This window comes from Rhinoderma darwinii, chromosome 3, assembly GCF_050947455.1.
Source record: "Rhinoderma darwinii isolate aRhiDar2 chromosome 3, aRhiDar2.hap1, whole genome shotgun sequence".
Classification (NCBI taxonomy): domain Eukaryota; kingdom Metazoa; phylum Chordata; class Amphibia; order Anura; family Rhinodermatidae; genus Rhinoderma; species Rhinoderma darwinii.
Window position 1 is genome coordinate 132,409,107 of NC_134689.1, and position 144,179 is coordinate 132,553,285.

The 144,179-nt window shown below is 41.7% G+C and overlaps 1 protein-coding gene across 4 annotated transcripts; it reads left to right on the forward strand.

Annotated features, from left to right (window-relative positions):
* The first annotated feature begins 45,717 nt into the window (after positions 1-45,717).
* NEDD1 (NEDD1 gamma-tubulin ring complex targeting factor) lies at positions 45,718-112,551 on the forward strand. 4 transcript variants are annotated; one of them, XM_075856768.1, is made up of 16 exons: positions 45,770-45,853; positions 47,550-47,693; positions 66,863-66,957; positions 79,018-79,134; positions 79,305-79,445; positions 79,549-79,778; positions 88,525-88,723; positions 90,845-91,031; positions 94,413-94,544; positions 96,806-96,853; positions 101,630-101,820; positions 105,957-106,104; positions 107,044-107,200; positions 111,260-111,326; positions 111,666-111,747; positions 112,428-112,551. In XM_075856768.1, exons 1-16 carry the CDS (start codon positions 45,787-45,789, stop codon positions 112,430-112,432), a joined length of 2,010 nt encoding a protein of 669 aa, XP_075712883.1. In that variant the 5' UTR covers positions 45,770-45,786; the 3' UTR covers positions 112,433-112,551. The 4 variants fall into 4 exon arrangements, with proteins under 4 accessions (XP_075712884.1, XP_075712883.1, XP_075712882.1 ...); XM_075856769.1 differs by lacking the exon at positions 111,666-111,747 and having other exon boundaries at positions 45,718-45,826; XM_075856767.1 differs by lacking the exon at positions 111,666-111,747 and having other exon boundaries at positions 45,771-45,853.
* Positions 112,552-144,179: the final 31,628 nt, after the last annotated feature.

A 144,179-nucleotide genomic window follows, 5' to 3' on the forward strand; every position in this document is an offset into this window, starting at 1 on the left:
GTTTGGGTTGAGGTACTCAGCTGACCCCAGGACTCAGATGTTGCTAGCTAGTACTGGTTAATTCTCTAGATAACATTAGCAGATGGGGAACCAGACAAAAAATAAGGATTAGATTATGTAGCAATGGCGAGTAAGCGGTAGAATGGATTGCAGCAAAGGGTAGTAAACCAAGCCGGGTAAAAAAACGAGTCAATCTGGAGTCAAACACTATACAGTGGTCATTCAACATACAATATTAATTGGTTTCGGGTCGACCATTGTATGTTGAATGTTCAAACCATAACCCTATGGAAAACTGGTAATTGGTTTCTGAAGCCTCCAAAATGTCCACCAGAAACTATAAAAAAGGTAGATTGAAGACAAATAAGCACAAAAATACAATTATGGAATGTATTGTAAGAAGTACAATGTTCCCTCAAGTTACAATATTAATTGGTTCCGGGGCGATGATTATAAGTTAAAAATATTGTAACTTGAGACCATAACTCTATGGAAAACTAAGAATTGGTTCCAAAGCCCCCAAAATGTCAACCACAGAAAAGAAAGAAAGATGATTTAGCAGATAACTAATACAGATAAAGCAAGTCCTCACATATAAAAGTCAGAAATACTGTAGCTGCTAGGGGCTGTAAATTACTTTCTACAATGAGGACAGGAGTCAGTACTGTGCACAGTGTACCAGAAATATAACATGGAGCTGTCCTCATCTGGTGCCCAAAGGAGCAACTCATTCTGGTGCAGGTAAAGAGCAGTACAGGACATGTAGTACTGTACTGTAGAGCTGCGAAACTAGACAGCCAATCAGAGCATGCACTGCATTACAACAGGTGTCTTACCAGTAAAATGCTGATTGGCTGGATCTTCCACCCGAGATCCAGACCTTTTGTGGCATTGTAGGTTAAAAGTGATTCCAAATTACAATAGCCAAAGGATAGACCATTGTATGGTGAAAATATTGTAGCCTGAGGCCATTGAAAATTGAGGGACTACTGTACAGGAATTCACAGTAGAAGAGAGCCTAGATAGGATAAGAAACCTAATAACAGGCACTGAGTAAAGTGTAACTGAGGTTTTACTCCCCAACCTGCTTCTCTAGACTCAATGAAGCGGGACAAGATAAGAACATAACAATACATATCCATATTGATGGTTGGATTATGTTATTTACAGGCAGGAGTGATCTAAAGGGCATTTTAAATACCTTCACTTGTTTTGCAACAACCACCAGTGGAATATAAATTGTAGTAATCTGAAAACAAGTTTTATATTGGCTTTAACCCTCTAGTGTTGAGTCTGTGTCTGTAGTGTATTTAGAGAATACAAATGCTGTTAATTTCTGCCTATATCCTGCTACTGCCTCCTGAAGGCAAGTGCAGGGAGTTTGAAATTCCAGGTTATTATTGGACCACACCTACTGGTAATGGATAATATCATTATATTAAAGAAATAAAGGGGTGTCCAAGAAAAATTCACATCTTCAGATTTCAGTCCCCTCACTGATGAGCTAATTGCCAGAGGTCTGCTGAGGTAAGCAATAAGTTGTTATCACTTAGAAAAGTTGTGTCCGTCTACATGGCACCCATTGAAACAAATGGATGTCCATGTAATACCTGGTTGCACTTCAGACATAGGAGTGTCTCTTTGTAGTGCCTCTCCACTCTGTCTAGTAGATGGGATGCCATGTTGAAGAAAAAATGTGCAAAGTCCGGACAGTTATCCAAATTTAGATATTAAAACCACAAATGTTATTTCATCTTGGTTAAAAAACAAGTAATAAAAAATAAATAATTTCTAAAAAGGACACGTAAGCTTTTCAAACAAAACAGTTCCTAGTCATAGAGTTTTTGTCTGGTTAGTAGATAATGCGCACTAAAAGTACAAATGGACAGGGGTTGTACTTTAATATAAAATATGCAAAGTACAGGAGAGGTGTCTGTCATCATACGGTTCCTTAGAACACAGATCCTTCGATCTCTTGGCTGCATCTCTTGCCGTCACCTTTTAACTTCTATCGGAGACGTGGCCACAAGTATAACTAGAGCTACATGTTAAATAATCCCAATAGTGGTTCCAAACCAATCTTCTCTTTGTCAATATAACAAGGTTTGTGACCTATGATCTGTATGGTACATTGTTTCCTTGGTGTGCATGTCTCATGATAAACAGTACGTTATATTCCCTTATGTTCCAATTATTCTACAAATGGATATTGCGTATGACTCACAGGGAACACAATATGGATCACTACTCTCTTAATTACATTTCTATTTTGCCGTTGAAGTTTAATCTCCATTTTGAAAGATTTGAGCAGTCACACGGCTCTCCAGCAAGTTGTCCAGGAAATGATGGCTGAATCAATTTCAACCATCTTCTCATTAGTTCGAGAGGCAATGCTGTTTACAGGAGTGTTACGAAAATCCAGAAAAATGTGTTTTGATTTCTTTGAGCTTCTTTTTCCAATTTATTTATTGCTGTTTGCATGCATTTTTCTGCCAGTTCAATAGACTGAACAGCATATGCTTAAAACCTTATTCAAAATCATTGGAAGACAATTGAGGCCTATTGTCAGAAAAGAGTTTATTACAAATCTCTGCGAAAACAGACTTTATGGCATATATCAATGATTTATGTGAAGCTGGTATTTCTACAACTGAGTAGTTTAAAAATAGCGTTTCTAGTAATACCCTACAAAGAAAGAATTGTTATGCCTCCATGCAAACTGATGTGACACCATTTGGATACATCCTCACAAATTATTGGCTCCTTCTGTTTGCCCCCTGGTGCTTTTGGAACACTGTATTATTTTGTGAGACTTCCACTGACTAATCCCAGAATGCCCCAGATTTTCTTGTAGTTATTTTTAGTGTCTTTACATATTTTTGTCTATTTTTTGTTTTTACAGTAGAATCTAAAAAATATATTTCCTGCCTTATTTTTTTAAGGTACCATTCAGTTGAAAATTAATGTAAAAAGTGGGTAACAGTAGGTACTCATATCACTAACAAATGTCACATAACGCCGGTAAAAAATGGTCAGAAGGGTAGTTTAAAGTAAATATCCTCTCCATCAATAATGTTTGTCTTTTTTTTTTTGAGTTTGAGAGCTTATTGCATACCGTTATACATTGAGCTCAAAAATATAAGGGTATGTTCACACGTAGTCAACAAAAACGTCTGAAAATCCAGAGCTGTTTTCAAGGGAAAACAGACCCTGCTTTTCAGACGGTTTTTTACCAACTCACATTTTTCGCGGCGTTTTCACGCCGTTTTCGCAGCGTTTTTTACGTCCGTTTTTGGAGCTGTTTTCATTGGAGTCTATGAGAAAACAGCTCCAAAAACGTCCAAAGAAGTGTCCTGCACTTCTTTTGACGAGGCTGTATTTTTACGCGTCGTCGTTTGACAGCTGTCAAACGACGACGCGTAAATAACAGGTCGTCTGCACAGTACGTCGGCAAACCCATTCAAATGAATGGGCAGATGTTTGCCGACGTATTTGAGACGTATTTCCAGACGTAAAACGAGGCAAAATACGCCTCGTATACGTCTGAAATTAGGCCTTGTGAACATACCCTTAGTGTTCAGAAATCTCCTAAGCTTGCTCTAGTGGTGACTGCAGGCAGCCAGCATCTTATATTTTCAATGGCCTATGTATTGGCTATGTAGGGTGTCTGAATGTGCAGAACAGACTGCCCACAAAAGTCAAGTGTTAAAAGACAATAAGGTTTTACACAGATGAGATTAAAGGAGAACTACCAGAAAGAAATTAAAGCGATACTCCCACGAAAACCATAGTCTCCCATGTGAATTCTCATTCGTAATCATAATGTCCAATGCCACTGCTATTGCATGGGTTTCCAGGAATGTACTGGGTGACAAGGGCCACATTTTGCCATAGGCACTGTCCACCACTGTCACTTCAATCCATGGATAAGGAATATCCCTAAAAATCAGCTATTGAGAATAAGGAGGAACTGTACAATGCAGGATGTCAAAGTAAAGTCTTACAGGATAGATTTATAGAAGGTAATTATCCAGTAGATATGATTAAAATGCATATAAAGAGGTTGGACAGATTGAGAGAAATTGCTTAATAAAAGAAAAGAGCAAGGCCCAGGGAAGTAAATGTGTTATTTCCCTTTCATTTACTAAATTTTCCAGTGATGGATATAATATGAGAAAAATCCTAAGGAGACACTGGTATGTGTTAAGGAGTGATGTTTCCTTGGAACCACATATCCCAGATGTACCTGGGATGGTTTACAGGAGTGCTCAGACATTTAGAGACCGTCTGGTAACTTACTAAAGAAATCAGGTGAAAGGAGGAAATTTGGCATTAAGTGTTTTTCCCCATGCAAAAAATTGTGCTAGATGCTAGATGCTTAAACCTGTGGGAAAAAAACTTCCTTCTGTTCAAAAACTAGGAAAGAACATTATGAAATTATTGAAATGATCGACTGTAACAGTAAGGCCCCATGCACACGAACGTAAAAACGCCCGTAATTACGGGCCGTAATTATGGCACGTTTTTACGGGCCCATGGACTTCTATTGGCCACGGGTACCTCCCCGTATGCTTACGGGAAGGTGCCCGTGCCGTTAAAAAATATAGAACATGTCCTATTTCAGGCCGTAATTACGGCACGGGCAGACCCATAGAAGTCAGTAATTACGGGAGCGTTGCTAGGCGACGTCCGTAAATAGTCACTGTCCAGAGTGCTGAAAGAGTTAAACGATCGGCAGTAATTGTTTCAGCACCCTGGACAGTGACTTCCGATCACAATATAGAGCAACCTGTAAAAAAAAAAGACGTTCATACTTACTGAGAACTCCCTGCTTCTTCCTCCAGTCCGGCCTCCTGGGATGATGTTTCAGCCCATGTGACCGCTGCAGCCAATCACAGGCTGCAGCGGTCACATGGACTGCCGCGTCATCCAGGGAGGTCGGGCTGGATGTGAAGAGAGGGACGTGTCACCAAGACAACGGCTGGGTATGAATTTCTTTAACTTTTATTACGGAAAGGGCTGTCCCTTCTCTCTATCCAAAGCAGAAAATTACCACAGCACTGGACCACAAGTGGGTGCACGCCTCAATAGGACCGGATCCGCGGTACCCAATATCAGAAAGACAAAATAGACGAGGAGACAGCACTTCCAACATATGTCAGCTTTTTAATCACCCGTGCTTAGGAAATCACGGGTGATTAAAAAGCTGACATATGTTGGAAGTGCTGTCTCGTCGTCTATTTTGTCCTTCTCTCTATCCTGCACTGATAGAGAGAAGGGCTGCCGATTACTGCAGTGTAATTTTGCAGCAAAAACGTGCCCGTAAATACGGGTGGAATACGGGTGACACCGGACCGTTATTTACGGGCACGGGTCCGTAAAAAATGGTGCAGTACGGGTCAAATACGTGTGACCAAGGACCCGTATTTACGCCAGTATTTACGGGAGGACAAAAATACGTTCGTGTGCATGAGGCCTAATAATGTAGTTTATTTATTTAAAGAAGACCTGTCACTGGGTCATATAGGTAAGCCGAATTGGTTAACTGACCCGAATAGCGCTCTCACCCTGATTCCAGCACTGTTATTCTTTTTTTCCTGGATCCCCCCGTCTCAGAGATGTGGCCCACTGGTGTATTGACTCTAACTATGCTAATTTGCTGTAGTTAACAGGGTGCGAACTACCCATAAATTAGCATACACTGGGCCACATCTCTGAAACAGGGGGGGGGGGGGGGTCAAAGAAAAAAAAAAACAACGCTGGAATCAGGGAGAGAGCGCTACTCAGGTCAGTAAACCATTTCAGTTATATGACCTAGAGACAGGTCCTCTTTAAATGCAATTGTGGGTTACAGTATGTGGGCTGAACTGGACATAAACTGAAGACTAGAATTAATGAACATATTAATAACAAAAAAGTGGATATGTCCCACTGTGTCTCTGCTCATTTTTGTATGAGACACAAGAAATCTCTGAGACTACAATTCATAGGGATATGCAAATTGGATTGCCATTGGAGGGGTGGAAAACTAATTACGGTATTGTCGAAGAATGAAACAGAATTTATTTATCTTCTTATTCCCAAAATAATAAATATACAATAGAACTTGACATTTATTGTTTTGTTCGAAAATAATTGTATTTATTTATGTATGTATGTATGTATGTATGTATGTATGTATGTATATGTTGTTTTTTTTTTGTTGTTGTAGTGTTTGAATAGTATGGTCAAACTCGGGAAAGGAGGCAGTTAGCCTTTTTATGGAAATTGTACTCACAAGTGGTTGACTCTTGATGTAGCTGTAAGGCTAAACCTTTTACTTGATTCCACGCAGTGTCTGCGTTCTCTTTCCGTGATTCTTCACCTGTAGCGTACATCAAATGCAAAGACAGGATTCCAACAACGAGTTGTGAGCAGTCTTGTATCTTACAGGCATCCGCAGCTGCAGAAGTGAGGAGAGCATGCGTCTATGGTGAGGACGGCAAAACAGCATTCTTGGGGCAATGCGTAGTACAGGAAGAAACTTGGAGCTCCACTGAGAGCAGTGAGGGAGATTTACAGTACAATGTTCATGTTACTCATTACATGCTTAAAGGGAATGTGTTGCTAGAAAAAAATGTATTATATTTTTAGTTAAACAATTAGTGTATAGGTGATTAAACATTGTTCTAATTTTTTTTATTTTTTTCACAAGTCAGGAAATATTATAAATTAGATTCTAATTTATAATATTTCCCAGTGCTGGTCACTAGATGGAGCAATTCACAAAATTGCAGCATTGCATGTGGTAAAGCAACCACATTGCTTTATGCTGCAAAATTTGGGAAAACTCACTCGCTCTAGTGAGCTCTCAGAATCCCCCCTCCTTTATCCTGGCTAGTGCCGGGAGAAACGAGGGGATTGAACGGTCAAACCTCCTACACTGTGTGTCGCCATTTTTTGAGCTAACACACAGTGTAGTAGGTTAACATACACTAGTAAAAACACAGTAAAACACGAACATACATAGAAATAACTTACCTGCTCTAGTCGCCGCCGGTCCGTCCGGTCCGTCTGCTACCGCCGCTCCAAGTGCACAAGTCTGGAAACCGCGACCGGAAGTAGTAATCTTACTGTCCGGCCGCGACTTCCGGTCTGCAGGAAAATGGCGCCGAACAGCGCACAGTTCAACTTGGACTGTGTGGGAGTGGCGCATGCCTCACATGACTCTTGAGGAAGACAATCCACACCACTGTACACCAGGACCTGGCTGTGCTATAGGCAGCAATGCCTTGTGTAAACGTCACTTAGCGGAATTTACATTTATCAATCATGCCGCCGATAACAATTATTTTTACGGAATCACAATTGATGATCGGCAATAAACATTTTATCATTGATCTTTTTAGTAAACACTGACCAAATATCATTATGATTGTTCAGAAACTAGTGAATCATGATGATACTTTGCAAGTGTAAATGAACGTTTGATGGAGGTCGTTTTCCGTCTATGCGCCTAGGGCAGAATGAGCTGTAAATACAGCCCTGTTTGACAACTGTATTTCTTCTTACGTATTCTGTTGTTGTGACTAAATTGCCAGGTTGCTTCCTGTTGATGATGTATTGCTATTCTGACTTTCTCTACCTCTCCCTGTAGTGGGCTTGAGTGTGCACACTGCCTGTGACATATATGCTGCTGCATGGGCACTGTAAAGACGGGGTAGGGAGACAGACTGGTGAGCCCTAATCTACCCACCACTCAGTCCCTGCCTACTTGCAACGGCCCGTCCTAGGTGACGGCGTACAACTGGGCGACGGTCCCTACTCTCACTATGTGTACGACAAACAAACAGACAAGGGTACAAAGAAGCTAAGGGAAATGGGGCAGATGCCCACGGCAACGCCATGAGCTACAAGAGTAGTGAACAAGCCGAGTCAAACCAGGAGTGTACGAGGTACCAAACGCAGAGCAGGAGAGTAGTCAGTAAAGCCAGGGTCAATATGAAGCAGAGGACAAATAGTACAAGCAGCAGCAGCAGAGCCAGGAAACAAGCAGAATCACAGACAAAGGAGGAGCAGGAAATGAAGGTATAAATAGACAGAGGGCGGGAGCTAGCTCCGTCTGGCCAGGCTGTGATAGGCTCTCCCACTCCTGGTAGAAGAAGGAGTCACTCTATCAGACTTAGGAGCAGGTGCAGACTGACTAACCAAGGGCGTCGACACAGAAGCTGTGTCTGGCAGACCCATTACAGTACCCTCCCTTTTATGAGGGGCCACTGGACCCTTTCTAGGTGGACCTGGCTTATTGGGGAACCGAAGATGGAACCTCCTGAGCAATACCCCAGCATGAACATCCGGGGCGGGTACCCAAGTCCTCTCCTCAGGCCCGTATCCTCTCCAGAGGTACTGGAGGGAGCCTTGGGCCCTCCTGCTGTCCACAATCTTGGCCACCTCGAATTCTACCCCTTCAGGGGTGAGAGCAGGGACCGGAGGTTTCCTCGAGGGAGCCAAGGACGGGGAGCAGCGTTTCAGGAGGGAGGCATGAACCACGTCGTGTATTCGAAAAGACGGGGGTAACTCCAGTCGGAAGGAGACAGGGTTAAGGACTTCAATGACCTTGTACGGCCCTATATACCGGGGAGCAAATTTTTGGGACGGGACTTTAAGGCGCAAATTTTTAGAAGACAGCCACACCAGATCCCCGACCACAAACAAGGGGTTAGCAGAACGTCTTCTATCTGCCTGAGTCTTTTGTATGCTCTGGGACGCCTCTAGGTTCTTCTGAACCTGTGCCCAGACTGTGCACAGTTCCCGATGAACGACATCTACCTTGGGATTGTTGGAACCACCAGGTGAAACGGAGGAGAACCGTGGATTAAACCCAAAATTACAGAAAAAGGGGGAGACCCCTGACGAGTTACTGACCCGGTTATTAAGGGAAAATTTAGCTAGGGAAATGAAGGAGACCCAATCATATTGACAGTCAGAGATAAAAAACCTTAAATATTGTTCTAGAGACTGATTAGTCCTCTCAGTTTGGCCATTAGTTTCAGGATGGAAGGCCGAGGAGAAGGACAGATCAATCTTCAACTTCTTACAGAAGGCTCTCCAAAACAATGAAACAAATTGTACCCCTCTGTCAGAAACAATATTGACAGGAACCCCATGGAGATGCAGGATGTGTTTGACAAGCAAGGTAACTAACATCTTAGCATTGGGTAGTTTCTTGAGGGGCACAAAGTGGCACATCTTACTGAAGCGGTCTACAACAACCCACACCACCGACTTGCCTTGAGATGGAGGCAGATCGGTGATAAAATCCATGGAGATATGGGTCCAAGGTCTCTGGGAAATGGGCAAAGAACATAGTTACTCTCAGTGGGTGAGAACTTCCTGGAGAAGTAGGCACAGGGACGGAGATGGGTGAGGGACCTGGTACCCTGAGACAAGACAGCACCCACTCCCACCTCGGAGGCGTCAACCTCCACGATGAATGGCTCCATTTGGTTAGGTTGAATCAACACTGGGGCCGAGATAAAGCACTTCTTAAGGACCTCAAAAGCCTGGACCGCCTCAGGAGGCCAGTGGAGGAGATCAGCACCTTTGCGAGTGAGATCCATAAGAGGCTTAGCGATGACCGAGAAGTTAGCAATAAATCTCCTGTAATAATTAGCAAACCCCAGGAAGCACTGTAACGCCTTCAGGGAGGCAGGTTGGACCCATTCAGCCACAGCCTGAACCTTGGCAGGGTCCATGCGGAATTCATGAGAAGTGAGGATTTGACCCAAAAATGGTATCTCCTGCACCCCAAACACACATTTTTCGGTTTTAGCAAACAGTTTGTTTTCCCGAATGGCCAGGAGCACCTTCCTGACATGCTCAATATGGGAGGACCAGTCCTTGGAAAACACCAGTATGTCATCAAGGTACACTACAAGAAATACCCCCAGGTAGTCTCTTAGAATCTCATTTATGAAATTCTGGAAGACCGCAAGAGCATTACACAACCCAAAGGGCATGACGAGGTATTCGAAATGACCTTCGGGCGTGTTAAACGCAGTCTTCCATTCATCCCCCTCTTTGATGCGGATAAGGTTATAAGCCCCCCGTAGATCAAACTTAGAGAACCATTGGGCCCCCTGAACCTGATTGAAGAGATCAGGAATCAAAGGAAGGGGATACTGGTTCCTTACAGTGACCTTATTCAAGTTTCGGTAATCGATGCACGGCCTAAGACCACCATCCTTCTTCCCTACGAAGAAGAAGCCAGCACCTACCGGAGAAGTAGAGGGGCGAATGTAATCTTTGGACAGGCATTCCTGGATATACTCTCTCATGGCTTCACGTTCGGGACAAGAGAGATTAAATATCCTACCCTTAGGGAGCTTAGCTCCTGGTACCAAATCGATTGCGCAATCGTACTTTCTATGAGGAGGTAACACTTCGGAGGTCTTTTTAGAAAAAACATCAGCGAAGTCCTGAATAAACTCAGGTAGAGTGTTCACCTCCTCAGGGAGAGAAATACAATTAACAGAAAAACATGATGTCATGCATTCATTACCCCATTTGGTAAGATCCCCAGTATTCCAGTTAAACGTCGGATTATGCATCTGCAACCAGGGTAGGCCTAAAACCAAATCGGACGATAATCCCTGCATCACCAGTACAGAGCACTGCTCCAAATGCATGGAGCCAACAAGGAGTTCAAAAACAGGGGTATGCTGTGTAAAATAACCATTAGCAAGAGGAGTGGAGTCAATACCCACTACCGGGACAGGTTTAGGCAATTCAATCAATGGCATAGCTAGAGACATAGCAAATTCCACAGACATAATATTAGCAGAAGACCCTGAATCCACGAAGGCACTGCCGGTAGCAGACCTACCACCAAAAGAGACCTGAAAGGGAAGCAAGATCTTATTAGGTTTCATATATACGGGAAATACCTGTGCGCCCAAGCGACCTCCCCGATGGTCACTTAGGCGCGGAAGTTTTCCGGCTGCTTATTCTTACGCCTAGGACAGTTGTTCACTTGATGCTTGTCATCCCCACAGTAGAAGCAGAGACCATTCTTCCTGCGGAACTCTCTACGTTGTTGGGGATACACGGAGGCCCCGAGTTGCATAAGTTGATCCGAGTTTTCCGTGGAAGAACGAAGCAATGGCACCTCGGGAGCCATCATGGGGGAGCCAGAGGAGAAGGCACAAAAACGTTCAAGTTGTTGTTCCCTGAAACGTCGGTCAAGACGTACCGCTAAAGCCATAACCTGATCTAGAGAGTCAGAAGAGGGATAGCTAACTAACAGGTCCTTCAGGGCGTTCGACAGACCCAATCTAAACTGGCACCTCAAGGCAGGGTCATTCCACCGAGAAGCTACACACCACTTCCTAAAGTCCGAACAGTACTCCTCAACGGGTCTCTTACCCTGACGTAAGGTCACCAGCTGACTCTCGGCAAAGGCAGTCTTGTCAGTCTCGTCATATATGAGCCCGAGAGCAGAAAAAAAAAAGTTAACAGAGGAAAGTTCAGGGGCGTCGGGAGCCAAGGAGAAGGCCCATTCTTGGGGCCCGTCCTGTAGCCGGGACATAATTATACCCACTCGCTGGCTCTCAGAACCTGAGGAGTGGGGCTTTAGACGAAAATAGAGCCTACAACTCTCCCAAAAGGAGAAAAAAGTCTTCCGGTCCCCTGAGAACTGGTCAGGCACCTTGAGGTGGGGTTCAAGAGGTGAGGTGGGGGGCACTACCAGGGTAGCAATCACGCAGGTTGCCCCTCTGAGCCAGGGCTTGGACCTGTAGGGAGAGGCCCTGCATTTGCTGAGCCAAGGTCTCAAGGGGGTCCATAGTTGTGTCAGGGACCAGGGTAGAAAATGTATATGGGCCTGTGATTATGTAAAGACGGGGTAGGGAGACAGACAGGTGAGCCCTAATCTACCCGCCACTCAGTCCCTGCCTACTTGCAACGGCCCGTCCTAGGTCACGGAGTACAACTGGGCGACGGTCCCTACTCTCACTATGTGCACGACAAACAAACAGACAAGGGTACAAAGAAGCTAAGGGAAATGGGGCAGATGCCCACGGCAACACCGTGAGCTACAAAAGTAGTGAACAAGCCGAGTCAAACTAGGAGTGTACGAGGTACCAAACGCAGAGCAGGAGAGTAGTCAGTAAAGCCAGGGTCAATATGAAGCAGAGGACAAATAGTACAAGCAGCAGCAGCAGAGCCAGGAAACAAGCAGAATCACAGGCAAAGGAGGAGCAGGAAATGAAGGTATAAATAGACAGAGGGCGGGAGCTAGGTCCGTCTGGCCAGGCTGTGATAGGCTCTCCCACTCCTCAGCCTCCCAGCCTGAGTGGTAGGAGAAGGAGTCACTCTATCAGACTTAGGAGCAGGTGCAGACTGACTAACCACGGGCGTCGGCACAGAAGCTGTGTCTGGCAGATCCATTACAGGCACAGTCTGCAGCCTCTCCTGCGCCTTTCCTGCATCTCCAGTATCCTTACAATTTGGAATGATCTATTTAAATAGATGTGATCTGGTCACAGCTACATTTGTGATGTCTGGACAAAAGGGACAATGTGGCAGCACACCAATAGTCATAAAAGTGGGTACTATTATTCCTCTATTACCTTGTATGTTGAAGCTCCTATCTGAGGATATTTCTAAAGACAATCCGTTTTGTCTGTTTTTCTCTGCGGTCTATTGAAAACCATATAGCCAACTATAAATACAAAGATAATATTAGCAAGATCACCGTAACCAAATGAGATACCTGCAGTTTCAAAGACAACTAGAGAAAAGGGATCCTATTAATAATGTGATGAAACATTGATCTGCTCATTAGTGATCATGAAAACTCTATAATAAACAGGTTATTAAAGGAAGAATCTAAGTCTTTACCATTTCAGAAATATAATATATAAATTTAATGATAAATATGACAAAACATACATCTAATTACTATACCATTTTGGAAACTTTTTTTCCCCAGTTTTGATTGCTTATTTTATTACCTGCCAGTAGGGTTGATGGAAAGTGTTCAGAACATGCATTTATGAGTAACTGTCACGGCGCGGGGTGTGGATCCACTGGGCCATACCGCGTAGCGGGTTAGCAGCTGGCCAACTAGGTACAAAACAATGTCTATAGTCAGGAACGGGTACCTGAGGCAATGTAGACAGTAGCGGAGACACAATTTGACTTTCACTGTAGAAGGCTTAGTAGATGCAGCGGAAGACACGACTTGACCCTCATTGTAGATGGCACAGTAGTTGCAGCGGAAGACACGACTTGACTCTCCCATTAGATACGATAGCACGGGATACAGGGTACAGGCAGCAGGAACGGGTAGTACTGGGAACTGGAAAACACTGGGAGACCATTTGTAAGACAAGCTTTAGAAAAAATGTAGAAAAAAAAAAAATCCTCCAGCTCACCTTGTCACAAGAGAGTCAGCACACGGATCCTCGTGTCGGCACACGCCATAAATACTTCAGAAACAAGGGGGTTGGATCCAGCGCTGTAGATGCGATGTCTGTTAAAACGGGAATCTGTTCCCAAGTTTTATTTGGTCTTGGTTAAAAACGTAGCGTGTGGGCTACGTGTAGTAGTTGATGTGACAAGTGGGTATCGTCCAAAAACAGAGGGAAGAAGAAAGATAGGCGGTAGCCTACGCGTTTCAGACCTTCTCTAGGTCCTTAGTCATGGCTTATGGTAAGTCTGACTGTGCAGTCTTCACTTTTTATAACCAGTCTGTCTTGTGTGTAATTAGTTGATTGCGGTTCAGAGCCGAAAGAACAGGGAGGAGCCCCGTGGAACGCAATCTTTCATTCGGTCTCCTGAGAGAGATGACCAAATTCTATTGATGGATAAGGTATTATTTACTTTGCGATAAAATCCCAATTCAGAAAAAACGATCTATGTATTCAGTAGCATCTGATGTTTCTTTTTTTCCTTTCTTTGTAGGTTTCAACAGAAATAGAGAGAGGCTCGAAAAGATTTCATTAGATCGCTGTTCCTCTTCGGTAACTATATTTAATATACACGATAATTTATTTGAGATATTTATTTATTATAATAGAATTATCCTATTGTAATGACCTTAGAGACGTAAATACGTCTAAAAGCTGGCTTAAAAAGTGAAGAAACGCCTATTATTGACTTGAATGAAAAAGCAATGGATTGTGTGTAAGTGTGAAAAAGACGTACATTTAAAATAACAGAAAGAAACTGGAATTAGACTTCTTGATATACATCGGTTTTTAGTTTTTCCGGGTTTTCTTTATAGTTAGTTTGCTTTTTTAACTGTTTGGTAGTTTTTCCCCTTTGCGTTTTTTATATGGATATTTGTGTGTGAATAGACGGCAATACCTCGAAAAAACTACTTAAGCTAAGAAGTCTGGAAAATTCAGAACTTTTAAAGTTTCCGATGAAACTTAGGAACCTTTTGTTGATTATATATATATCCAAATATATCTATTCACAATTGGCAGCTTTGTTTTAGAAAAATATATATAATTTCAAAGTGAACAAAAATAGAGGTTTTGTTGGATATTGTAAAGGTAATCTTTTAAATGGTTCCCAGTCCATATTATTTCTTTAGCATTTATAATTCATGACTTTTATTAATTAATATGATATATTATTTAAATATAGCATAAAAAGATTTTTTGTTTATTTATTTGTTTTTTATTTTTCATTTTCTTTGGTTATTTATTTGTTTAATGCCATGATTTTTTATGCATTGTGTAGGACTAATATGAATATATTCTTGTTTGTTATTTGCAACTGATCTAGTTATTCAGATCAGATCTGTCTCCTTGAATCAAATTTTTGATCCTGTCACTATATTTCTAGAGTCTATTTGACAATATTTAGTTGGCATAAATGTTAACTATGTTATTAGAGCTGGATTGCCTGTTATGAATAAAATCGAAGATGTCACCATTTTGCATTTAGTAGTGGAACATAAGGTCTTTTCTCAAATTTAAGCCTTTTGGAACCCTTGTTTGGAGGCTGAAGATCCAGAAGGCTTCTCTTGTTTGTGTTATATGTTTAATATCACCACCTCTTTTTGGATTATAAATTTTTTCAATCGCATAGCAGGAAAAACTGTTAATTGTTCTATTGTGTTGGGTTATAAAGTGTTTTGCTACATTTGATGTGTTGAGGATATTGGGATTACGGATGTAGCCAAGGTGTTCAAGGATTCTTATTTTAAATTTCCTGTTTGTGCATCCAATATATTTCAGGTTACATAATGTGCATTCAATTATGTATATGACCGAGTCGGTGTTACAATTCATATAATTTTTAATGGGATGTGTATCAGTGTTAGTTGAATTTGTGAATGCCTTTTTTGGTGTCACATATGAGCATACTTTGCATGGATTGTTTCCGCATTTAAAAAATCCTTTTTGTTCTAGCCAAGAACCTTTTGTTTCGATGGGATTGAAAAACGACGGAGAAAGTGTCGTAGCCAAAGATGGAGCCCTACGTGGGACTATTCCCAAAATTTTCCCCGTCCCTGGCAAACTTAGTTATGGCGTGGTGGGAGGAAAAAAACATTTTCTCTATGGAAAATTCTTTTGGAGACAATATCAATTGGTATGGTAGATACATCGATGACCTCCTGTTCATCTGGGAGGGAGATGTATCTACCATACAGAAATTCATGGATTTCCTCAATTCTAACGAGTACAACCTCAGGTTCACACATACATTTGCCAAAACCAATATAATATTCTTAGACCTGGAACTAAAAGGAGAAGATGGGGTACAAATACATACAAAAACTTATAGAAAACCAACAGCAGGTAATACCATCTTACATGCAGGTAGTAACCATTCCAAACAGACCATTGTCTCGATCCCAGTGGGCGAACTATATAGAGCAAAACGCAACTGTAGCTCAGACGCACAATTCAAAACTGAAACACAAGTTATACACAATAGACTATCCAACAGGGGGTACCCAGGTTGGTCTTTAGACAGAGCAGACAAAATAATAGTTAAGAAAAGTAGAGACATCCTCTTGTCCCAAAACAAACACACAAAACCAACATCTAATACACCCACATTAGTCTTACAACAAACTAATCAATTTAACAGTATAAAAAGAATTGTGAACAAACACCTACCTATGCTCAGAGAAGATCCAGCTCTGGAAGACATCCTCAGGAACGGATGTAGAATAGTCCCACGTAGGGCTCCATCTTTGGCTACGACACTTTCTCCGTCGTTTTTCAATCCCATCGAAACAAAAGGTTCTTGGCTAGAACAAAAAGGATTTTTTAAATGCGGAAACAATCCATGCAAAGTATGCTCATATGTGACACCAAAAAAGGCATTCACAAATTCAACTAACACTGATACACATCCCATTAAAAATTATATGAATTGTAACACCGACTCGGTCATATACATAATTGAATGCACATTATGTAACCTGAAATATATTGGATGCACAAACAGGAAATTTAAAATAAGAATCCTTGAACACCTTGGCTACATCCGTAATCCCAATATCCTCAACACATCAAATGTAGCAAAACACTTTATAACCCAACACAATAGAACAATTAACAGTTTTTCCTGCTATGCGATTGAAAAAATTTATAATCCAAAAAGAGGTGGTGATATTAAACATATAACACAAACAAGAGAAGCCTTCTGGATCTTCAGCCTCCAAACAAGGGTTCCAAAAGGCTTAAATTTGAGAAAAGACCTTATGTTCCACTACTAAATGCAAAATGGTGACATCTTCGATTTTATTCATAACAGGCAATCCAGCTCTAAAAACATAGTTAACATTTATGCCAACTAAATATTGTCAAATAGACTCTAGAAATATAGTGACAGGATCAAAAATTTGATTCAAGGAGACAGATCTGATCTGAATAACTAGATCAGTTGCAAATAACAAACAAGAATATATTCATATTAGTCCTACACAATGCATAAAAAATCATGGCATTAAACAAATAAATAACCAAAGAAAATGAAAAATAAAAAACAAATAAATAAATAAACAAAAAATATTTTTATGCTATATTTAAATAATATATCATATTAATTAATAAAAGTCATGAATTATAAATGCTAAAGAAATAATATGGACTGGGAACCATTTAAAAGATTACCTTTACAATATCCAACAAAACCTCTATTTTTGTTCACTTTGAAATTATATATATTTTTCTAAAACAAAGCTGCCAATTGTGAATAGATATATTTGGATATATATATAATCAACAAAAGGTTCCTAAGTTTCATCGGAAACTTTAAAAGTTCTGAATTTTCCAGACTTCTTAGCTTAAGTAGTTTTTTCGAGGTATTGCCGTCTATTCACACACAAATATCCATATAAAAAACGCAAAGGGGAAAAACTACCAAACAGTTAAAAAAGCAAACTAACTATAAAGAAAACCCGGAAAAACTAAAAACCGATGTATATCAAGAAGTCTAATTCCAGTTTCTTTCTGTTATTTTAAATGTACGTCTTTTTCACACTTACACACAATCCATTGCTTTTTCATTCAAGTCAATAATAGGCGTTTCTTCACTTTTTAAGCCAGCTTTTAGACGTATTTACGTCTCTAAGGTCATTACAATAGGATAATTCTATTATAATAAATAAATATCTCAAATAAATTATCGTGTATATTAAATATAGTTACCGAAGAGGAACAGCGATCTAATGAAATCTTTTCGAGCCTCTCTCTATTTCTGTTGAAACCTACAAAGAAAGGAAAAAAAGAAACATCAGATGCTACTGAATACATAGATCGTTTTTTCTGAATTGGGATTTTATCGCAAAGTAAATAATACCTTATCCATCAATAGAATTTGGTCATCTCTCTCAGGAGACCGAATGAAAGATTGCGTTCCACGGGGCTCCTCCCTGTTCTTTCGGCTCTGAACCGCAATCAACTAATTACACACAAGACAGACTGGTTATAAAAAGTGAAGACTGCACAGTCAGACTTACCATAAGCCATGACTAAGGACCTAGAGAAGGTCTGAAACGCGTAGGCTACCGCCTATCTTTCTTCTTCCCTCTGTTTTTGGACGATACCCACTTGTCACATCAACTACTACACGTAGCCCACACGCTACGTTTTTAACCAAGACCAAATAAAACTTGGGAACAGATTCCCGTTTTAACAGACATCGCATCTACAGCGCTGGATCCAACCCCCTTGTTTCTGAAGTATTTCTGGCGTGTGCCGACACGAGGATCCGTGTGCTGACTCTCTTGTGACAAGGTGAGCTGGAGGATTTTTTTTTTTTCTACATTTTTTCTGTACTCTACTATCGGTTGAAAAAATTTTCCTCACGTGTCTCAATCTTATCTGGATATTGATGGGTGTCCAAACCTCTATATTTATCATCATTTTTCTGCATCATTGATGAATAGTAAAATTTTTACTTTATCAGCACAGAGGTGAACTAAGAACGATTATATCCATGACATATTGAAATAAGGATAATATTCAATGCTATCTGTCAAAGGCTTATCTTCATATTTTAAATTCATGTACACTGGTTTCTTCTGACAATATTTTTGGGTTCCCCAACCACACAATAAGAGATGACGAACGAAACTCAATATACTCGTGCCGATTTGGCAGCCAGGGTCTTTGGCACCACAGACAACTTAAAGGAAAACTGCTATGAAATGGAAGACCTGTTTCATACATTAGAAAAATCTATGATTCATGAAACAAAAGTCTGGTGGGACCTCACAACCTTAAAAAATTATTGTGCTAAGGACATGATTCCAAGAGGGTTACGTATGAAAAAAATACCTACTTTTAAATATTCAGAAACATTCAGTACTGAATGGAATCAGACCCTTTCTGAATGTTCGTTAAAATTAATGAAATTAATTATCTCACAAGAAGAACTGAAATTAATTGAACTTAAAGACGAAATCTCAATAACCAAAAAAAAGCTAGAAGTATTTGCCAGCTCACCTAATCATGTCACACTAGAAACACGGACTTCCAACAGTATTGACAAAATTGACAAGTCAATGGCAGAAATTAAAAGAACCAAGTTCCAAAGAGATCTACGGGACTATGCTAACCAGGAAATTTACAATTGGAACAACAAAGGGAGAAATTTCAACAAATTTAGACCGATTTTAAAACAAAGGAAAAACTCAGGAAGATATGGCCAATACCAACATAGAGTGAGCTTCAGTTCCACCGAACCTGATTCAGGAGAAGGTGAATTTGATGATCCAAGTTTTGACAATCTCAAAGACAGATCAAAAAACAACCCCAGATTTGACAGAAAATACACGTCAAAAAACGAGGCAGGAGGGGCGGTCGTAAACACAAACCCTGTAAATCAAGAACAGAGCGTTCGCCCCCGCACCCGGAGGAACTACAACCTAACTTAAATATTACTAACCTCTCCACAACCAGTCTTACAGAGGAACAAACTGAAGTCTTATCTCTTGGCCTCAATTTTGCACCAACTAAAAATTTCGACCTGTTTAGTACATTACTAGATGTTAATAAATTCGTCAGAAATTTAACCATAAGAAGACACTTTTATAATCATGAGACGGATTTTATCGAAGCACAAAAATGTACAACTTCAACAACGATTGATCCAATTACAGATTTTCACTCACAAATGGAACCTTTGGAAGTTATAAACCGGTCTGAACACGCACTATCTTTCCAAGAATCCAAGACCCTTCTATGTTTGGAAACTCTAGATACAGAACCCCCAAAAAAGGATATCCACACGTCAAGTAATTTCAAAACCATCAACTCTAAATTTTATCCGGTCACATCAAGGACTGAAACAATGGATCGTTTCCAGATTCTGATAGAAAAGGACTTACAACAACTGTCTGAATCCACCAACAAAGAAAAAAGAATTAACAATTTTCCAAGCAAACTAAGAAAAGCCAAAAAATCGCTTGAAGACAACAAGGACCTAATCATCAAAAAATCAGATAAGGGAGGCAGCATTGCCATTATGAAAAGGGAAGACTACAAAACACAAATAGAGGAACTACTATCAGACCAAAGTACCTATAAAATATTAAAACAAAATCCAATCATTGGATTTCAAAAAGAAATAAAAAATTTGATAAAGTTAGGATTAGATAGTGGCTCCCTAACATCAAAACAGGCAGATTACATGGTTGTGGAACATCCTATCACGCCAATATTACATGCCCTGCCTAAAACGCACAAAAATATTATCCCTCCCCCCATGCGACCAATAGTATCGGGAATAGGGTCTTTTTCTGAAAAAACATCGGAGTGGCTGGACTCCCTCCTGCAACCCATTGCACAAAATACACCAGGCTTTTTGAAGGACACCAAAGATGTCCTTTGTGCATTCAGATACAAAACATGGTCAAAGAATTACACATGGTTAACATGTGATGTTACATCTCTTTATCCAAGCATACCTCATAATATAGCTCATGTTGCCATTAAATACCACTTGAACAAACATAGCAACTACAGTGATTCATTACAATTATACATCCTGGAAATCCTCACTTTTCTATTAACACACAATTATTTCTATTTTGATACCAAATATTACCTCCAACTAAGGGGGGTCTCAATGGGGGCAAAATTTTCCCCGTCCCTGGCAAACTTAGTTATGGCGTGGTGGGAGGAAAAAACCATTTTCTCTACGGAAAATTCTTTTGGAGACAATATCAATTGGTATGGTAGATACATCGATGACCTCCTGTTCATCTGGGAGGGAGATGTATCTACCATACAGAAATTCATGGATTTCCTCAATTCTAACGAGTACAACCTCAGGTTCACACATACATTTGCCAAAACCAATATAATATTCTTAGACCTGGAACTAAAAGGAGAAGATGGGGTACAAATACATACAAAAACTTATAGAAAACCAACAGCAGGTAATACCATCTTACATGCAGGTAGTAACCATTCCAAACAGACCATTGTCTCGATCCCAGTGGGCGAACTATATAGAGCAAAACGCAACTGTAGCTCAGACGCACAATTCAAAACTGAAACACAAGTTATACACAATAGACTATCCAACAGGGGGTACCCAGGTTGGTCTTTAGACAGAGCAGACAAAATAATAGTTAAGAAAAGTAGAGACATCCTCTTGTCCCAAAACAAACACACAAAACCAACATCTAATACACCCACATTAGTCTTACAACAAACTAATCAATTTAACAGTATAAAAAGAATTGTGAACAAACACCTACCTATGCTCAGAGAAGATCCAGCTCTGGAAGACATCCTCAGGAACGGATGTAGAATAGTCCCACGTAGGGCTCCATCTTTGGCTACGACACTTTCTCCGTCGTTTTTCAATCCCATCGAAACAAAAGGTTCTTGGCTAGAACAAAAAGGATTTTTTAAATGCGGAAACAATCCATGCAAAGTATGCTCATATGTGACACCAAAAAAGGCATTCACAAATTCAACTAACACTGATACACATCCCATTAAAAATTATATGAATTGTAACACCGACTCGGTCATATACATAATTGAATGCACATTATGTAACCTGAAATATATTGGATGCACAAACAGGAAATTTAAAATAAGAATCCTTGAACACCTTGGCTACATCCGTAATCCCAATATCCTCAACACATCAAATGTAGCAAAACACTTTATAACCCAACACAATAGAACAATTAACAGTTTTTCCTGCTATGCGATTGAAAAAATTTATAATCCAAAAAGAGGTGGTGATATTAAACATATAACACAAACAAGAGAAGCCTTCTGGATCTTCAGCCTCCAAACAAGGGTTCCAAAAGGCTTAAATTTGAGAAAAGACCTTATGTTCCACTACTAAATGCAAAATGGTGACATCTTCGATTTTATTCATAACAGGCAATCCAGCTCTAAAAACATAGTTAACATTTATGCCAACTAAATATTGTCAAATAGACTCTAGAAATATAGTGACAGGATCAAAAATTTGATTCAAGGAGACAGATCTGATCTGAATAACTAGATCAGTTGCAAATAACAAACAAGAATATATTCATATTAGTCCTACACAATGCATAAAAAATCATGGCATTAAACAAATAAATAACCAAAGAAAATGAAAAATAAAAAACAAATAAATAAATAAACAAAAAATCTTTTTATGCTATATTTAAATAATATATCATATTAATTAATAAAAGTCATGAATTATAAATGCTAAAGAAATAATATGGACTGGGAACCATTTAAAAGATTACCTTTACAATATCCAACAAAACCTCTATTTTTGTTCACTTTGAAATTATATATATTTTTCTAAAACAAAGCTGCCAATTGTGAATAGATATATTTGGATATATATATAATCAACAAAAGGTTCCTAAGTTTCATCGGAAACTTTAAAAGTTCTGAATTTTCCAGACTTCTTAGCTTAAGTAGTTTTTTCGAGGTATTGCCGTCTATTCACACACAAATATCCATATAAAAAACGCAAAGGGGAAAAACTACCAAACAGTTAAAAAAGCAAACTAACTATAAAGAAAACCCGGAAAAACTAAAAACCGATGTATATCAAGAAGTCTAATTCCAGTTTCTTTCTGTTATTTTAAATGTACGTCTTTTTCACACTTACACACAATCCATTGCTTTTTCATTCAAGTCAATAATAGGCGTTTCTTCACTTTTTAAGCCAGCTTTTAGACGTATTTACGTCTCTAAGGTCATTACAATAGGATAATTCTATTATAATAAATAAATATCTCAAATAAATTATCGTGTATATTAAATATAGTTACCGAAGAGGAACAGCGATCTAATGAAATCTTTTCGAGCCTCTCTCTATTTCTGTTGAAACCTACAAAGAAAGGAAAAAAAGAAACATCAGATGCTACTGAATACATAGATCGTTTTTTCTGAATTGGGATTTTATCGCAAAGTAAATAATACCTTATCCATCAATAGAATTTGGTCATCTCTCTCAGGAGACCGAATGAAAGATTGCGTTCCACGGGGCTCCTCCCTGTTCTTTCGGCTCTGAACCGCAATCAACTAATTACACACAAGACAGACTGGTTATAAAAAGTGAAGACTGCACAGTCAGACTTACCATAAGCCATGACTAAGGACCTAGAGAAGGTCTGAAACGCGTAGGCTACCGCCTATCTTTCTTCTTCCCTCTGTTTTTGGACGATACCCACTTGTCACATCAACTACTACACGTAGCCCACACGCTACGTTTTTAACCAAGACCAAATAAAACTTGGGAACAGATTCCCGTTTTAACAGACATCGCATCTACAGCGCTGGATCCAACCCCCTTGTTTCTAAGACAAGCTTTAGTTAGACAACAACGCTCAGGCAAGGATCAAGTGGGCAGAGCTCTTTCTATAGTCCAGCAGCATTCTGGGCTAATTATTGAGTGATGACAGCTGGACGCGTACTGGCCCTTTAAGGCCGTTCAAGCCCGGGTGTGCGCGCCCTGCGGGAAACAGTTCCAGAACCCGGAAGTGAGTGCTGGCGTCTCCCTGGAGGGAGATATCACCGAGAACACAGATGTCCGTGGCCGGGGCCGTCAGAGGGTAAGTCTGAGCGACGGCCCTCGGCCATAGACGTTACAGTGGAGAAGGAGGGGAAGTCATGGATATTATGTACTTATATGTTGTGGACAGCAGTTTAGTGGGTACTTCAGGTTTCAAGAGAATACTTTCAAACCACTTTTGGGGAGAGGCGGGAGTTCTCATAGAGTGAAGGAAAGTGTACATGACTTGATAAAATTGTGTCTGAAGAGGAAGTCTCGTGGTTTAGCTACAATAGTATCATATGCTGTATAGATGTAGCCATCTTTAACTTGATTATGATAATTTGATCACACAACAAAAGCCATTGAAAAGTCATTGAAAAAGTCAAGGTAAAGACGGTTACATCTGTAAATGTGTCTTTTTGAGAATTGTCTAGCAACAAGGATGAAATTTTCACGTTAGGGATCTGGTATTATTTTTCCCTTCTGGTGGAGATAACAAGGCACTAAGTTGAGAGGCATGTGTACAGAGTGGGTATCAATTAAGCTTAAAGAGGCTCTGTCACCAGATTCTCAAATCCCTATCTCCTATTGCATGTGATCAGCGCTGCAATGTAGAGAACAGTAACGTTTTGTTTTTAAAAAACGTTCATTTTTGGCCAAGTTATGAGCTATTTTATATATATGCAAATGAGCTTTGAAATGGACAACTGGGCGTGTTTTTTTGTTGTATGTCCAACTGGGCGTGTATTGTGTTTTTAACTGGGCGTGTTTACGTGTATGACGCTGACCAATCAGTGACCAGTCAGCGTCATACACTCCTCTCCATTCATTTACACAGCACATAGTGTTCTTACTAGAACGATGTGCAGCCACATACGCAAGTGTCCTGATAAATAATACACATGACCTCCAGCCTGGACGTCATGTGTATTCAGAATCCTGACACTTCTGAATCTTTTCTGTGAGATTACAGCAAGCCACGCGTAATCTCGCGAGATTACGAGGTAAACGAGATTTCGTTTCCCTTGCTGGAAATCTCACAGCTGGAAATTGTTTACCCTATCCTCGTGTGCATAATGTTTGTATTTAGTAATTTGAAATGTTTTCGCGCTTCTGATATTCAAGATATTTTTTACTTTTTCTCTAAGACCTGTAAGTTCTTCTAGAGCCACAGTGACCTTCGTGCGTTTGTGTAAAGTCTCAAGAGAGGATATTTTGGAGAATAGGGAATTAAGTTGAGCCGATCTTTGTTTTTTAACCCCTTTAGGACGCAGCCTGTTTTGGCCTTGTGGCACAGCCGATTTTTTCAAATCTGACATGTGTCACTATATGTGGTAATAACTCCGGAACGCTTTTTACCTATCCAAGCGATTCTGAGATTGTTTTCTCGTGACATATTGTACTTTATGTTAGTGAAAAAATTTGGTCGATAAATTCAATATTTATTTGTGAAAAACTTCAAATTTTAGCAAAAATTTGCAATAATTACCATTTTTCTAAATTTAAATGTGTTTGCTTGCAAAACAGATAGTAATATCACACAAAATAGTTACTAGTTAACATCCCCCATATGTCTACTTTATGTTTGCATCATTTTTTTTCCACGTACTTTTATTTTTCTAGGACCTTTACAAGGCTTAGAACTTTAGCAGCAATTTCTCATATTTTCAAGAAAATGTCAATAGGCCATTTTTTCAGGGACCAGTTCAGTTCTGAAGTGGTTTTGAGGGCCTTATATATTAGAAAGTCCCCATTAGTCACCCCATTTTGAAAACTGCACCCCTCAAAGTATTCAAAACCACATTCAGAAAATATTTTAACCCTTTAGGCGTTTCACAGGAATTAAGGCAAAGTAGAGGTGAAATGTAGAAATTAATTTTTTTTTGGCGCAATTCATTTGTAATAAAAAAAATATCTGTAACACAGAAGGTTTTACCAGAGAAACGCAACTCAATATTTATTGTCCAGATTCTGCAGATTTTAGAAATACCCCACATGTGGCCCTAGTGTCCTAATGGACTGAAGCACCGGCCTCAGAAGCAAAGGAGCAGCTAGTGGATTTTGGGGCCTCCTTTTTTTAGGAATATATTTTAGGCACCAAGTCAGGTTTGAGGAGGTCTTGTGGTACCTAAACAGTCGAGTCGAAACCCCCCAAAAGTGACCCCATTTTGGAAACTACACCCCTCAAGGCATTTTTCTAGGGGTATAGTTAGCATTTTGACCCCACAGTTTTTTTGCAGAATTTAGTGGAATTAGTCTGTGAAGATGAAAATCACCTATTTTTCTGTGGAAACATAGAATTTTTTCATTTTTACAAGGAATAAAGGAGAAAAAGCACCCCAACATTTGTAAAGCAATTTCTCCCGATTACGGCAATACCCCATATGTGGTCGTAAACTGATGTTTGGACCCACAGCATGGCTCAGGAGGGAAGGAGCGCCTTTTGGATTTTGGAGCGCAGATTTCGCTGGATTCGTTTTTAGTGCCATGTCGGGTTTGCAACGCCCCGGAGGGACCAAAACAGTGGAAACCCCCCAAAAGTGACCCCATTTTGGAAACTACACCCCTCACGGAATTTTTCTAGGGGTATAGTGAGCATTTTGACCCCACAGGATCTTTTTTAGAGCTAAGGTGACCAAAAAACAACGATTTTGGCACTTTCAATTTATTTCTTACAGCGTTCACCGTGCGCAATAATTACGTTTTACTTTATTCTGCCGGTCGGTACGATTATGGTGATACCATATGTGTATGTTTTTTTTTAAAGTTTTGCAGCGTTTGCACAATAAAATGACGTTTCTATAAAATAATTTATTTTCTGAGACACGCTATTCTGAGCCGTAACTTTTTTATTTTTTCATCAAAAAAGCTGTGGGAGGTCTTGTTTTTTGCGGGACGGGTTGTAGTTTTTATTGGTACTATTTTGGGGTAAATGCGACTTTTTGATCACTTTTTATTCTATATTTTGGGAGGGGTGGTGACCAAGATATAGCGATGCTGACATAGTTTTCCGTTTATTTTGTTTGCGGCGTTCACCGTGCGGAAAAATTAACATTATAGTTTCATAGTTTGGGTCGTTACGAACACGGTGATACCAAATATGTGTACGTTTTTTTAACGGTTTCATTTTTTCCCTATAATAAATGACTTATTATAGGAAAACAAAAACTTATTTTTACACTTTTATAAAACATTTTTATTAACTTTTTTTTACTTTTGACACTTTCTTTTTTTGTTTATTAACTTTTCTTTTACTTTTTACACTTTATTTTTTTGACCTGCAGCTCTGATCGCTGCTAGAATACATTACACTACCTTCGTAGTGTAACGTATTCCAACTGTCAGTGTGACAGTTGGTCTACGAGGATCAGCAGAGGCTGATCCTCATAGGCTGACATACATGGCAGACCTGGGGGCCGTTGTCTGGCCCCCGGGTGCCATCACAAGCATCAGAAGCCCCCACGATTGCATGGGGGCTGCTGATGCGCTACAAACCCGCTACATGCGGAGATCGCAATCGAGCCCCGCATGTAACCGGTTAATTGCCGAAATCAGCGGCGATGAGCCGCTGATCGGCAACACTGGAGTGTCAGCTGATCTCCAAGTTCCCGATGCACACTGTCGCCGACAGTGTGCCATCGGGAACAACACAGTGACTTCCTGTCACTCTGACAGGAAGCCTATCAGGACCAGCCGAAGGTTGGTCCTGATGGGCTTCCGTCCATGGCAGACCCGGAAGCCATTGTTTGGCTTCCGTTTGCCATAGTAACTATCGGCAAACCCCGCGATTTCGGGCCGGGGTCTGCCGATATGTTAGAAACTCCCAAAATTCGGCGATTGCACCCGATCGCCAAATTTAAGGGGTTAATTCGCCGAAACCAGCGGCAAAGGGCCGCTGGTCGGCAAGAGTGGAGTGTCAGCTGTCGGCGACAGCTGACGTCCCGGTTCCCGATGCACACTGTCGCCGACAGTGTGCACCGGGAAAAACTCAGTAACTGTACGTCCTTGTGCGCTAAGACACTGGCAGCAGGGACGTACAGTTGCGTCCTGGTGCGCCTAGGGGTTAATGTGCGATCATATGGATATGACTTTTCCCCTAACGACCACTCTGTGCGCCACCCACAGAATAGCGTGAGATACCACCGGCGAGAAGTTATGTGGGAAATATTTCTGAATGTGTTCCTGTATGACAGCTGCATATGTAGGGTCGCTGAGGATAGTATTGTTCAATCTCCATAGCCTATCACTCTTCGGTATGTTCTCCAATTTCAGGGAAGCAAAAACTGGTGTGTGATCTGATAGAAGAATATTTCCTATACCCGCGGCTTCTAACATGGGTTTGATATAAAAATATAATCTAATCTGTTATATATCTGATGCGTGGGAGAGAAATATGAGAAATCCCTAGCGTTAGGATGAAGGAGTTTCCACGTATCTGTTATATGTAGGTCGGCAAGTACCCTATGGAGTTTTGCCATTATCCTGTAAGACATGTGCACCATGCTAGTGGAATCCGCTAGAGGATGAAGTGGAATGTTAAAGTCACCCCCAACAACTTTAATTCCTTCTGCAAATACATTAAAGAATTCTAAGGTCTGAATAATTCATTGTACTTGGTTACAGTTGGATGCATATAAATAGGCTATTGAGAACAAAACATTCCCAATATTAGCTGAAGATTATTAGGTGAAGATAAACATATTCTTACATAATTATTTTAATGTATGTGTCACGACGCGGGGTGTGGACCCACTGGGCCGTACCGCGTAGCGGGATAGCAGCTGGCCAAACAGGTATATAGTTCTGGAAAGGGTACCTGAGGCAACGTAGACAGTAGCGGTGGTTTCAAACTGAGATGAGGCTCCGGCAGTAGGCAGGCACCAGGCGGGGTGCAACATAGGAGATGCAGAAGAGAGCACAATACGACTCCAACACTTTAAGACACAGGGGCACGGTAGCACGGAATACTGGAAGCAGGAACGGAACACTGGGCACTGGGAAACACTAAGGGACCATTTGCAAAGACAGACCAGGGTAACACAACAACGCTCAGACAATGAATGGAAGGGCATAGCCCTTTTTATAGTCCACAGGCATTCTGGGCTAATTTACAGATATTCTGCATGTGCGCGTACTGGCTCTTTAAGGCTGAGCACGCGTGCGCGCACCCTGCGGGAGCCAGTACATTGATGCGGAAATGGCTGCGGTCGTCAGGGGGTAAGTCAGGACGACGGTCCGCGGCCATAGATGTAACAGTATGTATCTAAAACGCCTAACCTGGAAATGTGGGGTCTGTCCTTCACCTTTCCTTCTTTACCCCCAATTTCTGCATGTAGGTAGTGGCTCTCCCTGAGTGCCAATAAAGTCTCACGATGACAGTTTATGCCTACAACTCAGAGTTAGGAGGTTTGTTCCAATTGCAGACAACACTCCGTAGTTCTTCTGTAATGACCTGATCCATGGAGCCTAACTTTTCTTGTGTCTAGTGGCCTCTGGTGGTCAGTTGTCTGATTTCTAGTTATTGGTTACTCAACCAAACAAGCAACGAAACGTTTTAAAAAAAAAATCACATCAGGAATGCATTGTCAGTGAATCTGGGAATTCTGAAGAACGTAAATTAATAAACTCGCTGGGCGAAAAAGAAATAGCAATTTGTAGCAATATATGATACTGTCCGTGGCTACTACAAAACAAACTTGTATTACCTGGAAAAGGGCGGGCAATTAATAAAAAAAAGAAAACTAAATTCGGCACAGATAATCAACGTCATCTTTCGCATTTCTTTTTTTTGGTTCAGTTATTTCCTGGTCTCAACTGTATCTGTATCCTCAGGATGCAGATACAGTTGAACCCAATAGTGAAGCAGGGAGACGTAAGCTCCCTGCTCCACCATTCACTATGTAACACCGGCCGTGTGCGGCTCTGTACAGGCAGGCACAATGCAGTGACGTCATCATGCCTATCTGCACTGAGCCACACAGACCGGAAGGGCAGAGGGATCTCCTCCACTCCTTGTGGAAACGAGGCTAGGTGAGTATTTTCTTGGGGCAGCTATTGGGGCATAATACTGTGTGGGGGACAGCTATGGGGCATTATACTGTGTAGGAGGCACTATAGGGGATTTATAATGTGTGGCAGGCACTAGAGGGCATTATATTGTGTGGAGCCACTACGAGGCATTATACTGTGTAGGGTGCACTATGGGGCATTATACTGTGTGGGGGCCACTACGGGGGCATTATACTGTGTGGGGGCAGTGTCAGGAGTTATATTTTATACAGTAGTATACAGCAGGCTCAGGGAACATATATATTAATTCAACGTTGTCGCATGCAGACAGGGGCCCTTGAATGCAAATAAGGGCAGGTAAAAAGGTATGTGGCCTAAATAATCGTTCACTAATCGTAATTGAGGTTACATGCTCAATTAATCATGATTTTGATTTGGGTCATAAACGCCCAGCCTTAACCTGGAACATATTAATACTTCCTATAGCCACGTCCTACTAGAAAAGATCTCTAAATGAAGGGATAGAAAAAACAAAAAGAGGTAAACAATCCACTAACTTATACAGGATAAAAATTATCCATTTTCTTCTGAGTGGCTTTGTTTTTACGGACTTTGAGCTATGGAACACCGAGCTATAATTACTTTAATAAAGTTTCGGCTAGCTTTTTAAAACAAGGTTCATATATATATAGATATATATATATATCTATATATACATATACAGTCCTCAACATTGAAATTGCAACACCAAGAAGGGCAAGTCGTAAGGTTATGCAAATTGAGAAGGTAGCAGGTGTCGCTACGATCTGCAAATTGTCAAATTTTCAAGTACCTAGCTCCAATCTGTGGCATGTGGGAGGCATAAATGCCAGATTGAAAGAAAAGTTTTTTAGCAACAAACCTCAAAAATCGGATCAAGTGGTCTGGGATGATTGTGCAATGCTGTTCATTGACGTGCCAGTTATCGCTACCAGGCGCAGACTGAGAGTGACAGAATCCTTGAACTGGGGACCTTGGTTTATCAATCCAGCAGATCGCTACGATCCTTGGCCGAGATGCTAGCGCTGCTCAACACTGCGTGTACCAGAGTTTAGGAGAACAACGACAAATGGGAATGACAACAAGAGGTATGTAGAGGCGAACTTCTGGACGGACGTTCGTCTGATTGAAAGAATGGCACGTAGTGATCCATTCTGTACTGCAAGTGAAATTGGACGTCAGATCCCAAGCCTTGGGCTCCAACCAGTGTCGACATAAACCATCAGAAGGCGTTTGCACGACATTGGGCTACGAGCCAGACTTCCATCTACAGGTGTCCCATTGACCACATGCCACCGCTCTCAAAGGCTATCATGGTGCACAGCAAAAGGCTGGAATGGAGGTCTATTCTCTTCAGTGAGGAGTCCCAATTTTGTCTCGGATGCAATGATAGCTGAAGATTGGTCTAGAGACCATGTGGGCAACGCAATGAAGAGGCCTTCACAAGGGATCTACTCCTGGGATTATGGCGTGGGGTAGCCGGACCCCTCTAGTTTTTATTTCAGGTACACTAACAGCTCAGCGTTACATTGATTTGGTCGTAGATCCAGTGGTACGGCGATTTCTCCAAAGTGTCCCAGAAGCCGTTTTTCAACAGGACAATGCCAGGCCGCATGTTGCTCGTGCCACTGTGAGCAGCCTGCATGGCCTAAAGGTGCTAGCATGGCCTGCAGCGTCTCGGGACTTATCTTCCATCGAGCACATCTGGGACTTCATTGGTGGGCAATTGCAAAGGGAGATGCCAGCAGCCAATCTTGATGATTTGCGTGCCCAAGTGCATTCAGCGTGGCATAATATTCCTCAGACAACCATTAATAACCTCATTGAGATCATGCCAAGACATGTGTGTGTATTTGTCGCCCTTATACCCGATACTGAATAAATAAATGTTTGAAATATTTTGTTTCCATTTTTTTATCATTTGCATATCATTAATATGTCTATCGATCCTGCGATTTCCACAACTGCAAAACTTTTCCTTCTTGGTGTTGCAATTTCAATGTTGAGGAGTGTAGTATACAATAAATATATACATATAAAATATTCATATCTAACTATATATAAATAAATAAATATATATTGCATTCAAATTGTCTTCATTGGAGTGAAATAGTCACTTGTTGGGTAAGATTATTTTTCAGATTTATGTCCTACCAAACACGGGAAAAAAGGCACTGCAGAATCAATTTTCAAACAAGTGCAATGTGATTGGAAAGCAGTCCTGCAAATGTGAAATGCAATATCCCGAAAACTATATTTCCCATAAGACACATCTAGTTGGATTGATGGCCTGTCCACACCGTGTTCACATCTAACTGCTTCGTACATGCTTTTCCTCTGTCTAGGTTCTGAAATTGTCTAAATCATTTTATTTTCCTCTATTGTAAATATGATTATTAGTAAACAATATGGACACAGAGAAATCTGAAAGGATTTGAGATTTATAATGAATGGTCCTATAGGAACCAATTAGTAATAATCACACATTATTATTTTATAAGATTCACGTCTTCAGGATTAGTGGGAGACACAGCAGTCAAAACCTCACCGATATGCCATAAATGCTTGAAAACGCCTTTTGGTATAATTGCCAATGCCTCTATTGGATAAATCTGGGAAGGAAAACGGTACAGTAAGGGCCCATAGACATCTATGTGTGCGATATTACGCATCTATACTAGGGATGCACGAAACTTCGATACTGTATCGTTACTTTGCATCCCCAAACGGTTCGATGCCGCTATTTCATGTATTTCGATACTTAGCTATGAAGCCGCACGGCTCAGTATAGTAACACATGAAAGTATGAGAGCGGGGCTGGGCTGTGTAATACAGCCATTGCCGCGATCCTGAGTCCTGATAACAAGTGCGCGCCGTCAGGATGATGTGATGCGGCCGGCGCTGCACTAGTGAGAGGCGACACTCAAGACAGAACATGGCGGGCGCACTACAAAACACCCCCATGTTCTGTCCTCAGTGCCTGCACCGCCGCTCATTAGTGCAGCGCCGGCCGCATCACCTCATGCTGACCGCTCGCGCACTTACTGTCAGGAGCGGGGCCATGGCTGTATTACACAGCCGCAGCCCCGCTCTATAATGGCGGAGATCAGAGAAACCTCTTATCTTCGCCGTTATTTGCATGAATGTTGCTATCAAAGCTGACTGCAGCATTCAAGAGGAAGTGAGAAGGGGGGATGCTCCTTGGATCGCTTCACAGGAATCCCTGTGACGTGATTGAGGGACATACCATATATGGGCAGACAGCCCAGGGTCCATTGAAGGACCCCAGGGCTGTCTTACCATATTTCCTGCTGTTAGGGCATACTTAGGTATGTCCTAACAACTGCCTGTATACTATCTGTACACAGGCTAATGTACTGGCCTATAGATATATGTCAGTACATTAACCCCTTCCCGTCGTAAACAACTTTCAGATTTTCATTTTCGTTTTTTCCTCCCCACATTCCAGAAGCCATAACGTCTTTATTTTTCCGTCGATATAGTACTATGAGGGCTTGATTTTTGCGGGACGAGTTGTAGTTTTTTGTAGCACCATTTTTTTTGCCGTATAATGTACTAGGAAACGGGAAAAAAATTATTTGTGGGGTAGAAAATGAAAAAAACAGCGATTCCTCCATCGTTTTTTGCGCGCTGTTTTTATGGAATTCACTGTGCGATTAAAACAACATGTTAACTTTATTCTGTGGGTTAATACGATTACGGCGATACCAAATATATATCGTTTTTTCTATGTTTTACTACTTTTACATGTAAAAACCTAAGTGTTTTGCGTCGCCAAATTCCGAGAGCCACAACTTTTTTATTTTTCCGTCGATTAAGCGGTATGAGGGCTTATTTTTTGCGGCATAAGCTGTAGTTTTTAATAATACCATTTTGGTGTAAATGCGACGGTTTGATCACTTTTTATTTCATTTTTTGTGGGAGATTAGGTGACCAAAAAATAGACATTCTGGCGTTTACAATTTATTTTTTTTACGGCGTTCACCGTGCGGGTTAAATAACGATATATTATAATAGTTCAGACTTTTACGGACACGGCAATACCAATTATGTTTATTTTTTTATTTTTTTTACTATGCTCTAGGGGGAAAATGGGAAAAGGGGGGTTTTTGAACTTTTAATATTTTTATTTCTTTTTTTTTACACCAAAAAAAGCTTTATTTAACTTATTTATCGTTAGATCGCTTGCACGATATACTGCAATACTAATGTATCGCAGTATATCGTGATTCTGACAGGCACCTATTAAGCCTTGCCGGAGGCAAGGCTTAATAGGTGTACAAAGATGGCGGACCTGGGGGCGTTCATTAAGCCCCCAGGCAGCCAAAGCAACCATCGCCCCCCCGCGATTGCATTGCGGGGGGCACGATGAGCTGTTAGAGGGGGTCGCCCTACTCTGTCTGACGATTTAAATGCTGCGGTCAGTATTGACCGCGGCATTTAACAAGTTAAACTAGTGGGATCGATCTCGAGCGCGATGCCGCTAGTTACTCTGAGGGTATGTGCACACACACTAATTACGTCCGTAATTGACAGACGTATTTCGGCCGCAAGTACCGGACCGAACACAGTGCAGGGAGCCGGGCTCCTAGCATCATACTTATGTACGATGCTAGGAGTCCCTGCCTCTCCGTGGAACTACTGTCCCGTACTGAAAACATGATTACAGTACGGGACAGTTGTCCTGCAGAGAGGCAGGGACTCCTAGCATCGTATATAACTATGATGCTAGGAGCCCGGCTCCCTGCACTGTGTTCGGTCCGGGACTTGCGGCCGAAATACGTCCGTCACTTACGGACGTAATTAGTGTGTGTGCACATACCCTGAAGTGTCGGCTGTAACATACAACCGACACCATCATCGTATGGAGCGAGCTCACTGCGTGAGCCCGCTCCATACTTCCCCTACCCGACTTTGGCGTAGGGATACGTCAAATGTCGGGAAGGGGTTAAAGTTTAAAAATAAAGTAAAAACATAAAGTAATAGTAAATAAAAAGAAATACACATACACATTTTTTTACAATAAACATTAAAATAAGTCTCAATACATAAAATATACACATATTCAGTATTGGCGCGGCTGTAATAACCTGCACAACAATTTTTTTGCATAATCTATGATGTGTACGCTGTAAAAAAATAAAATAAACACTTCTTTCTTTCACTTATTGTGGGGCACCAGGTGTGATGAATTTAACCTCCATGTGCCTCACATTAATAGTAATTAACCCCATCATGTACCTCACACATTAACCCATTATGAGTGAGAAACATGATGGGGTTAATTACTATTAATGTGAGGCACATTCAAAATTCATCAAACCACGCGCCTCACATCAGAAAACGGAAGAACTTTTTTTTTTTATTACTGTTGGCAAAGTATCGAATTGGTATTGAAATCGCAATACTAAACTAAGTATCGGTATTGAAGTCCAAATTCTGGTATCGTGACATCCCTAGTCTATACAGCTCGGAACTTGTACGGAGCCGCAATACAATTGATTGCATGAGCCCTAACATGAAGATTCTTTAACCCCTTCCCGACATTTGCCGTATGGATACGTCATGGAAAGCTAGTGCTTCCCGCATTTTGCCGTATCCATACGACAAATGGTGGACACCGGCTCAGAAGCTGAGTCGGTGCCACCATCGCCTGATGTCAGCGGTATTTTACAGGTGTAATGGCGGGGACCGAAATTAGTTTTGATCCCCGCCATTAACCCCTAAAATGCAGCGTTCAAAGGCGATCGCTGCATTTAAGCTATTTGCAGCTCATCGGAACCCCAGCAATGAAATTGCTAGGGGTTCCGGTGGCTGCAATAGCAACCGGAGGCCTAATACTGGCCTCCCGGTCTGCCTAGCACGGAAAACTCCGAAAGGCTTCCGTAGCCTACGGCAAGATGGTGCCGGTTCAGGAGCTGAGCTGGCGTCATCAGCGGTGGATATCAGCTGTATGTTACAGCTGACATCCACCTGTAACGGCAGGACCCGGAGCTAGCTCCGATCCCTGCCATTAACCCCTTCAATGCAGCGATCGCTGCATCTTAGAGGTTGCTGGTAGATCGCCAGCATTATCATGCAATCAGGGCTGCCGATGCTGCTATGGCAACAGGAGACCTAACAATGGCCTCCTGCTCTGCCATTACGGAAGCCGATTAGGCCCCACCGGGAGGCGAAGCCTAATCGGCTTGCTGTCAGTGAATGACTGACAGCTCTAACACAGTGCACTACATAGGTAGTGCAATGTATTAAAAAAATAATAATCTGACAGTTGGACCTTAAAGTACAAGAGGTGTGTAGAGGTGAACCTCTGGACCAGTGGTTCACAACCGGGGTGCCGCGAGAGCCGTCCAGGGGTGCCGCGGCACTCAGCTCATCCACTGCAATAAAATAAAAAATAAATAATATTTTTTTTTTTGCTACAAGCTCCGTCCCCGTAGCAGACGTGACGCGCGGACGTCTGTTACGAGTACCGCCCACCTCTTCCCACTAGAAGCCTGACGGAGGGAGAGGAGCCGTTAACGCTGGGCAGGGTAAGTATTTTTTTTCTTTACGTTGTTAGCAGTTGTGTGAGAAATGGAGCTAGAATACCGGAAGTTATAGTCCTCTCCTCTAAGGGTATGTGCACACGATAACGACCATTACGTCTGTAATTCAGGAGAAAACAGATCCTGCATTTCAGACGTAATTGCTCGTACTCACGTTTTGCGAGACGTCAATTACGGGCGTAATTTTGAGCTGTTCTTCATTGAATTCAATGAAAAACGGCTCCAATTACGTCCCAAGAAGTGTCCTGCACTTCTTTAACGAGGCAGTCATTTTACGCGTCGTCTTTTGACAGCGACGCGTAAAATGACAGGTCGTCGGCACAATACATCGGCAAACCCATTCAAATGAATAGTCAGATGTTTGCCAACGTATTGGAGCCGTATTTTCAGACGTAAATCGAGGCATAAAACGCCTCGTTTACGGCTGAAAATAGGTAGTGTGAACCCAGCCTTATACCTCCTCTCTGTAATGTCCTCTGATATCCCATAATAACGTCCTGGACATGCTGGGAGTTGTAGTCCTCTCCTATTATACCTCCTCTCTGTAATGTCCTCTGATATCCCATAATAACTCCCTGGACATGCTGGGAGTTGTAGTCCTCTCCTCTTATACCTCCTCTCTGTAATGTACTCTGATATCCCATAATAACGTCCTGGACATGCTGGGAGTTGTAGTCCTCTCCTCTTATACCTCCTCTCTGTAATGTCCTCTGATATCCCATAATAACGTCCTGGACATTCTGGTAGTTGTAGTTCTCTCCTCTTATACCTAATCGCTGTAATGTCCTCTGATATCCCATAATAAGTCTGGACATGCTGGTAATTGTAGTCCCCTCCTCCTATACCTCCTCCCTGTAATGTCCTCTTATATCACATAATAACAGTCTGGACATGCTGGGAGTTGTAGTCCTCTCCTCTTATACCGCCTCTCTGTAATGTCCTCTGATGTCCCATAATAACAGCCTTGACATGCTGGTAGTTGTAGTTCTGTCCTCTTATACCTCCTCTCTGTAATGTCCTCTGATATCCCATAATAACAGCCTGGACATGCTGGTAGTTGTAGTCCTCTCCTCTTATACCTCCTCTCTGTAATGTCCTCTGATATCCCATAATAACGTCCTGGACATGCTGGGAGTTGTAGTCCTCTCCTCTTATACCTCCTCTCTGTAATGTCCTCTGATATCCCATAATAACGTCCTGGACATTCTGGTAGTTGTAGTTCTCTCCTCTTATACCTCCTCCCTGTAATGTCCTCTGATATCCCATAATAACAGTCTGGACATGCTGGTAATTGTAGTCCCCTCCTCCCTGTAATGTCCTCTGATATCCCATAATAACAGCCTGGACATGCTGGTAGTTGTAGTTCTCTCCTCTTATACCTCCTCTCTGTAATGTCCTCTGATATCTCATAACAGCCTGGATATGCTGGTAGTTGTAGTTCTCTCCTCTTATACCTCCTCCTCCTGTAAACTTTCTCTGATATCACATAAGATCCTGGACATGCTGGGAGTTGTTGTTCTTATACCTCCTTAATTATTCCTTCCCCAGGAGTAAGCACACTTTCTCTCTGTGATGGTCACTTTACTAGAGGGGCAGATGGTCATTTTATCGGGGGGGGGGGGGGGGGGACGACGACGACGACGGACGGACGGGGGACGGACGGACTGAGGCTGATGGTGGCTTTACTGGAGTGGGCTGATGGTCATTTTACGGGGGGGGGGGGGGGCGGAGGCTGATGGTGACTACTGGGGGGGCTGAGGCTGATGGTCACTCTACTGGAGGGGGCTTATGGTCTCTTTACTGAGCGGTCATTATACTGTGAGTGGGTGGCTGATGGTCATTACTGTGAGTGGGCGGCTGATGGTCATTTTACTGAGTGGGGGGCTGATGGTCATTTTACTGTGAGTGGGGGGCTGATGGTCATTACTGTGAGTGGGGGCTGATGGTCTTCGAGTGGTTTCCGCCTCTGACCTCCCATTGAAATTAATAGGAGGAAAAAAAAACCTGCGGCGCTCGTTTCGTGCTTTTTTTTGTCTGCGTTTTTTGCATTCGCTTCAACGGCTTAAAAAAACATGTGGGCAAAAAACACAGCAAAAGAAAAAGTCAAACAACGCTGTCAATTCAAAATCTGCCTCAAAATTCCTAAATTAATTTGGAGGCAGATTTTTCGTTTCTGCCTTACAAAAAAAACGTTGTGTGAACATACCCTAAGTGTGTAGTGCTTGTTTTTAGCCATTTTTTGTCATTTTGTAAACAATTTTTGGTAGGTGTGCCCTGAGAATTTTTAATTTTTTTCCTGGGGTGCCTCGAGCCTGAAAAGTTTGGGAAACTCTGCTCTGGATGGACGGTTCGTCTGATTGAAAGAATGGCACGTAGTGATCCATTCTGCACTGCAAGTGAAATTGGACATCAGATCCCAAGCCTTGGGCGGCAACCAGTGTCGACATAAACCATCAGAAGGCGTTTGCATGACATTGGGCTACGAGCCAGACTTCCAGCTACAGGTGTTCCATTGACCACATGCCACCGCTCTCAAAGGCTATCATGGTGCACAGCAAAAGGGCAATAGAGGCTGGAATGGAGGTTTATTCTCTTCAGTGAGGAGTCCCAATTTTGTCTCGGATGCAATGATAGCTGAAGATTGGTCTAGAGGCCATGTGGGCAACGCAATGAAGAGGCCTTCACAAAGGATCTACTCCTGGGATTATGGCGTGGGGTGGCCATAATGTATGGTAGCCGGACCCCTCTAGTTTTTATTTCAGGTACACTAAGGCTGGGTTCACACGACCTATTTTCAGGCGTAAACGAGGCGTTTTATGCCTCGAATTACGCCTGAAAACACGGCTCCAATACGTCGGCAAACATCTGCCCATTCATTTCAATGGGTTTGCCGATGTACTGTGCCGACGACCTGTAATTTTACGCGTCGCTGTCAAAAGACGGCGTGTAAACTGACAGCCTCGTCAAAGAAGTGCAGGACACTTCTTGGGACGTAATTGGAGCCGTTTTTCATTGAATCCAATGAAGAACAGCTCCGAATTACGTCCGTAATTGACGCCTCGCAAAACGCGAGTACGAGCAATTACGTCTGAAATGCAGGAGCTGTTTTCTCCTGAAAACAGCTCCGTAATTTCAGACGTAATTGACGTTATCGTGTGCACATACCCTCACAGCTCAGCGTTACATTGATTTGGTCATAGATCCAGTGGTACGGCCATTTCTCCAAAGTGTCCCAGAAGCCGTTTTTCAACAGGACAATGCCAGGCCGCATGTTGCTCGTGCCACTGTGAGCAGCCTGCATGGCCTAAAGTTACTACCATGGCCTGCAGCGTCTCGGGACTTGTCTTCCATCGAGCACATCTGGGACTTCATTGGTGGGCAATTGCAAAGGGAGATGCCAGCAGCCAATCTTGATGATTTGCGTGCCCAAGTGCATTCAGCGTGGCATAATATTCCTCAGACAACCATTAATAACCTCATTGAGAGCATGCCAAGACGTGTGTGTATTTTTCGCCCTTATACCCGATACTGAATAAGGCTGGGTTCACATACCCTATTTTCGGATGTAATTCGGGCGTTTTAGCCCCGAATTACGTCCGAAAATACGGCTCCTAAGCGTCGGCAAACATCTGCCCATTCATTTGAATGGGCTTTACGATGTACTGTGCCGACGGTCATTTTTTTTACGCGCCGCTGTCAAAAGACGGCACGTAAAAAAGACGCCCGCGTCAAAGAAGTGCCTGTCACTTCTTGAGACATAATTGGAGCCGTTTTCCATTGACTCAATGGAAAAACAGCTCCAATTACGTCCGTAATGGACGCAGCGAAAAGCGCCTGCACATGCCATTACGTCTGAAATTCCGGAGCTGTTTTCTCCTGAAAACCGCTCCGTAATTTCAGCCGAATCGGGCGCTGCCGTGTAAACATACCCTAAATGTTTTGCGCGCGCAAAACGTCCATAACAGCTCCGTGTGTCAGCAGCGTATGATGCGTGATTTTCACGCAGCCACCATCATTATGACACTCTGTATGTTTGTAAACAGAAAAGCATGTGGTGCTTTTCTGTTTTCATTCATAGTTTTTACTGCTGTTGCGCGAATCACGCGCGTCACACGGAAGTGCTTCCGTGTGCTGCATGTGATTTTCACGCACCCATTGACTTCAATGGGTGCGTGATGCACGAATAACACAAATATAGGACATGTCGTGAGTTTTACACAGCGGACACACGCTGCGTGAAAATCACTGACAGTCTTATAGACTAACATAGGTCCATGCGAAGCGCGTGAAAATCACGCGCGTTGCACGGACCTATTACACGTTCGTCTGAATAAGCCCTAAGTGGAAGAAAGCAGTTTTTATTTTATTTTTTACAGCGTACACATCATAAATGATGCAAAAAAATTGTTGTGAAGGTTATTACGGACGCGCCAATACCCAATATGTGTATATTTTATGTATTGAGACTTATTTTAATGTTTATTGTAAAAAATGTGTATGTGTATTTTTTTTAATTGAACATTATTCACAACCTCTGTACTTCGTTACTGTTTCTATGGTAGTTACAGCAGAGGAAGCGTGATCTCGTTGTAACCTGTCATTTACAGCGAGATCTCGCGATATCACGCTTCCTCTGCTGTAACTACCACAGACAGAGTAACGAAGTGCAGGGATTGTGAATAGACATCCCGTGGAATGTCTATTCACTGTCTAAGCACTTCAGTATTGTTAATGTGTTAGTATAAGACAGCACATAAGGATCTAGCAGGATCCCTATGCGCTGAGTAAATGAATGGAGAGGAGTGCATGATGCTGATTAGACCAAGTGGGCGTTGTACAGGGGAGTGTATGACGCTGACCAAAGTAAAAATACGTCCACTTGGGCATTAAGAAACTCATTAGCATAAACCAAAATCGGTAATAAAGTGGTAAAAATAGATCGTTTTTTTAAATAAAAAGCACTGCTGTCACCTACATTATAGCGCCCATCTCCTTATGTAGGAGATAGGGCACTTATAATGTGGTAACAGAGCCTCTTTAAAGAGACTCTGTCACCACATTATAAGTGGCCTATCTCCTACATAAGGAGATGGGCGCTATAATGTAGGTGACAGTAATGCTTTTTATTTAAAAAAACGATCTTTTTTCACAACGTTAGGAGCGATTTTGGTTTATGCTAATGAGTGTCTTAATGCCCAAGTGGGCGTACTTTTACTTTCGACCAAGTGGGTGTTTATCAAATCTGGCATATTTCACTTTATGTGGTAATAACGTCGGAATGCTTAAACCTATCTAAGTGATTCTGAGATTGTTTTCTCGTGACACATTGGGCTTCATGTTCGTGGTAAAATTTGGTCAATATATTCAGTGTTTATTGGTGAAAAATGGCAACATTTAGAGAAAGTTTTGAAAAAATAGCATTTTTCAGAATTTTAATACATCTGCTTGTAAAACAGACGGTTATACCACCCAAAATAGTCACTAGTTCACATTTCCCATATGTCTACTTTAGATTGGCAGAGTTTTTTGAACATTCTTTTATTTTTCTTGGACGTTACAAGGCTTAGAACATAAACAGAAATTTCTCATATAAAATTTCAAAAGCCTTTTTTTTAACGTACCTATTCGGTTCCGAAGTGGCTTTGAGGGGCCTATGTATTAGAAACCCCGATAAAACCCATTTTAAAAACTAGACCCCTCACAGTATTCAAAACAGCATTTAGAAAGTTTTTTAACCCTTCAGGCATTTCACAGGAATTAAAGAGGCTCTGTCACCAGATTATCAAATCCCTATCTCCTGTTGCATGTGATCGGCGCTGCAATGTAGATAACAGTAACGTGTTTGTTTGTTTTTTAAAACGATCATTTTTGGCCAAGTTATGAGCAATTTTATATTTATGCAAATGAGCCTTTCTAATGGACAACTGGGTGTGTTTTTTCTTATTTCCAACTGGGCGTGTATTGTGTTTGTAACATCTGGGCGTGTTTACTTGTTTTATTAGCTGGGCGTTGTGAATAGAAGTGTATGTCAGCATCATATGTCAGCATCATACATGTCTGTTGCGCAATTTGTCCTGAGTGCCGCAATACCCCATTTGTGGTGATAAACTGCCGTTTGGGCCCATGGGAGGGCTCAGAAGGAAAGGACCACCATTTGGCCTACTGGGGATTTTCTGGTGCGAAGTCATGTATGCAGAAGCCCCTGAGGTACCAGTACAGTTGAAACCCCCAAGAAGTGACCCCGTTTTAAAAACTACACCCTTAAGGCATTCATCTAGAGGTGTAGTGAGCATTTTCACCGAAGACCTACACCCCATAAACTGTAACGTGGGTTCTCACGGGTACGGCAATACCCTCAATGTGGCTGTTAACAGCTGCCTGGGCACATGGCAGGGCTCAGAAGGGAAAGATGAGGGGGATAAGCTGTCCGGAGTGCATCAGGGTAAGTAAAACTGGGGTAAATTATAAACCAAGGGATGTATGATAAATTTTAAAACACTCTTTCATACAGAGCTCTGGTTTTTCGGGACACGTGTCACATTGATATATTGTGTCCTCCCTTACCCCCCTCTTATAGCAGACTTTGCACCTCTTTTGACTTTTTCCCTTCTTGCCAGTTTGGTCTGTTTTTTTCAACAGTTTTGCATCTGTTTTGCGCGATGTTTCCGTTTATAACGTCCGATTTTGACCCGTTTTGCATCAGTTTTTTTCCCTGTCCGTTTTAAAAACGGATGAATTTAATTTGTACATTTTTTGCCACACACTTCCCTCTGTAGATAATGCCACGCACTACCCTCTGTAGATACTGCCACAGCCCCCCTGTAAGTAGTGCCACACAGCCCCCCTTGTAGTTAGTGCCACACAGTCCCCCTGTACGTAGTGCCACACAGCCCCCTGTAGGTAATGCCACACAGCCCCCTGTAGGTAGTGCCACACAGCCCCCTGTAGGTAGTGCCACACAGCCCCCCTTGTAGGTAGTGCCACACAGCCCCCCTTGTAGGTAGTGCCACACAGCCCCCTGTAGGTAATGCCACACAGGACCCTTTTACGTGGCACACCTCCTAGCTTTCTGTAGATAGCGCCACCGTTCCAGGAGAAGTCCCTGACTTCACTGTCCATATATGGACAGTGAAGTCAGGGACTTTTACTGGAGCGGAAACACCGGCCACAGCGCCGGGTATCCCACTTCAGAAGTCCCTGACGTCACTGTGTCCATATATGGACAGTGAAGTCAGGGACTTCCCCTGGAGCGGAAACACCTTCCACAGCCCCGGGGATTCCGCTTCAGAAGTCCCTGACGTCACCGTGTCCATATATAGACAGTGAAGTCAGGACTTGTCCTGGAGCGGAATCCCCAATCCCCGGCCACATCGTTGCCAAAGCCGTGGCCGGGGATTCCGCTCCTACAGGGAGCAATAAAATACCCTCCTTCTCACATGCACTGTAAGGAGGAGAGAGCGAGCGACGAAAGACACGGCCGTCACTCGGAACACATTCCAGTGATGGTCGTGTATTACCCGGCCCCATAGACTTCTATGGGAGCCGGGCAGCCGGCCGAAAATAGGGCATGTCCCAGTTTTTGATGGCCCGGTCAAAAAATTGGTCCTGTGAATAGCCCCATTTGTGGTCTATTGTTCCTACCGCGGCCGTGTGATGCCACAAAAAACGCAAGTTGCTTAAAAAATGGCTGAAAATCTGAGGCTGTTTTCCTTTGAAAACAGCTCCGTATTTACAGCCGTTTTTTTTTGTTAAGCGTGTGAATATAGCCTTTGGGTAATTTCTTTATTAATAAATGTTGTCAAGGATCAGGGATTTCACCGGCTGATAGATAACAAATGCGCAGATCACTAAGTAGTGTATAAGGGAATCTGAGGGAGGTCCCAGTTCCTTTTATTAACAACAAAAGATATAATGGAATACATTAGATCCAATCATTCTATGATACTCGTCAAGACTCCAGTGTTGGCAACCAATTAAAATAAGTAAAGATAAATAAAATATGCATATATTATTGCAAGAAAAAAACTAAAATGTTATTTCTATCATTCTGCTAGCTTGCTCTATTGGGCATGTCTACTGAAAAACTAAGCTCCAAGGCCGAACACATTCTTCTTGGCTAAACAAACTATGCTGAACCCTATAAGCATAGATTCATCTTAGGCTTCGTTCACATCTGCGTCAGGGTCCCGTTCTGACGTTCGGTCTGAGCTTTCCATCAGAACAGGACCGATTCAAACAAACGGAAACCATAGGTATCTGTTTGCATCACCATTAATTTCAATGGTGACAGATCCGATGCCAATGGTTTCCGTTTGCCTCAGTTGTGCAAGGGTTCCGTCGTTTTGACGTAACGAATAGCGTAGTCGACTGCAGTATTTATTCCGTCAAAACGATGGAAACCTTGCAAAACTGACACAAATAGAAACCATTTGCACCAGATCCGTCACCATTGCAATCAATGATGATGATGATGCAAACGGAAACCTATGGTTTCCAAGTCCTGTTCTGACGAGAAGCTCCGACGGAACGCCAGACCGAGACCATGACGCAGATGTGAACGAAGCCTTAGGGTATGTGCACACACAAAATCAAAAACGTCTGAAAATACGGAGCGGTTTTCAAGGGAAAACAGCTCCTGATTTTCAGACGTTTTTTTTAAGCCACTCGCTGTGTTTTTTACTGCCGTTTCTGGAACTGTTTTTCTAGTCAATGAAAAACGGCTCCAAAAACGTCCCAAGAAGTGACATGCACTTCTTTTTCGCGGGTGTCTTTTTACATGCGGTTTTTGGAAAACGAGGCGTAAAAAAACGCCCCCTCAGAACAGAACGCCGTATTTCCCATTGAAATCAATAGGCAGATGTTTGGAGACATTCTGCTTCCGTTTTTTCAGCCGTTTTTCGAGACGTAAACGTAATACGCCTGAAAACACTGCGTGTGAACATACCCTAAGGGCATAGTCAGACGAACGTATAATAGGCGCGTGATTTTCACGCACCTCGCACGGACCTGTTAGTCTATGGGGCCGTGCAGACTGTCCGTGAGTTTCACGCGTGTGTCCGCTGCGTAAGAGGTAGAAATACCAGAAAATTATTGTAATTGATTACTCTTACACCAGGAAAGCAGGCTAACCGTGTCCATAGGCCTTCATTAGCTCCACAAAAAATAGTTCCCTATTGGCATCTGTCAGGGTGGTATATGTTGGAGCCATTGAAAAGCTCATGAAATACATTTAAACAGATGGCATAAAAGTTTATGGGTGATGGATGGAATTATCACAGGCCTATGTTTAATGTCGTAGACGCTAAAAGTAGTGCAAAAGACATGAACATAGCCCTAAATCAGTACTAGACCCCCAAACATGTACACCAATGTATAAACAAACTGTCCATAGAGGGGGGACCAAATAAAGTACATTGCAAACTTATAACAGTACTTGCTGAAGGTGCGCAGCCCCTCCCTACATTCTGCAGCACCAGCTCTAGAGAACACCGCCCTGCCCGGAGACAAGAGACTTATGTCCCGAGTTCCAGCCTCTTTCCCCGCTCATACATGGACGAGTTCTTTCACATCACGTGTAGAGACAGTTGCGCGCTCCCGCCCTCACTCAGAGCGAGCACGCAGCCTGAACTTCAGCGCGGGAGGCAGTTGTAGAGTCCGGGTGACGTCACTGCGCACTCCCCGAAACGGGATGGAGAGTAGGGGAGGCAGGGGACGAGAACGACTGCAAGGTGAGGATGTCGGGTTCGGGGCAACAGGTAGACTCTTGTAGGCTTTCCCCCTTCGCACCACTGACGGCGGTGACTAGAGTAGGGGACGCGGGCATGGCTTGGCGGGACGTTTAAAACTTTCAAGTGAAGTGCTAGATGGTGGCGTCCAGTGACTGACACGACAACATAACGGCGCCTAGAGCGACCTCTGACCCCCGGAACGAGTTGCTGCACGGCACCGGCAGTGCTCTGGTGTTTGTTGTGGTGACCGCGTTAGTTGCGTTTCGTCGTTTCTTTAAGTTGGGGCCATAGCTGTGCGCATATAAGTCCGGGCTTATACGTATACACCGTTCCGTATGTGCCCGGGTTGCCTTTTTTACTCCAATAAAACTTCTACAGTGGAAGGTCTCATAGTGTATGAAGTACTGTCTGGTCACAGTCTACAATGTGTGTGGTGTGAGGCATAGAGTGACAGTCAGTGACGGGGACCCTGTCACATGTACGATCATATCTCCTGATCAGACTGGAGATGTGGACTGTGTTCTGTAACAAGTCCTCTTCATCTATAGGCTACATAATAACTCCACATGCTCAGCAATCACCCTAATAGATCATTGATCGACACAATAACTTGAAATCACAATAGAATGGAATTGGAATTAAGTTTCAGTACCATATTGGCAGCCATAAATATTTCATCAGTGGAGGTCAGACACCCGGCAACCCCTCTGATCAGCTAAATAAAGGAGTTCTAGCGCTGTATTGTGCGTTGCATTGTTTACCCAGGAACAGTGCTGTACATGGGGTTGCACCTTAGCCCCTTTATTCTGGTGATTGGCAGGGTTGCCAGGTGTCTGGCCCCAGTGAGTAAATATTAGGCCCAGTACACATGTGCGTTGGAGGCACTGTATGCGGGTTTACTGCGAGGCAGTGAAAGTGAGCTCGGAGATAATGACATCTTTGGAATCTTTTTTTCCCGCTATACACCCATTCGATTAGTTGAGAGGGGTCTTTCATAGTGACCGATTCTCCATTGAGAATAAAATGATGGCCTATGCTCTGGATAGGCCATCAATATATGATTGGTGGGGTCCGACGCTCGGCATCCCCACTGATCACCTGTATTGAAGGAGCCGTGGCACTCGTGCGACCACTGACTCCCCTTCATTCCTGTACTGGGAGATGCTGACACACTTCTGGCTGCGGTTCGCAGTATTACAGCCTCTCCCACTCTATTTAATTGATAGGCCTTAAATTTTCTTCTCACTGGAAAACCCCTTAAATGGATTTACACAATTGAGTCTTTGGATTAGGATTAAAAATCCATGGCTACTTTCTACGTTAAACAATGCCACACCTGTCCATGCGTTGTCTGGTATTGCAGCTCAGCTCCAATGAAGTGAATGAGGCTGAGCTGTCATACCACACACAAACTATCGCAGGCATGGTGCTGTTTTTGGAAGACAGCAGTCATGTTTTTCTAATCCTGGACAACCTATTTAAACTCCGAGCTGGGGTTGGTTACCTGTCTTTATAGCTATACATTACCACTGTCATTGAATTTATTTCCCTAACTATACGTTCATTTTAATCTCGACTATTTTCTTTTGAATTACCATAAAACACATTTCATGCATATGTTAGTGGCCATCCAGTCCGTATATGTACATAATATACGTTAAGTTTTTAAAATTTGTTTTAAATAGTAAAAGCAGTACTTTTTGGCCCTTTTTTTGTTTTTCAGGAACGACGATGCAGGATAACATCAGATTCGCTTCAGCTGGTGATGATATTAAAATATGGGACTCCTCATCCATGACTGTAGTGGAGCAATTCAATCCCCACAGTACTACACACCCTGTATCATCTTTGTGCTGGAGCAGTAACAGTATCCTTTGACAGGTGTACACTTCCTTCTGCAGTAGGCAGGTTCTAGGAGAAGGTATTTTATTTACTTCTCCAAATGAAAAAAATCGACATTGTGTCATTCAAAAAGCTACATTATTATGACGCTTAGAAATGGCTAAAGGCTATGTAAGGCTGTGTTCACATCACCGTCTGTTTTCTGTTGAGGGGTTCTGTCGGAGGTTTCCATCAGGTTAACCCCTCAGCGGAAAGCAAACGGAAACTTCCGTTTCCCTCACCATTGAACTCAATGGTGACGGAAACCTAGCTAATGGTTTACATCTGTCACCGTTGTGACGGAATCAATAGCGCAGTCGACTGCGCTATTGGTTCTGTCGAGAACAACCAAACCAATAGCGCAGATGGAAACCATTAGCTAGGTTTCCGTCACCATTGATATCAATGGTGAGGGAAACGGAAGCTTAGGTTTCCGTTTGCCTTTCAAAGGGGTTAACCCGACGGGAACCTCCGACAGAACCCCCCAACCTTAGGGCATTGGTGATGTGAACAGGCCCTAAATCTTTTGAAAGCGATTCAGCATAAGATAGAGATGCTTTGTATATAAGTAAAAATAATTTTTAATAAATACAAATTATGAAGTTGCACAAAACACACTGATAGCCATTTTTATTCAAAAAAAATTGCTTTCAACATTTTTCATAGCCTTTAAAGTAATTTTACTTCTAAAATAAAGTTTTCTTATTTTAGTAATCTGAAGTAAAGTCTTAATAAATCGTTGCTTTTTTTTTGTCGTACTTTTGTGAAATTGTGGCATTACGTTTAGTCCAACTGTATAAATTCACACTAATTAGGAAGCTTGACCATGAGTTTCATCATACACTAAGGGAAACTCTGCACTGAAATACGTAACACAAATACGCTGCAAATTTGCACCAAAATCCGCAAAAGTAATTTTGCTGTGGAATTATTGTTGCGTATTTTGTGGTGTATTCTTACACCATATTTAACTTGCACCCTTTAGCTCCCTATTATTGCACTGAACTATTGCAGTAACATATTATCGCTGTGGAGCCCAGGCTTCACCTAGGAAAAAAGTGAAAGAGTGGATTCTTGTTTTGACCCCTTAACGACCAGGCCTAGTTTGCCCTTAATCAGTGAGTGACCACCAATACGCCTTTTCACGGAGGCCACTATTGGGCTTTATTCTGATGCATACGCCTTTTCACGGCGCTGCATCAGAATAAATAAACAGAGCACGGAGCCGTTAAATCTCCCTGCTCTCAGCTACCAGAGGTAGCTGATGGCTTGGGGCATCCCTGCTCGAACGGGTGAGATCGATATAAATCACCCGTTTAACCCCTCCGATGTGGCACTCAATAGCGAGCCCCGCATCTGAGTTGTTTTGGAGAGAGGGAGGGAGCTCCCTCTCATCCCACTGACACCCGGCGATAAGTTCGCCGAGTGTCTGTGTCTCCGATGGCAGCCGGGGGCCTAATAAAGGCCCCCAGGTCTGCCTGTAGTGAATGGCCTAGCAGATGCCTGTCTGTTTTAAACGGACAGGCAGTAATACACTGCAATACAAAAGGATCGCATATTAAAGTCCCCTAGTAGGAGTAGTAAAAGGTAAAAAAAAAAAATAGGGTGACATATGAGGTTTCTAATCCTATTGCTTGTAGATTCTGTTAATGCCATGTAATGAATGAAACATGGTATATGCGGATTAGGGAGGACTCATTCTCAGGTGTACCGGGTTGGGGTGGGGGTTTATGTATCGTGTGTATCTTTCTTATTTTTTGTTCTTGTAAGTATTTGCAATGTGAAAAATGTAAAACTTCGTTATAATAAGTTACTCGATTTAAAAAAACAAAAAAAGTTTTAAAGTTAATTTAAAAAAGTGTAAAAAAATGAAAAACCCACTTTTTCCCCTTACAAAATGCTTTAGTATTAAAAAAACAAAATAAAGTTACACATATTTGGTATCAGTGTCCGTAACAACCCCGCCTATAAAGCTATTACATTATTTAACCCGCACGGTGAACGCCGTCAAAAATAATATAAAAAAAATGCTGTTTTCGGTGAATCCTTAAATAAAAAAGTGATAAAAAGTTGCATCTACTCCAAAATGGTACGAATAAAAACAAGTCGTCCCGCAAAAAAAAAAGCCCTCATACAGCTGCATTGTTGGAAAAATAAAAAGTTATTGCTCTTCAAATATAGACACAAAAACAAATAATTTTGAAAGTGTTTTTACTGTGTAAAAGTAGTAAAACATACAAAATTGTTGCAATCGTAACAACCCGCTGAATAAAGTTATGGTGTTATTTATACCACACGGTAAACGGCGTATATTTAGGGCGCAAAAAAGTGGCAATTTTTTTTATTCCCCCCCCCAAAAAAAAAGTTACTATAAGTTAGTCAATAGATTATATGTACTTCAAAATGGTACTATTAAAAAATAAAACTTGTCCCGCAGAAAATAAGACCTTATACAGCTATGTCGACGCAAAAATAAAAGTTATAGCTCTTGAAATGCGACGATGGAAAAACGTAAAAAATAGCTTGGTCATTAAGGTTTAAAATAGGCTGGTCATTAAGGGGTTAAAGGGAGTCTGTCACCAGAACTTCGTTTTGAACGAACAGTATGCTAATATAGTTCATGCTAACCTGGTTTTCCTTTTTCTCCTGGGCGTCTGCTTTGCACTCTTATTACGTTTATGCAAATTAGTGTTTCGGTGCAAAGAGGGCGTGTTCGTTGCACCAAAATGCTAGCGCGTCATAGCCCTGTTCAATCTCCCTCCCTGCTTCCTGTAATTGACATGGGCCAGGCAACGTACTCGGCGAGTTCACGACCGGCCCCGTAGTGTAGTGAACGCGCGTGCGTTCCTACATCTTAGTCGGCGCATTCGCAGTATAAACAATATGGCCACCGTTGTAATCGGGACTACTGTGTGTGCGCTGATGACGCTGATCTGCTCTTTACTCGGCGCATGCGCAGTAGTGCCGATTTAGAATGGAGAGCAGAAAGATCGTACTGCACATGTGCCAAATAAAGACAAGGGACGAGCGTTTTACAGACCGTACGGGGCCAGGCGTGAACGCGCCGATTACGCTTCCTTGCTCCTGTCAATCAATGTAAGAAGGGAGGGTGGAGGGTTGAACTGGGGAGCGACTTAGGAGCAACAGTTCGCCCTCATTGCACCTAAATGCTCACTAGCATAAAGTTAATAAAACTGATTTCTACAAAGGAAGCAGAAATTGAAAATAAACACTAGAAGCAGGTTAGTCTCCTACAATACCCTGTTACTAATTTAATGTTTGCGTAAATGATTTGTATTTGCATTGCCGCGTTTCAAGAGACATAACTTTTTTTTTTTTTAATCTTTCAGTCGATGTAGCCATATGTGACCTTGTTTTTTTGTGGGATGAGACCTCATGCACATGACCGTATTTTTGCCCACCCGTAAATACTGGCGTAAATACGGGTCCTTGGTCACACGTATTCGACCCGTATTGCACCAGTATTTACAGACCCGTGCCCGTAAATACGGGTCCGGTGTCACCAGTATTCCACCCGTATTTCCGGGCACGTTTTTGGCTGCAAAATTACACTGCAGTAATCGGCAGCCCCTTCTCTCTATCAGTGCAGGATAAAGAGAAGGGACAGCCCTTTCCGTAATAAAAGTTGAAGACATTCATACTTACCCAGCCGTTGTCTTGGTGACACGTCCCTCTCTTCACATCCAGTCTGACCTCCCTGGATGACGCGGCAGTCCATATGACCGCTGCAGCCAGTGATTGGCCTGTGATTGGCTGCAGCGGTCACCTGGGCTGTAATGTCCTCCCAGGAGGCCGGACTGGAGGAAGAAGCAGGGAGTTCTGGGTAAGTATGAACGTCTTTTTTTTTTTATTTATTTTTTTACAGCTTTATCTATATCGTGATCGGCAGCCACTGTCCAGGGTGCTGAAACAGCTACTGCCGATCGTTTAACTCTTTCAGCACCCTGGACAGTGACTATTTACTGACGTTGCCTAGCAACGCTCCCGTAACTACGGGTGCACACACGTAGTCACCCGTAATTACGGGAGCCCCATAGACTTCTATGGGCTTCCCGTGCCGTAATTACGGCCTGAAATAGGACATGTTCTATCTTTTTCAACGGCACGGGCACCTTCTCGTAAGCATACGGGGAGGTACCCGTGGCCAATAGAAGTCTATGGGCCCGTAATTACGGGAGTTTTTACGGTCGTGTGCATGGGGCCTGAGATGTAGTTTCCATTGGTACTATTTTGGGGTACGTGGGACTTATTGATTAACTTTTTAATTTGGGGGGGGGATGGAGAAAAAAAAGGCAATTTGGACAGTTTTGTCTTTTTGTTTATTTAAAAAATTGTTCACATTTTTTTTTTTTTTTTTTTAATCGTGTTCACTGGACGGTTTAGTCTTCGTTCACATCTGCGTTGGGGTGATGTTCTGTCGGAGGTTTCCATCAGAACGAGACCCTGAGCAGAGACAAACTGACACCGACGGAAACCAGAGGTTTCCGTTTCCATCACCATTAATTTAAATGGTGACGGTTCTGGTGACCATGGTTTCCGTTTGCGTCTGTTGTGCACCGCACCCGTCGTTTTGCCGGAAGCAATAGCGTAGTCGACCGGTGCACAACAGACACAAACAGAAACCATGGGCACCGGAACCGTCACCATTGAAATCATTGGTGATTCAAACGGAAACCTCTTGTTTCTGTCGGAAACCTCGAACGTCAGAACGGGACCCCAACGCAGATGTGAACGAAGCCTTAATGTGTTACGTTTATTGTTCGGGCTGTTATGATCGCTGCAATGCCATATAAGTCTATGCTTTTATTTTTAATTTTTTTTATATATATTTTGTTTTAATAAACTTAAACAGTTGTTTTAATTTAAGTTTCCCTAGTGGTCTTCACTCTGCGATGATCTGATCGCAGATATGCTTTGGTATACTTGGTATACCACAGCATTATTTCCTGTCAATGTAAGGGCTTATTTAGATGAACCTGTGTCAAATCGGCCTCTTCACCTTCGATTTGCACTCGTGTGGGACCAGTTTTCACGGATCACTCATAGACTTTGAGGGATCCTTGAAAACGGACAAAAATAGGACTTGTCCTATTTTTTATGGACCGTTTACACGGTCTGTTAAAACAACGGCCGTGTGAATAGCCCCATAGAAATACATGCAGCCGTGCGACAACCGTAAAAAAAAACAAAGTGTCCGTCACCGACGATTTAAACGTTCATCTGAATAACCCTTAAACTGACAGGCAATCTACTCTCCTCAACATTGTTTTGGTATTGTGGAAATCGCAGGATTGATGTTAATGATATGCAAATGATATAAAAATGGAAACAAATTATTCCAAACACCATGATTTATTCAGTATAGAGTATGAGCCTTGGCATTCTATCAATGAAGCTATCAATGTAGTTATTAATGGTCGCCTGAGGAATATTATGCCACGCTGAATGCACTTGGGCACGCAAGTCATCAAGATTGGCTGCTGACTTTGCAATTGCCCACCAATGACGTCCCAGATGTGCTTGATGGGAGACCAGTCCGGGGACACTGCAGGCCATGGTAGCTTGTTTAGGCCACATAGCCTGCTCAAAGTAGCACAAGCAACATGCGGCCTGGTGTTCTGTTGAAAAATTGATTCTGGGACGCTTTGGAAAAATGGCCATACCACTGGTTTCACAACCAAATCAGTGTAACACCAAGCTATTCGTGTACCTGAATTAACCCGGTCTTTCTGGCTTTCACTTTAGTTTTTTTTTTTCTCCCCACCTTCCAAAAGCCGTAACTCTATTTTTTTTATTTGTCCATCAATATTACCGTATGAGGGCTTTTTTTTTTTTTGTGGGATGAGTTGTAGATTTTCACAGCACCATTTATTGTACCATATAATGTAGTGGGAAACTGGAAAAAACTGTGGCATTGAGCCAATTTCCAAGGTCTCCACTCCGCTAGAAATTTTTAAGGTGGGGTTTTTTGAACTTTTAATTTTAAATGTTTTCTTTATTAAATAAACTTGTTTTACTTGTCCCCCTAGGGGACTTGGACCAGCAATCGTTGAATTGCTTGCATTATATACTGCAATATTAATCTATTGTAGTATATCGTGATTCTGACAGTCTCTTATGAAGCAGGGCTTCGTAGGAGTACAAAGATGGCGGAACTGAGGGCCTTCATCAGGTCCCAAGGATGCCATGCCAATCAACGACACCGCCTGATCTTGCCGCGAGATCTCGCTGTAAATGACAGCTTACAGCGAGATCACGCTTGCTGTGTTGTAAGTCCCACACAAACGTTACCGATGTGTCGGGATTGTAAATAGACATCGCGTCCTGGCTGGAGGTGATGTCTATTTACGGTCAAGACACTTCAGTAACGTTAATGTGTGAGTATGTGACTGCACATAGTGATCTTGCTAGATCATGATGTGCAGAGTAAATAAATGGAGAGAAGTGTATGACGCGGATTGGTCAGCGTCATACACTTCTCTCCACAACGCCCACTTGGTCAAAAGTAAAAACACGCCCAGTTGGGCATTAAAGTCATTAGCATAAAGTTAAAATAGGTCATAACTTGGTGAAAATTTATAGTTTTTTCTAAATAAAAACCACTGCTGTCACCTACATTACAGCTCCTATCACATTATGTAGGAGATGGGGCACTTAAAATGTGGTGACAGAGCCTCTTTAAGCCCCCGGCTGTGCTTAATAGCAGATGATCAAATGGCAGGCGTTCATGAGGCCCCCAGGCCGCCATGACAACCATCGCCACCACGCAATCGAGTCGCAGGGAGGGCCAATGGACTAGCTGAAGGATCTGCTTCCTCTTTCTTATGACTTAAATGCTGCGGTCGCTATTTCTGATCCCAGCTGTTGCAATGAGTTGTCGGCTGTAAACTCACTTTGAATCTGGCTCAGCCAGTGAACCCGCTCCATAATCCACCTTGGCAGTTGTGATGTACAGTTATGTCACATGTCGCCAAGGGATTCCCATTAGACAAAGATAACCCAAGTAAACACAAAATGCTGTTTTATAAAATAATTTCATTTATCAAAGGAAAAATACTTTTCAACCCTTCCAGACCCTATGTAAAAAAAGTAGTTGTCCCCTTAGCCACCAAATTTAAGCAGTTAACCAAATTCAGTTGACAATTGGGTTTAATTTCACTAGCCACCTCCAGGCATGCCAGACCTGTTAAATCTAAACATTACTTAAATAGTCCGGCAATGTGAAGCCGGCTAGAACGTCTCAAAAAGCAGCACGTGATGTTCTAAAGAGATGCAAACAAAGATGCGAAACAGTCCGTAAAGGATCTGCCAGACACAGCTTCTGTGTTGACGCCCGTGGTTAATCAGTCTGCACCTGCTCCGAAGTCTGATAGAGGGACTCTATCATCTACCACTCGGGCTGAGATGTGGGAGAGCCTATCACAGCCTGGCCAGACGGAGCTAACGCCCACCCTCTGTCTATTTATACCTTCATTTTCTGCTCCTCCTTTGCCTGTGATTCTGCCTATTTCCTGGCTCTGCTGCTGCTGCTGCTTGTACTATTGCCCTCTGCTTCATATTGACCCTGGCTTTACGGACTACTCTCCTGCTCTGCATTTGGTACATCGTACACTCCTGGCTTGACTCGGCTTGTTCACTACTCTTGTTGCTCACGGTGTTGCCATGGGCAACTGCCCCATTTCCCCTAGCTTCTGTGTACCCTTGTCTGTTTGTCTGTCGTGCACATATTGAGCGTAGGGACCGTCACCCAGTTGTACGCCGTCGCCTAGGACGGGCCGTGTAAGTAGGCAGGGACTGAGTGGCGGGTAGATTAGGGCTCACCTGTCTGTCTCCCTACCCCGTCATTACATAATCACAGGCCCATTTACCTTTTCTACCCTGGTCCCTGACACTACTATGGACCCCCTTGAGACCCTGGCTCAGCAAATGCAGGGCCTCTCCCTGCAGGTCCAAGCCCTGGCTCAGAGGGACTAACAGCATGTTGCTACCCTGGTAGTGCCCCCCACCTCACCTCTTGAACCCCACCTCAAGTTGCCTTTTTTTCTCCTTTCGGGAGAGTTGTAGGCTCTATTTCCGTCTAAGGCCCCACTCCTCAGGTTCTGAGAGCCAGCGAGTGGGTATAATTATGTCCCGGCTCCAGGACGGGCCCCAAGAATGGGCCTTCTCCTTGGCTCCTGACGCCCCTGAACTTTCCTCCGTTGATCTTTTTTTTTTTCTGCTCTCGGGCTCATATATGACGAGACTGACAAGGCTGCCTTTGCAGAGAGTCAGCTGGTGACCTTACGTCAGGGTAAGAGACCCGTTGAGGAGTACTGTTCGGACTTTAGGAAGTGGTGTGTAGCTTCTCGGTGGAATGACCCTGCCTTGAGGTGGCAGTTTAGGTTGGGTCTGTCGAACGCCCTGTAAGACCTGTTAGTTAGCTATCCCTCTTCTGACTCTCTAGATCAGGTTACGGCTTTAGCGGTACGTCTTGACCGACGTCTCAGGGAACGACGACTTGAACATTTTTGTGCTTTCTCCTCTGGCTCCCCCATGATAGCTCCCAAGGTTCCGTTGCTTCGTTCTTCCACGGAAAACTCGGATGAACCAATGCAACTCGGGGCCTCCGTGTCTCCCCAACATCGTAGAGAGCTCCGCAGGAAGAGTGGTCTCTGCTTCTACTGTGGGGATGACAAGCATCAAGTGAACAACTGTCCTAGGCGTAAGAATAAGCAGCCAGAAGAACTTCCGCGCCTAAGTGAGCATCGGAGAGGTCACTTGGGCGCACAGGTATTTCCCGTAAATATGAAACCTAATAAGATCTTGCTTCCCTTTCAGGTTTCTTTTGAGGGTAGGTCTGCTACCGTCAGGGTCTTCTGCTAATATTATGTCTGTGGAATTTGCTATGTCTCTAGCTATGCCATTGATTGATTTGCTTAAACCTGTCCCGGTAGTGGGTATCGACTCCACACCACTTGCTAATGGTTATTTTACACAGCATACCCCTGTTTTTGAACTCCTTGTTGGCTCCATGCATTTGGAGCAGTGCTCTGTACTGGTGATGCAGGGATTATCGTCCGATTTGATTTTAGGCCTTCCCTGATTGCAGATGCATAATCCCATGTTTAACTGGAATACTGGGGATCTTACCAAATGGGGTAATGAATGCATGACGTCATGTTTTTCTGTTCATTTTATTTCTCTCCGAGGAGGTGAGCACTCTACCTGAGTTTATTCAGGACTTTGCTGATGTTTTTTCTAAAAAGGCCTCCGAAGTGTTACCTCCTCATAGAGAATACGATTGCGCAATCGATTTGGTACCAGGAGCTAAGCTCCCTAAGGGTAGGATATTTAATCTCTCTTGTCCCGAACGTGAAGCCATGAGAGAGTATATCCAGGAATGCTTGGCCAAGGGTTACATTCGCCCCTCTACTTCTCCGGTAGGTGCTGGCTTCTTCTTCGTAGGGAAGAAGGATGGTGGTCTTAGGCCGTGCATCGATTACCGAAACTTGAATAAGGTCACTGTAAGGAACCAGTATCCCCTTCCTTTGATTCCTGATCTCTTCAATCAGGTTCAGGGGCCCAATGGTTCTCTAAGTTTGATCTACGGGGGGCTTATAACCTTATCCGCATCAGAGAGGGGGATGAGTGGAAGACTGCGTTTAACACGCCCGAAGGTAATTTCAAATACCTCGTCATGCCCTTTGGGTTGTGTAATGCTCCCGTGGTCTTCCAGAATTTCATAAATGATATTTTAAGAGACTACCTGGGGGTATTTCTTGTAGTGTACCTTGATGACATACTTGTGTTTTCCAAGGACTGGTCCTCCCACATTGAGCATGTCAGGAAGGTGCTCCATGCCCTTCGGGAAAACAAACTGTTTGCTAAAACGGAAAAATGTGTATTTGGGGTGCAGCAGATACCATTTTTGGGTCAAATCCTCACTCCTCATGAATTCCGCATGGACCCTGCCAAGGTTCAGGCTGTGGCTGAATGGGTCTAACCTGCATCCCTGAAGGCGTTGCAGTGCTTCCTGGGGTTTGCTAATTATTTCAGGAGATTTATTGCTAACTTCTCGGTCATCGCTAAGCCTCCACTGGCCTCCTGAGGCGGTCCAGGCTTTTGAGGTCCTTAAGAAGTGCTTTATCTCGGCCCCAGTGCTGATTCAGCCTAACCAAATGGAGCCATTTATCGTGGGGGTTGACGCCTCTGAGGTGGGAGTGGGTGCTGTCTTGTCCCAGGGTACCAGGTCCCTCACCCATCTCCATCCCTGTGCCTACTTCTTCAGGAAGTTCTCGCCCACTGAGAGTAACTATGACATTGGCAACCACGAACTCTTAGCCATTAAATGGGCATTTGAAGAGTGGCGCCACTTCTTGGAGGGGGCTAGGCACCAGGTAACGGTCCTTACCGACCACAAGAATCTGGTTTTCCTAGAATCTGCCCGGAGGCTAAACCCGAGACAAGCTCGATGGGCGTTGTTCAACTTTTTGGTCACCTATAGGGCTGGGTCTAAAAATATTAAAGCTGATGCACTGTCGCGTAGTTTCTTGGCCAGCCCTCCTTCGGAGGAAGATCCTGCTTGTGTTTTGCCCCCAGGTATAATCGTTTCCTCTGTTGATTCTGACTTGGTCTCCGAAATTGCGTCTGATCAAGGTTCAGCTCCCGGGAACCTTACTGAGAACAAGCTGTTTGTTCCTCTGCAATTCCGGCTAAGGGTACTCAGGGAAAATCATGACTCTGCACTATCTGGTCATCCTGGGTACCAAGCACCTCATTGCCAGAAACTATTGGTGGCCTGGGTTGCCTAAAGACGTTAAGGCCTACGTCGCCGCTTGTGAAATTTGTGCTAGGTCCAAGACTCCCAGGTCCCGACCAGCGGGCTTACTATGTTCCTTGCCCATTCCCCAGAGACCTTGGACCCATATCTCCATGGATTTTATCACCGATCTGCCTCCATCTCAAGGCAAGTCGGTGGCGTGGGTTGTAGTAGACCGCTTCAGTAAGATGTGCCCCTCAAGAAACTACCCAATTCTAAGACGTTAACTACCTTGTTTGTCAAACACATCCTGCATCTCCATGGGGTTCCTGTCAATATAATTTCTGACAGAGGGGTATAATTTGTTTCCTTGTTTTGGAGAGCCTTCTGTAAGAAGTTGGGGCTTGATCTGTCCTTCTCCTCGGCCTTCCATCCTGAAACTAATGGCCAAACTGAGGACTAATCAGTCTCTAGAACAATATTTAAGGTGTTTTATCTGACTGTCAATATGATTGGGTCTCCTTCATTTCCCTCGCCAAATTTTCCCTTAATAACCGGCTCAGTAACTCGTCAGGGGTCTCCCCCTTTTTCTGTAATTTTGGGTTTAATCCACAGTTCTCTTCCATTTCACCTGGTGGTTCCAACAATCCCGAGGTAGATGTCGTTCATCGGGAACTGTGCACAGTCTGGGCCCAGGTTCAGAAGAACCTAGAGGCGTCCCAGAGCATACAAAAGACTCAGGCAGATAGAAGACGTTCTGCTAACCCCTTGTTTGTGGTCGGGGATCTGGTGTGGCTGTCTTAAAAAAATTTGCTCCCCGGTATATAGGGACGTACAAGGTCATTGAAGTCCTTAACCCTGTCTCCTTCCGAGTGGAGTTACCCCCGTCTTTTCGAATACACGACGTGTTTCATGCCTACCTCCTGAAACGCTGCTCCCCGTCCTTGGCTACCTCGAGGAAACCTCCGGTCCCTGTTCTCACCCCTGAAGGGGTAGAATTCGAGGTGGCCAAGATTGTGGACAGCAGGATGGTCCAAGGCTCCCTCCAGTACCTGGTCCATTGGAGAGGATACGGGCCTGAGGAGAGGACTTGGGTACCCGCCCGGGATGTTCATGCTGGGATATTGCTCAGGAGGTTCCATCTTCGGTTCCCCAATAAGCCAGGTCCACCTAGAAAGGGTCCAGTGGCCCCTCATAAAAGGGGGGGGGTACTGTGAGGCTGGGTTCATACGAGCACAATAACGTCCGTAATGTACGGACGTATTTCGGCCGGAAGTCCCGGACCGAACTCAGTGCAGGGAGCGGGGCTCCTAGCATCATAGTTATGTACGAAGCTAGGAGTCCCTGCCTCTGCAGGACAACTGTCCCGTACTGTAATCATGTTTTCAGTACGGGACAGTAGTTCCACGGACAGGCAGGGACTCCTAGCATCGTACATAACTATGATGCTAGGAGCGCGGCTCCCTGCACTGAGTTCGGTCCGGGATTTCCGGCCGAAATACGTCCGTCCATTACGGACGTTAATGTGCTCGTGTGAACCCAGCCTAAAGGGTCTGCCAGACACAGCTTCTGTGTCGACGCCCGTGGTTAATCAGTCTGCACCTACTCCTAGGTCTGAGAGTGACTCGATCATCTACCACTCGGGCTGGGAGGCTGAGAAGTGGGAGAGCCTATTACAGCCTGGCCAGACGGAGCTAGCTCCCGCCCTCTGTCTATTTATACCTTCATTTTCTGCTCCTCCTTTGCCTGTGATTCTGCCTGTTTCCTGGCTCCGCTGCTGCTGCTTGTACTATTGCCCTCTGCTTCATATTGACCCTGGCTTTACTGACTACTCTCCTGCTCTGCGTTTGGTACCTCGTACACTTGGCTTGTTCACTACTCTTGTTGCTCACGGTGTTGCCGTGGGCAACTGCCCCATTTCCCTTAGCTTCTGTGTACCCTTGTCTGTTTGTCGTGCACATATTGAGCGTAGGGACCGTCGCCTAGGACGGGCCGTGCAAGTAGGCAGGGACTGAGTGGCGGGTAAATTAGGGCTCACTTGTCTGTCTCCCTACCCCGTCATTACACAGTCATTGAAATCTACCAGTCTAGAAAGGGTTACAAATCTATTGCTAAGGCTCTGGGACGCCAGCAAATCACAGTGAAAGCCATTATCCACAAATGGAGAAAACTTGGTGCATTGGAGTGGCCGGCCCACCAAAATATCACCAAGAGCGCATGGATAATTCAGGTCATCACAAAAACCCAGAAGAGAATCTAGATATCTGCAGGCCCCACTTGCCTCAGTTAAGGTCAATGTACACTATCCCACAATAAGACACTGGACGAAAATGGCACTCATGAGTTGCAAGGTGCAAAGCACTTTTCACCAAAAAAGAACACCGGCTCTTTTCGCATTTGCAAAAACATCTAGATGACACACAAGATGGCTTGTGTACTGATATTAGATATGGGTCTTGTTACATCTGGCGAAACGAACACTGCATACCACCATAAGAACATCAAACCAACAGTCAAACATGGTGGTGGTAGTGTGATGGCTTGGGGCTGCTTTGCTTTGGCAGGACTTGGACAACGACATAACTGATAGAGCACAAATATCGTTGTTGTATCGGGGACCTTCACGAGAACGGTCTTGCCTTGACCCCCACCAGTCAGATATTTATCACCTATCTGGTGGATAGATAATAAATAGCTATTATGGGAAAACCCCTTTAAACTGGCAGTTTATACTCCAACCCTCCAATGTAGCCGGATTAAAATTTTTTTTTGCAAAGAGTGGGCCAAAATTCCTCCACAGCCATGTAAAAGACTTGTCGCAAGTTATTGGAAATGTTTCATTGCAGTTGTTACTGCGAAGGGTGGCACAACAAGTTATTAGGTTTAGGGGCAATTACTGTTTCATATGCATGATAAAGGTTTTGAAAAAATCTTTAATCTCAATAAATATAATGATAATTTAACCCCCTTCCCTCTGCAGCCACTCTTGGCCTTCCTGACTGAGCCTTTTTTTTTTTTTAACTCTGACATATCATAATATTTGTAATAACTTCGGAATGCTTTTACCTATTGAAGCGATTTCTAAATGTTTTCTCGTGACACATTGTGGTTTTGTTAGTGGTAAAATTTGGTCGATACTTTCAGTATTTAATTGTGAAAAACGCCAAAATTTGGTGAAAAAATTTAAATGTATCTGCTTGTAAGACAGATAGTTATACCACCCAAAATAGTTGCTAATTAATGTTTGTCTACTTAAGAGTCTCTTAGTTTTTTGAACATCCTTGTATTTTTCTAGGACGTTACAAGACTTAGAACTGCAACAGAAATTTCTCATGTTTTCAAGAAAATGTCAAGTCTATTTTTACAGGGACCTGTTCAGTTCTGAAGTGGCTTTGAGGGCCTTATATATTAGAAAGTCCCCATAAATCACCCCATTTTAAAAACGGCACCCCTTCAAAACAGCAACTACAAAGTTTCTCAGCCCTTTAGGGATTTCACAAGAATTAACGCAAAGTAGAGGCGTTGCAAAGTGTAAAATCTGCGTGAAATCCGCAACGTATGAACTCAGCCTTACAGCAGGGTGTCAGCTGCAACATCTAGCTGGCACCCGGAAATGATGGCACGGACTCTGCTTCTGAGCCCGTGCCATCTATTTGTCATATGGCTGCAGCAATTTGCGGGAAGCACTGGCTTTCCATGACTTAGCCATACGACGAATGCCTGGAAGGGGTTAAAAGCTGCTTTGTGTGTTTACTCCTTTTGTCTTTAACTTCTATTAAAATTAGTTAGATGATCTTTGAGTGGGACAACGTAGCAGAAAAAAAGGAAATCCTGGTGAGGGGCAAAGACTTTTACACCGCACATGTGTTTTTGTATACATACATTTTTGAGATAGAGATATATATATATATATATATATATATATATATATATATATATATATACATTCGCTTGATCTGACGGTCTATACATCTATCTTTTTATATTTTAACTAAGGCAGAGTTAAATAGATTCAGCACACAGGGCATTGGAATCGCTGCATTAATGAGTCATTGATGGAAAAGGAGTCTACTTCTATTAGGGCAATGGACCGTTCCTGTTCAGAAAACACATTTTGTTTATTTTACGTAGTCTCTGGTATAGGCTGACAAAACAATTACAAACCAGTACCTGATACTTTTTTCCCACACAATGCAATTTGAAAGCAACATTGTACAGTCCACCAACATAGGAACAGTTATTGGTGTTTTTGACAATGTGATAGTTAATCTGTTTGGTCTTTCATTGCCAAAACTACACGTTCAAGCTCGCAGTAAATCAAGAATTTGTTTGTACCGTCATGTAGTAAAAAATAAATAAAGACTTTCCTTCCTTGAGGTTATTTTCATGTTAACCTTTTTATGAAGTTTTTAGTTTTGCCTGTTCTTCAATGATCTTGCTCTTAAAGAGGCTCTGTCATCAGATTTTGCAGCCCTTATCTGCTATTGCAGCAGATAGGCGCTGCAATGTAGATTACAGTAACGTTTTTATTTTAAAAAAAACGAGCATTTTTGGCCAAGTTATGACCATTTTTGTAGTTATGCAAATGAGGCTTGCAAACGTCCAAGTGGGTGTGTATTATGTGCGTACATCGGGGCGTGTTTACTACTTTTACTAGCTGGCCGTTCTGATGAGAAGTATCATCCACTTCTCTTCAGAACGCCCAGCTTCTGGCAGTGCAGACACAGCGTGTTCTCGAGAGATCACGCTGTGTCGTCACTCACAGGTCCTGCATCGTGTCAGACGAGCGGGGACACATCGGCACCAGAGGCTACAGATGATTCTGCAGCAGCATCGGCGTTAGCAGGTAAGTCGATGTAGCTACTTACCTGCAAACGCCGATGCTGCTGCAGAATCAACTGAAGCCTCTGGTGCCGATGTGTCCGACACGATGCAGGACCTGTGAGTGACGTCACAGATCTGCACTGCCAGAAGCTGGGCGTTCTGAAGAGAAGTGGATGATACTTCTCATCAGAACGGCCAGCTAGTAAAAGTATTAAAAACGCCCCGATGTACGCACATAATACACGCCCACTTGGACTTTTACTTTTAAACACACCCACTTGGACTTTTGCAAGCCTCATTTGCATAAATACGAAAATGGTCTTAACTTGGCCAAAAATGCTCGTTTTTTAAAAATAAAAACGTTGCTGTAATCTACATTGCAGCGCCTATCTGCTGCAATAGCAGATAGGGGCTGCAAAATCTGGTGACAGAGCCTCTTTAATATCTCTGGTGGGTTTTCCAATTTGGTGATTTAGCCGAAGGCACACTTATTTTTAATGCTTAATAATTTAGGGTATACAATTCTACACGCTGGAGAATCTAAAATTTGAGTGGTGTTCATCACTGTATTAATTATACCTGTAATCTGTTTGGTCTTGACCTGCATAGCTGATAGGTTAAAGCCAAGAGCTGTATGCAGTGTATGTGGTATGCAAGTTATATATACTTCACATATAAACATTTAATATGTTGTAGTAATATGCAATGTTAAATACTTTTGTGTCCAAAAAGAACGTATAGTAAGTATGATACCTTTATTGGCTAACCATAAAAATTCTATATGCAAGCTTTCGGAGCACACAGGCACCTTCAAGCAAGCTTACAAATGAACGACTTAGGCCTCATGCACACTTCCATCTCCGTTTTCACGGCCGTTTTTCACGGATCCATGTGTCTGTGATTGTATCAGTGTGGTTCTCGTGTGTACTCCGTGTACACTTCCGTGTTTCCGAGAGGTACTCCCTGTCCAGCGGTAGTCACTGTCCAGGGTGCTGAAAGAGTTACGATCAGTGCTGGATAGAGAGAAGGGGCTGCACTGATCGGCAGTAACTCTTTCAGCACCCTGGACAGTGACTACCGCTGGACAGCGAGTACCAAGCGCTGCACTCACAATATAGATTTCTAATGTTTCCTCCAAAAACCCGTAACAAAAAAAGTTTTTTACTTACCCATAACTCCCTGCTTCTTCCTCCAGTCTGGCCTCCTGGGATAATGTTTCATCCCATGTGACCGCTGCAGCCAATCACCGGCTGCAGCGGTCACATGGACTGCCGCTTCATCCAGGGAGGTCGGACTGGATGTCAAAAGAGGGACGCGTCCCCAAGACAACGGCCGGGGTGCGCATGAACCTCTATTTCTTTTCTATCGCTGCGTTCCGCTGTGGAAACTCTGCCCGAAATGGCTTCCCCTTCTCTCTATCCAGCTCTGATCGGTAGCCTCTTCTCTCGAAGGGGCAGCCGATTAGTGCAGTGCAATATCTCTCGCTACGTGTACTTCTGGCCCCTGCTAGGCAACGGCTCCGTCACACACAGACGCCACACGGATGCCTTCTGTGTTCCTTCAGTTTTTTTGACGGACCCATTGACTTGTATGGGCCCCACGGTCAGGGAATCTCGGACCAAAGTAGGACATGATCAACTTTTGTGTACATGGCCCCATTGAAATGAATGGGTAAGGGTGCTAGCCGTCAAAAAAATGGCTAGCACCCTGAATGAAAAACGGAAGTGGGCATGAGGCCATAGAAAAAAGCACAACATTTAAGATGTTACACAAAGACAATTCTTACATGAGGTGATACATCATTAAGATAAGCCGGGGCAATAAAACCGAGGTTATAGGGGTGATGACTTAGGAGATAAGGGATATATCTGTAGTCAGTCTGATGGGGATGTGACGTATGTCCATGTAATAGATGTATCACCTCATGTAATAATTGTCTTTGTGTAGCATCTTAAATGTTGTGCTTGTTTCTAAGTCATTCATTTGTAAATTGCCTGAAGGTGCCTGTGTGCTCTGAAAGTTTACATTTATAGTTTTTATGGTTCGCCAATAAAGGTATCATACCTACTATATTTTTGTCTTTTTTGACACAAAAGTATATAACATTGCATATTGTTTCCGGCTAACACGGTACTATACTATATTTTTACTGTATTTATGTTATAGTAAGAAAGCTTGGCCAGGTTTGAAGACCTTTATAAGTCGTGGGTTATAAACCCGTTGTTCGAGCAGCACACTATACAGACCTAAGGCAGAAATTTTGATGGTGACATGAACAGGTATGGTACCTGTATTAGTGATCTAAAATGTAATGGCCTTGTGGTCAATGGAATACTCATTGTGCTATTATTATGGTCATTTGTATGTTCTATATCTGGTGGCAAATGCAATATTTAGCACAAATTCCTTTTCAAGACAGTGCTGAAATTATAATTTTGTACATGACTGCAAGTGGTACATTCGGTATCTGATGTTTTCTTAACTGCATGTATGTCTGGCCACAACTTACCTCAGTGAAGGTTTTTTGAAGCAGAACTATGAGGACTATTACCGTTTTAATTGATTTATAAGATGCAGTTCTTAAATTATTATTACCTTCAACAGTTTGACTGCTCTATTAAAGTGAACCAGTCAGCAGTGTTGAGGCCACAAAACTGCTGACTGTGATATGGAGGAGGGGGGAGGACATTTTAAACTCGCCTTTTCTCAGTCATGCAATTCGCAACGTTTGGTTCCCACATTGAGGCGGTCGCAAGCGGCACTCTGCTCTGTGACAGCTGTAGCATTTATTCAGGAGACTGCTAGATCCGCCACTCAGAGCAGAGGGGTGGGGTTTGCAGCATGCAGTGCAGGAGCACTTCCAGGTTTAGTCTCGCCTTGGTGGCACTTGCGATCAACTCGCCAGGGGAATTAAACGTTTCTAAATCATGCAACTTACATTGCCAAGAAGAAACGATAAGTTTAAAATGCCCCCCATCTCCCTTACTTGCTGACCGTTTTCCTTTAAGGTAAGATTAGAGAATTCATCCTGTAATCTGAGTAATTTACTGAAATTGCGCCAGTTTATGTTAAGTAAATTGTAATTTCTGTTTTTGTTTTTTGGTATATATATATATATATTTTTTATTACTAAAGTGAAAGAATGGATGTTTCCTGGAGGGAATGAGCTTCTAAGTTTTATATATTGTTTTTTGTTTTCGGGATGAGCCCCAGTTTATTGCTGATTACATAGATTCTTGAACAATCGTGTTCGGATATTTCCTAAAAGAAGGCTGGTGTATTTCTCGGGATGCAACGCTGTGGTAGCCTTTGCTTTGAACTTCAATCAAAGTGAAGCTTTAAGATCAAGACTACTGAGGCAATAGTAAGCTAGCAAATTCTATTTTTTGCCACTTAGAGGTCTCTGCCATTTCAGATATTATCTAGCCTGTCGTCCGCTTTTCATTCTTTGTACTTGAACTTAAAAATGACCTTTGTTGATAGAAATGCTGGTTAATACCAGCATTCCTCCTTTGCGCTATCTATAACAAATTTCACAGATTACATTGTATGGTCCCTAACTATAAATTCAGATAATTTTCTGGTCACCGCATCTGGCAGTGGTGATAAAATTGTTGTTTCAAGTTGTAAGTCCAAACCTGTTCCTCTTCTTGAGTTATTAGAGGGGGTAAGTATTTTGGAGTTCTGCTCTTGACTTTTTCTTATTGTATACATATGTAGCAAGACGTTATCTCTAATGATTTGTCCATTATAAATTAGCAAACAATTGATTTGTTAGGTTTTGAGTACCTTTATTTAATTTAGGAACGATAAGGTTTTCAATGAAATGTGAAGTAGAAACCAAATAATATATTTACTTTCACCGATAATGTTTGCTGGCTCTATGACTTTCCATGGTATTGTGATCTAGTTTGAGCTTTTTTAAGGGGTTTTCCCATCAGGAACATTTATGGCATATCCACAGGATATGTCATGAATGTCCGATAGATGCAGGCCCCACCCCTGGAAAAATGGACAGCACACAGATTCTGGCTCTATTCACACGACAGGGTCCGAGTGTCGGCAGATAAAAATGGCTGTTTTGGTCCATTTTTCTTGGCCGTTTTGCATCTGTTCCGGGTGTGATCGCAATGAGGTCACGTTACGCCTTGATCTCCATGCAGGTTCAAATCAGGGGGGGGGGTGCGAGCTCGGAGAAGCAAAGACACACTGAGACGTTTCTCAAGGCAAAAATACTTCTGACTTTATTTGCAGAGACACAGAGTTTATATAGTAAAAATATCATATAATTACGTGCAGACACATATACATTCTTGTGGTTTCTTTCCTCATTATTCTTATCTCTACGTACATTATTCTTATTCCTTACATCTAGTTTTTAATCCGGTGTTCTACCCATATCTATCTTGGCTGTACGCCCAGAAACAAACCATCCTGCAAACAAACCCCCTAGTTCCTGGTAGTACCCTCATAACATAATGAATTCGCAATTTCCAGTTTCTGCAGAACATCTGCAGATTATTACATTCCATAACCTTTCAATAATACCCAAAATATAGACTCGTTTATCCTTCTACCTTGAAGTAGTACATACATTACACTTATATCATTGATTATAGGTTGTTCTATACCATCACATACCCAACATATATTCTAATACATGTTCTTCTCTTCAGCATTGCACTCATTGAGGTCCCAGATACATTATACATATATTTATTCCATAACAATCCCTCCTTTTGTGATTTTACCAACACCTAAATTCCAATGCTACTTCTATCTCCTGATAGCAAGGCTTCGATCCATTTCTTCACTTGATTCACACAGGTATGTAGGTGGGGTAATCTCACAACACTCTTTGATCATAATGTATAGGCCTCTGATTGAATACTTCCCTTATCTTGCAAAATACATAACAATTAAAACATGTAAGCAATACAAATAATATTATAAAACATATCAATGGTTGGAATAACACATGCAATATCTTAGTAGCTGTAGGTGAGAATCCTGTAAAAACGTCATACCAGTGATGGGCACTGGCATCTTTTATTGCTGATGACAAATGTATCACTTCCTTAGCTGCTATTGTAGCCAATATTTTCACTTTACTTAGAGTTACATTATGGGCTGCTATCAATTTCTTTATGTCTTTAGACTTTTGTAACACTTGTTTTAACTCTTCCAGTGGCAAACTAAAATTTCCATAGGGCAAAGGTTCAGGTACCCATACAGTGGACATTATTTCTTCAAAAATAAGCAGGAACACTATAGTTTGGTTCCCCCAAGTCAAATGCGTCACATTGTATAGACATCCTGAAAATGGTCCTGTGAGATTAAACTGGCTAAGGGTCTGCTTGTCGTTAGTTATTAAGCATACATGCTGTGGACCTACTTCAATATAAACCTGTAGGTTAGCTTCTGGGATTATAGTGAGTGCGCATACATTATCCTGGTGCTGCATTAGACAAGGTTCATATATCCCTGACTGTTCATTACATACATATCCTTGCTCTGTTAACTGGCACAAATCTATATTCCTGGTCTTATTGTGAGAATCTATGTGTGTTCCTTTCATTTCTGGCATCCAATATTGTCCTAATAATGTCACCGGGTCAATCATTACCATTGGCATAACAATACATTTGCATAATAGAGTAGGATTTTTCACATTGAATGCTATTAGTCTTCCTGCACACCATTTAGGTGGACACTCAGTATACTCAGGCTGTAACAATAACCACGTATCATTTCTCTTTCCTATGGGCAGAATGTCTGTCCATTGCCTAACATGACTACTAAACAATTTATTCTTACAATTATTCATCTGTTCTTGTTGCCACATCGTTTTAAGCGTACATACTGTCCAATTTACAAAAGTTGATACATTCTGTAATGTTCTATATTCGGTTAGCATACTTTCATTAAAAACATTTAGAAACAGTTCATCTATAGCTAACCCTTTTTGCTGTAAGTGAAATGTAGTAGGTAACCACGAGGCACCTCTCCTTAATGCAGTAGATGTGTCATCTCCCACTGAGTTTCATTTGTTCATAACTGTTTCTACCTGTATACCATTCAATACTCCTAATCCCGTTCCTACCCCTCCTAATAGCGGGTCATACCATTCTCTTTTTTTGTCTATGACAGCTGGGGGATTCAGGGAAGGAAATATTGAAGTGTACATTCTTTCTCTGCTGTTGGGTTACAGCGCTCTTACAAGTGTGTGCGATTCTTTCCAGACTTTGTACTGTTATATGTGGCTTAAAACTATCTCTTAAAATTGTTATCAAGAATACAAAATATCTTCTATTTCTTATTTGGCTATTATTCATACATAATATCATCCCATCAGTTTCTTTTATTACAATCGTAGAGTTGAGCCTCTCCTTGTTGCATCTTTCATAAATCTTATTTATCATTTCGTTTCTATTTTTACTGGTTGTATATTTCTGTAGATACTGTAAATCTGGTTCATAACAACAAAACAACAGCCGTCTCTTCTTGTATGCTAATGTTGGCTGTTTTGTCTATGTGAAGGTACACAGTCCCTCCATGTGGTCCTTTTTTTTTTTTTTTCAAGTCCCTTCGGTTGTAGTCACATTTGTAGTATAACACGGGGCATTGGCCTTACAGGTGTAGTTACCCTGCTTTCTATCCACTGTGGCATTCGCCCACCCTGTCCTGAACTGTTCCAGTGATTCTGTACTGATTACGTGTACAGGAGTAGCAGTTCTGCCTTTTTGTATAAGAGCACACGCAACAACCGCCGCAACAACCGCAAAGATCTTCATTCTTCTGGCTGAAGAACCTTTTTACAATGACTGGCGTGAATCCAGCTTGCCTTTCCTTCGAGCTTCACTGAGGTGCTTGTAACGAGTAAAACTTGAAAAGGACTTGAAACGGTCCGTCAAATCTTGGGTCTAGACTTTTCCTCACGTGTCTTTTGACAACGACCCAATCTCCTGGTTCTAGCTTATGCGTCCCTTCAACTGAATCAGGATCTGGAATGGAAACAAAAACTTGTGCATGCACCTTGGTCAATTGTTTGTTCAACGTTGATACATAATCTGTTAGTCTACCATACTGCATTTGGAGCACCTGTGGAAAATAACATCCTAATCTGGGAGCCGACCCAAATAAGATCTCATATGGGCTGAGACCTGTTCTTTTTGTGGGCGTGTATCTTACTGAGAACAAGGCTAATGGTAGACACTCGGTCCATGGTTTCCCGGTTTCTACCATTGCTTTTTGGATTTTCAATTTGAGAGTCCCATTTAGTCTCTCAACCTTCCCACTGCTTTGTGGATGGTATGGTGTATGTAGGGCTTGACTTATGCCTAGAGCTGACAACACATGGTTCATGATTTCACCCGTAAAATTAGTTCCTCTGTCGCTCTTGTTCACCTCTGGAACTCCATATCTGCACACCACCTCGTTGATCAGTTTCTTGGCTGTGGCTACGGCTGTAGCTTTGGTTACTGGAAATGCTTCTGGCCATCCTGAAAAGAGATCAATACAAACAAGCACATACTCATAGGTACCGACTTTTGGTAATTGAATATAGTCTATCTGCAGTCTCTGGAACGGATATATAGGTCTGGGTGTGTGCTTCTGTGGTACTTTTACAGTTCTTCCAATATTATGTGTTGCACAGATCATGCATCCTTGTGTAAAACTGCTGGCCATCACACTAAACCCTGGGGCATACCACACCTTGTTTACCAAGTCCATCATTGCCGTTTTTGACTGGTGTGTCTCTCCATGTGTTATCTGGGCCATCATTGGGAACATTGTCTTAGGCAGGCACAGTTTATTCTGGCACTGCCAGAGGCCATCTTTTCGTAGCGTTGCTCCTTGGGCCGTCCACTTGTCTTTTTCTTCTTTTGTTGCTTGTCCTTGAAGTTTTTGCAGTAGTTCCGGGCTTACAGCTGGTCTTGTTTCCTCTGGATCTTTTATCTGACATACGGCTGCTAACACGGGTAGCTTCTGTGCTGCTTGCTTTTGCGGCTTGGTCTGCCAAAGCATTTCCTTTTGTCTCTGGTGAACTCACCTTGGTGTGAGCTTTTAATGTTTACTACTGCTACTTCTGTGGGTAACATCAGGGTCTCCATCAAGTATTTTACAAAGTCTGCATTCTTTACAGGTGTACCTGCAGAGGTCAAAAATTGTCTTGCCCTCCATATGGGGCCATAATCGTGTGCAATCCCAAATGCATATCGAGAGTCAGTGTATATATTTGCTGTCTTTCCTTCTGCATGTTGGCATGCTGCTGCCAGGGCCTTAAGCTCCGCTTCTTGTGCTGAGCGGGACGCTGGTAAGGAGGCTGCTTCTAGGACTACATCTTCGGTGGTTACTGCATATCCTGTAAGAAAAGATCCTTCTACACAATACCTTGAACCATCCACAAAGAGTATTAGGTCTGGGTTTTTGGAGTGGGGTATCTTTCACATGTGCAAAGCCCACTGTTTCCTGGGCCATAAGGGCCATACAATCATGTTCATCAGTTTCAGGCAAAAATTGTGACCATACTTTACCTACGTCTTCTCCCCCTTGCTCCAAAGGCAGTAAGGTAGCTGGGTTCAATGTAGTACAGCGGTGTAAAGTAACCTGCTCAGGAAGAAGAAGAGCACAGGTTAATCTCAAATGTCTTGCAGTGGACAAATGCTTAGGTTGTACTTGAGTTAGAATAGCAGTAATATCATGTGGTGGAAATGCCAGGACCAAATCTGAGGCCTTGTTTAACATTGAATTTACAGCAATGATAGCTCTCACACATGATGGGGAACCTCGGGCCACAGGGTCTAGTCTAGCTGAATAATATACTATCGGGCTCTGCTGTGGTCCATGACTTTGTGTGAGAACCGCAGTGTCATGTCCATTTTGTTCAGTACAGTACAAAGTATATGCTTGCGTAGAGGTACTCCATGGATTGGTGTCACAAGCCGCTACCAAACACAACTCCTCCTCATTCAGCTGATAATCCAGAATACTTTGAGAATCTCACTTTTATCAGGTTCTGCAAATACTTGATTAATAAAAATAAAACATTCCCAAAAACTTTACATCAAATTAACAATGTCCAGACAAATTTTGTTTTGCCTTCTCCCTCATCTAAATCCATAAAAACTTGTGTGAGTGACGTCACATCGCCTCCTGTGTAACTTTGCTGGAGGGGGATGGTCTCTTACACATAAACCAAAATTGTACCTGATCAGTTCCTTCACCCTTCCCCCCTTTGTGGACTCTGCGAGAGTAATGTAGCAGAGTTCAAAACTACATCTCAACATAACACTAATTTAACCCCTTGTAATGTACAACAGCCTGAAACAAAAATGACTTTTTCCTGACAAACATTTGATCTTTACAATGACATAACTCATGTGTGAAATCAAAAATAAAACAATTGTAGTTAGTTATTCAATAAAACAGAAAATATTATCTCTGATAACATTAATTACTGCAAACCAATAAACAGTATAACGGTGGGGGCACATACATTTTCAATACCCCGTGTCTCACAGTATCTGTAGTTTAATACATCTGAATTATCAAAGCACATGAAATCTGATCACATCATAACACATAAATATCGTAACTTTTATAACCAACAGCGCTTGCGCAAAAGAGAAGAAATTTATTTCAGTTTGTAGACATTACTGATATATATATATCTCAGCAGTGCATATTGAAATCCCTTGGTCTCATCAGCCCTGCAGACTGCACCCAGTCAGCCCCCCTCCTCCTCCTCCCAAACACAGCACACTTTAGGGGGGAGGGAGGGGGGTCACAAACTCATTTCTCACAACTTCTCACAATCTTAACACTTTCAATGCCGGCAAAACAACATACGTATCTGCAATCATTCATCACACCATTGTATAGGAATTATCTACGTTAATGTTTAACAGTACAATCTGACGGCCACCATCTCTATATTATGATGACGTGTTGTTTCATCAGTGAACTAGACTGGAACTTCTGTAAATAGAAAAAACACTACAAATGACAAAATTAACAAGGTGATTATTTCATACTGATTTGGATGGGCCGGGCGTGGCCACATCAGGGGCAGGGGGGGGCAGCCTCTCCCATTGGAAACAGTGCGCAGGGGGTTTCCCACCAACAATGAGGACACACTCAACATGAGGTACGGACGCCATTACCGGGCGTCTGCTGGTCCTGTTCTCTAATACATACAATACATTTCTTATTCCTAACTTCCTCTTCTGCAAATCTCTCTAAAGCACTTTTCATCAACTTTCTACCTTCCAACTTCCCTTTGTTCTCCAGAATACCTTTTGCCCAATCTGCGGCTTGGAGCCGCCCTCCTCTTTTTCCCTCTGCCAGTTTTCATGCCTTGATCAGGGCAAGCAACTCTGCACTCTGTGCAGAATGTATGACAGGATCAAGGGTCTCATAATATAAGACAGAGGTGTCTGGTGGTTTGGCTGTGAAGGACTGCTTATACATTATTACATTTATCACTTTTCCTGATTCAATCTACAAAATGACACAAAGTCATACAAAATATCTATATCAGCATTCAATGTTGTGTCCATTCATTTCAAGAACAAGATGACATTTCTTATCTCACTAGCAGCTGTTCTTCACCTCCCCCTTCTCTTATCACACTAGTTGATTCTAAATTATACCATATGGGAATTTACTATAAGGTCATTTGCAACATTAAAACAACTATTACTTCTATCACTTCCTTTGCTTTAAACTTTACTTTATAAAATATGAATTTCCTCTGACAACCTCCTCGTACTACTTCTTCTGACACTTTTCTCCATGCTTCTGCTTTCCCCTGTAACTTTTTATCTTTCAACCATCCACGTTTTGTGTCACAACATTCATTCCATTTTTCTGCGTCTAACCGTCCATGGGATTCTAGACCACATGCTTTCATTAAATTTTTTTTTTTTTTTTGTTCCCTGCGTTGCCTTTTTACCTTCTCTTTCTGCTACTGCCTGTTTGGCGGTTTGTCCTTTGGGGTGCTCATCTCATACTCTTGTTACAGATTCTAGCTACTGACAGATGAATTCCATTCTCATCTGTTTTATACAGTTTCTAGTTTCCGTACTTACTCCTGTTACAGATTTTAGCTACTGATAGATGAATTCCATTCTCATCTATTTTAGACAGTTTCTAGCTTCCGTACTTAATAGGGACACCAGTTCCCCATTGTCTAGTTATAAGTGGTCGCCTAAAGGCAGACCCTAAGTTATGTAGGGGGTAGTTTTCCTGATAGGTGAATTTCTGGATTTACGATCCCCTAGTAAGCTTACACCCTTTTAACAGGTGCTTGCTCACCCATATGCCATACCTCAAACTCTCGTTTGCCGTGACTGTTTCCCATAGCCCTGCTATGATGGAGGGGACTCTTACCCTTCTCTCTCAGTTTTTATCTTCACTAACAAACACTATGGCTATTGGCTGTTAGGGAAAGTCCCACACTACCTTTCTCACCTATTTTATACAGTTACTTATCCCCTCAAAACCCTTTTAAACCTTCTTCTACTCTGGCCAGAGAATTAAATTCCTTTTATAACTAGCTTACTTTCTTCGTCTGAGACACCACTCAAGGAGATATCCTCCACACCATAAGAGTAATATGACAAATATTCCTAATCCAAATAACAAGGCAAACGTAAAATCAAGCTATTCATTTGACATGCCGGATTATCAGATTGCAGAAAATTCTGGAATTTTGAGCTGAAAATCAGTGCATGATAATCTCCGCAAGTACCTCAATGCTGTACACACATTTTCGGTATTTTTCCGGATTATCAGATTGCACAAAATTTTCGATTTCCGGGCTTAAATTTAGCCTATCATAATCCCCGTAGTCACCTGAAGCATGTACACATGTTTCTGGTAATTTGCCGGATTATCGGAAGTTTTTTCCAAAAACAATTTCCTTATTCTAAAATGCATTTGTGACACAAAACTGGGTTTCTACAACATTCATACAAATACTGTCATGGAGATCAGGCACTTTATCCTGAGGGTAGGATTACATATAGACTTGACCAGATTTTTACACTAAAAATACCCTCATGTGGCCCCTCTATTCCTCAGGAGTACTACCGGGAAGGTGACCTACCAGACAGGAAGGTGCAGAGCAGAGTTTGTAAGAATTAAGTCTTCTTACCTTGCTGCAGCAGTGGTCTGCCCGTTCCTTAGTCTGGAGAGTCGCCACTCTAGTCCCGGGAGATCCCCTAGGTGGGGTGCCGTCCTTCTGGTCAGGTCCCTGTTTCGGGCGCCAATTTCTGTGATCGCAATGAGGTCACGTTACGCCTTGATCTCCATGCAGGTTCAAATCAGGGGGGGGGGTGCGAGCTCGGAGAAGCAAAGACACACTGAGACGTTTCTCAAGGCAAAAATACTTCTGACTTTATTTGCAGAGACACAGAGTTTATATAGTAAAAATATCATATAATTACGTGCAGACACATATACATTCTTGTGGTTTCTTTCCTCATTATTCTTATCTCTACGTACATTATTCTTATTCCTTACATCTAGTTTTTAATCCGGTGTTCTACCCATATCTATCTTGGCTGTACGCCCAGAAACAAACCATCCTGCAAACAAACCCCCTAGTTCCTGGTAGTACCCTCATAACATAATGAATTCGCAATTTCCAGTTTCTGCAGAACATCTGCAGATTATTACATTCCATAACCTTTCAATAATACCCAAAATATAGACTCGTTTATCCTTCTACCTTGAAGTAGTACATACATTACACTTATATCATTGATTATAGGTTGTTCTATACCATCACATACCCAACATATATTCTAATACATGTTCTTCTCTTCAGCATTGCACTCATTGAGGTCCCAGATACATTATACATATATTTATTCCATAACACGGGCCATGTTTCCGTTTTTAACGGCCTACTTTGACCCGTTTTGCATCCGTTTTTCTTTCCTTGTCCATTTTAAAAATGGATGGATTTCATTTGTACATTTTTTGCCACACACTTCCCTCTGTAGAGAATGCCACACACTTCCCCCTGTAGATAATGCCACACACTTCCCCCTGTAGATAATGCCACACACTTCCCCCTGTAGATAATGCCACACACTTCCCCCTGTAGATAATGCCACACACTTCCCTCTGTAGAGAATGCCACACACTTCCCCCTGTAGATAATGCCACACACTTCCCCCTGTAGATAATGCCACACACTTCCCCCTGTAGATAATGCCACACACTTCCCTCTGTAGATAATGCCACACACTTCCCTCTGTAGATAATGCCACACACTTCCCTCTGTAGATAATGCCACACACTTCCCTCTGTAGATAATGCCACACACTTCCCTCTGTAGATAATGCCACACACTTCCCTCTGTAGATAATGCCACACACTTCCCCCTGTAGATAATGCCACACACTTCCCCCTGTAGATAATGCCACACACTTCCCCCTGTAGATAATGCCACACACTTCCCTCTGTAGATAATGCCACACACTTCCCTCTGTAGATAATGCCACACACTTCCCTCTGTAGATAATGCCACACACTTCCCTCTGTAGATAATGCCACACACTTCCCCCTGTAGATAATGCCACACACTTCCCCCTGTAGATAATGCCACACACTTCCCCCTGTAGATAATGCCACACACTTCCCCTGTAGATAATGCCACACACTTCCACCTGTAGATAATGCCACACACTTCCCCCTGTAGAGAATGCCACACACTTCCCCCTGTAGAGAATGCCACACACTTCCCCCTGTAGAGAATGCCACACACTTCCCCCTGTAGAGAATGCCACACACTTCCCCCTGTAGAGAATGCCACACACTTCCCCCTGTAGAGAATGCCACACACTTCCCCCTGTAGAGAATGCCACACACTTCCCCCTGTAGAGAATGCCACACACTTCCCCCTGTAGATAATGCCACACACTTCCCTCTGTAGATAATGCCACACACTTCCCTCTGTAGATAATGCCACACACTTCCCTCTGTAGATAATGCCACACACTTCCCTCTGTAGATAATGCCACACACTTCCCTCTGTAGATAATGCCACACACTTCCCTCTGTAGATAATGCCACACACTTCCCCCTGTAGATAATGCCACACACTTCCCTCTGTAGATAATGCCACACACTTCCCTCTGTAGATAATGCCACACACTTCCCTCTGTAGATAATGCCACACACTTCCCCCTGTAGATAATGCCACACACTTCCCCCTGTAGATAATGCCACACACTTCCCCCTGTAGATAATGCCACACACTTCCCCCTGTAGAGAATGCCACACACTTCCCCCTGTAGAGAATGCCACACACTTCCCCCTGTAGAGAATGCCACACACTTCCCCCTGTAGAGAATGCCACACACTTCCCCCTGTAGAGAATGCCACACACTTCCCCCTGTAGAGAATGCCACACACTTCCCTCTGTAGAGAATGCCACACACTTCCCTCTGTAGATAATGCCACACACTTCCCTCTGTAGACACTGCCCCCCTGCAGCTGGTGCCCCACACTGCCCCCCTGCAGCTGGTGCCCCACTGCAGCTGGTGCCCCACACTGCCCCCCCAAGTGGTTTTATTTAGTAAGTGTCAAAACAAATAACACCTGCACATATATGATATCCCCGCGATCGTAACGACTTGAACAATAAAATGAACACATTAATTAAACCGACGGATGAACGGCGTCCAAAAAACCCGCAAAAAACGTCAAAATTCTCTCTTCTCCCATTCCCCCCCATAAAAAATTAAATACAAGTTAATCTAGAAGTCCTATGTATCCCAAAATAGTACTAATGAAAACCACACCTTGGCCCGCAAAAATCAAGCCCACATACGGCTACATCAACGGAAAAATAAAGTTATGGCTCTTGGAATGCGGCGATGCAAAAACAAGTAATTTTTTTTTAAATGGGTTTTTATTGTGCAAACGTAGGAAAACATATAAAACCTTTACATATTTGGTATCCCCGTAATCGTGCCGACCCATAAAATAAAGTGAACATGTTATTTATGCTGCATAGTAAACGGCGTAAATTTATAATGTGAAAATTAATGCTGGAATAGCTGCTTATTTTCAATTCTCTCCTAAAATAAAGTTAAGAAAAGTTATTCGATATATTATAAGCCTCTAATAAAAATGGTACAATTACAAAATACAACTCGTCCCGCAAAAAACAAGCCCTTATACGGCTATGTCGACAGAATAAAAAAAAAAAGTTACGACTCTTGGAATGCGACCGTGAAAAAACAAAAAATAATCCTTGGTCATTAACGCACAAAATGGCCTGGTCATTAAGGGGTTAAGTTGTAATTGGAAACCGTCAACAAACTTTGTCGTTCAAATCAACAATGACAACTTAGCTGAGCCCCTAAAATCCAGTGGGACAGGTAATTTTTCTACATCCTGTTGCTGTACAGTGGTATAAATACTTTGATCCCAGAATACATATCATCAGAGTACCTGTTTCTACAGAGTACGCCAACACCAGCAAGAAATGTTGAAGATTTTTCTCTGAAGCCAGCACAATTGTAAATACAGTTTAGGGTTATAATACATGCTGTAACGCAGGATTAGTACAAAAAAAAGTTACTCAAAGTATTCTGTAGATTAGTTGTATATGTAAACTTTCAGATTTTGTTCAGATGTGACGTTGTGTGTTGCGATGTGGAACTGCTTCACCATGAATGATTGTTTAAGATCTTTTCATTACTAGAAAAAACAGACATGTGTAAATCTCAACTCCAGCTTCCAGTATATGGTTAGTGGAGGCCTTGATAACACTGTGAACATCTGGGATTTCAAATCTAAAAGACTTCATCGGTCCTTAAAGGTAAGACGCTTTTCATTATTTTCGGTCTGCATTACTTGACCTAAACTGCACTCTACTGAATAGTCTGCAGCTGTGAATGATTTAGTGAAAAGTCTCAAATGTACAGATGTATAAATGTTACGTCTATCTTATTATTATTATTTTTTTTTGGTGACACTTTTTAATTTTAGGATCACAAAGATGAAATAACTTCCGTTACATTTAATGGAAATGACAGCTATATTGCTTCAGGCTCTATGAGTGGTGAAATCATACTGCACAATGTTACAACAAATTTATCCAGTGCACCTTTTGGTCATGGCAGTAGTCAGGTATTGACTATATTTTTTATTTATTTTTTCTCCTTTAGAAATGTACCATCATTTCCATGTGCCATGATCTGCTCTTTGTTAAACACAATGTCTGTTTATTTAGCCAATTCGACATTTGAGATACTCCTATGTAAAGAAATTTCTACTTGGTGCAGCATCAGACAGTGGCAGCGTGACACTCTGGGATGCACACAGCCAGAATCCATTACATGTGTTTGACAGTGCTCACAAGGCCCCAGCATCCGGAATCTGTTTCTCTCCATTAAATGATCTTCTGCTTGTGACAATTGGATTAGATAAAAGAATGATCTGTTACGATGTGTCTAGCAAAATGTAAGTATTTATTTACTTTTTGTGGTTTTAGTTCTATTGATTTATTTTTTTTCTTGTCCACACTTTGAAGGATCTCTAAGGCCCCATGCACACGACCGTATTTTCAACTATCCGTAAATACGGATCCGTAGTCATCCATAACTTATCCGTATACACGGAAGGGTGTCCGTAAATACGGTCCGTATTGCATCCGTATTTGATCCATATATACGGATCTGTGAAAAAGAGGGAGGCTGCAAATGATGTCGTTAACATGTTGCATTGCAACGCTTCCGTAAATAAGGAAGGTTTACAGATGCACATCCGTAGCCATCCACATTTACGGAAGCGCCCATATACATCTATGGGAGAGTCCGTGCCGTAATTACGGATGAAATATACGGTCGTGTGCGTGGGGCCCCAGGCCCCCATGAACATGTCCGTAGATTCCATTCATCCGTAAATACGGATCCATTGTCATCCGTATACATACATACAGAACGGTGTCCGTAAACATGGTCCGTAGTGCATCCGTATTTGATCCATATATACGGATCTGTGAAAAAGAGGGAGGCTGCAAATGATGTCGTTAACATGTTGCATTGCAACGCTTCCGTAAATAAGGAAGGTTTACAGATGCACATCCGTAGCCATCCACATTTACGGAAGCGCCCATATACATCTATGGGAGAGTCCGTGCCGTAATTACGGATGAAATATACGGTCGTGTGCGTGGGGCCCCAGGCCCCCATGAACATGTCCGTAGATTCCATTCATCCGTAAATACGGATCCATTGTCATCCGTATACATACATACAGAACGGTGTCCGTAAACATGGTCCGTAGTGCATCCGTAATGCATCCATATCTAAGGATCCGCAAAACAAAACTGGAGGAAGCTTTGGTAATCCCCTGACGTCGCATAGCAACGCTTCCGTAATTACGGACGGCTGCAGATGCACATCCGTTTCTGTCCGTTATTACGGAAGCGCCCATAGACCTCCCTGGGGAGTCCGTGCTGTAATTACGGACAAAAAAAAAGGACATGTTCTATCATTTCTACGGCACAGGAACCTGGATAAATCACTGCAGGGCGGCTATCGGTTGACCTACCCATTACAAATTTCAGTCTAATATATTTTGGCCGATGATTGCGTTAACATACTCATCCGGAAGGATACGGAAAGGTGTCCGTAGCCCAAAGATATTAATGGTCCCTAATTACGGTCCGTAATTACAGATGAAAAATACGGTTGTGTGTATCGGGCCTAATTGTTTAGAAACCAGTAATCCCCCAAATAAAATGTAAGCAGTAAATACTCGGTCATGGAGAGAGGAAAGCTGCAGCTGCAAGACTGTGAGAGGAGGGGGGCGGGGGATCATGTTCAAGTCTCACCACCTAAGCTTGTGTGTGAGCGAGGAGCGGCAAGAGCAGGGTAAAGATAACTTCAAAGGTGCAGAAAATACTAAGAAGAAAAAAAAATTGTACATATCATCTAATATCTGTAGCTGCCTAAAGAAGGCTTGTGATTTTAGTTTTGTGCATTTTAATTTTATAACAAAAAAATAAATCAACTTTCTTATATATTTAGCATATGCTCTTCAATTTCAGAGCTGCAACACCAGACATCTAATAGACAAGAGTGGCACTCTTTCTGAGAAATAAGCAGACCCTTTTTTCTGATCTCATTCAACCCCTTTAATTTATTTTCTTCTGATATTTTAATTTTCCTTCAACCTCAAAAGCATTCTAGAGCCACATTATATAAGTTTTATCGGCTAGTAAAAGTTTCCCAATGTGCGCTTTATTAAGAAATAAATATATAGTCATTCAGATTTTGTATGTACATTGTTGGCGTTGCAGTTGATTCCCTGCCCTGTGGGTGGTCCTGAGAAGCAGGGAAGCTCGACTTCCAATACCTGTTTGTGTTGCAGATTTTTTATCACAACTGCTACTGTGAATCTGTTTCTCAGACTTTAGTACGCTCCTGATTTATTTTCATAATCTACACCGTTCAGCCATAACATTAAAACTACTTTGCTTTAATCTCTTTTAAAGGGAATCTGCCATGAAAATGTGGTCCTGTCTGTGGGCAGCATGTTATAGAGCAGGGCGAGCTAAACAGATAAATGTTAGTTTTGTGGGAAAAGATTAAGTATAACGTGTAATTAATTTGATCGTCTGCTTCTTCTTGGCTTAGGAGTTCAGTGGGCAGTCCTACTCAATGATAGCCTTCCCTGTATCCGTGTGAAAACAGAGATAGCTGCCAATCAGTGATTAGGACTGCTCACTAGAATCCGAAGTCCAAAATGAGCAGAGGCTTAAAGCGTGTTTAACTTTTCAGATGACTTGGTTAAAGGAACAGTGTCATCACAAATTATTTTTTTATATGTTAAAGATGTTAGTGCTTTATTAAAAACGTTTATATTCATTTGTGTGTTTGTGTTTTACTTTTTCTTATTTTTACACTTTTTCTTCCCTATGGGGGCTGCCATTTTTTGTTCCATTTCTGTCTGTGTCGATTAACGACACATACAGACATGGAATACGGCAGCCACAGTCCCATAGGGACTGTGAACGGCTCCCGTCCCATTGACTTCCGTGTACGGCGTCTGTGTGGGAACTGCGCATGCGCCGCTCCCACACAGTCCAATTCGGAATTGGCGCCGTCCGGCGCCATTTTCCTGTGGACCGGAAGTCGCGGCCGGACAGTAATATTACTACTTCCGGTCGCGGCTTCCGGATTTGTGCACTTGGACCAGCGGCAGCAAACGGAGCGGACGGGCCGGAGGGAGCCGCGGCGGCAGGAGCAGGTAAGAGCTTTCAATGTATGTTCGTGTTTGTGTGTTTACTACTGTATGTAAACCTACTACGCTGTGTGTTAGCTCAAAAAATGGCGACACACAGTGTAGGAGGTTACACCGTTCAAACCCCTCGTTTATCCCGGCACTAGCCAGGATAAAGGAGGGGGGGGGAGCTGAGAGCTCACTAGAGCGAGGGCTTTTAACCCAATGTTGCAATGCTGCAATTTTGGGAACTAGCTCCATCTAGTGACCAAAAATGGGTAGTATTATAAATTAGAAATAATTTATAATATTTCCTGACTCGCGAAAAAAATAAAAAAAATTTTGAACAATGTTTAATCACCCACACACTAAATGTTTAATTTTTAAAAAAAAAACATGTTTTTCTGGCAACACATTCCTTTTAAGACCGTAACTCTTACTAGGAAGCTGCCGCATATCTGTCTGTATCTCCCTCGTCTGCTTATTTCTCCCCTCTATAGAATTTTATGGGCAGTGTTGCTATATCTGACTCACTCTGCTCCTGCTTTCTCCTTTTTTAACGTGACTAGTTCTCTTTTTAAATAGCAATAAAAAAAAAAAGCAACCTTTTATCCGGTCGTGTAACGTTACGGCTTACATCTAGGCTTGTACTGCTGGATTAAAGTTCACTTTTTTTTTGGATCAAGACGAGAGTGCTGTCCAGGACGTTTTCTTATTGCTGTTTTAATTCAAGGGACAATTGGACGGAGCCCTTTTGGACTTGCACAGTGCATACTATTTTGCCTTGACTTTGGATGCTGTCCACTCTTTTTGTCTACCAGTTCCCTTTAAAGGAGTCTTTCCCACCAATCAGCAGAGTAAAGAATGACAATTCTTTATTTCAATGTTTATCTAGGTACATCTGTACCTGTGACTATGCCGGGTAAAAAAAATGAAAATTGCACTGTGATTGGTTAATATCCGCAACAAGGCCAGTTGTTTTGTTTTTTTGTTGGTTTTGATAAATGCATCCCAATAGGGGAGAGTTATCAAAACTGGTACGAGAGGTGGGGCTGTTGCCTATAGCAACCTGTCAGATTCCAGCTATCCCCTTTCAGAGGCCTCTTGAAAATGAATCAAATCTGATCGGTTGTGATGGAAACTCCACCACTATTCCTTTGCACCAGTTTTAATACATGTCCCCCAATATCTGTAGTCCTGCACAGTCGTCTTTAGGCACTTATGTAACTCTGGGTTTGTTCACATTTTGCAGTTTACACCTCAGCACCAATGCTGTTTTCATATGTTTTTTTTGTTTTGTTTACGCTGAGCTTTAATTTAGCAGAAATCAGCGCGGCCTAACCTCTAGTTTCTGCCCTACCTTAGAAGACAGGGAGGCACAGTGGACCCCCAAGTAAACTGTGGCCCGCCAGCCAATCAACATCAGCGTGCCATTTCCTCCAGGATCTCATTTGCCAGTGGATTGTTACAAGGTCTTCTCCCATTTGCTTGGTCTCCTACTACTCTTCAGTAGCTCCTGTGTAAGTGACCTCATACACCTAGGCTGCTGAGAATCCGGGACACTGGTAAACTCTCCCTTTTGGCGGTACTCCCCTTCATCTATGTCCTAAAAAGTTTCACTCCCATATTTATATATTAAGCAGTAGTTTTCCAGCCCCATTATCTTCTGCATACAGAAGAGTAACTATGTGTGGCCATCATGTCAAAACCCAGAGGTGAGACCACTCTGTAACCTACTCCCAATTGCTTAGGCCTGAGATAGCATGTCTGATATCAGAATGGGTGCGCTCCATCTCATTGGCAGTGTCCGACATCTCTAAGGTGGCAAAATCTCTAGTGGATTGCGACATGCTAGGCCAGTTGCCGCTACAGACCCAAGCCTGCTCCCCTATCTACAAGGAATGCTCCTCCGCAGACCTATTGTGTAGCAGACCAAGTGAGTGTTGAGGAGACCAGGTAGGTCTTGCCCAATTAGTCTCTCCAACTTCATCTACTTCACCCAGAAAGATGTGTTCCGACATCTCTAAACATGAGAGAGCGGTATCCGCCTGATTGTGGATTAGTTATCCAAACATTACTCTATGGTGTACAGCCTTATTTAGTCTGTCAAGGAAATAATTTATGTTGACGATCAGGAACCTTCCCCTGCCCAAGAGAGGTCTTACATCTGGAGGCAAAAGGCATTCTCTAAAGTTTTCTCTCCCACTCAGAATTTGAGGAAGCGCTGTCTAAGCAGTGGAACTTTCTAGATAGGCACTTAACAAAGCTAAAATACATGGAAGTTATAAACCCCAGGAAAAAATGGGCATCTGCCCCAGCAGTAGATGCTCCGGTTTGTCACCTTGCCAGGCATATCATCCTACCCATGGTAGACGCTTCTGCATTCCAGGACTAGCGTGACCGCAAAATAGAATCCTTTGCCAAGTTGTCCTTCGTGGCAGCTGGAACAGACCTGCGGCCAATATTCGCCGCCTCTTGGGTAAGCAGAACCAACATCGAATGGGAAAAACAGATCTGTCAGAGTATAATTTCCAGTGAGCCTACTGGTCGAGATAGCTCTAAAAAACTTTTATGCAGGGAAGCACATCTGGGAAGCCTCCCTGGATGCGGCGGCTACCAGCCCCGTTCTTCTGCTCTCTCTTTAGTCATTCGCCAGACTCTCTGGCTAAAATGCTGCTTCACGAATGCAACATCTAAAAAGTCTCTAAAGACCATCCCGTTTAGTTTTTCGACTGGTGGGCAGACACAAAATCATTTCAAAAGCTACAGATGGCAAAAACTCTCTCCTGCCCCAAAAAGGTTTGCTTTCTCTGTCCCCCCTAATCCTTTAAACCACGTCACTCCTGCCACCCTCGACCCTAGACTTCCAAGGCCTCCGCAAGCAATTCCAATGTTGCTCACTTCTATGCCTCCAAATAGCTTTTTACGCTTGGTGCCCCAGAGCTACCCTTCCAAAGCGTTCACCTTTTTTTTCTGGCTGTCAAGTCCCTTTTCTCTCAAGGGGTAATCATACCAGTCCCACCACAAAAAAAAGCTTTTTATTCAAACCTCTTTCTGGTCCCAAAGAAGAAAGGGACAATAAGTCCAGTCTTGAACTTGAATCACCTCAACCTGTATGTCAAGGTTAGGCACTTCCGAATGGAATCTCTGAGGTCCATCATTATAATCGATAGAACAGTAGACGTCAAGGAAGCGGTACCTGCACATCTCCTATCTGCGAATCCCACCAATGGTTCCTTTTATTTTGCAATACAGTCGATCCGCTATGAATTTGTGGCGCTCCTCTTTCGGTTGGCGACAGCCCCTCGAAGCTTCACGAGGGTCCTATCCTTGGTGATGGCGTTTGGAAGCCACCCCTTACCTGGACCGCATCAGGATCAAAGCTACACTAAGGTCTGTTAATTTTGAGAGCCTTCAAATCGCCCTGGATACATTTGTCCTGTATAAGGTCGATAATAAAGTATTTCCTATCCCCACTCTCAGTGCATTACTTTTTTTTGGGCAAGTATTTAGACACAACTCGGACCACCAGAGAAACTTCACTTCCCCCAGCAGAATATTCGGTCTCTTCAGGGACTGTCTAGCCCAGGGGTGGGCAAACTTTTTGACTCGCGGGCCACAATGGGTTCTAAAATTTGACAGAGGGGCCGGGCCAGGAGCATTTGGAGGGAGTGTTTGGGCCGGATATACTAAAGCATTAAATGTAGTGTGTGCAAACCTCATAGCACAGTAAGAACACTACAACCCAATTTATTAACTGTCTTTCAAATGTGAAAAATAGCCCTTATCAGTTAATAAATTTGTCTCAAGGAATATGCAAGATATGACATTTACATACTATTTCGCAGATACTGGGAGGAGGAAATGTAAATAGATTAAAATAACATACGCACTGTGATTTATCAAGAAAAAAGTTCTGTTGACTCTGTAAATTAGCTGCCAACCTCTGAGCAGTAGCCGCCCGTTCTTGTGTTGACTGCTTGCTAGCATAGTTTGCATGCTTCGTGGCAAAGTGACGGCTGATATTGTACTCTTTGAAAACCGAAGGGCTTAATGGTGACGTGAAACGAAGTGAAAATTAAAGTGAAATAAAGAGAAATACGGTCAATGTGTTTTGAGTGCGCCATCTATTGGGAAAACGTGGGCATTGCAGGGAAAGGGGAAAAAAAAGGAGGTTTTTACTATGATTTGGACAAGTTCGGCGGGCCGGATTAAAAAGCCTAACGGGCCGTATGTGGCCCGCGGGCCGTAGTTTGCCCATGTCTGTCCTAGTGGTTCTCATCGCCCCAGATTGGCTCTCGTGCTTGTGAAAGACCCTATTAGGGTTGAAATGTTGCAAATTCATACTTGAAGAAAAAATGGTGTACTTGTTTGTTCTCCAACTGGAGTGCTGCGGTTATTCATTCTTTACTAGGATAAGTGTGTTCCCTTGGACCCGGGATAGTGTTTGCTGCGTGTACCACCACTGTTGGGGATTCCTTGTATGCTGGTAGTGCTGCTGAATATCTGTAATTTTATCTCCATCAGGGCATTTTTTAACTGGCAGCCCTGACTTGCTAATCTCCATTTATTGTTGTTCACCAGGACTGGGAGGTGCTCTAACCGGTACCCTCTTTTCTACCCAGCGTGGTATCTACATTTCAAATGAATGAGGCTATCCTCCTTCCTTCCTTTTTGTCCTGTTCCTTCCCACCCTAGTTGGATGTGGTTCGCTCATTGTGGACTTAATGTTTCTCAAACTTCTTTTCACCCGCGCTCAGACTCTCTTGGTGGTTCCAGGGGATCCCAGGTGTAGACTGGCGGCATCAAATATGCTGCTTGTTTTATTTTATTGCTGATTTTCTCAGCTTTATATCCTGCTTCTCATATTGCTTATGTACAAAACTGGCTTTGTTCTGTGTCTGCAGTAGGGGTATAGCTAGTAGGAGAAGCTAACACTTTTTTTTTTACTTCGTGTTGGCCTCTTAGTGGCCGCAGCTATACTCCAGTATTCTGTGTCTTCCCCAATAAATGTTTTTACGGTGACTATCAAAAATAGTATGGTTTCTGTGACCGGACAAGTTTTGAGTCTCTCAAGGGATGTTTCCATTCACTGGCTGAAAACTCTGATCTTAAGTCTTTACTGTTTTCAAATGCAGTTTATTAGTAATTTTCATAACTATTATGCAGTAATGAAGACATTCAAGAGACACACGCTGTTTTTTTTTTTATTTTTTATTGTGACCACCGTTTGTACAGTGCATCTGGTAAAAGGTATGGCTGGTCATCCTCTTACCTGGCGCTTTGTTGCAGGAATATCTTGGCCGCAGACTTACATTGAGCGTCTCATAGGAATGTGTAGTGAAAGACTTCCGGTCCACACAGCAGACACTGTAGAAATCGGCCAGGCACGTGACCAAATTGCGGCTGGGATCTTTCTGCAACAAAGCGCCCGGTAAGAGGATGGCCTGCCCTACCTTTTAACAAGGTGTCATTTTTGAGTGTCTCTTTTAAAATGCTCAATCTTTCATAGGTGAAGGCTGGGTTCACACAGAGTTTTTTTTGCAGGTGGAAATTATGCCTCAAAATTCCGTTTGGAAGTTTGAGGCAGATTTTCCTCTCCCTGCATGCTAATTTTCGCAGCGTTTTTCACCCGCGCCCATTGAGCGCCGAGGGCATAAAACACTGAAATACGCTTTCTCTGCCTCCCATTGATGTCAATGGGAGGTCAGAGGCGTAAACGCCAGAAGATAGGGCATGTTCCTTCTTTCTCCCGCGAGACGGTTTTACCGCTCGTGGGAAAAAGACGCCTCCGCCTCCCATTAAAATCAATGGGAGGCATTTTTGGGCCGGTTTGGACGAGTTTTGCGGCATGGTTTCCGCGTCAAACTAGTCAAAAAACTCTGTGTGAACATACTCTAAGTGTATCGCAGTTTTGAAATTCCCTAATTTTGTTTAACTTTTATCTTTTTTTTTAATTTATTTTATTTTTTCTTTCCAGTCTTCTTCAAACAGTAGTAGCTGAATCCCCTCTGACTGCTATAGACTTTATGCCTGACGGAGCAACACTGGCAGTTGGCTCTTCACGTGGAAAAATTTTCCTTTATGATTTGAGAATGTTGAGCTCGCCTTTCAAAACAGTGAATGCTCATAAAACATCTGTACAGTGCATTCAGTTTCAGCACAGCAGCACACACAAGGTGGGTTTTAATCTTGGTGTATTGTGTTGAAATACGGTTTCATTTTCTTGTTCTGTAATGCAGAATCCAGCCAAGCTTACTTGTTCGGATTATGTTATGTGGGTATCTTTTATCCCATTTTTTTTTTTAAGCAGTTCAGTCTTATTCAGCATGGATCATACACTGTATTTACTTCAGCCACTGCATGAAAAATGTGTACATATGCAGCGATTCTCCCACTAGTTAAAAAAAACTTCTGATCACTAATAATGCTTTGGTATACTCAGTTATACCAAAGCACTACTGCCTGTCTGTGTAAAACTTGACAGACAGTCTATAAGGCTATAACTCTGAGGCGGCCTAATGGGTATATAGTCTTGGCAGGCCTGGGCTCCCATGGCAACCCATCGGTTGCCGGAGATCGCGTTTGCACCAGTGTCGTGGAGACCCCTCCCTCTGTCAAACCACGTAAATGCTGCGGTCGCTATTGACCGTGGCATTTAAGGGGATTAAACTGCTGCAATCTGAGGTTTCTCCAATTCTGACCGTTGTAGCGTGAGCCCGGCTGTTGGTCACAGCCGGACTCCGCCGGTGATTACATGGACATAGCTTCTGTGCCCGTGCAATCACCATCACCTACATTCACGTCACAATGTGGGATGATTTGCTAATCTTTTAAGTAACCAAATAGATGATTTTCGATGTATAACGCCATTGTCTTTAAGCCCTTAGGGACGCAACCTCTTAACCACTTCCCGCAGGTGGTGCGGTGAGGTGCCCCAGTCTGATCGAGACACGATCTAAGGGGTAGTCCCCTTTGATCATGCAGCGTCAAGGACTGCATCGATCAAAGGGTTAAGCAGCCGGGATCGAAGGTTCCTCCAATTGAGACTGCACTCATGAGGGTTCTCTCAGAACGAGCTATTCGTAACAGGTCGTTTTTAGAGTATGAGTGCTCTTTATTCTCTTCTACAGTGACGGCAAAAGACGTAGCTGTAGACTAAGGACCTGCACTGTCAAGACAGTGGGCGGTCAAAGGGTTAAGCAGTGTTGCTGTGAAATACTTTGTTTTCCTTGCTCTAGCTCAGACATGGGCAAACTACGGCCCGCGGGCCACATACGGCCCGTTAGGCTTTTTAATCCGGCCCGCCGAACTTGTCCAAATCATAGTAAAAACCTCCTTTTTTTTCCCCTTTCCCTGCAATGCCCACGTTTTCCCAATAGATGGCGCACTCAAAACACATTGACCGTATTTCTCTTTATTTCACTTTAATTTTCACTTCGTTTCACGTCACCATTAAGCCCTTCGGTTTTCAAAGAGTACAATATCAGCCGTCACTTTGCCACGAAGCATGCAAACTATGCTAGCAAGCAGTCAACACAAGAACGGGCGGCTACTGCTCAGAGGTTGGCAGCTAATTTACAGAGTCAACAGAACTTTTTTCTTGATAAATCACAGTGCGTATGTTATTTTAATCTATTTACATTTCCTCCTCCCAGTATCTGCGAAATAGTATGTAAATGCCATATCTTGCATATTCCTTGAGACAAATTTATTAACTGATAAGGGCTATTTTTCACATTTGAAAGACAGTTAATAAATTGGGTTGTAGTGTTCTTACTGTGCTATGAGGTTTGCACACACTACATTTAATGCTTTAGTATATCCGGCCCAAACAACCCCTCCAAATGCTCCTGGCCCGGCCCCTCTGTCAAATTTTAGAACCCATTGTGGCCCGCGAGTCAAAAAGTTTGCCCACCCCTGCTCTAGCTATTCCCAGCTAAGGCCCGATTCACATCACGTTTAGGCCTTCTATCGCCAGTATATGTCGGGAAGACTCCCGATGTATACCTTAGACAAAAGGCCCAAACGCATCCCACTGTATGGCATACAGTGGGATATGTCGCCCTGGGAAAACCCCTTAAGTCACTGTCCATATATGGACAGTGATGTCCGAAGTAATGCTGCAGTCCCCTACTGTGAAGGAGCAGCAGAGCTTAAGCAGCACCTTTCTTAAAAAGGAATGCATTTGGTCTTGCATTCAACTAGTGAATGAGCTAAGTCAAATTGTCGGTTTAATCTAATATTACCTAGTTTTTATGTACTCTGCTTTCGTAATTAACTTAATTGTGTATTTTTAGATCCGCAAAAGTAAAGCTTCCTTGGTATCCTCAAATGTAACAAAGAAGGACCCAACCAAGTCAACTGCTGTTACTAGTGGAACTCACACAATAAAAGATCTGCCATCCAGTTTAACAACACCAGCACTTCCTCAAGCAGCCATGACGGTGGATAGTAGAGGCCTTGAAATGAATAATGATAAACCTGGTATGCATGTTTTATATTCTATTCACAATGCAGATTATTATTTTTTTATAGAAGATCCACATATTTGGTTGGGGCTATATGACACCATGATTCTTTTTATCTCCTATGGGGGAAAAATCCCAGCTGACTTTGCAAAAAGTCTGAAATGGTGGGAAATCTTGCAATGATTATAAGGTTGCACTGAATCGCATGCAAGTTGCTATGTATTTGCAGCCTAAAATGTCCCAAAAATAAGAACTGCCTTTTCTAATGGTTACCTTTTTAGACTTGTAAGGCCTCATGCACACGACCGTAGCCATGTGCACGGCTGTGATTTTTGGGTCAGCCAGCTGCGGACTATCAGCCACGAGCCGCCCGCAAATTGCAGGCCATGCACATGGCCACGCCGATTATTTTTAATGAGCCCGGACCGCAGAAGATGGCCGTAATAAGGCATGTTCGTTCTTTCTGCAGTGCGGGCTCCCGGGCCATGCATGGACCGTAAAAATTACGGTCGTGTGAATGGGGCAGCAATTCTCCCGTGGCTTTTCGGTGGAATTGCGGTCGCAAAAGCACGTCCGTGTGCATGGGGCTTTAATCTTGCATCTAGTACTTCACTTGTGTCGGCTGTAGAACTGCCAGATTTTGTGCAATCCAAGCCAAACCCTAACACCTCTTGAACACGACCGAGTTCGGGGCAGGAAAAATGGTCCGTGTGTCGGTTGCATTTCCCGACCAGCACGACATGGAGCGGGGGGGGGGGGATGATGTTTGGAGCCCTCCCAATACACAGCTGTGTTTTATATCTGACACGCTGCTCTAAAAACAGGAACAGCGATCTTGCTGTTCCTGATCGTCTAGTTAAATGGCAAATCGCAGGCGGTGCACATGGCTGCATTATTTTCTATGAGCCTGGACCGCAAAACACGGCCGTAATAAGACGTCACCGTTCTTTTTGCGGTCCAGGCTCCTGGGCCATAAACAGACCGTGGAAACCACGGTCGTGTGCATGGGCCCATTGAATTTAATGGGGCCGCAATTCACCTGTGGATTTTTGGGGGGGAATTGCGGCCGCAAAAGCATGTTCGTGTGCATGGGGCCTAATTTAATAAATTCTGCAAAAGGCCTGTAGGTTCTAAATGATCACTATACCCCTAGATAGATTCCTTAGGTGGTGTAGCTTCCCAAATGGGGTAACTTTTGGAGTGTTTCCACTTGTTTGGTCTCTCAGGGGCTTTGCAAATGCGACATGACAACTAAAAACCATTTCAGCTAAATTTGAGCTCCAAAAGCCAAATAGCGCTCCTTCCCTTCTGAGCCCTGCCGTGGGTCCAAACAGCAGTTTATTACCACATATGGGGCATTGCCGTAATCGGGAGAAATTGCTTTACAAATGTTGGAATGCGTTTTCTCATTTATTCCTTGTAAAAAATTTAAAATCTCTATGCTTTTTCAGAGAAAAAGTAGATTTTTATCTGCACAAAATAATTCCAATCAATTTAGCAAAAAAGCTGGTGTCAAAATGCTAACTATACCCCTAGATAAATTCCTAGATGGGTGTAGTTCCAAAATGGGTTCACTTTTGTTTTTTTTACTGTTTTGGCACCACGAAACCTCTTCAAACCTGACATGGTGCCTAAAATATATTCTCAAAAGAGAGGCCTCAAAATCCTCTAGGTTCTCCTTTTCTTCTGAGGCTGGTGCTTCAGTCCATTAGCACACTAGGGCCACATGGGATATTTCTAAAAACTGCAGAATCTCTGCAATAAATATTCAGTTGCATTTCTCAGGTAAAACCTGTGTTTAGGGTATGTTCACACGGCAAACTAAAAACGGCTGTAAAATACGGAGCTGTTTTCAATGGAGAACAGCCTCTGATTTTCAGCCATTATTTGCTGCGTTTTTTATAGCTGTTTTTGGAGCGGTTTTTCAATTGACCCAATGAAAAACGGCTCAAGTATTGACATGCTCTTCTTTTTACGCGCCGTTTTTACAAACGGCCGTGTTAAAGACTCGCGTCTTTCACTTTTGAAATCAATGGGCAGCTGTTTGGAGACTTTCAGCCTCCGTATTTTTAGCAGATTTACGGCCTGAAAAACGGCTGAATATAAGCAGTGTGAACATACCTGGCAGTAAAAAAAAAAAGAAATTTGCCAATTTCGCCTCCACTTTGCTTTAATTCCTGTGAAACGCCTGAAGGGTTAAAACACTTTCTGGATACTTTGAGCGGTTCAGTTTTCAAAATGGTGATTTATGGGGACTTTCTAATTATATAAGGCCCTCAAAGCCACTTCAGAACTGAATTGGTCCCTGAAAAAAATGGCCTATTGAAATTTTCTTGAAAATGTGAGAAATTGCCGCGAAAGTTCTAAGCCTTGTAACGTCCCAGAAAAATAAAAGGACTTTTAAAAACGATGCAAACGTAAAGTAGACATATGGGAAATGTAAACTAGTAAGTATTTTGTGTGGTATTACGGTCTGCCTTACAAGCAGATGCATTTAAATTGAGAAAAATGCAAATTTTTGTGAATTTTGGGGTTTTTAACAAATATTGAATTTATTGACCACATTTTTTCACTAACTTAGTACAATATGTCACGAGAAAACAATCTCTGAATCCCTTGCATAGGTAAAAACATTCCCAAGTTATTACCACATAAAGTGACATGTCAGATTTGAAAAAATCGGCTTCGTCCTCCAGGCCAAAACAGGCTCAGTCCTGAAGGGGTTAATATGCAGTTCTATAAAGCCAGAAGTCCCTGACGTCACTGTGTCCATCTATATGGACACAGTGAAGTCAGGGACTTCTGCTGGAGCGGAATCCCCAATCCCCGGCCACAGCGTTGCCGAAGCTGTGGCCGGAGATTCTGCTCCTACAGGGAGCAAAAAAATAGAGGAAGAGCGAGCGACCGAAGACACCGCCGTCACTTGGGGCACATTCAAGTGATGGACGTGCATTACCCGGCCCCATAGACTTCTATGGAGGCCGGGAGAACAACCGAGAATAGGGCATTTCCCATTTTTTGATGTTTGGGTTTCCTGGGGTCTATTGATCCTGCTGCAGCCGTGTGACGGATGTTTTTTGAACGGCCGTCACATGGCGGCGAAACCCTGTCGTGCCCATAAGGGCTAGGGAATCACCAGTCACATCAGATTTGTCTGCTCATTCATAATGTTTCCAAGTATGAAGTCAAGCTTTTCAGTTCCTAGGGCCTCATTTATCAAAACGGTGACCAAAGTAACCGGTGCTCTGGAAGTTGCACTCTAATTAGTTGCTATGGGCAACAAGGCAAGTTATTTGTTTTTCATTTATAAATGAAGCTCAGTGTTTTGTCCTTTGATCGTTACATTTGTTTTTTTTGTGGGCATACCATTTTCATTTTCTCATTTTCAATTTTTTAGGTATTCCACATAGTACAAGTCTTGATGTAATACCGTCAAAAGAAACAGACTGTACTAAAACATCAGACTCAAAATCAATAGATTCTTTTGGAAGAAGTAGTCTTGGTGACATTTTTTCTCCAGTTCGTGATGGTAAGTTTCTTTATTACAGGGGATGTCAGGAGAGATTAAAATTTATTTTCAGACGTTTTTTGAGCCACTCACGGCTCAAAAAACATCCCAAGAAGTGACCTGCAATTTTTCGCGGCTGCTTTTCAAAACGGCCCGACGGAGCAGAACGCCGTTTTTCCCATTGAAATCAATGGGTAGATGTTTGGAGGCGTTCTGCTTCCGATTTTTCAGCCCGAAAAATGTCAGAAAGTAAGCCGTGTGAACATTCATGTTCTCTTGCTAGATCATGATGTGCTGTCACTTACTGACACATTAACTTTACTGACTAACTTCACTTTCCAGCCAGGACGCGATGTCTATTCACAATCCCGACACTTCGGTAACGTTTGTGCGGGACTTATGCACAGCAAGCGTGATCTCGTGAGATCACGCTGTAAATGACAGCACAGCGTGATCTCGATGTGCTGTGTTGTAAGTGCCACACAAACATTACCGAAGTGTCGGGATTATGAATAGACGTCGCGTCCTGGCTGGAAGCAATGTCTATTCACTCTCAAGACATTCAGTAATGTTAATGTGTGAGTAAGTTACAGCACATCATGATCTAGCAAGATCAGTTTGTGCTGATTACATGAATGGAGAGAAGTGTATGACGCTGATTGGTCAGCGTCATACACTCCTCTGTACAACGCCCACTTGGTCAAAAAGTAAAAACATGCCCACTTGTCTATTAAGAAAGTCAATAGCATAAATCTAAAATAGGGAGATAGGGCACTTATAATGTGGTGACAGAGCCTCTTTAAGGAAACCCAAATTCCATACACCATGATGCCACCTACGGCGTCCTACATTTGCTACTGCTCATGAGATCAAACTGGAGTCGTCTTTAACAAAAACACACGAATGCCCCATGCACACGAACGTAATTACGGGCCCATAGACTTCTATTGGCCACAGGTACCTTCCCGTTTGCTTACGGGAAGGTGCCCGGGCCGTTGAAAAAATGGAACATGTCCTATTTCAGGCCGTAATTACAGTACGGGCAGGCCCATAGAAGTCTATGGGGCTCCCGTAATTACGGGTGGCTACGTGTGTGCACCCGTAATTACGGGAGCGTTGCTAGCAGACGTCAGGGGACGGTCACTATCCAGGGTGCTGAAAGAGTTAACTGATCGGCAGTAACTATTTCAGCACCCGGGACAGTGACTACAGCTGGAGTTAATAGTATTAAAAGTTAACTTACCCAGAACTCCCTGCTTCTTCCTCCAGTCCGGCCTCCCGGGATGACGTTTCCTCCCATGTAACCGCTGCAGTGGTCACATGGACTGCCGCGTCATCCAGGGAGGTCGGACTGGATGTCAAAAGAGGGACACGTCACCAAGACCACGGTTCATATGAACTTCTTTTACTTTCAATCGCTGCGGAAACTCTGCCCGAAACGGCTGCCCCTTTTCTCTATCCAGCACTGATCGAGAGAAGGGGCTGCCGATTAGTTTAGAGAAAACGGGTCCGTATTTACGGGCACGGGTCCGTAAATACTGGTGGCATATGGGCCGAATACGTGTGACAAAGGACCCGTGGTTACACCAGTATTTACGGGAGGAATTTAATAAGTTTGTGTGCATGGGGCCTAACTAGCGTCTTTTGTCATGTCTACCCAAACGAGCTTGTGCATGTAGCCACTGCACATGTTTGCCCTGGGTGGGGCTAAGGATAGGCCGTCAATTTTAAAATTCCGGATTACCCCATTAAGGCTTGAGTGGGACATTTTTTTATATAGATTTGAAACCGATATTATAAAATTAAGACCAGCGGTATTTCCCTCTATTTCCAACATGTCAATCACTACATCATTTATTTTATTTGTAGGAAGGCATTTCTACTTTGGGTCTTGTAGGCGTGCCAGAGCTGTATACTGATAGAAATATCTCAGGCAATTCAAATTCAGATTTTAACTGATTGTTTTAAATGTGTTAGAGTATGCAAAATGCGTAATGTTTGTAAGGGCCTGTTCACATCAGCGTTGGCTTTCCGTTCCGGGGTTCCGTCAGAGGTTTCCGTCGGGTGAACCCCGAACGGAAAGTCAAACTGAAACCACAGCTTCCATTTCAGTCACCATTGATCTCAATGGTGACGGAAACATTGCTAATGGTTTCCGTTCATCACCATTCCGGCAGGTTTCCGTTTGAACGACGGAATCAATAGCGCGGTCACCCGCCATTAATGTGATGTTTTCTTACAAACATGTAATGTCTTAATGTAATTTATTTTTCCCCCTCAAGATGCTTCACACTGCAGAGTTATGGAAGAGTTTGCATCCAAAGGAAATGGTATGTGATGTAATTTTGCTTAAAAGCAATGCTTATTGAATTTTGATCCCCTGTATATACATTTTTATTTTTAAATGTTTGAATGTAGCAGAGAATAAAAGTTTATTGGATGAAGAGACACAGGTTTTGAGACACCCATCCTGATTGATGCCCTTTTAATTATGCTTAACCTGTTAACGACATGCCAAGTAATGTTAAAAAAAAAATAAATCACATAACTGGTATCGCTGCATTCGTAAAAGTCAGATTTTTTTTCATTATAGTGCTGTTTAACCCGCTCGGTGAACGCTGTAAAAAAAAAAACATGTAACACACAAGTTGCTGTTTTTGCTCACCTTAGCTCTCCATAAAAATGGAATATAAAGTCGCATGTATCCCAATATAGTACCGATAGAAACCACTGCTCGCCCTGCAAAAAGTAAGCCCTCACATCACTCACTCACTCAATCGATGACGGTGACGCAAAACCATTTTTTAGTTTTAATTGATGGGGTTATCATCTTCTCTGTACTACATACATAAGGTAACCTGGATTGGTCGCACCTCAAGCCACGTGATACATTGGTTATATTTGCCATTGTACATTGCTGATAATCTTTAGCCAGTAGGAGATTTTCCATCCAGCTTTGTTGCATTATGTCTTACAAGTGTTGAGCTTGTTTTTTTACTTTTTGACTACTAGTTTTGTTCCCTGATTAAACTGCCAATTATCAGGGGAAATGCATTGGAACACAGTTTATTTAATCTATCATTTTGAGTCAATCATAGCCACCTCTCTCGACATACTGACTTCAATTTCATCATTCACAACCTCCAGGTGGTTGTGGTATGTTTTTGTATGAGTATATCTTTTTGCTGGGTATCATTTTATTTTCTTCATTTGTGCCTACTCATTGTTGTGCGCAGTTTGAAGTTTTTGCATTTGCCTATCTAGGTCCCACCTCTGTACTGGATATCCACTATAAAGAATTGGCTAGGCCATTAATAGGGCTTCTAGGGTACAGGTTGGAGTCGTCCCTTGAGTAGGGGCGTTACTCCGACAAGGAAGGGTGACCCGATTGGGTATACCAGAGTAAGTTGGTTTACTTGTTTTCTCAACTCAATGAACAAAAGAAACAAACCCTCTCCCCTCACCCTTATTATTTTTTGCATCATTATTTTGCAGGGTAATCATTTTCCCTTTTTTTTTATTTATCCCAATATATTAAAGGTCAAGTTTTACTGTGTAATTTTCTCTTGTGATTTATTTTTGACTACAAAATCACTGATTATGCTTTTGGCCTGCCAAAGCTGCTATGTTTGTTTGGTTCTGTAAGCATATCCATAGGATATGCCATAAATGTCAGATAGATGAGGGTCCCACCGTAACTTCTATGGGAGCTACAGAAACAGTGTAGCTCAGTGAGCTATTCTGTTTTCTTCTTACATGGGCAGAAATCACAAGTGTCAGTGGGAACACCTAAGGTAGAACTGTGTTTATGGGGCCCCGTTTTAGAGATAGAGGTGGGACCTGCATCAATCCTGTAGATGTGTCCTAATTGTCCCTGATGGGTAAACCCCTTTAAGCAACTTTCTAAATAGTCTTCATTGAAAAAATCCTACCATTTTCCTGCTGTAGAGTCTGCAGCTTCTGTAGATAACTGGCTATTTTGCTGCTTCTCTAAATCAAATCTTTCAGTCCACTTCACCTGACAGACTGACATAATCTTCTCTCAGCAGGGAGGTTGTACACGGCAGATCAGAGAGTGGAGAAGGAGGAAAGCATTCAAGTCTTCAGGGAGGGCGGATCCCACAGGCTAGTGTAGAGAGAACTAGGGTAAGCAGCAGCCTATTAGTCAGTCCACATCCGGCACGTATTTCTGGAAGAGACACACTCACAGGAGAAAAATCTGATACTAGAGCAGCTTGCAAACTTAATATCAGGGGATGGATCTGAAATGGAATGAAGATTGCAGCCTGTAACTTAGTGCAACTTTTTTATATATATATATATATATTGGAATGTGCTGTTCAATTTTTGTTGTGTTTATGGTATCCATATATGTGGGGTTAGTGACTGCCTCTACTTGTTGTTCTTGCACTCCTCCCATTCTGCCCTGGGTGATTTTAATCAGTTCAATGCTGGATCCTACCATCCCCAGGTATATATGTAGGCTTAGTCCCAGTTCTGGGTGTATGTGCAGCGTAGGTTCCCACCTTACAGAGGTCGCCTTGTTGTGGCAGGTGGGCTAACACTTTTTGATCAAAATGTGCACTAAGAACCTCCCTATTTGTAGGTAGATTTAGCTTTAGTGCATATCTATTTATATTTAGTGGTTTAGGTGGCATTAGTGTTGCAGGGTGCTGTCGCCATTTTTTTATATCTGCTATATATATATATATATATAATACAATTATCCATAGCATATAACCCCTTCCACTGCAGCCACTTTTGACCTTCCTGACAGAGCCTCCTTTTTCCAATCTGACATGTCACGTTGTGGTAATTAACTTTTGGAATGCTTTTACATAGCCAAGCGATTCTGAGATTGTTTTCTGGTGACACATTGCACTTTAAGTTAGTGGTAATTTTTTTTCCATACATTCATTATTTCATTAAGAAAAACACCAAAGTGTAGCAAAAAATCACAAATTTGCATCTTTATCAATTTAAGTGTATCTGCTTGAATTGTATTCTAGATCATGTACCTGTGTGTCCCCCCCCCCTCCTCCATTTTCCACCTTTTTTCTTTCTCTCCCCTGTCCTTACCACTCCTCTGTCCCTAATGTCGCATATATGATTTTGTAAATAGTTTGATGCAATATATTGGGCCTTATGTGCCCTTGTCCCTTCCCCCCCCCATTTTTCTTTTTTGTTCCCTTGCTTGATATGTTCCTTGTTTGAAAAAGCAAATAAAGAAAGAATTTACAAAAAAAATAAGTGTATCTGCTTGTAAGACAGATAGTTATACCACACAGAATAGTCGCTAGTTAAAATTTCCCATATGCCTACTTAAGATTGGCATCGTTTTTTGAACATGCTTTTATTTTTCTAGGATGTTACAAGGCTTAGAACTTTAGCAGAATTTTCTCACATTTTCAAGAAAATTTCAAAAGGCTATTTTTACAGGAACCAGTTCAGTTTTGAAGTGGTTTTGAGGGGCCTATAAATTACAAACCCCCATAAGTCACCCCAATTTAAAAACTGTACCCCTCAAAGTATTCAAAACAGCATTTAGAAAGTTTCTTAACGCTTTAGGTGTTTCACAAGAATTATAGCAATGTAGAGGTTAAATCTACAATTTGTTTTTATTTTTTGCAGGAATTCATAGTTAATAAAAATATTTTTTCTATCGCACAGAAGGTTTTACCAGTAAAAAAAACAGCTGAAAAACAGAAGCTGTTTTCCCTTGAAAACAGCTCTGTATTTTACAGCCGTTGTTAGTTTGCTGTGTGAACATACCCTAAACACAGAAGGTTTTACCCGAGAAACGCAACTCAATATTTATTGCCCAGATTCTGCAGTTTTTAGAAATATCCCACATCTGGCCCTAGAGTGCTAATATACTGAAGCACAGGCCTCAGCAGCAAAGGAGCCCCTAGAGGATTTTGGGGCCTATTTATTAGAATATATTTTAGGCACCAGATCAGGTTTGAAGAAGTCTTGTGATGCCAAAACAAAGGAAACACCCCAAAAAATACCCCATTTTGGAAACTACACCCCACAAAGCTGTCATCTAGGGTTGTAGTGAGCATATTGACCCCACAGCTGTTTCATAGATTTTACTAGAATTTGGACGTGAAAATAAAATAGTTTTAATTTTTTCCCAATAAGATGTAGTTTTAGCTAAAAAAAACAAACAAAGAATGTCCCCAAGGAATAAAGAAGATAAAGCCCCCTAGCATTTGAAAAGCAACTTCTCTGGAGAACAGGAATACTCCATATGTGGGCATAAACTGCTGTTTGGGCACGCGGCAGGGCTCAGAAGAGAAGGAGCGCCATTTGGCTTTTGGAGTACAGACTTTGCTGGATTTGTTTCTTGGCACCATGTCACTTTTGCAAAGCCCCTAAGGTAGCAGTACAGTGGAAGCTACCCAAAGGTGACTCCATTTATGAAACTACACCCCTTGAGGAATTCATCTAGGGGTGTAGTGAGCATTTTGACCCCACATGTGTTTCATGGATTTTATTAGAACTGGGCAGTCAAGACAAAAAAAACTACAATTTTCTTCAATAAGACGTAGATTTAGCTCAAAATTTTTCATTTTCTCAACAAATGAAAAAGCAACCCAACATTTGTAAAGCAATTTCTCCCGAGTACGGCAATAGCCCATATGAGGTCATAAACTGCTATTTTTTTTGTATTACTAAGGTTGCCATGTTTTTTCTATTTAGCTGCTTTGGCTTTACATTGCAGGCTTAAGTTGTGGCCGGCCATACATTTACCCTACAGAACCAAACCCCCTCCCTGATGTCTATAGGCCCATATTAGGAATGTTAAAAGGAGTTGCCTCACTAAGAGAATTCCTTTCAAGAGCAATGTTGGACATTAGGTGTGAATTGGTAAAATTCCTTCAAAAACATTATTTTATTTTATGTCAAAGAATTAATTTGAAAAAAGTTGAACCAGTTACTGAAAACAAGTTTTTCTTTCTTTAAAAGCTTAAAGGGAACTTCAAGTGATGTTGCCAGCCGCGTTTTTCTGCCAGAAGGTTAAAAGTGACGGCAGGAGACTTGGATAGTACTCTCGAATTATGTACTTTTAATATATTAACTTGCATGGATTTAATCCTTAGATCTTGATTACTTGGCTCAGTTCAGTACAATACCTGCTTCAAGACGACATCCTGTGGGTTCCAATAATCAAGGGATGAATTCTTCACCTTTACACCTAATTATTGGAAGTCCCATTAAAGAAGAAGATGAACCCCAAGATATAGAGCTTAAAACAAGAAAACCTTATATTGTAAAAGAGACTGTAAAACAGGTAATCAGTATGTCAAATGGTCACTGTCATTTCAACAAAATGTGCATAAATTAATTAGTACAAGCAAACATAAAATACTTTGTAATATATGTTATTAGAAAACGGTGCCTCTTTCTCTACTTAAAGAGACTCTGTCACCAGATTTTGCAACCCCTATCTGCTATTGCAGCAGATAGGCGCTGCAATGTAGATTACAGTAACGTTTTTATTTTAAAAAAACGAGCATTTTTGGCCAAGTTATGACCATTTTTGTAGTTATGCAAATGAGGCTTGCAAAAGTCCAAGTGGGTGTGTTTAAAAGTAAAAGTCCAAGTGGGTGTGTATTATGTGCGTACATCGGGGTGTTTTTAATACTTTCACTAGCTGGGCGCTCTGATGAGAAGTAACATCCTCTTCTCTTCAGAACGCCCAGCTTGTGACAGTGCAGATCTGTGACGTCACTCACAGGTCCTGCATCGTGACGGCCACATCGGCACCAGAGGCTACAGTTGATTCTGCAGCAGCATCAGCGTTTGCAGGTAAGTCGATCTTACCTGCAAACGCTGATGCTGCTGCAGAATCAACTGTAGCCTCTGCTGCCGATGTGGCCGTCACGATGCAGGACCTGTGAGTGACGTCACAGATCTGCACTGTCAGAAGCTGGGCGTTCTGAAGAGAAGAGGATGTTACTTCTCTTCACAGCGCCCAGCTAGTAAAAGTATTAAAAACGCCCCGATGTACGCACCTAATACACGCCCACTTGGACTTTTACTTTTAAACACACCCACTTGGACTTTTGCAAGCCTCATTTGCATAATTACAAAAATGGTCATAACTTGGCCAAAAATGCTCGTTTTTTAAAAATAAAAACGTTACTGTAATCTACATTGCAGCGCCTATCTGCTGCAATAGCAGATAGGGGTTGCAAAATCTGGTGACAGAGCCTCTTTAAGAACAACTTCCCTCCTTCACTGATCTTTCACTCTCCATTCACCTCTAAAATCCATCTTCAGCCTGATTATCCGGTCACTAAAGGAATCAGTTTACATGCCGCCCATAGAAATCTGGGAAGAAGGGAGGGGCGGGGAGCTGCTGGAGGGAGACCGGTAGAGAGTCACACAGACGCTGCTGCTTTTACTCTCGCACCACAGTGCTGGATTTATAGCTACACTGCTCAGTACTGCTGTATAATAACCCCCATGCGTCTTCTGTGTGTGTGATAGATATAGGAGAGCAGGATCTCCTCTTTTCACTGTAGTGTATGAAAGGCATCATAGCAGCCAGTCACTGTTCCCTCTGGCACTGAACTCAGGGAAAACTGGCAATTGGAGAGAACGCATACAGAAGTGAAAAATGACAAATACAAATCACATAATGGCCAGAAAGTGTTATTCCTCATGTATACACACATGACACTTATTCTCAATAGTCACCTGAAACAGGTACCCTTTAACCATTTACGGACCAGCTTATTTTTGGCTTTTCAGAACCAAGCAGGGGTTTTTTTTTAATTCTTTTTTTCTCCACACACTCATTCCAAGAGCTATAGGCTTTATTTTTCCATCGACCGCTGTAAATGAGGTTGTTTTTTGCAAAACCAGTTACATATAACTTATTGATTTAAATTTTATTGATCTTTGATTGGACAAAAAAATATGCAATTCCATCACTGTATTTTGCGTTTTTTTTTTCTTTTGCACCATGGATCATGTGGTATAAACAACATGTTAATTTTATTCTATGACTCTATACCAGGGGTGGGCAAACTTTTTGACTCGCGGGCCACAATGGGTTCTAAAATTTGACAGAGGGGCCGGGCCAGGAGCATTTGGAGGGAGTGTTTGGGCCGGATATACTAAAGCATTAAATGTAGTGTGTGCAAACCTCATAGCACAGTAAGAACACTACAACCCAATTTATTAACTGTCTTTCAAATGTGAAAAATAGCCCTTATCAGTTAATAAATTTGTCTCAAGGAATATGCAAGATATGACATTTACATACTATTTCGCAGATACTGGGAGGAGGAAATGTAAATAGATTAAAATAACATACGCACTGTGATTTATCAAGAAAAAAGTTCTGTTGACTCTGTAAATTAGCTGCCAACCTCTGAGCAGTAGCCGCCCGTTCTTGTGTTGACTGCTTGCTAGCATAGTTTGCATGCTTCGTGGCAAAGTGACGGCTGATATTGTACTCTTTGAAAACCGAAGGGCTTAATGGTGACGTGAAACGAAGTGAAAATTAAAGTGAAATAAAGAGAAATACGGTCAATGTGTTTTGAGTGCGCCATCTATTGGGAAAACGTGGGCATTGCAGGGAAAGGGGAAAAAAAAGGAGGTTTTTACTATGATTTGGACAAGTTCGGCGGGCCGGATTAAAAAGCCTAACGGGCCGTATGTGGCCCGCGGGCCGTAGTTTGCCCATGTCTGCTCTATACAAATATGTGAAACCCAAACGTAGAGGTTTTTTTTTCTGTTTTACTACATTTGCTGAATAAAATCATGTTTTATGGGGGGAAAGTTTTTTTGGGGGTTGCCATTTTTTTTTTTTCCTCTCAACTTAGCCGTATGGGCAGGGGTTGGTCTTCAAATTATCACAGGTTCTCTAATATGCCGATAGATTTTTGTGGGGAGGGTTGCAGTGTGTCATGTCATGGAAAATTATTACAACTCTAATAATCAAATAAAACAACTAGAATATTCCAAATACACTGTAAATCAGTAATATCCTAGAAACGTTCCAAGCTTGTGTGGCTTCCTGCCCAGAATGTTTAACTGGATTGCCACACTATGTATATAATTACATAATCATACATACCTGCCTACAGTATCCACAGTTATTGTATTATAGTGTAGCCTCAAGTTTGACAAATTTCTGACATGTCAGAGACCTGTCAGAAGTTTGGATTGGTGGGGGTCCGAGCACTGAGACCCCCACCAATCTCTAGAACGAAAATGAAGTTCTCGTGTGAGCGCTCAGCTGCTTCGTGTCTGTTCGGCTTTTTCCGGAAAGCCGATGTATCGGTGTACAGGCTCATAGACTTTCTATCGTGTCTGTACACCGATCCATTTATTTCCAGAAATAGCCGAACAGACACGAAGCAGCTGAGCGCTCACATGAGCACTTCAGCTGCTTCGTTCTAGCGATTGGTGGGGTTCTCAGTGCTCGGACCCCCGCCAATACAGACTATGACATGTCAGAAGTTTGTCAAACATTTAGCTACACTTTTAGCTAACCCATTACGCATAGACCTATATGTGCACATTCAGTACCCTAAACATGCTAAGCCTTTTTAGTTAGGCTGTGCAGTGTGAGAAGGATGGAAAGCAATCTCCCAGCTATTTGCTAAAACCGCCAAATACAAAAGTTTAGTGTACCATTAGAGTCTCAGATTCAAGCTTTAAGGGGATCTCCCAAGATTAAATGTAATCCCCTAACCGCAGGATAGGTGATAATATGCTGATCAATGGGGGTCCAACCTCCACCAATTTTTTTTTTTTTTTTTCTTTTACATTTTATTATTTTATTTTTTAGGGCAGAGATGTATGGACTTATTTATTTTATTAAACGCAATTTATAAAAAAAAATTTCAACTAAAAGCTGCGATCTATTGATCACTTACCAAATGCTCCGGAATGCTTACTATTCCAAAGCATTATTTCCCGTCCGTGTAAAACTTGCAGGCAAACTATTAGGCCATGTCCCTGGCAGACCTGGGGGCCTAAATCAGGCCCCCGGCTGCCATTTAACGTGTCTACGCTGACAAAGGGAGCCCCCTATCTTTTGCTTTTTACGGTCCGTGCTCCCATGCTTTGGTCCGTGATTACGGGCACGGCCGTGTGCATGGGGCCTCAGTCCCAACCTGCTCACTCTCTACCGTTGTGTCTGTACTTGCTGTGGGTTGAGAGAGGTGGCCCCAGAACCGCTTCCCGTGGTGGCACTTTTTCATTCGGACGTGAAAAGACAGCATTGTGCCTGCAAACATTCTGTTGTTGGTTGATGTTTTTGGTTAGTCCTACAAAGTATGCGTACGCCATGCTGTGTGTGTCTCTTTATAAATCCATTATTTCTTAATACAGGTGATCTATGTTCAGTACAGTAAAGTTGATTACACGTATTGTAGCACTTTTTTTTTTTTTCCTGTTATTTTCTAGCCTTTGAAACCAGCAAGCCGCGAACAAATTACAACTAGTTCTTCACCTGCTCCTATTTCTCGGACTACTGACGCAACCGAAAGAGGGGGAAAGCAAGTTCCATCCCAGTTCAAACCAGATTTTTTGGCTAATGGCACAAAAGTATTGAGTAAGCATGTGACTTTTCAATGTCTACATATATAACTAACCGCTGCATAGTGATGAGCACCAGCGCATCACAATGAAGAATGGAAAGTTAGGCCATCTTCACACTTTGCATAGTTGTTGCAGATTTTTTTTGTGCAGGTACTGCTCTTCAAATCAGCAACACCACACAATAAGATTCATGTGGGGGGGGGGGTCAAATATATTAAACACCTCTTGGTTACGACACATTTTGCAGAAAGAGATCAGCTATATATTTTTACTTTATCCTATAGATTCTTGTGCTACGGTTTGCGTGCACCTTGTCACTACGTATGGAAATCGCTGCACACTACCTGTGGAATTATCATCATTCTTATTATCAGTGATATGTGTTGCCTTAATTATCTGGGTTTTCTGTGACCATATTTTACAGTGCTGCAGCTGTTGTGCATTGATCCCCCAATACAGGACTGTGTCAGAACACAACTTTAAAGCATGGTTGCCAATTACACTTTTGTCCCACCCACATTAACTCTGATCACAACAAATTGGGGGCCAGTACAGGATAACTAAGCCAGGGATTGTGTTTCAGCCTTTAGGATCTTTTGTGTGTTATGAGATCTCCGGAAGATGGCAGTTCTAAAAGATGGTAGCACTGGGGGATAGAAGGTTTCTGCCAACGCTGTTCTTCTGAATATTTACTAAATTCTTCTCACTGCTCATTGGTTCCTTCTACTGAAGCTTGCAGGGTGCCGATTGGAGAGTCTTAAGCAACCTCTTGTCTGTTCTGTTGATTTGCAGAGAGAATAATATCTGGTACCAGTTTGCATTTTGACTTGAAGCCTGATTGGCAGGGGCAGCTCACTAAAGGGTCATTTGGTGGGTGCAGTCAGCACCCGCTGGTTTGTTTCTGGATCATAATAGGAAATCCACTTTAATTATTTTTGACTTTCACTTGCAGGTCCAAAGATGCCTAACTCTGCAAGTTCTGAAGTTGCCTGTTCCCTGTCAGAAAAAATAGCAGATTCATTGGCAAGTGAGAAATCTGGAGCCCCGCTAACATCTGTTCAAATTAATTTTATTAAAAATATGATTGAAGAAACCCTTGATGACTTCAGGTAATTTTGCAAAACTTTTAATTAATGCTGCACAACTTATTGAGAAAAAATTGAGACTAAGTTATGCTGCCTGTCATTTTATTAAGTGCTGAAGAAGTAAGTGTTTTGATGCCTTTTGCAAACACTTAACATATGGATAACTATTGATTTGTTCTGGGCTGTCGTCTGTGCATATGTGTTGGCAAGTTGATCTGTTGTAGCAATTTGTTATGTCTATGGAGGATTTTTTCACATGAGTATTCCTATCACCGTAATATAGTCTGCGTTTAACGTAACAAAACTTTTCCTGGCATATACGTCAAACGGAAATTGTGACAAATGCCTAACCATGGCAGCCATCACCATAGAGTATAAGGGTATCCATTTATTGGATGCATCATGAACTTTCATTACCATTTTCATGACTTATCCATTAAACAGATGCCATTATATCCTATGGGTAATGGATGCCACTGTTGAGCATACCTCACAGCCCACATTTAATGTGTATGTCAGGAAGTAACTTCTCTATGGAGGGAGTTTGGATGTCTGTCCTGCTGGCACAGTACCCCTGGCATCCATTCTCGTGGCCCATCCCCTTGTATCCAGTGGGAAACCCTTATGCATATCTGCGGTATACAGGGAAAGACGACCGTGACTAGGATATCCATCTGTGCAGCTCTGGGGGAAAGTGCCCAGGACACACACTTCGCAGTCATTGCCATCTGTCTAGCACTGAAAGAGCGCTGCCTTGCAACGTATCCAGAGATTTCCTGGGGTAACCCCAGCTACTTAATTTGCCATATTGAACCATTACATCACTTGATCTACCCCAGAGAAGCTCCAGTGGGTATGTGTAATGACCACGGGAGTGGAGTGCTCGTTGTGGCAGCGCAGAGTTGTTACCTTGGGGTGATGCACAAAGGCTATGGAAATGGCGGCCATCCAGGCTACCTCTGCTGCATCGTTGAGCTCCAGTGATAACTGATAACGTTACTGGATCTTTCAATGTATACGTTCAGCAGAGGCCAGTGATAGATGCCATACAATGGTATTCATCACACATAGGCCAAATATGGCAACCGTTAACCGTATCCGTGTGTTAACTGGATGCCTCTGGCTAGAACAGCCTAGTCAACTATGCTATTTTATAAAGCACTAGTGGTATACCTGGCATATGGAGGCCAAAAGGACACACTTCAGGCCTCTGTTGGTATGATGTGAGTCTATGGGGTACATTTGACGTATGCAAAAGGAGCTTTCCCAACGCATATGTCAAACGTACAGGGAAAAACGTAGTCTGGAAGCAGCCTAAGAATGATGGGTAGGTGCTACACTTCAGATTGGTTAAAAATAAAACCTTCTCTTACAGCCTACAGTAAAATGGACTGCTTTCCACCTCATCATGGGCTGTCTTATAAGGACAATGCCTTTCCATACCTTATTAGGCATACGGACATATTAAATGGTAGACCCCTAATTCCTTATAGCTAAAAGGACTTTATAGTGAAGCAAGTACTATTGTTGCTGTTAACTTGGTGAAACGTAACTTTGTTCTACTGGTTGTGTTTTCATGTTCTCCCTCTAACCTCCCCATCAGCTCAAATGACCTTTTCTGCATAGAGAGTCTAAAATGCCCCTCAGGCCCTTCCCACTGCTTACCCTTTATGGCAGCATTAAGGTTCTGAATATTTACATTTATTGATCAAATTCCTGCTAACCTGGCATCTGTTTTTGTTTTTTTTGTCCTAGTACATAATTGCTGCGAATATGAAATATCAGATGTCAATATAAGGCCCTGTTCACACAGATTTTGACCCGCCTGCAAATTCTTGCCTCGATTTTCGCAACGTTCTTCGCCCACGGCCATTAAGCGAAAAACACTTTCTCTGCCTCCTGTTGATTTCAATGGGAGGTCAGAGGCGGAACCACGGCAAGAAAGGGCATACCGCTTTTTTTTTTTACCACGAGTGGGTCAAAACTCCTCCGCCTCCCATTGAAATCAATGGGAGGCGGTTTCGGACGTTTTTTGCCGCGGATTCCGACGCGATTTCCGCATCAAAATCAGCGTAAAAAGAAACTGTGAACTCTGCCTAAAAGTTTTGTTGTACAATTCAAAAAGAACATATGCCTGTGTGTTGACTGAATGTTTAGAGCAGTGAAGTGAAAACCACTTGCACAAAGCATTTTTTCTGTTTTGTGTTTTGATTTATGTTGTATGTACAGTAAATGATCAGATTGTTAAACCCCATTTGGTTAGTAAACTCCTTAAAACTTTGTTTCAGAAAACATTACATTATGTTGCTCTGACAATGACCTAAAAAAAATCCCTTCATGGTTTCTCACTATATTAAGACAGTGTGCCAGATGGGTTTATGTCTGATAGTTCTTTAGAAGAAAAGCGACTGACACTGGGAGGCCCTGACCCTTTTCAACGTTGTGAACTGTGATAAGACTCGGGAGGAACTGTTCTGAGCAGATAGAATTCTAACCAGCTGTTGGAATTGAAAGCCTGTGAACCACATATGTAGATCTAGAGCTAAAGTCCTCCAGAGACGGTAAAGTCAGTTGTCAATAATGGAACTCCAATTGCAGCAAGAATGTGATGGAGACTGGTTTTATAAAACGGATGTTTTGTTTTTTTTAAAATTAATTTTCATACACTTGATAAATAATTATTATTCTAACTCCGCTATTCCTACTTTTCTTCCCAGTCAATGTGAGTCCTCTATTTTTGTATGTAAGCTCTGGAAAAATCTGCATGTGTTAGGCTGGATTCACACGGGACGGAAATGCTGCAGGTTTTTCCCAGCAAAATACTCACGTTTAATGAGCACATTTTGCCGCAGATTTTCTCCTTTCTACATTGAAACGGCTGACATCCGCAGTGAATATCCAGAACAGAAGGAGCGTGCTGCAGTTTTGAAAAAAATACAGGGTGCTCTGATTTGCATCAGGAAAATGTTCACCAGCATGTGGATAGGATCTGTTCTAATCTTGTCCACATGACCGGCTGTAATACCCTGCAAGTTTTTTCCGCAAAGGAAAATCTTCAACGTTTCTGTCCCGTGTAGATCCAACCTTAAATATAAAGGATCTATATGGATTAAATTCTTAAATATTGATTGTGGATCACTACTTATAAGGTCAAGTGTTAGGAAAGTTTTGGTCAACCTATTAAAGAGGCTCTGTCACCAGATTTTGCAACCCCTATCTGCTATTGCAGCAGATAGGCGCTGCAATGTAGATTACAGTAACGTTTTTATTTTTAAAAAACTAGCATTTTTGGCCAAGTTATGACCATTTTTGTAGTTATGCAAATGAGGCTTGCAAAAGTCCAAGTGGGTGTGTTTAAAAGTAAAAGTCTAAGTGGGCGTGTATTATGTGCGTACATCGGGGCGTTTTTAATACTTTTACTAGCTGGGCGTTCTGATGAGAAGTATCATCCACTTCTCTTCAGAACGCCCAGCTTCTGGCAGTGCAGACACAGCCGTGTTCTCGAGAGATCACGCTGTGACGTCACTCACAGGTCCTGCATCGTGTCAGACGAGCGAGGACACATCGGCACCAGAGGCTACAGTTGATTCTGCAGCAGCATCAGCGTTTGCAGGTAAGTAGCTACATTGACTTACCTGCTAACGCCGATGCTGCTGCAGAATCAACTGACGCCTCTGGTGCCGGTGTCCTCGCTCGTCCGACACTATGCAGGACCTGGGGCAGGAAGTGAGTGACGTCACAGCGTGATCTCTCGAGAACACGCTGTGTGTCTGCACTGCCAGAAGCTGGGCGTTCTGAAGAGAAGTGGATGTTACTTCTCATCAGAACGCCCAGCTAGTAAAAGTATTAAAAACGCCCAGATGTAACACACATAATACACGCCCACTTGGACTTTTACTTTTAAACACACCCACTTGGACTTTTGCAAGCCTCATTTGCATAACTACAAAAATGGTCATAACTTGGCCAAAAATGCTAGTTTTTTAAAAATAAAAACGTTACTGTAATCTACATTGCAGCGCCTATCTGCTGCAAAATCTGGTGACAGAGCCTCTAAGTAATTTCTTCTCTGCCTCTTTTTAGGGAAGCATGTCACAGAGATATTATCAATTTGCAAGTGGAGATGATAAAACAGTTTCACATACAGTCGGTACGTATAAGGATGATTTGCTTCTGTTTTTTATTAAAATGGAAATATGGTAGAAACAAGAGTACTTTAAAAACTAAATGACTTAAAACTACTTTACAGAATTGTGCAAAATGGAAATAAAGAAATAAGTTGTGTGCACTGTAATTACAAGAAATATTTTCATATTAAATACGCCAGTGGAAGTAACATTGTGGAGATTTGCTGCCTCAGCATTTGTGGAGGAAAAAAATAGTTGTAATAAAATGTAAAAAAGAGAGAACTATAAGAAAATGCCGTTAAGAATGTGTTACACTGACTTAGACGTTCACTTAATATTATTTTAATGCTTTGTACCATTAGAAGGAAGGTTCATGTCACAGCATGAAATGTGACCGAGAGGGAGCTCAAACCGTGGTGCAATGCAGACCTCGTGAAATCAGAAGTGGGTGTATGGCACTCTCCACGACTTTTTCTGAACGCAGCAACTCCGTGTAGCACAAGTGAACCTAATTAATGTTATAGAAGATATAGCACGTCTTTAAAATATTCTTTGCAGGAAAATCTTTCTTGTAGCAGTCTTTGCGGAGTGCGTTTATGCATTTTGTAAACATTTATCATATTGATATAACCCATTTTAGTAGCTGCATGAGGAAAAATAAAGTGGTATATATCTCAGCTGAGTTGGATATAAAAGGACTAAAGTGTTGCTGCCACATTCAGTTTTGATGTTGTGGTCCTTTTTTTATATTTATTTATTTTATTTTTTTTGCTGCTTAGGAAAACTACTTTAGGTATCAAAACTTGCTGACAGATCTAATCTCTTCTTTCTGTCTACTAACTTTAGTAAACTAAGTTATATCAGTCATGTAGCAAATGTTACCTGCTGTTTAACAGCCTATTTTTCCCGAAGGATTTAAATTGTTTTCTCTTCTTCCCTATTATTCCTGTAAGAAATATAAGGTTTTCTTAGTTTAAAGTGTTGTTTTTATTCACATATAAATGAATCCTGTACATAGTTGTGTATAAATAATGCATTTGTTTTGCTCTACCGCATCTTTAATGTGTTTTTTTTTTGTTTTTTGCTCCTATGTCCCTACATTCATAATTTCATTTCTCTTTCAGAGTGAAATTCAAATGTTACTTGAAAGATACTCTGTAAATGAAAACTTAGTCGCCGAGATAGAACATCTTCGTGAAGAGAATAAAAGGCTGAAAGCTCACTATTAAAAGACTGACTTTATGCTGATTCGAGTGTTTTAAGTGCTTTTTCATCAATGCGTGTCTTTTGGCTAGGTTTACTTTTTTGGCAATATTGTCATTTAATGTGCAAGAAGAGTGGTCATCTCTCTGTTCTATTTTTAAGCAGGTGTGGACTGTCATTGGGCAGAACTCCAGCTAAAGGAAATTTAATTTACTGCTATGGGGGCAGTTGGTCCAGGATCGCATCATACCCGTCCACCGTGCCTTTCCACAAAGAAATAATGCATTTCGGTGAGCCTGACCTCTGTTCCCCTTAAATCTATGACCTCGACTACGAGAGTGTTCATTGTCCAGTAGTTGTCTGACCTTCTGCCTGGATAATAGGACAAGGGAGATGCAGCGTCACTTACCGTACATGTTAAATGTTCCACGCATGGAAAAGTCAGTAGTAATGGAGGTACAGAAAAATCTGCCCACTAATCATATGGTGAATGTGGGAAAGCAGAATCTGATTGCATACCAAACCTAAATTATGAAATATGTGCTTAACATGACGTCATTATACATGGTTTTCCCATGAAATCCAGAAATCCAAGATATTCGTGTAATCTAAAACAATAAATGACTCCACAGGTCTGAGATTAACAATAATGTATGATGTAAATAGTTTTACATACCGAAGTGGCTGTTTTTTAAATTCACTACGGGCTCAATTTAGGTAGTGGTTTAAAATACATATTTTTGGTCATCATTATAGTTATTCATGGTGATGATTTTGCACAGAATGTTTAATATAGGTTTTTTTCTTCATAGAAATCATTCTGTAAAATAAAATTTTTATAACTATCTTGTATTTATTTATATAATAAAGTTAAAGCTTTGTATTTTCAGCATTACAATATGAATGTTATTTTTTTTTTAAATTGTATTTTAAAATGTAAAAAGCTTACCATGGTGTTTTGTTTTTATTTACAATATTTTGGTGTGAAAAGTAAAGGTCTGTCTTGTTAGAGTTCTTCCAATTAACTTAAACTTTTATTTCAAATCTGATCTGGAAAGTAATTTTATTTAAATCATAAATATAAATGCCGTTTTAATCCTTTTCAGCACCACATCAATATTATGTAATAAGAGAAGAAATGGTACTGTGGCTAAGTCTGATTGATGTCTAGTCAAGCATGATAGCAAAAATTAAAAGGTGTACCTAGAGAATCACGGTGCCTTTATACTGATATTAAATCATCGAATGATTTAATGACCTTGAATTTTAATAAATTGCTTTTATATTCAATTATAGTGATTTTGGCGAGTTTTCGAGCGGAGACATTTTTACAGCCATGGTTTGTCATTCACAGATGTTAGGAAAAGTTGTGCATGTTTACAGCTAAATTCCACTATTTGTGTATTTAGCTGCTGTTTTTAAGTTTGTGTAGTTCTGATATATTTTTGGTTGCACCAAACTGCTAAGATGAGGAGGTATTGTATCTACTATTTTGGTCTATATTATGTCTGTCCGTAAACTCTGACTTATACTTTTCATTAGACTTATAGTATATACCTACTGAAACAAGCCAGAGAAATCGGTTAATGGTTTTCCTTTCTTAAAACTCCCTTTTAGGGTACATTGAATCCAGAGAGCTGCTTCCAATGCAGCCCTAGGCACTGGAACACCGTAGGGACAATATGTATAAGCTGTGTATGACATGGGCACTCGTGTTGCTTTGCTCACTCAGAAAATCATATAAAAATTGCATTGTGTCTGCCCCGTAGCGAATGCCTGATTTTTGGTCTAATGTTTAAATAGGTAAAAGGACGGTTTGTTACAATGACCACACAAAAGCAGCTTGGGTCCTGCCAATTCTAATTAAATTATGTTGATAAAATACCACATATGGATGAACCTCAATTGCCGCTAAACAACTTGCGGAATAAAATTGGTGAATTTAGTATAAAGTTTAATGAGTGTTTAAAATGCAAGCAATCTAATGTGTCCATTAGCCCCTCAGTTACACTTGCATATCTTAGAATCAAACTTTGCATTGCTACTTTTTTGATGCGTGTGTTTTTTTTGGGGGGTTTTAAGATGAAAAAATATGAAGTATTAATATCCAACATAAGTGATTTTAAATATCCCAAAAAGTAGATTTATCCTCAAACCAATACTTGCCTGGAGTTGGCAGCCACACAAAATCTACTGAAAAAAAAAAAAAATGGACAAAGTTTGTATATTCCACTAATGTATAAATGTGCACTCAAAAAACCCTGAAAGAGGCCATGCAACGTATCCACATTTGGTAAATATAGTGCACATCCAAAACCGCTACTATACTATTTTTTGAGAGCGCACTCAATATGCAGTGTATAAAAATACAATTTAATAATTCATATGCGCTACAACCTTCATGCAAGTAATTATAAGCAAAAATTTTAGTTAGTATTAACTCTATTTTCTAGCTGTCCAATTTATAAACCTGATTGGGACAAATGGGCTGTAAACAATTTACTGAGTGAGTGTGAACTTGGGGACATATATAATTTCATTGAATGGTTAGAGAATTGAGGATTTTCTTCCAGGTTGCTTAGAAATTTTGAATGTGTAATCTCATTTGATACTTTATGGTAGAAAGTAGAAGAAAAATACACTGGAGTGCTTCTATGTGCACATGGGGCAGATTAGCTGCAGGTTTATTTATGTAAAGTCTGCGTAGTAGCAGCAAAGTGGATGAGAGTTGAACAAATTTCATCCACACTGCGGAAACCATCAGATGGTCAGAAGTTGACCGGCCGTGCAGAGTTTTAATCCACATTATGTCCATTCTGCAGAATCATTGCACTTTTGTTGCAGTTTTCTCCCATTGCGTTTAATTGAGGGGCAAAAGCTGCAACATATAGCAAATGTGATTTTTGTGGCAGAAAAACTGCGGATTTGCTACAAAAATCACCGTACTTACTAGCGATGGCTCTTTACTGCAGTCGCAGGCTAACGGAATATGATTAAATATGGTGCCGGTCATGTGACCCCCTAACGTTTAGTTAGCAATAGGTTAACATTGGATACATGTGCTGGGGAAACAGGACACATCCATGGGCTAAATGAATAAGGGTATGTTCACACGGCGGGGGTCCGTAACGGCTGAAATTACGGGGATGTTTCAGCCTGAAAACATCCCCGTAATTTCAGCCGTTCCGGCATGTGCAGGCGCTTGAACGCCGCGTCAATTACGGCCGTAATTAGCGCTGCTATTCATTGGAGTCAATGAATAGCGGCTCCAATTACGGCCAAAGAAGTGACAGGTCACTTCTTCTACGCGGGCGTCTATTTACGCGCCGTCATTTGACAGCGGCGCGTAAATTTACGCCTCGTGTGAACAGACAAACGTCTGCCCATTGCTTTCAATGGGCAGATGTTTGTCAGCGCTATTGAGGCGCTATTTTCGGGCGTAATTCGGGGCAATAACGCCCGATTTACGTCCGTAAACAGGCTGTGTGAACATACCCTTAGAGTAATGGTGGAGTAATAATTGTTGTGGAAATCAATGGCTCAAAATATATTAGACTGAAATTTATACGAGTCCAAACAGACTGATTAGGCCAGGCCCCATTAGTCAGAATCCTAATTAGGATATTTCACCGATATATATCGAGAGAGGAGAAGAAAACACAGACGCTGCTGATATGCTCAAAATGCTCCTCTGAAGGATTTATTTCCAAGTTCAAATTGTAATACTGAAATTCAGAAGGGGTGTAGGCTTGAGGTAAACCAATCAGAGACAATGTGACAATATTTGTTATTCAGTACAAAGCACACAATAAAATACATCCCAGATTCATCATTATAATGCTTCACACATTAGGTTTGCAGGCCTTATCTCTCTTGGACAGAATATTCCTGTGAAGATGGGGGGAGACTCTTCGCACACATATTTTGGCCCTCCCTTCTCACTCCCTGTTCTTTCTCTACAACCTCCAAGGTCAAAGATAAAACATACGAAATCAACGTTACTTGTATTAAAGGAACAATAACTTTCCTATTCACTACAAAAGAACCAAGATGGGAACTCCAGACAAGATGGCTGCGGCATGAAACTAAATCATTTAAACATTATTATAATCACTTTCACATAATACATATCTTAGTAATTCGGCATCCTGCTTGATAATGCACAATGTAGTTTCATACAGAGAATATAAGCAAATAAACCGTCCTTCACATAATAAACTGCTTGTATTCACTACATGACTTATAAAGTGGCTGCCTGTCACTAGGTGGTGTTATCATGTTAATAAAGTTAACTGTTGAAAAAAAAAAAAAACGCCAGTGAGAAGAACTACTAACAGACATGATGAGATGTTGCTGGAGGTAGAAATACTTTAGAACTTCTGCTCCTCAATCTATTATTCATATTTTATATACCTGAACAGTGTTAGCTTAATGCTAGCGGTCACATGATGCGCAAGTCGTAGGTCACATGACTGATGTCCTATTTAGTTCTTTCAGTTATCCAATGGATGCATTGCTATTACTGTGGGCCATACAGTTGTTTGTTTGTTTTTTTAAGACAGATTATTGCACTTTTATTAGAAAGGTATGTGAGCAGAATTTCTAATACATGTATATTAGGGAAATGTATGATTTCCTTTTTTTACAAATTAAATAAAAACTGGACAACCCCTTAAAGGATATTAGATTGCTGTATTCGGTGTGGCGAAGGGGATGCAAACTAGATCAATATGGCCTTGAGATGTCCAAAAATGTAAGTACTGGTTGGCAGTGTGGCGGCGTGAACAGCGCCTAAGGCCGGATTCCTACGTGTTGAATACACGTAGTGTGTCCAACTTGGAATCAACCTGCAGTACGTGCCGTCCGACAAATCGAACATTGTGGTGCGGTTTTTTCGAACGGAATTTCGAACCCGGCCTAAGACACACAATTTTAGGTCACATTATAGTTCTACAGCTGCCTAAGAATTGTGTCTTTGTAACAATAGATATTCTTTGAAGAAAACCTAAGTTAACTTGATGTTATTGTGATTATTTAATAAAATCGTTAAAAAGTTACTTAGCTTTTGATCTAATTTTAAGTAATGAAAATGTTAGCTATTCCTTTAAATACATTGTTTAAGTAACCTAAATTATACCTATGTCTTCTAACCTTATGGCGTGGGCTTCATTCTATTTGTTTCTTCACTTTTTTGTTTTTCTATTACGTTTGACCTTCTGATCTTTTTATGATATTCTAAAACTAATGAAAAGGTTAATGACTCTTTAAATGTTGTGCAATAGTTAACATATTCCACTAATTATGTAAATTTCCAGTGCTATTCTTATCCACATTATCTTTCTTGTGTTTGTGCAGTGCTGACATTTGTAAGTCCCAATTATGTTTAAAGGGGGGAAAAAAATCCTGCATTGTCTTACATTAGCCGGTTGTTAATTTTCTAGTGCGCAGTATTATAAGAAGTTTATAATACCTCACACTTAAGTGGAACCTTTCACATTGAACATGCTGTTTAATAAGAGGGCAGCATAATCTATAGCAGGAAGAGCATAGCCCTTTGATACATAATTTTGTGGGGAATAATTTGGACTTTATTCCTTTAATGCCATTTTTTTTTGCCCGGTATGTCCGTGTCTATTGGGTGGCCCTACTCTGACAGCTATCTTGTATGCACACTTACTTTAGGTAGGAGTTGGATCACCCGCTGGAGGTTTGGCATGCACAAGCACTTAAATCAATAAATTACAGTTCTACTGAATCTTTACTGACAAACTGTGTGTCAATCTCCTCTTGCTCCATAACCTTCTGCCCACAGCGCAGCATGTTTAAACTTTAAGGCTATGTGCACACCTTGTGGAATTTGATGCCTAAAATCTGCATACAAATCCGCACTTAATATTGCGTTTTTAAAGTGGTTTTATATTTTTTCAAATTTTTATGCGGAAATAGGTGCAGAGTAGCTGCTGCAGATTTTGGTCAATTTACTGTGAAAAATTCTGTAATTTGTACATGAGATTACCAGCAAAGAAAATTAGATTTCTGGTAATGTATTTCTGCAGAAAATCTGAATGTAATCTGCATTGTGTGCATGTGGGTTAAAGGTTTCCTTTCAAGTGTCAATCCAGGAAAAATTCACACTTTGTACAGTCATGGAGGTTTACGTGCACCTAAAGTTTGTTACCTATATCATGCTTTTACAGAGGTTCCCTGCTGACCTCTACTAGGCCCCAGCTGAGGACTGTGCTGCCAAAAAAAAAGCAGTCCTGTGAAGGCCAATTTGGGAGCCAGTATAGGTAATGTAATTCAAACTGCGTTACATAATTTTACAATGAAGACTCTGCAGAATACTACCAGGACATCAGTGATGACTGGGTTTTGGAAATGTTAAACATCTATAAAGTATTTTTTGTTAGACCTATGACGCATCCTTTAAATAGGTTGTCATCTGGTCTCCCTTATGGAAGCCTCTTAAAATTCTGCAAAAGTGTATTCTGTTCCTACGATGCTACACATGGTCTTTCCGAATTTCCCCTATTCCTGTTAGTGTTGCTGCCCTGATGAAATTGACGCTTCACATACTGTATGTGTGGACATGCTGAATTGTCTTTTCGTTCTAGAAAACAATGTTCATGCCCTGCTGTTGTCCTCCCTGTTCCATAAACATTTTGCTCAGCAACCCTCTGTTACTCATCTGGATGACATATTTCCCAACATCAACAATGAACAACATAGAATTGTCCAATACGTTGACGGCAGCCATGATGGTTTTTTTCATGGTGTTGAGAAAATAAGATCTCTATTGTGCAGCAAGTGGTTAAGGACCAAATCAACTGGATAATACTTTGAGAAAATTGCCAACAAAGGATACCCTGTATCAATTTATCCTAATCATTATAAAGACTTCTCCATCTTTAATCCTAGCTGACTGAATCATCTTAAGGAGGGTACTTCTCTTAGTACTACCTTCCTGTTGGCACAATCCTGTCATGATGATAATCTGATTGGAAACTATTTTGCCTTTATTCAGGGTCGGGATTAACATTTTTAACAACTGGCTCCCTACTTGGCAGACAACAGACAAAGATATATGAAGGGGATGTATGTCTGGTTTTTGCGGTGTAGCGCCCCATAGAAAATTATTCCTTCTCTAATCATAAAAAAAAACAATCAAAATATTTCTAATACATTGTACAGTGTATTAATTTACAATCTAAATAAATATTTGTGAACTTATCAGTAATACCCTAGAAACTTTCTAAACTTATGTGGCTCCCTTTTGGAATGTTCAACTAGATTAATATAGCACACTCAGAGAATAAACAATGACTTACAGGTGACATTTTCTCTTACTGGAGTAGCTTACTTTCCTTTTTTCCCTCTATTCAGCTCAGACCTCAATGATGACTTTTTCCAGCAAAACCTTGCCTCTGAGGAGTTTGTCGTCCAGATGTCTGGCTCCTCGCTTTTGCAACACGTCCGCTACCCCTGTACTAAGACAAAATCCTCATAGTGCCACACACTGTGGCCTTGGATACAATACATTGTGCCCCCTAAAATGAAGACAACACAAATATTACCACCTAGAATTAGTGCCACACGCCATGTTCATTGAAAATAGAACGCTGCCCGCTGTAGGTAGTGCCACACTGTCTCTTGAAGAAAAAGCCACATACTGTGCCTCCAGTAGAGAGCCACAATCTGTCCCCTGAAGATAGTGCAACACACTTTGCCCCCTATAGAAAGTGTCACCGTGCCACCTAAAAAAGTCAAACAGTTCCCCCTGTAGAAAGTGCTACACACACTGTGCCTCCTGTTGAAAGCGCCATGCTCTGTACCCTCTGAAGACCGTGCCACACACTATTCTCCCAGTAGACTGTGCCAAGCACTATGCCTTCTGTAGAAAGTTTGACACTCTTTACACCTTGAAGATAGTGTCATGCCCTGTGATACCTGTAATAAGTGCTAGGCAGTGCGTCCTTTGTAGAAAGTACCACACACTGTGCCCTCTGCTACACTGTACAACCTAGATACTGTGCACTCTGTAGCAAATGACATACGCACACATTTCTCCCTGTGGAAAGTGCTACACACACTGTGCCCTTTGTTCAAAGTGCTACATTATGTACCCCCTGGATATAGTGCCACACACACTGTGCCACCTGTAAAAAGTGCAACACACTGTGCCCCCTGTAGAAAGTGCCACATACACTGTGTGCAAAACACACTGCCCTCTGTAGAAAGTAAACAATACAAAAAACGGCGATAGCACTACTAAACATCACAAACGGACTTCCAGGTAAAGATAGCAGTATTTATTGGGAAATAACGGACGAAGCATTTCAGCTCCGAACCGTAGACTTCATCAAGTCTGGCTGGCACTAGGACCTGATGAAGGCTCGGCTCGGAGCAGAAACGCATCAGTCATTTCCCAATAAATACCGCTATCTTTACCTGAAAGTACGTTTGTGATGTTTAGTAGTAGTGCTACTATCGCCCTGTTTTTCCTTCCTATTGTTTGCATCTGATTACGGCCGTTTCTCACGAATCCGGTACAAGGGAAAGCAACAACTTGCATCATTTCAGCCTATTCACTTATTCACAGAGTTATGCATGCTCAGCACATCCTGACCAGGTGAGCAGTTCTGCTTTTACTTATGTTCATCCAAACTTATTAAGGTTTCATGCCATGGAGCACCATCTTTTACTATTTTAATCCTCGGTAGAAAGTGCCTCATGCACAAAACAAATAAACATTATATTCTCACCTGTCTCTGTTTCCACGCAGTTATCCAGCGATGCAGGCCTGGCTTCTTTTGGCCAGTCCTGCTTCGCCTTAGCGACACAGTCGATGCAATTATGTCATTGTGCCACCTGCATCACGGACAAGGTGCCGATTGGCAGGGCAGGATACTTATGGCTCTCTTGCTGCCCCCAGTGTCAGGCCTCTTCATTTGTATCTGTGTCCTAAGGACACGGATACAATTGAGTGTAGGGAAGACTGGAACGGGTTCCATCTTCTCTCCAGTTCTGCTAACCAGCTGTCATTTTAACAACAAGTTCGGGAGAACCAGATGGATCCCACCTCTGCCATTATTGTTTATTCACTATATTCTAGTAACAGCCAACAGGAATCACAAAGCCTTCATAATGTAATTATAAGAAACATATATAAACACTGCGATTAGTAATGTTCCTTTAAAGAGGATCTTTGTCCAGATTTCACAAAACAAACTGCATACATTTTTAAATAGATCTGAAAGAGCTCATGAGTACAAGTGTATTCATGAGCTAAACTCAATCTCCACCCACTTAGAGAAGACAAGTTCCTTTCAGTGTCTCTGCACCGTGCTGAAATCTCTCACATGCTCAGTACAAGTTGCAGTCTTCTTTGACGCACGTTTCGCAGCCTTCATCAGGAGCTAAAAATGCTAGTCCTAGCAGAGTTTAAATACAGTGCTTAAAAAGCAGGGTCCTTCTCAGCGTCGACCATCTGCGTCATTGGCGTCAGCACCAGGTAATGGAAAGATCAGGTTACTTTACCATCTCTGATAATACTAAAGTGTACAAAATCGTGCTCTTTGTCAACTGTAATGTCTGGAATGTGATCTATTATGCACACTGTTCTTGTAAAAGGATCTATATAGGTATGCCCTCAGGGGAATTAAAAGTGCACGTGATGGAACACATTTGTGACATTAAAGGGATTATGAACAAGGACTTGGATGATGAATAGGGTGATAGGAGTAAGCCCCTTGCAAGACATTTTAGGGATCATCACAATAGCAACTGAAGGAAATTGAAGATTAAAGGATAGAATCTATGAGGAAAATAGGGGAGGTGATACTTTTAGAAACCTACAGTCACCATAAGCCCATGCGCACTCACCCCCACTCATAAGTGTTAATACATATCCTAATATATATGAGAATTTGGAGAATTCTCCCATACACCACACTTAGTAGAATACAACTTTAGTCCCATTGTGTATGTATAATGCAAACATCATTTTCAGCATGAACAGTAGAAACCATCAAACAGAGCGCAGGTAGCGATGTGAGAGGGAGGCGTTCCCCATGGCAACCAACAATGTTGCAAAGGTGACAGCATCACACCAGCAAAGCCACCACATGCACCTGAATATCCATACATAAACAACAGATGTGGAAAAATATTAATAAATAGGTAGATAGATGAATAATATCTCTCACAGAAATCACATTATAGAGAAGATGACCAAATATACAGATAGGCAGTGATATTGGCAAATAGCTGCCACCAGCAGCTGAATAACTGTGAGCCGCCAAGGAGACATCACTGTCTGTTAAGGTGGATTATACATAAATATCACAAATGAGTGGACCAATTCATTCCCAGTTTATGCAGGTGAGGACTGCATGCAGAAGGAAACCACCTGTGCGCAACACCATGAATAAACATAAAGCCCACAGCCCTCACCGGCACCAATCAAGCACACAAAATATATTAAGCACAAAAAATATTTAGAATAAAACTAGCATGGTGATCGTTGCCCAGAGAAAGGCGAGGGCAATGTGGGCAGGAGGCCATAATCCGGACACTATGCAGTAAAACCACTGCATGGTGACCTGGACAACAGACCCCCCCCCCCAACATCCCCCCCCCCAAAAAAAACAAATGCCAACAGCTAGAAACACGAGTGAAAAACATGATACTAGATCAAAGTTCATCGCCCAGAGGAATCGCCAGCGAGAGAACGCCAAACCCACTTGAAAGGTAATGCATATCTCACAGGCGACGACACCCAGCGATACACCAAAACGCAAATAAATAGTATAATATCTATAAGTTATATATACCATATTGGAAAAAAGGGGGGGAAGTCAAGACCACCAGGGGACACCACCCCAACCACAAACAAAAGGGGAGGCAGTCTCCCTGGGTGGGCATTGCGCAGGCAGTGACTAAACATTGCTTGCAAAGCCAACATATACAAAAAATTAGTGACAGCACAATCAGTCGAAAAATACAACATACTAAAGTAATTATACACAAACAATTGTTAAAGATAAGTAACCCTAGCAAAAAAAAAAAAAAGCATTGCTAAGGGCACCAATATAGTGTATATCGTTTAAAAAAAAATATTGCAAATATTATAGATCATGTAATTATATGTCCACAGTAATTTGTAAGTGACACAACAATCAAAATAAATAAAAAGTGTTACACATATATAAAACACAAAAAACAAAACCTATAGGGTTTGTTTGTAGTCTTTAACCATGCAGACTTCTAAATCTGCAAAAGAAATGTAGACATAAAATGATACATATTCAATGAAGACTATTTCCAAAGTTAGTTAATTTCTGTTCTAATGTATAGCACATAGGGCATTCCAAAGTGACTATTAAATATTGAAAAGTATATGTTACCAGACAGAGCTTGTAATTTAAGGGCATCTATAATTAGTTGGATCCAAGAAACTTTGCCCTATGTATTTACATTAAAGGGGTTGACCGGGCACGGGGCGATTTTTCATACTGATGAACTATCCACAGGACAGGTCCTCAGTATATGATCGGTGGGGATCCTACACACAGACCCCGCAACGATCAGCTGTTCCGGCTGCCTCTAGGCAACAGATGTGCGTGCCGGAAGCAGATGGTTCCGGTCACAGTAGAGCGGCCATGCTGCAGTACTGCAGCTCTGCTCCTATTCAAGTGAATAGGAGCAGAGTTGCAGTACTGCAGATTGGCCGCTCTACTGTGACCATACATCTGCTTCTAACACCGGCCACTGTATAACATCCAGTGCCCGGAGGCAGCCAGAACAGCTGATCGGTGCTGGTTCCTGGTGTCGTACACTCACGATCATATACTTTTGACCTATCCTGTATCCTCAAAAAGCCTGTGCCCGGACAACCCCTTTATGATGCTTGTGTTTGTCTGAGAGAATATAATTGGGAATTTATTTTGTTCCATCTCCAGAAAAATAGAGCTTCACTTTAACTTTGTGCCATGATTAACTTTATATTTTGAGTTAATTTTTAGCTTTTATGTTCCATTTGCTAACATAATTGAGAAAATTTAGACTGATGCTATGCTCATGCTTTTTCTTAGTTAATACCCGTATTGATGACATTGAAGAATTACTACTGACTAATGTTTTAAGGGTGCCCTGGACCTTTCCCAAAGTATGAATAGATGTTTTTGCTGAAATAGCTGCTTTCCTTAAATGTGACACATGTAAAATGACTAATCATAGGCAAAGTTAGAAAAATGACAGAATACTTTTTGTTAAAAATGCTGCAGTTGATGATAGATTTTATCTGCCTCAGGATGTAATTCACTCTACAATGATTTTTACATATTTTGTAATTAACAATCATCTTTCATTATCATTAGTATGCATATATTATAACTTTGAATTCCAGCTGAGCAATGTAGCTTGGCTCTTAAAGTATATGTGGTAATGATATCTAGAACAAGGCTTCAGGCGACCCACCACCAAAATAACTAAGATAAGTTTTAATACTGCCAAACTTTATTTCCATTTACACAAATATATAATCCAATGCAGAACAGATTAGCAGAGTTTAGCTTAAAACAACATCAAATCCTTTTGAATTGGGCTATATTTTCACTTCATATATCAATAACTTTGCAAGTGAATTATTATTTGAGCCATTTTTCAGATTTTCATTTTCGTTTTCTCCTCCCTACATTCCAAAAGCCATAACTTCTTTATTTTTCCGTCTATATAGTCCTATGAGGGTTTGATTTTTGCGGGACGAGTTGTAGTTTTTCGTAGCATCATTTATTGTGCCATATAATGTAATAGAAAACGGGACAAAAATTATTTGTCGGGTACAAAATGAAAAAAACTGCGATTCCTCCATTGGTTTTTGCGCGTCGTTTTTACAGAATTCACTGTGCAATTAAAACAACATGTTAACTTTATTCTGTGGGTCAATACGATTACGGCGATACCAAATATATATAGTTTTTTCTATATTTTACTATTACAAGTGTGAAGGACGGTTTATTTGCTTATATTCTCTGTATGAAATTACATTATGAATTATCAAGCAGGATGCCGAATTACTAAGATATGTATTATGTGAAATTGATGATAATGTTTAAATGATTTAGTTTCGTGCAGCAGCCATCTTGTCTCGAGTTCCCATCTTGGTTCTTTTGTAGTGAATAGAAAAGTCATTGTTCCTTTAATACAAGTAATGTTGAATTCGTATGTTTTATCTTTGACCTTGGTTCCCATGCGATGTTGGTAGAGAATGGACTGGGAGGGTGGCAAGTATGCGTGAGGGAAGGTCTCCCCCATCTCCACGAGAATATTCTGTCCAAGAGAGATAAGACACCTGCAAACCTAATGTGTGAAGAATTATATTATTATGTATTTTATTGTATGCTTTTTACTGACTAACAAATATTGTCACATTGTCTCTGATTGGTTAACCTCAAGCCTACACCCCTTCTGAATTTCAGTTTAACAGTTTGAGTTTGGTAATAAATCCTTCAGAGGAGTATTTTTGAACATATCAGCAGCGTCTGTGTGTTTTCTTCTCCTCTCTCAATATATATCAGTGAAATATCCTAATTAGGATACTGACTAATGGGGTCTGGCCTTGAGAGTCTGTTTGGACTCTTATAAATTTCAGTCTAATATATTTTGAGCGATGGATTTCCACGACACAAGTAAAAATCTAAGTGTAAAAAATAAAATGTATTTTGTGTCGCCAAATTCTGAGAGTCATAACTTTTTTATTTTTCTGTCGATTAAGTGGTATGAGGGCTTATTTTTTGCGGAACAAGCCGTAGTTTTTAATGATACCATTTTGGGGTACATGTGATGTTTTGATCACTTTTTATTAAATTTTTTGTGGGAGATGAGGTGACCAAAAAATAGGGATTCTGTCGTTTACAATTTTTTTTTTACGGCGTTCACCGTGCAGGTTAAGTAATGATATATTATAATAGTTCAGACTTTTACGGATGCGGCGATACCAATTATGTTTATTTTTTTTTTTTTTACTATGCTCTAGGGGGAAAATGGGAAAAGGGGAGTTTTTTTAACTTTTAATTTTATATATTTTTTTACATAAAAAAAAAATACTTTATTTTACTAATTTTTTCCTTTTTTATTAGTCCCCCAAGGGGACTTCAACCAGCAATCTTTAGATCGCTTGCACTATATACTGCAATTCTAATGTATTGCAGTATATCGTGATTCTGACAGGCTTTTATTAAGGAGCTTAAAGGAACAGTGTTACCACAATTTTTTTTTTAATATGTTAAAGATGTTAGTGCTTTATTAAAAACGTTTGGATTAATTTGTGTGTTTGTGTGTTACTTTTTCTTATTTTTACACTTTTTCTTCCCTATGGGGGCTGCCATTTTTTTTTCCATTTCTGTATGTGTCGATTAACGACACATACAGACATGGAATACGGCAGCCACAGTCCCATAGGGACTGCGAATGGGTCCCGTCCCATCCACTTCTGTGTACGCCGTCTGTGTGGGAACTGCGCATGCGCCGCTCCCACACAGTCCAATTTGAAATGCGCGCCGTCCGGCGCCATTTTCCTGTGGACCGGAAGTCGCGGCCGGACAGTAAGATTACTACTTCCGGTCGCGGCTTCCGGACTTGTGCACTTGGACCAGCGGCAGCAGACGGAGCGGACGGGCCGGAGGGAGCCCCGGCGGCAGGAGCAGGTAAGAGATTTCTATGTATGTTCGTGTTTGTGTGTGTTTACTACTGTATGTAAACCTACTACACTGTGTGTTAGCTCAAAAAATGGCGACACACAGTGTAGGAGGTTAGACCGTTCAATCCCCTCATTTATCCCGGCACTAGCCAGGATAAAGGAGGGGGGGATTCTCAGAGCTCACTAGAGCGAGTGCTTTTTACCCAATTTTGCAGCAAAAAGCAATGTGGTTGCTTTACCACATGCAATGCTGCAATTTTGGGAATAGCTCCATCTAGTGACCAGCAATGGGAAATATTATAAATTAGAATCTAATTTATAATATTTCCTGACTCGTGAAAAAAATAAAAAAAATTTGAACAATGTTTAAACACCTACACACTAAATGTTTAATAAAAAAAAACAAAACATGTTTTGCTGGCAACACATTCCCTTTAATAGGAGCACAAAGATGGCGGACCTGGGGGCCTCCATTAGGCAGCCATAGCAACCATCGCCACCCCGCGATTGCATTGCAGGGTGCGCGATGAGCTGTTAGAGGGGGTCATCCCGCCCTCCTTCTAACTATTTAAATGCTGCGGTCGCAATTGACAGCAGCATTTAATGAGTTAAATGAGTGGGATCGCGCTCGAGCGCGATCCCGCTCGTTACTCTGAAGTGTCGGCTGTAAAATACAGCCAACACCAGCATCGTATGGAGCGGGTTCACTCTATGAACCCGTTCCATACCTCCCCTACCCGACTTTGGCGTATGGATACGTCAAATGTCGGGAAGGGGTTAAAGATAAAATTTTTTTACAATTCCATTAAATCAATAAGGATTTTCTGCTAGCAACACAATCCTGTTTTCACAGTACTAAAGGAAGTTTCAATACGTTATCAATCATTATGGCATGAACTTCCTGTACCCTGATGTGAAATCTGTATTGGTCCCCCGGCATGCCTCTCAACCGTCCTGGATCCAGTAGGACAGTCCTGGATTGCAGGCGCTGTCTCACTGTCCTGGGGTGCTGTCGACATGTCCTGTGTCAACTGCATCTGTGTTCTCAGGATACAGATACAGTTGAATCCACTGGTGGAGCAAGGAGCTATCAGCTACATACTGCACTATTCACTATGCAATGCCAGCCGTGAGCAGCTTGGTGCTGACAGGCGCGATGCAGTTACATTATCAAGCCTCTTTGCACCGAGCCACACAGAGCACGGACCTTAGGATCTACTCCAATTGTTATGGGATCAGAGCTATGTGGGGTTTTCTTTTATTATTTTTATTAGACACCATGGGGGCATTATACTGTATGGGTTAATTATAGGGGCATAATACTGTGTAGGGAGGCACTAATCAGGCATTATACTGTGTGGGAGGTACTATGGGTGCATTACACTGTGGGAGGCACTATGTGGTGCTTTATACTGTGTGAGGCACTATGGGGGTATTTTACAGTTAGGAGGCTCTATGGGGGGCATTATACTGTGTAGGGAGGCACTAATGGGGTAATTATACTGTGTGGAGAGGCACTATGGGGGGCATTATACTGTGTGGGGACACTATGGGGACATGATCGTGTGTGGGTGCACTTTTTTTTGGTCAATATACTGTGGGGAGGTACTGGGGCATCGTACTGTGTGGGAGCACTATGGTGGCATGAAATTGTGTGGGGTACTCTGGGGACATTATACCGTGTGGCATGATACTGAGTGGGGATGCACTATGCAGGTATTATACTGTGTGGGCTAAACTGGGTGTTTATGGGCTGGGATTGGGCGGAGTTAGAGACGTGGTGTATGTGTCCCTCTTTGCAATATTTAAAAGTTGGGAGGTATGCCCCAGTGGCAGGCCCAACAGCTGCTAAGGGCCCAAGCACTGGAATGTTTCCACTGCTTCTAATCACACAGTTCTAGCATTTGCTTGTAACAGCCATTAGGGGGGAGCTCACGACATACAGATTTTCACAGTCCGCTTTGAATTCAATACTAGTTTTATATATTCAAATGCATAAAGCTCCCTCTAGTGATGACTGCATAAAGCAAAGAATATGAATGTTTTAACTTTAACTATGTAAAGGAAAGCTTCAACCACAATTAAAATTAATTAAGTAAAATGTTGTACCTAAAAATGTCTCGAGTTTTGCTATGAGGCCCTTTGATTTTTGTGAATTCCCATGGGTACCCTGCCCTTAACTATCACTTGCAATAACTTGCACATACAGTACTGTGCAAACTTTTAAGCAGTTGCGGAAAAATTTGCTTCAAAGTAAGAATGCTTTCAAAAATAGAAGTGTTAATAGTTTTTTTTAATCAATTAACAAAATGCAAAGTCAATGAACAGAAGAGAAATCTAAGTCAAATCAATATTTGGTGTGACCACTCTTTGCCTTCAAAACAACATCAATACTTCTAGGTACACTTGCACACAGTTTTTGTAGGAACTCAGCAGGGAGGTGGTTCCAAACACCTGGAGAACTAACCACAGATCTTTTGTGGATGTAGGCTTCCTCAAATCCTTCTGTCTCTTCATGTAATCCCAGACAGATTCAATGATGTTGAGATCAGGGCTCTGCGGGGGCCATATCATCACTTCCAGGCCTTGTTTTTCTTTACGCTGAAGATAGTTCTTAACCCCTTCCCGCTCCTTGACGTAATATTACGTCATGGCAGCTGTATCGTTCGCGCTCCATGACGTAATAGTACGTCTCGGGAGTAACGGCCGTTTCGGTCGTCCTCCCGACACATACAGGAGCTGTGACGTTGCTGTCTTGTTCAGCAGCTGTCACAGCTCCTACAACGGGGACCGATCGCTGTGTCCCCGCTGATTAACCCCTTAAAAGCCGCGTTCTATAGAGATCGCGGCTTTTTAGGGGTTAAGCTGCCATCGCCGGCCTGCTACGCGATAGCGGCCGGCGATGGTGACTATGGCAACCGGACACCAAACAATGGCGTCCGGCTATGCCATGGGTCCTGACAACGTCAGTGAGTAGCTGACAGTTCTAATACACTGTACTACGCATGTAGTGCAGTGTATTAGAATAGCAATCAGGGCCTCCTGCCCTCATGTCCCCTAGTGGGACAAAGTAATAAAGTAAAAAAAAAGTTAAAAAAAGATGTGTAAAAATAAGAAAATAAAAGATTTAAAAGTAATATTTCTAAAAACTGCAGAATCTGGGCAATACGTATTAATTTGCGTTTCACTGATAAATCCTTTTGTGTTATAAAAAAAATGGTATAAAGAGGATTTTCTGACAAAAAAAAAAATGTACATTTCACCTCTACTTTGCTCTAAATTTTTGTGAAAAACCTAAAGGGTTCATAAACTTTCTAAATGCTGTTGTGAATACTTTGAGGGGTCTAGTTTCTAAAATGGGGTATTTCATAGGGGTTTCTAATATATGGGCCCCTCAAAGCAACTTCAGAACTGAACTGGAACCTAAAACAATAAATAAATGAGGCAATAATTCGCTTCTTACATTATACTGATAATGAGCCATGCCCACCGCGAGATGACCCCAGTTTTGACCATTTGTATAAACGGAGACCCCTATTAGACCGTTCCAGTGCCCAGTTTTCCCAAGCATACACCCACAAGAAGTGTATTTCTATTGATGAGTCCCTGGTGCATTTTAAAGGGAGGGTTCAATTCCGCGAGTACCTGCCGGGTAAGAGGGCAAGGTATGGCATGAAAATGTATAAGCTGCGAGAGTGCATCCGGGTATACCTACAGGTTTAGGATATATGAAGGAAAGGCCACCCCCAAACCAGACTGCATCCTGGACTACAATAGGTACATGGGAGGGATGGACTTGTAAGATCAAGCCCTGAAGCCCTACAGCGCTATGCGGTGTGGTATAAGAAGCTGGCCGTGCACATCATACAGATGGCTTTGTACAATGCAGTACGTGCTACGTCGATGTGCAGGCCAGACGGGAACTTTCCTGGAATTTCAAGAGGTGATTATCAAGAACCTAATCTTTAGGGACCAAGAAGGGGGGGCACCCAGTACTTCTGGAAGCGAGGCCACACGCATCGTACCAGGGCAACACTTTCCAGGAGAAGTTCCCCAAACTGGCAAGAAGGGAAAAAGTCAAAAGAGGTGCAAAGTCTGCTATAAGAGGGCGATAATGGATGACACAATATATCAATGTGACACGTGTCCCGAATAACCAGAGCTCTGTATGAAAGAGTGTTTTAAAATTTATCATACATCCCTTGGTTTATAATTTACTCCAATTTTACTTACCCTGATGCACTCCACACAGCTTATCCCCCCTCGTCTTTCCCCTCTGAGCCCTGCTGTGTGTCCAGGCAGCTGATAACAGCCACATGTAGGGTATTGCCATACCCAGGAGAACCCACATTACAGTTTATGGGGTGTAGGTCTCCGGTCAAAATGCTCACTACACCTCTAGATGAATGCCTTAAGGGTGTCGTTTTTAAAACGGGGTCACTTCTTGCAGGTTTCAACTGTACTGGTACCTCAGGGGCTTCTGCATACATGACTTCGCACTAGAAAATCCCCAGTAGGCCAAATGGTGGTCCTTTCCTTCTGAGCCCTCCCATGGGCCCAAACGGCAGTTTATCACAACAAATGGGGTATTGCGGCACTATGGACAAATTGCGCAACAGAATGGGGTATTTTGTTTCTTGTGAAAATAAGAAATTTTCAGCCAAAACTACATATTATTTGAAAAAAATAATTTTGTTTTCATTCCCACCCCAATTCAAATAAGTTCTGTGAAAAAACTATGGGGTCAAAATGGTCACAACACCCATAAATGAATTCCTTGAGGGGTGTAGTTTCCAAAATTGGGTCATTTGTGGTTGGTTTCTATTGCTTTGATACCTCTGGGGCTCTGCAAATGCGACATGGCACCCGAAAACCAATCCAGCAAAATCTGGACTCCAAAGAACACACAGCGCTCCTTTCCTTCTGAGCCCTCCCATGGGCCCAAACGGCAGTTTATCACCACAAATGGGGTATTGCTGCACTCAGGACAAATTGGGCAACAAAATGGAGTATTTTATTTCTTGTGAAAATAAGAATTTTTGAGCTAAAATGACATATTATTGGAAAAAATATATATTTTTTGAATTCCCAGCCCAATTCAAATAAGTTCTGTGAAGAAACTATGGAGTCTAAATGGTCACATTACCCATAAATGAATTCCTTGAGGGGTGTAGTTTCCAAAATGAGGTCACTTCTGGTGGGTTTCCATTGCTTTGATACCTCTGGGGCTCTGCAAATGCGACATGGCACCCGAAAACCAAACCAGCAAAATCTGTACTCCAAAGAACACACAGCGCTCCTTCCCTTCTGAGGCCTCCCATGGGCCCAAACGGCAGTTTATTGCCACAAATGGGGTATTGATGCACTCAGGAGAAATTGGGCAACAAAATTGAGTATTTTGTTCCCTGTGAAAATAAGAAATTTTGGTAAAAAATTACATCTTATTGGAAAAAATTTCATTTTTTTAATGTCACAGCCCAATTGAAATAGGTGCTGTGAAAAAACTGTGTATTCAAAATGCTAACAACAACCATAAATGAATTCCTTGAGGGGTGTAGTTTCCAAAATGAGGTCACTTCTGGTGGGTTTCCATTGCTTTGATACCTCTGAGGCTCTGCAAATGCGACATGGCACCCGAAAACCAATCCAACAAAATCTGGACTCCAACAAACATATAGCGCTCCTTTCCTTCTGAGCCCTCCCATGGGGCCAAACGGCAGTTTATCACCACAAATGGGGTATTGCCACACTAAGGACAAATTGGGCAACAAAATGGGGTATTTTGTTCCCTGTGAAAATAAGAAATTTTGATCACAAATGACATTTTATTGGAAAAAATGACATTTTTTTCATTTCACAGCCCAATTCAAATACGTGTTGTGAAAAAACAGTGCGGTCAAAATGGTAACAACAACCCTAAATGAATTCCTTGAGGGGTGTAGTTTCCAAAATGGGGTCACTATTGGGGGATTCCTACTGTTTTGGCACCTCAACACCTCTTCAAACCTGGCATGCTGCCTAAAATATATTCTAATAAAAAAGAGGACTCAAAATGCACTAGGTGCTTCTTTGCTTCTAGGGCTTGTGTTTTAGTCCACGAGCGCAGTAGGGCCACATGTGGGACATTTCTAAAAACTGCAGAATCTGGACAATACATATTTAGTAGTGTTTCTCTGGTAAAACCTTCTGTGTTACAGAAAAAAAAATTAATATAATTGAAATTCAGCAAGAAAAATGAAATTTCCAAATTTCATCTCCAGTTTGCTTTAATTGCTGTGAAATGCCTGAAGGGTTAAAAAACTTTCTAAATGCTGTTTTGAATACTTTGAGGGGTCTAGTTTTCAAAATAGGGTGTTTTATCAGGGTTTCTAATACATAGGCCCCACAAAGCCACTTCAGAACTCAAGAGGTACCTTCAAAAGAAGGCTTTTGAAATTTTGTTAAAAATATGAGAAATTGCTGTTTATGTTCTAAGCCTTGTAACGTCCAAGAAAAATAAAAGAATGTTCAAAAAACGATGCCAATCTAAAGTAGACATATGGGAAATGTGAACTAGTAACTATTTTGGGTGGTATAACCGTCTGTTTTACATGCAGATGCATTTAAATTCTGAAAAATGCAATTTTTTCAAAATTTTCTCAAAATGTTGCAATTTTTCACCAATAAACACTGAATATATCGACCAAATTTTACCACGAACATGAAGCCCAATGTGTCACGAGAAAACAATCTCAGAATCGCTTGGGTAGGTTTAAGCATTCCGACGTTATTACCACATAAAGTGAAATATGTCAGATTTGAAAAATGGGCTCTGAGCCTTAAAGGAACAGAGTCACCAAAATTATTTTTTTCATGTCAGTTTTATGTTAGTGTTTTATAAAAAACGTTTTTATTTATTTGTGTGTTTGTGTGTTACTTTTTTCTATTTTTTCACTTTTTCTTCCCTATGGGGGCTGCCATTTTTTTTTCCATTTCTGTATGTGTCGATTAACGACACATATAGACATCGAATACGGCAGCCACAGTCCCATAGGGACTGCGAACGGTGCCCGTCCCATCCACTTCTGTGTACGCCATCTGTGTGGGAACGGCGCATTCGCCGCTCCCACACAGTCCAATTTGAAATGCGCGCCATCTGGCGCCATTTTCCTGTGAACCGGAAGTCGCGGCCGGACAGTAAGATTACTACTTCCGGTCGCGTCTTCCGGACTTGTGCACTTGGACCAGCGGCAGCAGACGGAGCGGACGGGCCGGAGGGAGCCGCGGCGGCAGGAGCAGGTAAGAGATTTCTATGTATGTTCGTGTTTGTGTGTGTTTACTACTGTATGTAAACCTACTACACTGTGTGTTAGCTTAAAAAATGGCGACACACAGTGTAGGAGGTTAGACCGTTCAATCCCCTCGTTTATCCCGGCACTAGCCAGGATAAAGGAGGGGGGGGATTCTCAGAGCTCACTAGAGCGAGTGCTTTTTTCCCAATTTTGCAGCAAAAAGCAATGTGGTTGCTTTACCACATGCAATGCTGCAATTTTGGGAATAGCTCCATCTAGTGACCAGCACTGGGAAATATTATAAATTAGAATCTAATTTATAATATTTCCTGACTCGTGAAAAAAATAAAAAAAATTTGAACAATGTTTAATCACCTACACACTAAATGTTTAACTAAAAAAAAAAAACATGTTTTGCTGGCAACACATTCCCTTTAAGGCCAAAACTAGGCTGCGTCCTTAAGGGGTTAATGACATTGACTGTATGTTTGGAGTCGTTGTCCTGCTGCAATTTTGGAGCCAATCAGACAGCTTGCGGATGGTATTGAATGATAGATAAGTATCTGCTTGTAGTTCTCAGCATTGAGGACGCCATTAATCCTGACCAAGTCCCCAACTCCATTTGCTACTTCTCTCCCCCTTGTTAAATACGTACAGTCTTTCTTTTTTCTGGTACCAGCACTCCATCTATTTTGTTGCAGGCGACTGCATAAAGGTTTCTACCTATTTTTGCTCTCAATTTGGCCACTGACACTACAAAGAAAGGTGAGCTTTTTCCATATGTTCACTTTTTTGTGGTGTTGTGTGGTGGTCTTAGTTGCTGTAACGCTGTGTCTGTGGGGGGACGTGGCCCACAGCCGTGGTGGCTTAGCCTGACAGCATGGGTTCTGTTGGTCTTCGCTGCAGGTGCTGTGTTGCAGTGGCACTGGTTGCCATGCGATACTGCACTTGATAGAGTAGGAACCCAATTAAAAGAGGTCACAGCAAAGTGGCAAGGGAGCCTATACACTCTGATCAAAATGTTAACTAAGAACCTCATGTCCATGTAATTTAAATTTTGCTTGGCCACAATAGACCATTGTAGAACAAAAAGATGTGCAATCCAGGTTTTTTTCTCCCCCTTGTAGAAAGACACTCATTATTGTACCGCTCTCCAGCCCTTCGACGAATAAACTGCCTTCTGTTATAGCCAAATATTTCAAATTTTGGTGAGCTTACGTAAATTCGATATTATAAGTAATTATGCATGTTCCTTAGAGCGAAAACCCATATGGGAACAGGCAGACAATCTTAATAGTAATATATGAAATTCCATCTTATATTTAAACCTTTGGGACTCTTGGTGTCCAATATGAACATCCAATATGTTTCCCGACTGATTAGTTATCTATTGTAGGCCCAGTCTCTGATAGCTCTATATGCCTTCTCAATTCCTTGAAAACTAAATTATGTATAATTATCTTTATGTATTTAAGCAAAATGTCTTGAGGCCATTGATATGTTTGTGGCTTGTTTTTTTGTGGCATCAGATATCTGTCTTATTCTTATTTTTAAAGGGCCCGGTTTACAGCTGACATATTGTAATTTGCATTCATTGCTTGTTATAATGTATGTAGTATTAATTGTATTATAGTTTATATTGTTTCTCATTTTATATTGTTTTTTGGTAGACATTGAAGTAAATGCCTTGGACTTGTGATGTTATCTGGTGTAATAAACATGCTAGGAGATAAGATGGTGCGTAATTAAAGTGCTTTTTGGGACACATTTGATTCCAGAAGATAAAATATTCCATAACTATTCATCTTGATATAAGATTTCTATATATTTTTGTCATGATATTTGCAATCTCATAAAATTTAGGGCTATACGATGTTGTAAATGTTATACTATTAGCTTCTTTTTTTATATGTAGTATTATTTTGGTTGTTTTCCTTATTGTCAACATTGCTGCTACTTATCATATCTGTGTCAAGTAGACTGTTCCTGTCAATCTTTTGTACTATTTTTTTGTCTCTGTTCAGTGACAATGTAGGATAGTGTCTGTTCTTTAGCCTATTACATAAATTATTTGCCTCCTCTTGATATTTCTTAGTTTCTGAGCAGTTTATATTTATTCTGATTAATTCTCCTACTGGTATATTTTTTGATGACATGAGGAGCATGACATGAGCTCGCTTCCAGGATAGAGTTTACTGATGTCAATTTTCTGTAGGGACTGATTATTATTTCATTTGTATTATTTCCTGTCAACATTATATCTTGGAAATTAATCAGTTGGTACAGTTTTATTGGTTAGTAAGCTGAAATGTCTTATAAATAGTTGTATCCTTCCAAGTGCACTATTAGTGCTATGATATTTTTAAAGTTTCAGTTTTTTGTATTTATTTATTTATTTATTTTAAATTTTCAACAATTATTAAAAACGTTTTTATTTATTTGTGTGTTTGTGTGTTACTTTTTTCTATTTTTTCACTTTTTCTTCCCTATGGGGGCTGCCATTTTTTTTTCCATTTCTGTATGTGTCGATTAACGACACATATAGACATCGAATACGGCAGCCACAGTCCCATAGGGACTGCGAACGGTGCCCGTCCCATCCACTTCTGTGTACGCCGTCTGTGTGGGAACGGCGCATGCACCGCTCCCACACAGTCCAATTTGAAATGCGCGCCATCTGGCGCCATTTTCCTGTGAACCGGAAGTCGCGGCCGGACAGTAAGATTACTACTTCCGGTCGCGGCTTCCGGACTTGTGCACTTGGACCAGCGGCAGCAGACGGAGCGGACGGGCCGGAGGGAGCCGCGGCGGCAGGAGCAGGTAAGAGATTTCTATGTATGTTCGTGTTTGTGTGTGTTTACTACTGTATGTAAACCTACTACACTGTGTGTTAGCTCAAAAAATGGCGACACACAGTGTAGGAGGTTAGACCGTTCAATCCCCTCGTTTATCCCGGCACTAGCCAGGATAAAGGAGGGGGGGATTCTCAGAGCTCACTAGAGCGAGTGCTTTTTTCCCAATTTTGCAGCAAAAAGCAATGTGGTTGCTTTACCACATGCAATGCTGCAATTTTGGGAATAGCTCCATCTAGTGACCAGCACTGGGAAATATTATAAATTAGAATCTAATTTATAATATTTCCTGACTCGTGAAAAAAATAAAAAAATTTGAACAATGTTTAATCACCTACACACTAAATGTTTAACTAAAAAAAAACAACATGTTTTGCTGGCAACACATTCCCTTTAAGGCCAAAACTAGGCTGCGTCCTTAAGGGGTTAATGACATAACTGTATGTTTGGAGTCGTTGTCCTGCTGCAATTTTGGAGCCAATCAGACAGCTTGCGGATGGTATTGAATGATAGATAAGTATCTGCTTGTAGTTCTCAGCATTGAGGTCGCCATTAATCCTGACCAAGTCCCCAACTCCATTTGCTACTTCTCTCCCCCTTGTTAAATACGTACAGTCTTTCTTTTTTCTGGTACCAGCACTCCATCTATTTTGTTGCAGGTGACTGCATAAAGGTTTCTACCTATTTTTGCTCTCAATTTGGCCACTGACACTACAAAGAAAGGTGAGCTTTTTCCATATGTTCACTTTTTTGTGGTGTTGTGTGGTGGTCTTAGTTGCTGTAACGCTGTGTCTGTGGGGGGACGTGGCCCACAGCCGTGGTGGCTTAGCCTGACAGCATGGGTTCTGTTGGTCTTCGCTGCAGGTGCTGTGTTGCAGTGGCACTGGTTGCCATGCGATACTGCACTTGATAGAGTAGGAACCCAATTAAAAGAGGTCACAGCAAAGTGGCAAGGGAGCCTATACACTCTGATCAAAATGTTAACTAAGAACCTCATGTCCATGTAATTTAAATTTTGCTTGGCCACAATAGACCATTGTAGAACAAAAAGATGTGCAATCCAGGTTTTTTTCTCCCCCTTGTAGAAAGACACTCATTATTGTACCGCTCTCCAGCCCTTCGACGAATAAACTGCCTTCTGTTATAGCCAAATATTTCAAATTTTGGTGAGCTTACGTAAATTCGATATTATAAGTAATTATGCATGTTCCTTAGAGCGAAAACCCATATGGGAACAGGCAGACAATCTTAATAGTAATATATGAAATTCCATCTTATATTTAAACCTTTGGGACTCCTGGTGTCCAATATGAACATCCAATATGTTTCCCGACTGATTAGTTATCTATTGTAGGCCCAGTCTCTGATAGCTCTATATGCCTTCTCAATTCCTTGAAAACTAAATTATGTATAATTATCTTTATGTATTTAAGCAAAATGTCTTGAGGCCATTGATATGTTTGTGGCTTGTTTTTTTGTGGCATCAGATATCTGTCTTATTCTTATTTTTAAAGGGCCCGGTTTACAGCTGACATATTGTAATTTGCATTCATTGCTTGTTATAATGTATGTAGTATTAATTGTATTATAGTTTATATTGTTTCTCATTTTATATTGTTTTTTGGTAGACATTGAAGTAAATGCCTTGGACTTGTGATGTTATCTGGTGTAATAAACATGCTAGGAGATAAGATGGTGCGTAATTAAAGTGCTTTTTGGGACACATTTGATTCCAGAAGATAAAATATTCCATAACTATTCATCTTGATATAAGATTTCTATATATTTTTGTCATGATATTTGCAATCTCATAAAATTTAGGGCTATACGATGTTGTAAATGTTATACTATTAGCTTCTTTTTTTATATGTAGTATTATTTTGGTTGTTTTCCTTATTGTCAACATTGCTGCTACTTATCATATCTGTGTCAAGTAGACTGTTCCTGTCAATCTTTTGTACTATTTTTTTGTCTCTGTTCAGTGACAATGTAGGATAGTGTCTGTTCTTTAGCCTATTACATAAATTATTTGCCTCCTCTTGATATTTCTTAGTTTCTGAGCAGTTTATATTTATTCTGATTAATTCTCCTACTGGTATATTTTTTGATGACATGAGGAGCATGACATGAGCTCGCTTCCAGGATAGAGTTTACTGATGTCAATTTTCTGTAGGGACTGATTATTATTTCATTTGTATTATTTCCTGTCAACATTATATCTTGGAAATTAATGAGTTGGTACAGTTTTATTGGTTAGTAAGCTGAAATGTCTTATAAATAGTTGTATCCTTCCAAGTGCACTATTAGTGCTATGATATTTTTAAAGTTTCAGTTTTTTGTATTTATTTATTTATTTATTTTAAATTTTCAACAATTATTTACAACAAAAAGGGCACGTTGCAATATGACCCATTAAAGGGATATTTTTCACAGTAGTAGGTAATGGCATATTGGTAGGATAAACCAACATTTACTAATAAGTCGAAGTCTGACTGCCGGGACCTCTACCGATCTTCAGAATGAAGGGGCTATGGCACTAGCTAAGCCCTGCCCCTCCTTTACAGTGTTTCTTTGCACAAAGATGATCCTGGACACCCATTTTGACACATTGGTGGGTACAGTGCAAAAGTTTCATGAATGGGTTTCTCCCTGAACATTTTGTTCATTGTCTTCCAATGTTTTCACATTCAATTAAATATCATAAAAATAATTACATTTGAAGTTGCAATATTTTAGACACATTAATGAGAAACTTTTTAACTCAAAGGTGACATCTCTGTTTGGAGTAGTTCACTAGATCGCCATAAAGATATCTTCCAGCCATAATTAGTCTCTGCAGAGTTTGCTGCCCAGATATCTTTGGCTCCTTGCTTTTCCAGCACCCTCCCCACCTATTCCCCACACTCTATAGAAACTCCCCATCCTGCTGCTACCCTAAATGTTATACCTGTTGTTACCCCGTTTGCCCCTTTACTGTACATCTGAAATGAATAATAGTACTAGACAGATAGTGTCCCCAAAATAATAGTGCCAGACAGATAGTGTTCCTTAAACCAATAGATCGTGACCCAGATGGTAATAATGTCTCACACAGTAAAACGCCCCCACACTTTGTGCACCACACAGTAATAGTGCTCCCTTTTGTGTTTCACACAGTTATAGCGCCCTGTATAGGTGTATAGGCCCCACACAGTACTAGTGCCCCCCTTTTTTTTCAGTTCTGATTTTATTAAAGAGTTTTGAACAAAAACATAAATAATATATCGTCAAAGTAAATGACAGAGAAAAGATTCCAATTACATCAGACAAGATGAAAATAAAAAAAATTAGTAAGACCACGCAGGATCTCATATAAAGAGTAGAAATATATCTTATATGGCTATCTTACATGCAAATCAAAGCTGTCAATAGATATATAAAATAAGTGAAATGCAAAAAGACTACATTCCCAAAAAATAAGTATATATACAATAGAGAATGCTCTCTTAGGAGTACTCGCCAGTAGGGAAGACTATGCATGTTTGGTGCAGATAGGGTTAATAGTCGTTGTTAGAGACAGCCATCGTAATTGGGATGTATAAACCTACATATTTGGTATTTTCTCCAGATGTAAGCTAAAGGGAACAAATTGTTTAAGGGGGTAGGGAGAGGGATTAAGGATTCTGGGAAGCAATAATATTGAGGTTGTGAGAATCATGTCTGTATCGCTTCCAGGGGGACCAAACCATCATATATTTCTAATGTGATCTCTGTTCCCAACTACACAATTCCTCCATTCTACAAATGAGATCTAATTTGTCCTCTAGCTTTGTCATAGTTGGGGGGAGCTTAGATCGCCAGTTGAGTGGGATCAACAACTTTGCTGCTGTGAGGATATGTGTAGTGAGATTGTTTCTGGACGGGGCAAAGGAGTCCATCAGTAGCCAGACTAGTATCAGGGATGCTTGAAGAGATATACGTTTGCCAGTTATGTGGCAAATTAAGTTGGAAACCCCAGCCCAAAATGGTTTAATTAGAGGGCTTTTTAAACAGAAATTCAGGGGTTCTATACCACCTCGTCAAGGTCTTAAAATAAAAAAAATTCTTGTATCTTGACGCATTTTGAGAAACCGTGGGAATGTTTTAAAATTATTGCAATCTCAGACGTGGACCACTTGACCTGAAGTTCCACTTCTCAGGCCAAGATGAAACTGGGCCTATCTGGAGTAGTGAGAGATATGAGATCTGAATATATTTTAGATAGTAGTTTGGTGAGTGTAGATGGGAATCGAAGAAGGGTGTCTATCCAGGATGATTCTGGGGGAGGTGTATATCTTTTTTGAAACTTGATGGAGAGCCTTTGGAAACTCACAGAGTGGGGAAAGTTCCCTTGTCTAGTGATAGAAGATTGGCTCACATCCTCTATCGGGGGAGTAGCAGAGGTTTGGAAATGGGAATGTAATCGATAGAAATCCAGGTCTTCCCAAAAACTTCCCCGGGGGCAGGGTTTTCCCAGAGTGAGGGGTAGGAAATGTATGGGTGTAGATGGAGACAAGGATCTAGGGGGGAACAAATGAGGCTAGGTGTTTATAAAACACTAATATCGTGCCTTTAGATATGGGGTTAATGTTATTTAAAGGGGTGAGGTACTTAAATTGGCCCCACAGGAGTGGGAGGAGATGGGGTCCTAGTAAGTGTCTTTCTAATTCCACATGGGAGGGAGGAGTATCTTGCCATCTATTAAGTAGAAACTATCTACTAAGGTGATTCGCTCTATAGTAGGAGTATACATCTGAGGGGCCCATACCATCCTCAGTCTGTTTGAGGATGAGAAGTCTGTGAGGAAGTCTAGGGTATCCAGAACCCCACAAGAAGACCCCAAGCAGACTTCTAACAGTGTTGAAAAAAGGTCTGTGGGACATACTGTAACACATATAGCAGTTTTGGTAATATATGTTTTAAGAAAATTTTTCCTTCCCATCCAGGACAGAAGGGGCATTTTGAAATCTCGGAAATGGGTTTTTATTTGAGTTATTAGGGGTCTATAATTCAGAGCGAACAATAGGGAGAGGTCTTTCGGGTGGTACATACCCAGTTATTTTAAAACTACATCTGGACATTTGAACGATGTATGGGAAGCGATGTAAGCAATGTCAGAAACCGGTGCTGTGATATTGAGGAATTCAGATTTTGAAAAATGTATTTTAAAATTGGAGATCAGACCAAAATCGTCAAAGATCAACATGAGCCAAGGGATCTCCAAGATTGGGTCAGTTAAAATAAGCAGCAGATCATCAGCAAATGCTGCAGTAGAGTGGGTGAAATTACCAACCTTCAGGTCTTTGATACTCTCCGTTTGACGTAGTTTTTGAATCAAGATCTCCATCTCAAAATAAACAGAGAAGGGGAGAGGGGACATCCCTGTCTTGTACCGTTACGGCTGGAAAAATAGTGCCCCATTTTAGACCTCATGCAGTAATAGTGCCCCCTTTAGGCCCCATACTGTAATAGTGCTGTTCTTAGTGCAGCCACACAGTAATAGTGCCCCCTTTAGGGGTTCTTTGTGGTGAATACTTCACTCTCATGATAAGGTATGACACCACAAGGTCTAGATTCATTGAGGATGAGAAATACTGAGACTGTATTTTACATATGCTGTTTTTGAGGCATTTTGTGTAAAACTGACATTTATTTTATAAATAATGACAGGATGCATTTGGTTGCAATTACGCTGCTAACTGGGGTGTAGGTTTAACCCCTTCCTGACATTTGTCATAAGTATACGTCATGGAAAGCTAGTGCTTGCCATAATTTGTTACATACTTACAACAAATGGATGGCACGAGTTCAAAAACTAAGTACGTGTCAGTGGTATATTACAGCTGACACCCTGCTGTAATGTCGGGGACCAAAGCTAGCTCAGTTACCCGCCATTAACCCCTTAAATGCAGCAGTCAAAAACAAACGCTGCATTTAAGGAGTTTGTAGACAAGCGCCACCCCAGTGTCGAGATTTCCAGGGTGCCGATGGCTGCAAAGGCAACCGGAGGCCTAATACTGGCCTCCCGATCTGCTGGCTACGGAAGCCTCCTAGAATGCTTCCAGCAGCGATTTGAAATTGGCATGGGCTCAGAAGCTGAGCCAGAGACATCAGCTGCAAGTGTCAGCTGTATGTTACAGCTGACAACCTACAATCCCTGCCATTATCGCTGCATCTTAGTGGTTTGTAGCAAATCGTCACTTCTGCGATGCGATCGCAGGGGTGCTGACTGCTGCTATGGCAATAGGAGGCCTATTACGGAAGCCGATTAGGCCCCGTCCGGAGGTACATAGGTAGTGCAATGTATTGGAATAGACATCATTCAGTTTGACCTTCAAGTCACCTAAGGGGACTAAAAAAAAGTGTAAAAAAAGTGAATAAAAAGTTGTAAAAAATAAAAAAATACAAGTTTCAATTAATAAAATATAACAATCACTCTTTTTCCCTTATCAAGTCCTTTATTATTGAAAAAAAAACAAAAAAACATACATATTTGGTCTCGCTGCGTCCGTAACAGCCTGAATTATAAAAATATTATGTCATTTGATCCCGCACAGTGAACGCCGTAAAAAAAACAACTAAAAAACTATGGAATAAAAATTGGAATAAAAAGTGATCAAAAAGTCGCATATATCCAAACTACAACCTAACCCGCAAAAAAACAAACCCTCATACAGCTCTGTCGCCGAAAAAATGTAAACATTATGGTTCTCACAACATGGCGACAGAAAAAATAAATTATTTTTACAAAAGTGGTTTTATTGTGCAAATTGGTATTTGGTTTCTCCGGAACCGTACTGACTGTCAGAATAAAGGTAACATGTCATTTATAAT

Coding starts and splice junctions, on each gene's coding strand:
- NEDD1 (XM_075856767.1), top strand. CDS start 45,787: ATGGAGAGTAGGGGAGGCAGGGGACGAGAACGACTGCAAGGTGAGGAT. Junction 45,854..47,549: donor TGTCGGGTTCGGGGCAACAG/GTAGACTCTTGT, acceptor TTTGTTTTTCAG/GAACGACGATGCAGGATAAC. Junction 101,821..105,956: donor TAAAAGAGACTGTAAAACAG/GTAATCAGTATG, acceptor GTTATTTTCTAG/CCTTTGAAACCAGCAAGCCG.